At 44.5% G+C, this 144179-nt stretch overlaps 1 protein-coding gene across 1 annotated transcript; it reads left to right on the top strand.

The window, feature by feature from the left end:
* Positions 1–76506: 76506 nt before the first annotated feature.
* MXD4 (MAX dimerization protein 4) lies at positions 76507–130819 on the top strand. Its single transcript, XM_044295499.1, has 6 exons — positions 76507–76768; positions 78916–79015; positions 116401–116430; positions 124045–124159; positions 125804–125963; positions 129259–130819. Exons 1-6 carry the CDS (start codon positions 76705–76707, stop codon positions 129405–129407), a joined length of 618 nt encoding a protein of 205 aa, XP_044151434.1. The 5' UTR covers positions 76507–76704; the 3' UTR covers positions 129408–130819.
* The last annotated feature ends 13360 nt before the right edge of the window (positions 130820–144179 follow it).

Below are 144179 nucleotides of genomic sequence, written 5' to 3'. Positions count from 1 at the left end.
AAACAGATGCAAAATGGCTGTTAAAAATGGATAGACGGCCAGAAAATGGATGCACACACGGATTTAAAATGGCCATGAAAAAATGACAGTGTGTCTGTTTTACAACAGTTTTCATTTTTTTCTCACTGTTGTGTGAATGTAGCCTTACAGTCAAGAGCCATCAATAGAAATTTGTTGTTTTTTGGGACATTAAAAAGCGTATACACTGTCAGTTTTTCATGGCCATTTTGCATTAGTGTGTACATCAATTTTCTGTTCTTCTATCCATTTTGCATCAATTTTTAATGGCTGTTAAAAACTAATGGCCAATAAAAATTGATGAATTTCATTGGATTTTTTTTAAACCCCAACACCTCCAGTGCTCTCAAATATTTTATGCCCCCCCCATAGTACCCCCAGTATTATAAATGGCCCACAGTGCCCCTAGTATTATAAATGGCCTATCAATAGTGCTCCCAATTTTATAAATGCCACCCAATAGTGCCTCCAGTATTTTAAATGACCTGTAACATTACCCTCCATATTATAAATGGCCTCCCATAGTGCTCCGAGTAGCATTTATGTCCCCATAGTGCCCCAGAATATAAATGCCCTTGCGGTTCGCCCGGTGGTCGTTTCGCGGCGAACTTTGCTCGTTCGTGATTCGCCGAACATGTGAACATATGGCGATGTTCGCATGCGCCATATTCTTTTGCATTGCTCCAAACTTTGACCAATGACACATCCATCAGGTGGGACAGGACAGCCAATTGAGATGTTTCAGCAAATGGACACACCCCCACCTTATAACAGAACCCGATCTGGCAGCCATTTTACATTCTGTGTAGGGAGATGTTGCTTTGTGAAGCAGGGACAGACTGTTAGGAACACCAAACACTAGCTAATAGGGCCACAAAAGTCCTTTTAAGGACTGGTATAGGTGTGCTATAGATAGGTGTGATATAGTGAGGGGTGTGATATACTTATAATATACTTTCTAACATAGAAAGTATATTATAGTGCATTTGTATTGTGCAGTAGTTGTGTGCGGTTCTCCTGCGATACCGCAGCTATATAGAGGGACAAACGCTATTGGAACTGCAACTGGTGTGATATACCTGTTGCCCCAAAAAAAACTGATTGAGGGGTGTGATATACCTATAGTATACGTTCTAACATAGAAAGTATATTATAGTGCATTTGTATTGTGCAGCAGTTGTGTGAGGTTCTGCTGCGATACCGCAGGTATATAGAGGGACAAGCGTTATTGGAAAAATTATTTGCAATAGGTGTGATATACCTGTTGCCCCCAAAAAACCTTATTGAGGGGTGCTATATACCTGCTTCCACAAAATACTGATTAAGGGGTTTGATATACCTGCTTCCACCAAATATTGATTCAGGTGTTCTATATACCTGTTTCCACAAAATACTGATTGAGGGGTGGGATATACCTGCTTGTACAAAATACTGATTAAGGGGTTCTATATACCTGCTTCCACAAAATATTTATTGAGGCCTGCGATATACCTGCTTCCACAAATACTGCTCTTCTCTGAAGACTTTGGCACAGGGTCATTTTGAAAATGACAGGCAGAGGAATAGGCAGGTCGATCCGCAGGGGTGGTAGGGGGTGGGCAGGTGCACCAGGTTGGAGCCTAAGTGGGAAGATGGAGAAGGTGCATGCGATTACGTCAAAGGACACACCAGAGTTGGTTGAGTGGCTCACTCAGCCTTCTGCTTCTGCACCCTCCTCATCCTCTGTATCTGCACCCTCCTCACTCTCTGCTGTGTGCACCCCCAAAGACACCACCACCACCACCATAGCCCCTCCACTCGAGTCAGAGGAATTATTTTCCCATCCATTCCCAGACCTTACCGATGGGCAGCCATTCTTGGCATCGGATGAGGAAGAGGAGGTAGCAACAGCCGCCACCCACCGGTCTGACGACAGTACCCAGATCAGCCCAAAGAGGTTGGTCCCTGCTTTTGCTGCCTACTCCGAGATCTCTAATGTCAGTGGTGGTGAAGGTGATGATGATGACGTGTCGATGGACGTCACGTGGGTGCCCAAAAGAGAGGAAGAGGAGGGGAGTTCAGAGGGAGAGACGGAGCAGCAGATAGCGAGGAGAAGGAAGAGAAGCAGGCAGAACTCGCAGTGCACAGGAGGCAAAAAGCAGACTGCAAATGTATCTGGAGCGAGCCATCCACCATGCATGGTCACATCTTGCTCTCCCAGGACGCCCTCACATGGCTGCGCGGTGTATGCTTTTTTAATGTGTCAGCTGCTGAGAATAGCGTTGCCATCTGCATTCTGTGCTGTCAACGCATAAGTCGCAGTAAGCCCAACACTCACCTAAGGATGACCGCCTTAAGAAGGCACCTGGCCTCCCATCACCGAGCCCAGTGGGAGCAACGCCATCAGAACCCACAAAGCCACACTCCTGGTGCTCCACATCCTGCCTCTTCTTCTTCTCCTCTCACCTCCCATTTGTCCTCCACCTTCCACCGTGCCGTTGTCGCGCTCATCTGGCAGAAGGCTGGCTTCCGTGGCCCAAATGTTCGCGCATAAACCCTCTTGCCCAACGGCTGACCACTGGCTTGTCGGAATTGCTAGCCCCCGGTATAAACACAAAATGGCAGACATGTTACCAGCATCACAGAGGGCTGTCAGAATGCAGCATTTCCAGACCTTGCTGCGAGCGATGCTGCGTTCTGCTGTTGCGGGCCCTGGCAGAGGAATTTACACACACAGCGAAACAGGTGCGGGTACCAATCCTACTGCGCCTGCAACAATAGGGGCGGTTTGAACATGTGTTGGTCACTTCGGAAATGAGATAATTCTTGCAGCCAACACATCAAGAGCCGCCCTCCGGATCCAGCCTCAGGGAACGCCTAGACCGACAGGTGTCCGACTACATCGCGTTAACGACCGATGTGGACGCTCTGAGAAGCGAGGAACCCCTGGACTACTTGGTGTGCAGGCTTGACCTGTGGCCAGAGCTAGCGCAGTTTTCCATGGAACTCTTGGCTGGCCCCTCGTCGAGTGTCCTGTCCGAAAGGACAGGGGGGGATTGTGACCGTTAAGCGCACTTGCCTAGCTCACGACTTTACATTTTTAAAAACTTACATTTCTAAAGACTTACATTTCTAAAAACTAATGAGGCATGGATCTCAGAGGAATTCAACACCTGTGACGACCATGTGTAATTGAATTTCCTCATGCCAGCCCACACATATCCAACACCACTCAGAACAAAGATTGGTCCTCGTCTTATGTATATATAGCGGCATAAAAGGCCTTTTCTGTATGGTGAATGCATAATTTTTGGGGCCTCTACTCCAGTGGCCTACAGTAAAAATTTTAGACAGGGACCGCCTATTGTATCTCCAGCCACATCATCACAAGTTATTTTCTGTCAGGTGAATGCCTATGTATTGGGGCCTGTACTGGCCTACAGTAAAATTGTTATCCACTGACCGTCTAATATACCTCTAGCCATATGATCACTTGTTCTTTTCTATCCGGTGAATGCCTAATGTTTGGTTCCTGCACTCCACTGGCCTGCAGTAAAATTGTTATCCACTGACCGCCTAATATAGGTTTAGGTATAGGTGAAAGAGTTTCACTTTAAGACGCATAAAAATGGCCCCTGATTAAAATACATATTTTTGGTGGGAATTTTTGCCATTGATCCCCCTCTGGTATGTCACTGTCCATGTTGTGGGACTATTTGTGCACTTCTAGTAAGTATTTGGTGGCTGAAAATATGACCTGAAGGTTTTTCAGGTTCACTTGCCATTAAAGTGAATGGTGCCCGCCGCGAACGCGCAGTTTGCGAACATTTGACTAAACGTCCCAGCCGATGTTCATCCATCACTACCCCAGAAGCATATATGCCCTTAGTGTTCTCAGTATATATATGCCCCATAATGACTTCTAGCCCCAGTAGTGCCAGCATTTAAAAAAAATACTCACTTCAACCACTTGCACGTGCAGGGACACTTGGTCTTCACTGGAAGCAGCAGGACCTGACGCTCCCAGCGTGATCATGTGACATAATCATGCTGTTAGTGCAGGTCCTGCTGCATCTAGTGAGGATAAAGAGTCCGTGCAAGTGGTTAAGGTTTGATTGCCATTAAAAACAATCTTATTGATTTCAATGGAGTCTATCTGGCCGTGAAAACGGTCAATAATAGGACATGTTCTATTTTTTGACCGACGCTATTCACTGGTCTTTAAAAAAAAAGTCAATGTGAATAGGCCCATGGACTGCAATGGTTCTGAAAACGGCTGTGTGACAGCTGTTAAAAAATTGTCCGTCTCACGGCTGTTTTTCACTATTGTGTGAATTATGAGGCCTTAAAGGTTGGTTCTTAGCAAAGTTGCTGTTCTGACAGTTTTAGATCACACAGGGATAGTGTCTACCTGAATCCACTCACAGGCTTTTCTTCTGGCCTCCTTGTCAGTAGCACACTAAAGCTAAGATCCGCCAGTTAACTGTTTCCTACCCATACATAGCCTTTTTGTATCACATAGTGCATAGATCATAGTTAGCATCCCAGTAAACTTTCGTAACAACTTTAGTAATGAACCATAACCTTAATCTTTAGCAGTAAACCAATGGGTCACTGCACATGTATGTTGTACATTTTAGTACGTCCCATGATATTACTTTCATTCTGAGTGGATATTTAGCTGTGAGATGTAGCACTGAAGAACCATGATGCTTTTTTTGTGGTTAGTGGTCATGTTACACAGTACATCTGGCTTTTTTTTTTTTAAAACACATAAAAACCTAATGCCGCTTAATTACATGTGACAGCAGTTCCATAGAAGTCTGCAGAGATGCTTTCAAGGGTTTCGATGGTCAAGGTAGAGACAAAATGAGCTCCCTTCACTTCTAGCTATATCAGTGGTCAGTGTATACCTAGATGAGAATGGGTCCCAAACCAAAAATTGATCCCAGATTACTTGGCAGGGTCTTTCCACCCAGGACAGAAGGGTCTGGTATTAGTTTCCTGTGTAGGTCCAATTCCTCTCCCTCTCGCTTGCTCATAATGCAGTTCCATTGGAGAAGTGACTGGGCCCCCTTGCTCCAAGGGCCCTTAACAATCACATTTCGCAATTTCACTCCAGTCAAGTGGTAGTGTAAAAAATACAGTAACATCTCTAGACAAAAGTGTTGCGCCAAATTTATCAAAAATATGAGATGTTTGATAAATTTGCAACAAATTACAGCAAAAGTGCAAAAATTCCCATTAGGATAAATCCCCCTATTGTCTACAATTGTATCCACTCCTCGGCGGAAAGCAGGACTAGAGATGGCCAGGTTTACTAGACGGAAACATGAATGATCCATTCACTAGTGCAAGCAGAGATCTTAACGATTATGAGGAACTGAAACAAAGTATATTGGAAAGTTGCAGAAATTGCATAAAACTGGAAAATCTCTTTAAGTCTTGTGATTCTGTGAGTTTTTTTTCTTTTTAGTGTTGTTTACAACATTAAAAAGTCTGCAAATATATTTCCAGAAAAGATTTAGCCTGGCTGAGAAGATCACATCTTACATAGACCTCTGCTCTGTTAGTGAAAGGGTCAAATTTCATGGCTGCAGTTGCAGAGTCGACGTGAAATATGACAGATATTAGAACCATGTGCCCAAATAAAGTAAAATGACACCTGGTTACGCCAAGTAGATATCTGACAGCTCATTTCCAAGTGAAGTGGAAAAATGAAACACCCTGGAGGCAGAACCGGGCTAGAGTGCTACTTGACACAGCATTAATCCCAGATGGAGCAAGGCCTATGGAGAAATCCTGAGAGCAGAGACATCTGTCTACAAAACATACTGGGTACACACTAAACCTGGCACACCCTAGGCCTTGGTGACTTATTATGGGTTTATGTCTGTGCACCTAGCCAGAAATCTACAACAGCTCAGAGCAGCCGTAGATTTGTCCCTGCGGCAGGACGCGCCTCCTTTGACACCCTTGCCATTTAGAAAAGTAGGATAGCAAAAAAGGGGAGCTACAACAATAAATAAAAAAAGTTGCTACTTTTTAATGCCACTTTTCAGGCGTAAAAAGAATGATAACTCTATGAGCACCCTCGGGGGACAATTTTTTAAGTGAATGCATTTTACTCAATTTTGTAGCTAAAAATATATATTTTTTAATTGGTCTTTATTGAAAATTTTCAGCAGCTTTTTGTTCTACAGCAGGCATGCTCAACCTGCGGCCCTCCAGCTGTTGCAAAAGTTGTGGTTTTGCAACAGGATTAAGTTTCAGCCTATGTGCAAGGTATCTTGCTTTCAGTTTCACTCTAAACTGTCAGGTTGCTGCACTGATGGCTCGATGTATAGCCCATTATCTCTGAACATTCGACAGCTCATAAACCCAGTTAAGCCGTATTCTTATCAGTTTGATGAGAATTTAGCTATAATGAATGTGTATGAGCTGTCAGGAGTTCAGAAATAAGGGCTACACATCGAGCCATCAGAGCAGCAACCTGACCGTTCAGTGTAAATATGTAAAAAAGAAATCCTGCACAGAGGCTGAAACTAAAAGGAAATGTGTCACCAAAAATGTATCTGCTAGTTAAAACCAGATAAAAACACATATCCTATTTTGTAGTCAGTTTTTTTTTCTGATTGCAGATTTTTTTAATTCTATTTCCTTAACATGATTAAGGGGGTGGCCATTTTGCTTAAGCTATTCTTAACAACATATAGAAAGCATTAAAAAAATTGCTTTATGGCAGCCACACGGCCCATAGACACAATGGACTGAAGGGGACTTCTATGGGATAGTTTCTTGGCATGCTCTTTGACCTGTGCAGAGGTCATTGTGCAAGGAAAGAATAGGCAAGCTTTGTCAATCACCTTCTGGTAAATGGTGGATCCTGTCTTATCTATACATGGAGGTGATATCATTACAGGCAGGATTAGAATGACAGAAAAGCAGGTTACTGCAGTAAAGTCATCTGTACAGACCAAGAAGTGGGGCCTATTATTAGGCTTAGTGGCCAGTGCGAAAACTGCAGGATTTTATGTTTTTTGTTTAAATTTAGATAGTGATATAGAAATTTAAAAATAGCATAATCAAACATTCTTTAAAACTATGTTAAACTTAAAAATTATGAATTTAAACAGAAACTTTACTGATGACACATTCCCTTTAACCCTGTAGAACAAAAACTGCTGAAAAGGTTTAATAAAGACTAATTGGCCCAAAATGAGTAAAATGCAATCATAAAAATACATTGTGCCCAAAGGTGTTCATAACCTTTAAGTTAGAGCAGTGATGGCTAACCTCTGGCATTCCAGATGTGGTGAAACGATGACTCCCAGCATGCTCCATTCATTTCCTTGGAGTTCTGAGAACAGCAAAGCAATAATGTTGAGTGTACTTGCGATTTGCAAGTTTGGCGTTCGGGTTTTCTAAGAATTCCGTAATGGATTCCGTTACCACGAACCATAACGGAATTCTATGACGGAATGCACCTCGGAAGCCTATAAGAGGCATTCCGTATTCCATTCCATTATAATAGAAGTCTATGGCCAGAATAGACTTCTATTATAACAGAATGCAATACGCAAAGACTTCCGTGGTGCATGCCGTCATAGAATTCCATTATGGTCCGTGGTAACGGAATCGATTACGGAATTCTTCGAAAACCCAAACGCCGAACCCAACACTACCAAGCAAGTGTGCATCTTGAGAGTTGTAGTTTGACCACAGCTGGAGTGCCGGAGGTTAGGCATCATAGTGTTAGAGTATGTTCTGAAGGCTTTTTTTTTCAACATGGATTTTGTTGATTGATTTCTACGGGAATCCGCATTGCTGGTCATTTGGCATCTTAACATGACACATCTTGATGCAGATTTTGTGCTGAAACTGCGGCTGGTTATCACACATGGTTTCGCCAGTTTATTGGTGCTAATAAACATGTGAACCTGTGATAGTTCAAACTGAAAATCGGCAGCAGAAATTGAAGGGTCAGCCGCGGATCTCTGCCGTGGATTCCACATCAGATTTTTCCACACTACAATATTGTTCTGACTCAATACCTAGGCAGCAAGTGATCAGCTTCAGGAAACAACATGGCTGTGCTGGACAGTGCTACTCACTCCTGAAATCTTGTCCGACAGGTCAACTAAACTGATCAGCCATGTATGAAGAATGCAATTATGCACAAAACGAAAAGAAAAGGATTTTTTTGCCAGGGTTCAAGAGAGTAGAGACCATATGGACTGTACAAAGCAGACATAAAACGGAGGCTGACTATTTCAGAGCCTGCCTACAGGGAGACTGCAGGGACAAACTTAAACAGCAAACACAATGCAATAAGATATGATACATATGAACCATGAAAACATGGGACATGACAAATATCGTGGTATAAACAGGGAATCTGTCACCAGTTCCAAGCCAACATACTGTAATGCTCTTTATCCCATCCTTATCCGTGAGAAATAATGCTTTTCATTTAATTCTAATTAGCCCCTGGGTGCAACTAGGGCAGAGCTGTGGCACACAAGGTTACGCTCACTTGTCTTGATGTCCGTGCCCCCACACCACATAAAACTGACAGGGCCAGGTAGTGAAGATATACTCACGCCTGGCCCTGAAGTCTTGCAGCAGCGCGTTCGGTGAATGCTCTGTACATGGCTTGGGTGCCCTGAGGGAAGAAAAGGGTGTGTCCTCTATTCCCTGCACAGCCCCAGGGAGCGCCAGATTGAGGACAGCTATCGTGAACCACTATAACTCCTATCAGTGGCATCCTTGCCTCTTCTCGCCCGGGCTTGCTGCACTATGAAGATACTTAAAAGTAGTGGGGCACCTGCACATTACCCCTACAGGAGCTTTTATGGCATCCCATTGTACATCCATAGATATTAATATGTAGCTGTTCCCCCCTTTGCAGCTAAAACTGTTTCCACTCTTCTGGGAGGGCTTTCTACGAGATTTTGGAGCGTCTGTGGGAATTTATACCCATCGATCCAGAAATGCATTTGTGAGGTCAGACACTGATGTTGGATGAGAGGACCTGGCTCACAATCTCCATTCTAGTTCACCCCAATGGTGTTGGATGGGATTCACTGGAACTAAGTGGCCTAGACCAACCTCTGAAAAACACCCTCCATAGCATTATACCTCCTCCACCAAACTCCATCCAACACTTGGCATTGTGCTTGGTGATGTCAGGCTTGCATGCAGCTGCTCGACCATGGAAACCCATGCCATGAAGCTCCTAGTGCAGTTTTTGTGCTGAATATGCAACACGCCAGACCTGCAGGGTATAGCGAAGTGAGGTCACGGTTATGGGCAATCGAGGGTTACTCACTGTATTGGAGAACCCTGGGCAGGCATGTGGCAGTGAAGGAGAGGTAGACACGGTTCCTCTGGGGCACACTCTGTATGTAGGGACCAGGCCTGATGGTGGATGAGGTGCCCTGGATGTTACGGGTATTTTGAGTGCCTGGGGCAAGGTCCCTTTAAGGTTCGTGACGCCAGTGCCTTTGACGGTGGCACACCGGTTGATAGTTGGAATAATTGAGGTACACAGGTAGTATAGTGAACCAAACGTTACTTTACTGAACAGTCCAACTTTGTACAAGCAGGTGGTAACACAGTCCTTCAAATCACAGTTTCACAAGTAGGCTTTCTCCACAAAATGGCAGGTATTAATTATGCAAGATACGCAGAGGGTAAATTCACAATGCACTCAGAAGCAGGTTGTACCTTTCCTCAGAAATAGTGTACACTGTTCTTTCTAGAACTCCTGTTCTGGCTTTCTATCCCAAGGCCCGGATGCCTAAATGGTGGCTTAAATCCTTGGTAAAATATATCTTCCTCAGGTATTAGATTCTTGCTTTATTTTCTAATGCATCTGCCCATCAGGGTTACTTATCTTTCCCTGGGATGTCCTTACTTGTTAGGTGGATGACTGTGGGTTTCTCCCAGGAGGTTCTGTCCTGCAACTGGGGTGTCTCTACTGAGCTAATCCTAGCCTCAGGAGCTTCAGGTGGACGAAGTGACTCCTCTAGTCCCCTGGAATGAACTAACTCTCTCCTGTCTGGGCCTTCCTATATGTATCTAGGGCTCTCTAGCTCCCTCTAACATCTGGGAGGCTAAATTACACCCTGACAGGCCTGACACCCAGATAACACAGGGGAAAACATGCACATGACATTCAATGCAATGAAACACATTAACCTGTGCAGTGCCCACCTTTACCTAGTGGGACACTACATACCCCCACGCTATAACGTTGCCCGTCCTCAGCGCAACATGGAGGATCCGCCCATCTGGAAGCGGCAACCTGAAAGACAGATGAGAACATGCACATACAGTATTCACCACATTAACAATATAACAGTGGGCAAACAGGATCACTGAAAGGAGTGGTGACAAGGGGCGTCGTTCTCTTCTCTCAGGATAATATAAGGGAACAGGGGCACTGACCTGGCACAGCGTGTCAATAAACCAGGATAGTCCGTATAAAAGGTAAATAAACATAAGTCCTTGGAGGCTCAAAGAAGAACATGAGTCCGTACCCAGGCTTGCAAAGGTTAAACAGGGGTTTCCCGTGAGGGGCTACCTGGGCCCATAATGTAGTCCCCAAACCTCACAGGTGGGTGCCCCCTGGTAGAACAGGTGGACCTTCTTACTGGCAGGGATTCTTCCTGCCTGGATTCAGGAAGGTCAGAGGAGCCCCCCGCCTCTGGAGCTTCTTCAGGATCTCTCTGGGGTAAGGCGTCCTGAGGCTGAGGGCTAACCGGAACAGGAGCAGGAACCAATAAATTCAACCAAGGCGTGAGGGCCCAGTGGAGCGGCTCTTTATCATGGATCAAGTTCTCCACAGCTTGCATAGGGTCCATAGGTGGAGCCGGCAACTCTTTCTCGGTAGGCTCAGGCTCCATCTCCTCTGCCGCTGGTTCTCCTTCTATACAGGGCTTGAGGCGGTTCCTGTGAACAACTTGGGGACCTTTTCCTTCCCTGGAGACCTGGTTAATGTGGGCCGCAGCATTGGGTATGGCAGTAATAAGGTAGGGAATCCTTTCCCATTTGCTGTCCAACTTGCTGGTCCGGTGGTTGTTTTTCAACCATACCTTGTCTCCCAGAGCCAGGGGTCCCGCATGGGCAGTCTGGTCATAGTCCTTCTGCTGCCTTTCTCGAACAATCTCCATCCGTTCCTGGACAATCTCCTTAGCATTAAGAAGACGCCTTTGGTGCTCCACTACCCAATCAGTCTTGGTCAGTGGGTTGATCTTATCCGGCACTTGTACCCCTAGGGAGTGGTCCGCAGGCAATCTCCCTTGTCGGCCGAACATCAAATAGAACGGGGTGTAACCGGTGGAACAATGGATGGTGTTGTTGTAAGTGTACATAAGCTGCGGCAACAGAGTAGGCCAATCTCCCCTTGTCTCAGGGGGTACTGCTCTCAGCATTTCAATGAGAGTCTTATTCATTTTCTCACAGAGTCCGTTACCTTGCGGATGATAAGCGGTGGTCCGGACCTTCTGGCAGTTGTGTAGCAGGCACATCTCATGAAACAGCTGTGACTCAAACGCAGACCCTTGATCGGTGAGGATCCTTTCTGGGCAGCCGTAGGGCAGCAGGAAATGCTTCCAGAACGCCTCCGCTGTGGTCTTGGCTGTCAGGTCTTTCACAGGCACTGCTATGACAAACTTGGTGAAGTGGTCAATTATAGTCATGGCATATGTATACCCTGAGCGACTCGGCTCTAACTTTACATGATCAATGGCAACAAGTTCTAAAGGAGTCTTACTTACAATAGGATGGAGAGGCGCCCTCTGGTCATGGCGTTCAGTCCGCCCCACAGCACAGGCAGTGCATTCTCTGCACCATTTCTCAATATCTTCTCTCATCCCGATCCAATAGAATCTTCTGCGGATGGTGGCCTCAGTCTTTTGCACACCGAAGTGTCCGGACTGGTTGTGGTACATATCCAGCACCAGGCTGGCATCCCGACGTGGCAGGAGAATTTGATACACTCTATCATAGGACACTGGATCCAAACTCCTTCTGAGCAACAGGCCCTTTTGAAGGAATAGTTGATGGCGATGTCTCCACAGTCTCACTAGCTCTGGGTCTGCACTCTTCCTGCGGATCCTCTCAGGGATTTTTCCACTGGTAAGGAAGTCAAGCAGTTCACCGAGGACTCTACTTTCGGACTGGAGCTTAATCCATCTTTCTTGATCGCCTCTGGACTCAGGACCATCTGATGAGGAAGGATCAGCAGCAGGGGAATCTTCAGTACGTATATTATCCTGCTGGGTAAATTTATTATAGATAGAACGCTGGAATCTCCACCTCTTCCCAGGCATCTTTCGGTTCATCTGGGGCTTCTGTAGTGGGGAGTCGTGACAGAGCATCAGCGTTATCATTGGAGCGGCCTGCCCGGTACTTCACAGTAAAATCATAGTTGGCCAGGCGGGAGGCCCATCTTTGCTCCAGTGCCCCTAATTTGGCTGTATTCAGATGCGCCAGGGGGTTATTATCCGTGAAGGCAACAAACGGTGTGGCAGCGAGATAGTCCTTGAACTTTTCGGTCACAGCCCACACTAAGGCAAGAAACTCCAGCTTGAAAGAACTGTAATTCTGGTCGTTCTTCTCAGCTCCCTTCAGGGATCTGCTGGCGTAGGCAATTGCCCTTTCTTTGTTATCTTGCACTTGAGCCAACACGGCCCCCAGGCCTCTTTTACTGGCATCGGTGTAGAGGTGGAATGGCGTCAGATAATCTGGGTAACCCAGAACAGGGGGTTCAGTCAACTTCTTCTTTAGGAGTTGGAAGGCAATTTCCCGCTCTTCATTCCACTCAACAGGAATAGGAGTCTTTGGGCTCTTTTTTGGATGCCCCCTCAAGAGTTCCTGGATGGGATCCGCAATTTGTGCGAAATGCGGGATGAATCGCCTATAGTACCCTGCAAAACTGAGAAAGCTTCTCACCTCTTTCACGGTCGTAGGAGTAGGCCAGTTACGGACAGCAGCAAGTTTATCAGGATCAGGCTGTACTCCTTCGGCACTGACAACGTGCCCGAGATATTTGACGGCTGGTTTCAGCAGGTGGCACTTGGATGGCTTGATTTTGAGGCCATATTTAGTAAGAACTTGAAACACCTCACCCAGGTGCTTTAGATGGTCCTCATACGTCTTGGAGTATATAATGACGTCATCCAAGTATAATAGTACCGTCTCAAAATTCCTAAACAACGTTCCATCAGCCTCTGGAACGTTCCTGGAGCATTACACAGTCCAAATGGCATATAATTGAATTCAAACAGGCCCATAGGTGTAGTGAAAGAAGTCTTTTCTCGATCTTCTGGGGCCATGGGTACCTGCCAGTACCCACTGGTTAAGTCCAAGGTGGAGAAATAGGCTGTTGACCCCAGGGCAGTCAAGGACTCCTCAATGCGTGGCAATGGATATGCATCTTTGTGGGTGATTTGATTAATTTTCCTGTAATCCACGCAGAACCTTATGCTGCCATCTTTTTTTCGAACAAGTACTAGGGGCGCAGCCCAGGGACTATGACTGTCCCGGATTATATTAGAGTCTTTCATCTCTTGTATCATCTCTTTCACAGACTGATAGGTAGTAGGTGGTATGGGTCTGTGCCTCTCCTTAATAGGAGGGTGAGAGCCAGTGGGTATCGTGTGTTTGATCACACTGACCTCTCCATAGTCTGTGGAGTGTTTGATGAAAGCCTGGTGGTGCTCCTTCACCAGCTTCAGGACTCCCTCTAGTTGCTCCTTTGGGGTGGATTCGTCCCCCACATGTAGTTCTTCCCACCAGGATGCCGTTGGGGTGCTGCTGTTTTGCGCGGTCTGGAACGCCTCCGAGGCAGGCAGACGGATCACATCCTGGAAAGACACCTGGAAAAGCTGAGCAACGGGGCAGTGTTTAAAGAGAGTAACGGGATGATCACCAAAGTTGATTAGACGAACAGGCACTTTACCTTGAGACACGGTCACCAGGCTCTTGGCTGTCCGTACAAAGGGATGATCCTTAATAGGAATAGGTTCCACTAGGGCTTGATAGTCATGGCCCTGGATCCCTAATACAGCACGGCACCACAGGATGATCTGGGAATTCGGAGGCAAAATTACCAGCCGGTTATCCCGGATCCGGACAGTACAAATTTCTCCTTTCTTGTTGGCGAACCTTTGTTGAGCACACAGCACACTAATAGTCTTTTGAATAACTCTTCTGGAAGCAGGAGAGGCTGATGATATGGTTTGATTCAATGCTTCAAGCACTTCGGAGTAACAATTTTTAAGAACATTAGTCCCTAAGATCACAGGGTGTCCTCCTTTATCTCCGGCTTGTACCACAATCACGCCTTGCTGTGGCAGGGTGGCTTCTCCCACCTGAAGGGTAGGTTCCCAATACCCATGCACTTTCACTGGCTTACCGTTGCTAGCGATGATATCTAGCCAGGACTCTGGTGGCTGGGTGAGGAGACTTGGATCCCAGAACTTGTCAAAGGCAGGCCGTTGAATGGTGGTGACCTGTGACCCAGTGTCCAACAGGGCTTCAAAGGGTATCCCGTTGATACATATATTAATTTTCGGACGGGATCCTACATACTTAGGCATCCAGCTTGGATCCTTTGGACGTACGGTTCTACCTCCCGAGGGGCGGTCCTCTGCCTCAGGGGTTACCCGTTTAACTGCCAGCACATTGATTCGGTATGTCCATATTTCTTGCAGTGATGGCAGACAGGCTGTTTTCTACTTCTGGGCCGGTACTTCGGTCGCCCATCAGGCTCTTTTGGATATACATCTCCATATGCAGGTGGGAGCCTTGGAGGAAAAGGACCTTCATCTTCTAGTAACAATGGTCTCTCCCACTCCTCTATCTTCTTGCACACCTTCTCTAGACTTAGAGTAAGATAGTTCACTTGCTCCATTAGTGCTGCCACTACATCCGTGACTGGAGCTTGGGTGGCTTGACTGACTCCTGCAGACCCCACATTAACAGTCTTTGGCTGGGAAGCCTGGGGTTCAGGGAAGGCTGCTGGCCCTGGAGCAGGGTTCTGGCCTAGTATACTAATGGCCAATTCCTTAAAATCCAAGAATGTACAGTGAGGGTGTTGAGCTGACAACATGCGTAGCTGGCCCTTTAAATGTTCAGTACCGATGCCCGCAATGAATTGCTCTCTGAGAGTCCGGTCCTGGTCCTCAGCTTCTTTAGGATCCACTTGGACTACAGCTCTCAGCGTCTCTTGTAAGGACAGGGCAAAATCGCGGAGCGACTCTCCAGGCTGCTGCTTTCTGCTGAAAAAACGCATTTTAACTTCTGACACCGTTCTGGCTTCAAATGTGGTGCCCAAGCGTTCAAAGATCTGTTCCAGGCTACTCTTCTCAGAACGGGGCCATGACATTACTTCCCTGCGGGCAGCCCCTTCTAACTGAGCTAAGAGGATCTCCATTTGCTGCTCAGCAGTTAAGGGATAAAGCCGGAACAAGGCCAGTATCTGCTCCCTGAAGTCTTTTAACTTGTGGGCTTCCCCTGAATAACGTGGGAACCAGGGGGCCCCGAAATAGTACGGCATGGTTAGCGGCATCAGGCTTGGCGGTGCCGCGGCGGCAGGGGCTCTAGAGTCGGCTGCAGGTACTTCGGCAGGCACGACTGGGGCGGCCTGTCCGATTTTCTCAGCTGCGGACATGGCGTTGCTAGGTGGGTATGGCCCTTTAAATGCAGCGGAGTGGACCGGAGCGGTATAGCAGTAACTTTAACTTTTTTTTTTTTCAGACAAGTCTTTCACTACTAGCGGGGGTCCCTCCGGTGCCTTGGCAGGGGTCGGGAAGCTTCCGGTCAGGTAAGCGGAGAAGCCGGCAAAAGTTTTTAAAGTCGGTACTCACTCCGGTGGTGCTCACTCCAGGTCTCGCGAGATGCGCAGCTACGGGTGTTGGACGTCCTGCGTACCGCGTTAGCAGGTGGGCGCGGCCTCTCGTAGCTCCGGGACTCAGGTAGGCGGCGTTCTTCTTCCTTGTTAGCTAGGCGATGGCTCCGCCTGCTTCTTTTCGCGCCAAAGTCCTCTTTTTCACGCCAAACAGCTCCACGAGGCGCACTTGTAATCCGATCAGGTTAAGTGGGAAATATGGCTGTCTATTCACTGACAGCAAGCGGTGACTTAAATCGGCAGAAAATAGTCCATACAATGCAATCTTCACACCGCAATTATCACAGTTCACTTTGGCCCAGCAATTTGCAATGAAACAATTAGGGCTTGTCACTTTAAGGCAATTTACAGCACACAGTTTTTGTATCCGCAATTGCGCAGGAATGTTCGTATCCTGTTCGTGACGCCAATTTATGCAACACGCCAGACCTGCAGGGTATAGCGAAGTTAGGTCACGGTTATGGGCAATCGAGGGTTACTCACTGTATTGGAGAACCCTGGGCAGGCATGTGGCAGTGAAGGAGAGGTAGACACGGTTCCTCTGGGGCACACTCTGGATGTAGGGACCAGGCCTGATGGTGGATGAGGTGCCCTGGATGTTACGGGTATTTTGAGTGCCTGGGGCAAGGTCCCCGTTGGATTCGTGACACCAGTGCCTTTGACGGTGGCACACCGGTTGATAGTTGGAATAATTGAGGTACACAGGTAGTATAGTGAACCAAACGTTACTTTACTGAACAGTCCAACTTTGTACAAGCAGGTGGTAACACAGTCCTTCAAATCACAGTTTCACAAGTAGGCTTTCTCCACAAAATGGCAGGTATTAATTATGCAAGATACTCAGAGGGTAAATCCACAATGCACTCAGAAGCAGGTTGTACCTTTCCTCAGAAATAGTGTACACTGTTCTTTCTAGAACTCCTGCTCTGGCTTTCTATCCCAAGGCCCGGATGCCTAAATGGTGGCTTAAATCCTTGGTAAAATATATCTTCCTCAGGTATTAGATTCTTGCTTTATTTTCTAATGCATCTGCCCATCAGGGTTACTTATCTTTCCCTGGGATGTCCTTACTTGTTAGGTGGATGACTGTGGGTTTCTCCCAGGAGGTTCTGTCCTGCAACTGGGGTGTCTCTACTGAGCTAATCCTAGCCTCAGGAGCTTCAGGTGGACGAAGTGACTCCTCTAGTCCCCTGGAATGAACTAACTCTCTCCTGTCTGGGCCTTCCTATATGTAACTAGGGCTCTCTAGCTCCCTCTAACGTCCGGGAGGCTAAACTACACCCTGACAGGCCTGACACCCAGATAACACAGGGGAAAACATGCACATGACATTCAATGCAATGAAACACATTAACCTGTGCAGTGCCCACCTTTACCTAGTGGGACACTACAAATACCAGAGTAGGTTTTTGGAATATCTAGGAGGGAAGAAATTTCATGAACTGGCTTATGGCAGTGGTGGCATCCTATTACAGGAGCACTCTGAAATTCAGTGAGCTCTTTACAACGAACCATTCTTCACAAAAGTATGTAAAGGCAGACTACATGGTTGGAGGTTGGATTTTATGCACCTGTGGTAATGGCAGACTGCATGGCTAGTGCTGGATTTTATACACCTGTGGCAATAGGACTGAATGAAGCACCGGATTTCAATGATTAAGACGTGTGTCCCATTACTTTATATAATGTATTTGGCAGGCATTTTCAGACGTGACGTTCAGGCTTACATATACTTTTGGCATGATCTTGTAATATTACCAGTAACTCAGATGTTGTAATAGTCTTGAGATTAGCACAGCTGAGCAGTAATATAGCACAGCGCAGAAGCCTTTAGTTTCTGGAAGCTTTATCATATTACATAAGCCGTCAGGTGAACTTTTCCTGTGCAAAGGGCATGTGATTTACTGTTAAGGAAAAAGTGAAAGCATTACATGGCTGATGGGTAACCATTAACTTTACAGTCTGCTTTTATTCAGTTGTTTTTTTTTTAACCTACTGCTGTAATATTACTCAAAATTTTCCAACAACTTCAGCCTTCACCTATTGAGTTCACCTGTGGACAGTAGAGATAACTTCATATAATTGGAATACCCCTTTAAAACTACACTAAGGGTGGGTTTCCACACTTAGGTGGGAATTTATTATCCTCCCACATAAGTTTTCTGGCGTAAATTTTTTTATTAAAAAAATCGCAAACCTTATGTTTATGATTTTTTAAAGGCCGTCGCGCCATTGTCCACCACCTTTGGTCACTTTCCTGAGAAGGGGCGTGATGAGGGCAGGGCTAATGGGCCTGGCAGATTTATCTTCTTTTACGCCAGTTTTCTGGCGTAAAAGAAGACTGAAATCTACGCCAGCTCTGAGCTGGTTTTACCACAGGCGCACGGGCTAATTTATGATGAGGCATGCACCCCTTCATAATTTCGGTGCATCCTCTGGCAATGCAGGGGATATCACAGGCCGCCTGGTCTATGATAAATATCCCCCTTAGTTTTTTAGTGCCATATTTCTGCACTATGTTTTGGGACAAATTTTTTGCTGAAAAACATCCCCACCAGCTCCAGATGTTAGCTGAAAGTCTATGGGAAATATGAAATGTAGCACATGCATTTTTTACTGCTGTCAGGTTTTTTTTCAACTCTGTGGCGGGTTTGTTATGTCTGGCAATTTCTAAATGCAGCAATCGTATTTTTTCAGACATTTTGTCATTCAAATACGCGTTAAGACAACAAAGCCATACAAATTGCTTACTGTATGAAAAAAAAAACAAAGGAAGCTTAAGGGTACCTTCACATGGGTGCAGGTTTTAAAACAGAAATTCAGATTTTTGTGCCGATTTCTGTACACATCTGCAGCAAATGTGTGCCAATATCTCCATGTGTTACTTGCCCTGCAAAGGGTGAAATCTGCACCCAAAAAAAAATCACACAAACCGACATGCTGCAGATTTCTAAATCCGCAAGGTAGGTCAATTTCTGCACGGAAAAAGTATGCAATACTGACAGGTGAGACCAACTGGCCCTGTTATAGGCTTCATTTTCTGTAGGCCCTATATAGTCTGCCGTATATTGCACTGTTGTATTTCTAGGACTCCAACTGCTACTCAGCAAATTCCCAGTTGTACACATTGCACTTTCCTCTTCTCTTCTCAGGTTAAGCCAAACCACCTGAGATATGTTCCAGCAACGTTCTAAATCAAGTCCCCATGGAATAGACTCAGACGTCACCTAGGCTCCTTGAGACCTGTTTGTCTGGAATGTTGGAGAAAATGTAGCCATTGCATTGGACTCTGACTGACCTGAGCGGCAATGTGACCTGCATAGGGAGGGGAGGGAGCCAGCTGAAATCTTTGTCTTTGTGCCGTACTACCACAGATAGATCCAAGCACCAAAGCGAGGGTGGCTTGCCTTTCAATAGGGAGGTGTGCCAGTGGAAAGAGGTATCTGCAATTGTTTGGTAATGTACTGTACTGTAATTTAAAGTGACAGTATGCTTAATCCTGCGACAAGCATGGCCACAGTTAACAATCCTGGCCCAGCCCTCTCTGAAGTTGACGGTGTGGGCTAGCTTCCCTTATTTTCAGAAGATTCTAGTTATGCTAGGAGTAGGAGTTAGGATAGGCCTGGAGGAGGCAGGGTCCAGACAGTATGTGCTCCTCTTCTAAGGCATTCGGCTTCAATGCTTCCAGAGACACACAGATCTCCATGTGTCCTCCACTACCATCAGCGAGAGAGAAGCATTGGAGAATTTTTATGGCTACAGAGAGAGAGAGAGAGAGAGACAGCCAGCAAGGTAACCAGTGTAAAGCATTACAGACTTTGCTGCTGCAAAGTTGCAAACAAATTAAGAAACCCAATGCACCCCAGATTAGTGGACACATAGGTTATGATTTAGTCAGCAAGGTGATCATTATACAGCATGTCAGACCCTGCTGCAGTGTAGGGATAATGAGTTCAGACACCCTGCACACTTTAGGTATGATTGTGGTCAGTTGTATTATTATTGAACAGAACACCATTTTCGCTAATTGTGGACATTGTGACAGATTACATTTGATAGCCAGAGATCCCAGTACTAGAGACTGTAGCAAGAAAAAGAGTAATCTTAGGGCCATTGTTCCTAACTACTTGCTTAGCTCACGCTTGGACATCTGGAGAGAATTTGCACTGTTTACAGATACTTGCTGGATGTACTACAACTCCAATTTTGTGCACAGTAAACTGAGACTTTTATTAAATTGAATGTGGCCTAGTTACTGATTCTCTAACATCACATGCTGGCTACTGCATCATTTCTAGCCCTAGCGTTGCAATCGCAGAGCACAGACGTCGATATACATTCAATTCCAGGCAACAATACAGGGAAATACAAATATACAAAGTGTAATAGTATAGTGCATGTACATACATAATATGCACTAGTGCACTCATATTATTCTATTCTACTGTGCATGCGCACCAACAAGATAACATGCAAATAAACATTTATGCAAACATGTTCAAACTCGCTGCTACAAATAAAAGTTATACTGTAATTGCTGTCAGTAAAGAGTATATGGGTGATTTATCAAACTGGTGTAAAGTAGAACTGGCTTAGTTGCCCATAGCAACCAATCAGATTCCTCCTTTCCTTTTTCAAAGAAGCTGTACAAAATAAAAGGTGGAATCTAAGTGGCTGCTATGGGCAACTAAGCCAGTTCTACTTTACACCAGTTTGATAAATGACCCCCTATGTATTTATGCAAGTACATATTAAAAGCATTATTCACCAAAATGTTTAGTAATTATATGTGATGTCAAGGTACCCTTGCTGGTTGCATACATTAAAGTGCCTGGGGCAATTTAAAGGGTTGTCCGCTTTTTACAATTGATTAGGATATCCTCAGGATAGGTCATCAGTATCAGATTGGCGGGTGTTCCGACACTCCAGCTGATCATCTGTTTGAAGAGAAGGCAACGCTCATATGAGCACTGCCTTCTCTGCTCTGTTTATCTGCTTGCTGCAGCAATTACAGTGCTGAGCAGGTCTAATGGCGTCCCCTTTCACTTCTATGGGATGGCTCTGTAGTATTCACTTGAACAGATGGCTCCGTCCCATAGAAGAGAATGGGGATGCCATCATTGTAATTACACCTGCTCAACACTGCAATTGCTGCAGCAAGCAGGTCAACAGAGCAGAGAAGGCAGCGCTCGTATGAGCACTGCCTTCTCTTCAAACAGCTGATCGGAGTCGGACGCCGACGATCTGATATTGATCACCTATCCTGCATTTTCCTTGCATCCTACTATCTGGCAATATACCCTTGGACATGCAATAGCATTAATATAATAGTAATAACAAAAAGAAAGAAAATTATAATAACAAAAGTACCTACAGTGAAACATGGCTGAAGAGAGGCCTTCTGTAGTACCATTATAATGACCAGGGAAGAGGATACAGAATGTCCAACCTATGGGGTCAATGACCATTGGCTCAAGATGATCAACAAATCCATGTCGACTTGTCGACTAATAAATTCATATACTGATATGTGTAGGACAGAAAACTGGTAGCTAGATACATGTGACTTGCTTGAGGCTGGTGTCCCACCCATATTATTTGGGACATTGTACTCATTGAGGACACAAATGTGAGAGAGCTGGTACTTGAACAACAACAACATGGTGTAAGTGCAAACGTGTGAAAACTAAAAGCTAAAACAAGTGTTAATAATGTACTGTACAATTAATTGAGAAAACGGGGATGAAGAAAAGAAAAAAGTGAAACAAGTGAAAAGAAAATGGAACATGAAAAAGGAGTGAAAAGAAAAAGAAAAGTAAAGAAGAAAAAGTAAAGAATAAAGAATAAGATCATGTCCAAATTATAGGTGAAACGGTGTTGCTTTAGCCTGCAGCAACATTTGATTGGAGTCATGATGTTGAATATTAATACATATCTTTTGAAGACCAAAATGCCATGGATTACCCTGATTGTAAGTTAGAAAATGTGTGGCCACTAAAGTAAGTTTCTTTCCTTTTCTTTAGAGTCGTGCAGCCTGAGAGATTGTGGATGTGTTTTGTAGACATTTCCTTAATTCTTGTGATGTTTGACCAACATAAATCTTTGGCAAGTACAGACCAGGGCATAAATCACATTCCATATTTTGCAGTCAATTGCGTAAATTTGGGGCCTTCCTAGCTGTCATCAGTTGAGTATTTGGTATAATGGAGGCAATTTTGGGATCAGTAATTAATATATCGAATCTATTTTGAAGGATTCTCCGAACCTGTGTCCATTGATTGTTAAAGGTAGTGATGAATCTCATAAGGGCACTCCAAACTACCATCAGGCAGGAGTGCCCCAAGGGAATATAGGGTGCTCCTCCTTCACTGCACCGACCCCAAGAAGCGATGGCCATAGGGAGTACAACATGACTCATCACTCCCATCCTCTGCATCAGCTCCTCCAGGGCTTGCTGCACAAGATCAACAGAAAGAGGAGACCTTAAACTCTGCATGGCCAAGAATAGGAGTCAGCAAGGTAACCTGCTTCTTTAGCTATTCAGACTTTGCTGCAGTGAGGCACACTGTTAAGACACCCTTCATATTTGCGCCTATAAGAGATACCTGAAGGACACTGTATCCATAAATATACAAGATATTGAAAAATATTATCTTTATTAGAATTTTAAATTTACATAATAAAACACATATAAATTGGCACTGACAAGCACACACCACAGGAGTGTGACACAATTATATTCCCCATGAGGAAGCTGATGCGAAACACGTGTCGGGATGCTTTTGAGGTGCCATTTTGGGTCTGTATCTTACATGTTCTGAATTGCTTAATACTTTTCGTAACTTAGGAGGGCTGTGCCATATGGCAAATGGATTCTTATGTTGCAGCCGTTCCTCCAACAAACTGTATTTCTCGTTTATTTATTCACATCTGACCCCATTGTGTTACACTCCTGTGGTGTGTGCTTGTCAGTGCCAATTTAAATATGTGTTTTATTATGTCAATTTTAAATTCTAATAAAGATTATATTTTTAAATATCTTGTATATTTATGGATACAGTGTGCTTCAGGTATCTCTCATAGGTGTTAATATCTTTCCAGCACCTGAAGTTTAATTTCTTAGTGTAAAATTCAGCCCACATTTTGATAGGTGTACCCTTCATATTTGGACACGTTCTGGCCAGATGGGCATTCAAAACCCTAAAGTAGTCTGATGGAGAGACTCAGAGTCAGCCATCTTGCTGGCAGTTATCCCATGTTCAGATGTTCAGACTTGGACCTATTCTGTAACTTCTCTTGAGAGTGTGAACTGAATGCTATCAGTGTAAAGAAAAGAACACTGGATTTGTTACTAAACCACCATTGCTCCTCCGCCATTATCTGGCCCTGCACTTGCCCTCCTGCCTTGCACCCTGCCAACCATTAACCACAACTAGGTGGGTCGCTGTAAAAAGTTTATTCAGGAATTTGGAAGGCGCTGCCAGGACTTGGATTGGTAAAATATCAGGAGTGATGTTTATAATAGAGAATAATCTTTTATTAGCAATTCTAGTTGCTAATAAAAGTCTAAGCGGTTTGAGGGCTGGATTGCAATTCAGCCCTCGAAACGCGTGGACTAAACTGCTAATAAAAGATTATTCTTTATTATCGACATCACTTCTGATGTTTTACTTATCCAAGTGCTGGCAGCCCCTTCCAAGATCCTGAACCAATTTTTTACAGCTACCCACTTAACCTGGTCGATCGCTCCAAGCATCACAGAGGACCACAGCCGCAGTCTAGGACAACCGCCCACTGGTCGGGATTTTAAATAACCAGCAGTGCAATCTACAGTTGTTGTGACCCCTCACAACCTTATTTGGTAAGCAAACTCTCGCCTTCTAACCTACATTTACATGTGGCGCCCTACTCTTCCCACTTTTATCTTCACATTCACCACAACTACCACCAGCCAGCAATCTCCAAAAAGCCCAGGGTGTGTGCCAAGGGAAGAAAGGGTAAACCCGCTATCCACTGCACGGCTGAAGGGAGTGTTGGAATAAGGACAGCTACTGTGAAGCTTTGCAACTACTATCTATGCCACCACTACCATTCCCATCCTCCTCCCATTACTCCCCCTGCGAGGTCGCTGCACGTGAACTATGGTTTCTCAAAGCATTACTTGTCAACTTTTATAAAGGGGCCTCTGGTAGACCCAAGAGCGTGGTGCTGCACACGCAGCGTGTCGGCAAATTAGTTTTTCCAGATATTGGCGCACCCATTTTCATAGACTATGGGCCTTCTTTTTTTTTTTTGACAAGGTGCTCGCCTCAATGTGTGTTTGGACCATGGGGCTGAGTCTGATGGCACAGTATCCCGGTGGCATGCACAGTTAAACTTTATCCAGGCATCTTTCAGGGAATCCAGGTTGTCTCCCCTTTTTCTGGAATTGTTGGCAAGTATGCTGGAAGCACCTTCACCATGGTAAGGACCACCAGAATGATCTGAGTGTTTGAAGACAACCCTATACCATCTTGTAAGGATTGGGAATATTTGTTCCTAATATTTATGTTAACTCTGTTTTTTTTAAGTATTTATGAAATATAACATTTAAGAGCCATCAAATAGTTGAACAAGCAGTCCATGAGGTTACGCAGGACCCATATACATATGGCATCAGATAATGATGTAAATCAGGACTGCGCGTTCTGCACACCAGCATGCACCAATGTATAATTATGGTACATATTGAGTCCAAGTCATTTTGTAAATAATAAACAGTACTAACTGCAATAAAATCTAAAACTGCAATAAAATCTTTTACTTTCCCGCTATTGCGGGACGTTGATGTGTCTTGTATATAAACCATAAAATTAAAGAGAAAAAAGAAATAAGAAATAGGGAAGTCATGTGAGGAGAAGAGTCTTGATCACCCGCCTAGCCTGTACATGTTAAAAAAAAGGTTCACAGCAGTGGCGGATTGGCCATAAACGTTACAGAGAAATTTCCCGTTGGGCTAATGGGGATGTATTTTGTGCTGCTGGCAGTATTTTGTGATGGACTATGGTATTTGGCTCTGTTGGGGCGGTGTAATGTGCCGCAATATGGTATTGTTGGCCCTGCCTTCCATCAATTTGGACCCAACTACAAAACTGGGCCACATGTAGTATTTTTTTCCAGGGACACTTCAAGTTCCCAGTCCGTCCCTGGTTCACAGCATGTTCCGACACTCAAGAGAATCAAGAAAAGTGAGTAGGGGGTAGCATAAAAATCTCTGACCTCTCCTGTTGATCCTCTATCAGTTTTTCCGTAGGTAAGATATACCGAAGTTCCTTAGCCTACTCACAGAGGGTGGGTGGAAGTCTGGTCTCCCAATGTCTGGGAATTACCATTCTCGCTGCAGTCAGAAAATGCCTTAGAACCCCCTTCTTATTTTCCTAATATTTATACTACACTATATACTTTACACTATTGGTAGGATATGAAACGACAGTAACCATTTAAAGGGAACCTGTCACCTCCAAAAGTGATATAAAACTGCCAACATTACCTTATAGCAGCTCTCAGTCTGTTATTGACCATGTGTGAGACAGAAATGTGATAATCCATACTTGAGAAAAACTGTTTGTTTTTTTTCATCACCATGAGCGCTCTGTTTCCTGTGATCTTGAAGTCAAGGGTGCAGTGGCCTCCTTGCTTCAAATCAAGCAAAGCCCGCCTCTTAACCGTCCCCTCTTGACTGTGATTTACATATTTTCTATTTCTTAGGATTGCGCAAGTCTGGTGCCTGCGCGGTGCGGTGCGCCCCTTGTGACTGCACGATCCCGTCTCTGGCTCTCGCAGTCAGCCGGGCATAATTTTCTCACTGCGCATGCACCGTCTCCGCGTGCCGAATCTAGCCAGCGCAGTGAGAAAATTATGCCCGGCGGGAGCCCGAGACGGGATCGTGCAGTCACAAGGGGCGCACCACGCAGGCACCAGACTTGCGCGATCCCAAGAAATAGAAAATATGTAAATCACAGTCAAGAGGGGACGGGTAAGAGGCGGGCTTTGCTTGATTTGAAGCAAGGAGGCCGCTGCACCCTTGACTTCAAGCTTACAGGAAACAGAGCGCTTATGGAGATTAAAAAAACGTTTTTCTCAAGTATGGATTATCGAATTTCTGGCTCACACATGATCAATAACAGACTGGGGGCTGCTATAAGGTAATGCTGGCAGTTTTATATATCTTTTGGAGGTGAGAGGTTCCCTATAAGATGGGAATACTCTCTAAGTGGAGAAAATTACCTTCAATATTATTTCATATCATGGAATAGCTACAGTATATACCACATTATATGACATCTTACTTTTAAGAGTGTAAAAGACACTTGCATGTCATGGTAAGTCTCCTCTGTTTGCCTGAAGCTAGCAGATAATAATAGGGTTTCTAAATAGTGTGTGCCTTTTAGGCAACAGATTCGTCAGCAATTATCTGCTATTAGGTGCATATTTTTGCCTCTCGTAATATACTTGTGTCAAGGCAGGAAATGTATAAACATAGTATTTACCATCCAAAAATGTTAGACGCATAGGTGATTTAACTCCATAAATAGTGCACAAATGGTAGCCAAGGGTTTCCCTGAGGGGTAGAGTGCAGATGTTATGGCGGTGGGTGTGGAACCATTGTGTTAACCAACAGAGTTGACTTTGGACAAATCCTATGGTTGTTATTCTGTCAGTCCCCTGGTATTCAATCTTTAACCCCTGTACAAGGATCTGGACTTCGCTGCAGGGGAACCACCAGGCCTATACCTACTGGAGTAGTCTCTGTGTGGTTAACAGATGACTCACGGGGGTCAGAGACACCAGTGCAGGGCACCGAGTGGACTGGCAAAATTATAGTCAGGGACAGATTTGAGGTCAGGGCAGGCAAAGTACATGCTTATCAGTAAAAAGTCTGAGGTTCAAGGCAAGAAAGGATGAGGTCAGGGTCAGGTCAAGCAGCAGAGGGTCAGAATCCAGTAAATGGGCAGACAAATGGATGCAGCACATGTTTGCAGGAACTAGCAAGCTAATGAACCTATTGCTCAGGCACCCTCCCATTGGGGAAGGTGCATTAAGTATCCACAGGTAACCAGACATTGGCTAGTGTGAAACTATGGCTTGAGAAGATGAGGCTGAGCAGCAAGCATGCCGCAGTCTGCATAGTGGTATGGAGCTACTCCAGCAGCAGACCCGCTGAGAAGAGGAGGAGAGAGGGAGGCAAGTCCACTCCACCAGAAGAGAGAAGACTGGGATAGGTGAGTAGAGCAAATAGATGGCTGGCCTTCAGTAAAGTTCCTGCATTCAGCTTGATTGATATTGTAGGTACAAAATATACATATTATCAGTATAATTAGAGATCAATACAGGAAAAAGAACAATACATACAGTTGCAAGAAAAAGTATGTTAACCCTTTGGAATTATATGGATTTCTGCACAAATTGGTCATAAAATGTGATCTGATCTTCATCTAAGTCACAACAATAGACAATCACAGTCTGCTTAAACTAATAACACACAAAGAATTAAATGTTACCATGTTTTTATTGAACACACCATGTAAACATTCACAGTGCAGGTGGAAAAAGTATGTGAACCCCTAGACTAATGACATCTCCAAGAGCTAATTGGAGTGAGGTGTCAGCCAACTGGAGTCCAATCAATGAGATGAGATTTGAGGTGTTGGTTACAGCTGCCCTGCCCTATAAAACACACACCAGTTCTGGGTTTGCTTTTCACAAGAATCATTGCCTGATGTGAATGATGCCTCGCACAAAAGAGCTCTCAGAAGACCTACGATTAAGAATTGTTGACTTGCATAAAGCTGGAAAGGGTTATAAAAGTATCTCCAAAAGCCTTGCTGTTCATCGGTCCACGGTAAGACAAATTGTCTATAAATGGAGAAAGTTCAGCCGTGCTTCTACTCTCCCTAGGAGTGGCCGTCCTGTAAAGATGACTGCAAGAGCACAGCGCAGACTGCTCAATGAGGTGAAGAAAAATACTAGAGTGACAGCTAAAGACTTAAAAAAGTCTCTGGCATATGCTAACATCCCTGTTAGCGAATCTACGATACGTAAAACACTAAACAAGAATGGATTTCATGGGAGGATACCACAGAGGAAGCCACTGCTGTCCAAACAAAACATTGCTGCACGTTTACAGTTTGCACAAGAGCACCTGGATGTTCCACAGCAGTACTGGCAAAATATTCTGAGGACAGATGAAACCAAAGTTGAGTTGTTTGGAAGATACACATAACATTATGTGTGGAGAAAAATAGGCACAGCACACCAACATAAAAACCTCATCCCAACTGTGAAGTATGGTGGTGGGGGCATCATGGTTTGGGGCTGCTTTGCTGCGTCAGGGCCTGGACGGATTGCTATCATCAAAGGAAAAATGAATTCCCAAGTTTATCAAGACATTTTGCAGGAGAACTTAAGGCCATCTGTCCACCAGCTGAAGGTCAAGAGAAGATGGATGTTGCAACAGGACAACGACCCAAAGCATAGAAGTAAATCAACAACAGAATGGCTTAAACAGAAGAAAATACGCCTTCTGGAGTGGCCCAGTCAGAGTCCAGACCTCAACCCGATTGAGATGCTGTGGCATGACCTCAAGAAAGCGATTCACACCAGACATCCCAAGAATATTGCTGAACTGAAACAGTTCTGTAAAGAGGAATGGTCAAGAGTTACTCCTGACCGTTGTGCGCGTCTGATCTGCAACTACAGGAAACGTTTGGTTGAAGTTATTGCTGCCAAAGGAGGTTCAACCAGTTATTAAATCCAAGGGTTCACATACTTTTTCCACCTGCACTGTGAATGTTTACATGGTGTGTTCAATAAAAACATGGTAACATTTAATTCTTTGTGTGTTATTAGTTTAAGCAGACTGTGATTGTCTATTGTTGGGACTTAGATGAAGATCAGATCACATTTTATGACCAATTTGTGCAGAAATCCATATCATTCCAAAGGGTTCACATACTTTTTCTTGCAACTGTATAAATACTGTTCTAGCATTATATATAAAAAGGTATTAAAAGGGTGGCATAGTAAAAAAAAACATGGTTGCTGTCCTCTAAAAACAGCACCACAGGTGGTATCTGGCATTGCAGGTATACTCTATTGATGTGAATAGGGCTAGGTTGCTATACCATATGCAACCTCTGGTAAGACATTTTTATGGAAGAAAGCACAGCTTTTTTACCCTTTCTCTTCCAAGAACGTAGCTCATACATTCTGTCAGTGTATGAAAGCCATACCCTGCTGCCTCTTCAAGGCTTTAGAAGACCTCAGGAAGTAGAATAGGATGGCATCAATCCAAGAGCAAATTTTCCCGAGCCACTTTTATTTTAAAAATGGATTATCTTTACAGGACAACCTATTTAAGGATGTTCTCCACTTTGGACAATCCCTACTTGTTAGAAGGGTCCCTTGACAATAAATTATCAGAAAGTGTCCCTCTACTTGTGTAGTGTCCCACTAGGTAAAGGTGGGCACTGCACAAAAAGGGGTTAATGTGTTCTATTGCATTTGTGTATTTTCCCTGTGTTAACTGGGTGTCAGGCCTGTCAGGGTGCAGTTTAGCCTCCCAGATGTTAGAGGGAGCTAGAGAGCCCTATATATATATATATATATATATATATATATATAGGAAGGCCCAGACAGGGGAGTGGTAGTGTATTCCAGGGGACTAGAGGAGTTACCTCGTCAGCCTGAAGCTCCTGATGCTAAGGATAGCTCAGTTGAGATACCCCAGTAGTAGGACAGCACCTCCTGGGAGCAACCTGCAGTCACCTGTCACCTGAAGCAGAGAGACAGCTAGGAAACCAAGGTATTGTAACCTTAAGCAAGTGCCAATACTGGAGGAAGGAAATCATACCAAGGATTTAAGCCAGTGAATAGGCATCCGGGCCTTGGGATCCAGCCAGCTAGAATAGCTGTGGGGATAGAGCAGCATTGCACTGCAAAGCATTGACTATATATACCCTCCAAATATCTTGCAAGATTGAAACCTGCTGTTATATAAACCTGCTGTGCATTTGGAACTGTGAAGGACTGTATTACCATCTTCTGTAACTGCATGTACAAAGTTGGACTGTTTTCACCAAGTAAAGCAACGTTTGGTTCAACAACTGCGTGCTCACTTATTGCTACTGAAAACCGGTGTGCCACCGTTACAGGCACTGGCGTGACCTTTCCTCAGGCACTCTAAACACCTGCAACAACCAGGGCACCTCACCCAACATCAGGCCTGGTCCCTACACCCAGAGGAACTAGTGTCTGCCTCTCATTCACTGCTGCATGCCTGCCCAGGGTCCTCCAAAAAGTGAGTAACCCTCGATTGCCCATACCGTGACCTCACTGTCGCTATACCCTGCAGGTCTGGCGTGCTGCACTTGGTAACCAGTGATCAACTTTAATCTAAGGGGAAACCTGGCCGTTTCATTTCCCTTCAGCACCACCACAGGGGGAATTCAGTATTACACAATGTCGATTTAAATGAATGAATAGTCAAGTAATGTAGAATATGACAGAGTGAGGGATGCTCTTTGTTACCACTTTTCACTCAGTTCAAGTGGAGGCTGATGAATATATACCCATTCTATTACCAATAATTCTCTAATAAGATATATGAAAATTATTTTTTGAAATTAGACAGCCCATTTAAAGACAGATAAAGAGATATTCATACAACTTCATATAGAGATTTCTCATGTATCCTTAGATTTTACAGTTTTGATTGACATCAATAGGGAAAACTGGCATTCATATGTCATCCATAGGAGCAAAGGACAATTTTTGAGCATGTGGACATAGACAAAAGTTTATGCAAACATACTGAAACCTCTACAGTTACATACATAGTTACTTACTTGGTGACATGTTGATCCAAAGGAAGGCAAATGCCAATTGCCCCAGTAGGAGAGAAAAAATAGCAATCAGAATAAATCCATGGATTAATGTGCCATCTCCAAAAATGTCATTCACAAAACTTACACACAACCTTTCTTGAACTTGTTCAATGAATGGGCCATCACAACCTCCTCTGGTAGAGACAGCTATAGTCTTTCTGCTCTTACACGGTATAGAATCCCCATCCATGCTCAGAGTGAAACCTTTCATCTAGGTGTAGAAGATGCCCCCTCGCCATGGTTATAGTCCTAGATACAGATCAGCAGCAAGATCTCTGAACTGTCCATTCAAGCATTTGTACATCTCTCTACACTTCTTTATTCCAGACTAAACAAACCCCAAGTTCAATGACCTGCCCTTGGACTGCTGTCCCTCAATTACCTTGATAGCCCTCCTTTGCAACTGCTCCAGTTCAACTATGTCCCTATATACAGATACCCAAATTATACACATTATTCCACGTGTGGTCTAGTGATTTGTGGTTTGTAAAGAGGCAACATTATTTTCTTGTCATGAGCATCTATGCCGCTTTTGATGCATCCCATGATTTTATCTGCCTTGGCAGTAGCTGCCTGGCATTGTTCACTAAATCTACTTTTACTGTTCAAAGTATTTTTCAGCTGCAGTTTTTTCAATGTCCAAGTGCATTGCATTTATCCACATTGGATTTAATTTGGCATTTCTCCGCCCAAGCCTCCAATTTGCCCCAAATCTCAAAATATATTATCATCTGTGTTCATTACTTTGAAGGGCTTAGTGTCACCTGCAAATATTGAACTTTTACTCTGATAGCCAAAAGTGTCCAATGCTTACTCCTGTGCACCCCACTGGTGAATATCACCCTCCTTCCAATACTGACCCCTATTTTACCCCACTGGTGACTGACCCAATCTGACGCGGTACCATTAATAACTACCTTCTGTTTCCTATCACTGAGCCATGTACTCAGACCTGAGGTTATCTGCAAATGCTTGTAATGTGTTGTAATGTTATGTATTTTTTTTTTATTGTAGTAGCCACGTGTTCCAACAGGGGATGTCATGGTTAGCAGTAGTTGGCAGGAACAGAGTTAACCACCATGTTTGTCCCCTATTGGTGAAGTGGGCTGGTCCTACTTGCTGCCCGGGAATTCCATTCTAGCTAGAAGAGAGAGAGTTCCTGTTCTGACAGTGAGGGAGTGAGGAAGCACATGCAGAGCTCCTACTCCCAGGAACTGTATCTAATTCCCCTGTGAGACCAACAATCCAGAGGGATACTCAGAAACTAGATCTTATTCTTCTGTGAGTCCAACACTCCAGAGAGATCAGCAAAATTTAAGAGCAGAGCTTCAAGAAAACATCACTGCAACAAGACAGCAGAGTGGTCAGCTAAATACAGCTTTATCGACACTGCTGCAAGGTGAGGGATAACAGCTCAGACACCACCACCTATCTAAACCGTTGATAGCCAGACTAACATTAAGTCTGTACGACAGTGGAAGCAATCTGCCAATCCGGGAAGACCCAGGACTGTTGTGCAGTTAGAATCCTACATCAGACAAGAATGGGACAACATTCCTCTCCCAAAACTCCAGAAATGGATCTCCTCACTTCCCAGATGTTTACAGACTGTTGTTAAAAGAAGAGGGGATGCTACATAATGGTAGACAAGGCCCTGTTCCAACTTTGTGAGATGCATTGCTGCCATCAAGATTTAAATTAGTAAATTTTACATGAAATGGTAAAATGTCTCACTTTCAACGTCTGATATGTGTTGTATGATCTATTGTGAATAAAAAAAAATGGGTCTATGACATTTGCAAATCATTGCATTCTGTTTTTATTTAGAATAATTTACATTTTACACAGTGATCTAGAGATGAGCAAATTAGTTTGTAATGAACTGGGTTAGTCACAATCTTCCCAAAAAAGACGAATCCAGTAAAACAGCGAGCAGCACCATTTTACTGCACATCTTAGTGGGAAAGGCACAAGGAAGGTAAAAGGATACTTACATGACCCTCAGAGGAAGTAGGGGAGGGCTTGCCCTGATTAGCTCATGCAGTAAGGCTGTGAGCCAATCAGTGGGACAGCAGGCAGAGGGGTGCCCTAGCAGAATGAGCAGAACTTCATTATATGTTCAGCTGCTGTTGAGAGTGGATGTTTGTCTCTGGCAGACAACCATCTTAGGGACAGTGTACAGCATGGGTGTCAAACATGCGGCCCGCGGGCCGCATGCGGCCCGCAATGAATATTTTTGCGGCCCGGCAAGTATTTCTGAACATGAGCGCGCTGCTATCGGCGCGCTCATGTTCTCTCAGCAGCACGGGGAGAAGGAAGCTGTCCTCCCTCCCCCTGTGCTGCTGCCGCTGCCACCAATGAGAAGAGAGGGGGGGGGGAGGAGGGGCGGGCGCACTGCGCCACCAATGAGAATAGAGGGGTGGAGGAGGGGCGGGCGCACTGCGCCACCAATGAGAACAGGGGGGGGGGAGGAGGGGGGGGAGCGCACTGCGCCACCAATGATTGGACTATTTCCATACAGAGCGGCGCCCAGCACTCACCATTAGTCCTGGGTGCCGCTCCGTTCGCCCGCAGTGCCCCATTACTGTCTCCTCTCCTGCTCCACATGCTGCTTACTATCGGAGCGATGGGAGGAGACATCAGCTTCACTAGTGGGCGTTCCTTCTCCCTGCGCTGCGATTGGACAGCGCTACAGCCAGGAAGAAGGAACGCCCACTAGTGAAGCTGATGTCTCCTCCCATCGCTCCGATAGTAATCAGCAGCATGTGGAGCAGGAGAGGAGACAGTAATGGAGCACTGCAGGCGAACGGAGCGGCGCCCAGGAATAATGGTGAGTGCTGAGACATCGCTGGGCGTCGCTCTGTATGGCCTGATAGTGAAAGTAGTTTAACACAATACAGGAGGCGGGTGCCGGCAGCAGAATCGCATTGCCGGCACCCTGCCCCTGACAGGGAGCTGCGATCAGAGGCAGTTAACCCCTTAGGTGCCGCACCTGAGGGGTTAACTGCTGATCTGCCAGTACCCGCCTCCTGTATAAAGGGGTAATTTATCATTGGTGGTGCAGTGTGCCCCCCCCCCTCAACCCCCCCATCCCATTAAAATCATTGGTGGCACAGTGCGCCAGCCCCTCTCAACCCCCCCAGTATTGAAATCATTGGTGGCAGTGGCCACAGGGACCTCTCCCCTCCCCCTCATTGGTGGTGCAGTGGCAGCTTCTGATCGGAGCCCCAGCTGTGTAAGCCTGGGCCTCCGATCAGTTACCATGGCAGCCAGGACGCTACAGAAGCCCTGGTTGCCATGGTAACATCCCTGATGCTGTGTGCACAAGGCACAGAGCAGTAGGGACAGTGTGAAGTCCTATTCACCCTGACAGAGCTGAATAGGACAAGGGATGAAAGATCCCAGGTTCTCGCCCCTAAGGCTACTTTCACACTTGCGTTCAGAGCGGATCCGTCTGAGACGGATCCGCTCATATAATGCAGACGGTGGATCCGTTCAGAACGGATCCGTCTGCATTATATTGTAAAATAAATTCTAACTGTGAAAGTAGCCTGAACGGATCCGTCCAGACTTTTACATTGAAAGTCAATGGGGGACGGATCCGTTTGAAGATTGAGCCATATTGTATCATCTTCAAACGGATCCGTCCCCATTGACTTCCATTGTAAGTCTGGACGGATCCGCACGCCTCCGCACGGCCAGGCGTTTTTTTTTTATGCGGCCCACATAAACTTAAATTATTTTTTTTTGGCCCATGTTAGCCTTTGAGTTTGACATGCTTGGTGTACAGTAACAATCAGGCTTCTATTCTAGTGTCAGGGACAGTAAAGGGAAAGACTTGAAAGAATTATAATTGTGTAGAATAGGGAAGGACAGGGAAACTTTCAGCCTAGCTGCAGTTAACACCTTATAATACGGCTGCAGCTGCTGCAGAACATCAGAAGCAGACACCTTCATGAATATTTCATTTTTCTACTTATATGAATAGAAAGACATTTGTTTTTATTAAACCTGATGTTTCTCTTATTGTCAGCTTATTCCCAATACAATTAGCATTATGCTGCAGTGCTTACTGCTGATCAATTAGTGTACTTTTTTAAGTGCATTATATCTGTCCATGCTAAATGTGTTGCATTATAACCGAAGCACTGTACAGCAATAAAGGCATCTACTGCTGCTATTTCTTTTAGTGCATCACATCCGTATTGTTTTTAAAAGTGTTGCATTGTAGCAGCAACAATAATGCTATTTTTCTCTTAGTGAAATTGAAACCACCTTCACTGCACAGTTCAAGTATTGATGTGTGGAGGATTAACTGCAATACAAAGGTACAATGTGCTTGACAACCCAGAGAGTACCTTTTTTTTCAGGTGAAAACACTTCAAATAGACCTAAATATGGCACAGGGCACTTCCAGACAGTTCAAGTGTTGGTTTGGGCTGCAAAAATAGCGATAAAGTGTACACCGCATGTTTTACAGTCCAGAGGGTACTATTTTAAATCTGTGAAAACACCTGAAAGAGTAGGTCGAAATCTTGTACAGGGCATCTCCAAAGAGTTCAAGTGTTGATATGGGATGCAAAAACAGCAATACAAGTGTACAACACGTGTTTTATAACCTAGAGGGTACTGTTTAAAATGTCTGAGTGAAGCCACCAGAAATATTAAGTCAAAATCTTTTACAGATCATAAGTGTGAGGGGGAATAATCTTAATACAAAGTGTACAATGCATGTTTTACAATCCAGTGCCATTTTATATCTCTGAGTGAAAACACCTGAAATAGTAGTACAAAATCTTTTACAGGGCATCTCCAGACCGTTTTTTTACTCAGCATATTTTAACGCACATAAGACATTAGCTTCTGATGTGTTAGTGGCGCCGATGCTGCATTATTCCTAAAATAATTTGTCAATAGCAGTGTCTTCAGTGTGTTTGTAGAAAGGGAAGGACATTTATTGTGTCTCACTGTCTTTAAGTTTCAGTAAACATACTTGCAAACCATTCCATATTTTCTATGACTGTGTACAATAGTCCAAATGTCTGGAATACAGAAGGGTTCAAAACGAAAGACCCAGGGCCAGGCCTTGTCCTCCCAGAAACAGAATGTAAGTAGTAGCAGCAGCTATCTGGCCAGACGTAAGCTGCAGTTCTCCCTGGCTTTGGAAAGGTGCAACATTATTATTGAGGAGAAAGAGGAGGAGTTTGTGGATTGGATCCACAGGCAGTAAGGTACCTTCACATTGTCATCACTTTCTGCTTCTCCCGCTCAGACTACTCCTCCTCTGCTCCATCGTCAGCCATCGATAACGGAATAAATGTCCAGGAAACAATTTTATACGCCCACGAATCCGCTAATGCACAAGCTTAATTCCCACCTGGCTAAGTTGATGGCGGTGCAGTCGCTGCCATACCATTTAGTAGAGTCTTTTGCCTTTAAGGAGGTGATGGCGTGTGCTCAACCTCTCTAGAAAATGCATTATTTCCCCCAAAAAGCCATCCCTGCCTTCTACTCTCACGTGGTAGAGAACATAGGCAGCTCCTTGTGATTGTCGCTATGTGACAATTTGAACGCCAGGAAAGACACCTGGAGCAGCTCTTACGGGCAGGGGCTGTACATTTCTTTCACTGCCCACTGGGTCAATTTTTTGTGCGGCAGCGGCAAGACAGCACCCCAGCAACAAGGCCACTTCAGAATATCATGCACTTATCCACCTCCTCCAGCTCCTCCTCCGTGGACACGTCCCCAACAGCAGCAGGGCACAGTGTTGTTTCCACTCCCTCTCCTTTTTATCACATGTGTCAAGTCAGGCATTGCCAAGCGGTGTTGGAGCTGATTGGCCTGGGCAAGAGTAGTCACACAGGTGAGCAAACATCCTGCTGACTGTCACGCTGCCAACTCCAACTGGGAAAGGCGGTCTGCGACAATGGGCGTAATATAGTGGCCGTGCTGAACCTAGGGGAAATAATACATGTACCCTGCATGGTGCACATGATTAACCTAGTCATTAAAAAAGTACACTGGCTTTTGCAAGGTTCTGGCAATGTCCAAGAGACTGTCCTCGCATTTTTCAAACATTCTTACGTGGCGAGGAACGCTCTCCTGGACTTGCAGCTTTAGAATGGTCTGCTGTTACACCAACTTTGTTCCACAATGATCCAACTCACTAGAATTCAACATTGCACATGCTAGAGCATATGAACGAGCAACAGAAAGACGTGAATGATTTTGTCATGCACCAGACTGCCTCAGCAGGGAGCATGTGTTGTTTCGAGGTCAGGCAGTGGCAGCTCATCCAAGACTTCTGTCAGGTGCTGAAGCCCTTCAAAGAGGCCACAAAGTTTGTCAGCAGGGACAACTGTGGCATAAATGATTTCATCCCCCTCATATTTATCTTCAAACAAATGCTGACACTAATGCAGCAAGGGATGACAGAGGAAGAACAGCTATTGCATCTTGCTATCTACACCGTAGCTGTTTGGGACCCACAAGGAGAAACTCACATAGTGGAGGAGAATGAGGAGCTGCCATTGGAGGAGGAGTCGGAGGTGGATGATAATGATGATGATGGTGAGACAGGCTATAACACCCCATCATCTCGGTGGGGAGAGGGGGAGCTGGGCACACTGGCCAGCTAAATGCTTGCTTGCTTATGCACTGCCAGGCATATCATTCACATCAAGCAGTCTTATAATTACTGGATAGGCATGCTTTTAGACCCTCTTTATCAAGGTATATTGGGGAATGGTTTTCTCCCTTCGAAAGGGAGGCCAAATTATGTTATTACAAGGAAACATTATGTATGCAGCTTTAGGCACCCAAACTCCTCTCCACCCCGCACAGAGTGACCCACCACCTGCTGCCATAAGCCACAGCTGACACATATCCTGTTCCCTGACTCCATGGACTTCTGGCAAGGCCACATGGGACTGATCTGGCCTTGCTGATGGTGCCTTATCTTGCCGCTGTTTCTGTCTGCCTGCCTACCATAATGTTCTGTATGGCTGCTGCTGTTAATATGCCACTGCTGCTGTCTGCAACATGTACCATATGGCTTCTACTGCTGCCACCACTGTGGCAGCTGCTACTCCTTGCTGCTAATTCTCTACTGCCACCACTATTAATGCTATGCATCCGCTGCTAATACTACTACCACTACTACCCATAGACAGCTGATCTATTCCCTTGTATGTTCTATTCTATGCTGCTTCTACTGCCACTACTGTTGTGACCATGTGGCTCTGTTACCCTTTCCTTTCCACATCAACACTGCGCTGTGGCTGCTCACAATTAAAAGGGGAAAAAAATTCTGGGCTTGTTCACAATGAGTACAAACTAAAAAGACAGGGTGGCATTAGCAGGAGGTGCTCAAACCCACATGCAGTCGTGCATATATACAGGGGAGCAAATCCTGCACTTGTGGCCCGTTGCTAATGGCGATCCCCAGCAAAATGCATACGGTGGAGGATGCCCGCGGCGAACCACAAGTACCACAATAGACATCTCACACAAGGTAACAAGTGCGTATGTCAGAATCAATATAACAATATAACAAAACAATAACAAATACAGGTGCACTCTGCAGTCTCACTAAACCCTCAAACTGATTTTAAAATTGAGAGATTAGTCAACATGTCCTACGGTGTAGAACATGTCTAAGCCCGGGCACCACGTCAAGGTTTCTCAAGTAGGTCTCGGGCTACTTGAGAAACCTTGACGTGGTGCCCGGGCTTAGACATGTTCTACACCGTAGGACATGTTGACTAATCTCTCAATTTTAAAATCAGTTTGAGGGTTTAGTGAGACTGCAGAGTGCACCTGTACTTGTTCACAATGAGCCACTTTTTCTTCTGACAATAAATATTCCTGCTTGCAGTCTGCCCCTGTTTAAGCATAATTTATGGAGGCATTTTTTTAAAAAGTAATTTTCTTTTCTTTTTTTTTTTTACAAAATACAGTTGAAAAAATAGAAGTTAAATCAGGGTTAATACATCGACAACAGCCAGACTGTACATTAATATATATACTACAAGCAGTCAAATCCAAAACATTATTGTCATCGATATATAGCCACACCTTCATTAAAACCCCACCCGCATTCCCCTATTGTCTCGGAAGCCAAGGAACGGTTATATATTTCCCTAAAAAGGGCTTTCGGTAGCGCATTTAAATCGAACAGTCGTCCCCAGTATTCAATGATAGACAAAACAACAAAGAAAGTAGTCAACTAAGTCCAGTATGCCCAGGTTTTTTCCCATTTTATTTTCTGATGATTTCCCTGAATAGTAAATCTCTCATAATTCTTGATCGTTCTTTTTAGATGCTTCCACTCCTCAATATCAGGTTGTTTATTAGAGCCCCAATATCTGGCTAATAGCAGTGTTTTCAGCCAGAAAGTATCTTCTCTCCCTCGAGTGTGAAGAAGGGAATGGCAGGTACCTAGTATAGCTGAAGCAATACCAATTATAGGTTTTGAAGGGGTCCTTCTATCTAGTTCATCAAAGACCTTACCCCAGAAAGACTGGATAGTAGGACAGGACCAAATCATATGCAAAAAATCTGCTTGATCGCTTTTACACTTCGGGCACCTGTGAACTGATTTTTTATATATCTTAGAAAGCATAACCGGAGTATAGTATAAACTATGTAGAATGGTAAACTGAATTAACCTATGGTTGTTGGATAAAGAAGCTTTTTTAATGTTCTTGTATATAATCTCCCAATTAAGTGTATTGTTAGTGCCATTCTCTTGTCTCCATTTAAATTCATTTTTAAACTTTATTACCATACCTAAATCTTTCTTAATTTTCCTATAGATTTGTGCTATTGAGACTTTATTAGACGCACCGGCACATAAGACTAGGTTTTTGAGGAGGAAAATAATAAGAAAAAAAATTTGAACCAAAAGGTGTGTTTTTGGTGTGTTTTGAACTAATGGTGATCTGTGAAAGACACTATTATGGGGGATCTGTGGATGACACTGTTATGGAGGGGATCTGTGGATGACACTGTTATGGGGGATCTGTGGATGACACTGTTATGGGGGCATCTGTGGATGAAACTGTTATGGGGGATCTGTGGATGACACTGTTATGGGGGCATCTGTGGATACGCACTGTTATGGGGGATCTGCAGATGACACTGTTATGGGGATCTGTGGATGGCACTGTTATGGGGGGATCTGTGGATGACACTGTTATGGGGTGATCTGTGGATGAAACTGCTATGGGGGATCTGTGGATGACACATATAAACTCACCTAAAGAATTATTAGGAACACCTGTTCTAGTTCTCATTAATGCGATTATCTAGTCAACCAATCACATGGCAGTTGCTTCAATGCATGTAGGGTTGTGGTCCTGGTCAAGACAATCTCCTGAACTCCAAACTGAATGTCAGAATGGGAAAGAAAGGTGGGCTACAACAGCAGAAGACCCCACCGGGTACCACTCATCTCCACTACAAATAAGAAAAAGAGGCTACAATTTGCACGAGCTCACCAAAATTGGACTGTTGAAGACTGGAAAAATGTTGCCTGGTCTGATGAGTCTCGATTTCTGTTGAGACATTCAAATGGTAGAGTTGAATTTGGCGTAAACAGAATGAGAACATGTATCCATCATGCCTTGTTACCACTGTGCAGGCTGGTGGTGGTGGTGTAATGGTGTGGGGGATGTTTTCTGGGCACACTTTAGGCCCCTTAGTGCCAATTGGGCATTGTTTAAATGCCACGGGCTACCTGAGCATTGTTTCTGACCATGTCCATCCCTTCATGACCACCATGTACCCATCCTCTGATGGCTACTTCCAGCAGGATAATGCACCATGTCACAAAGCTCGAATCATTTCAAATTGGTTTCTTGAACATGACAATGAGTTCACTGTACTAAAATGGCCCCACAGTCACCAGATCTCAACCCAATAGAGCATCTTTGGGATGTGGTGGAACGGGAGCTTCGTGCCCTGGATGTGCATCCCTCAAATCTCCATCAACTGCAAGATGCTATCCTATTAATATGGGCCAACATTTCTAAAGAATGCTATCAGCACCTTGTTGTATCAATGCCACGTAGAATTAAGGCAGTTCTGAAGGCAAAAGGGGGTCCAACACCGTATTAGTATGGTGTTCCTAATAATTCTTTAGGTGAGTGTATAGCATCTTATGCTATATATGTGTCATCCACAGATCCCCCCTATAACAGTGTCCCTGTGTAAATAGTGAATGACCCCAAATACAGGGGGCGGCAACTGACAATGGAATGGCAGCGGGGCCCAGTGATGTCACTGTATTCTATTACACCGGGCCCCGCTCACTGTAGCATTTATATGTAACCTGTAGGCATGGGAGCTTTGTTAAACTATAGAAATCCTCTGAAGCAGTATCGCAATCCACGTAGTAGTCACTCGAAATTCCAGTAGCAGGCAGGCTGGGCGGGAGCGTAACATCACTCACTACGTCACGCGCCTGCTCTGCCTGCTTCATTCATAAAGTGGGAGGAGCAGGCGCGTGACGTTACGCTGCCACCCCGGCCTGCCTGCTACTGGAGTTTCGAGTGAGTACTACATGGTTTGCGATACTGCTTCAGAGGATTTCTATAGTTTAACAAAGCTCCCATGATTACAGGTTACATATGAATACTACAGTGAGCGGGCCCAGTGCAATAGAATATAGTGACTGCAGCGGGCCCCGCTGCCATTCCAATATCAGTTGCCGGCCCCCAGCCCCTCTTCCCTCCCCGCTGATACATCCCTGGCCGCACTGTGCAGCATCGCGGCCGGTGATATATCAGTGTCAAATGGCAGCATTTGCCCCATAAGACGCACTGCCATTTCCCCCCCACTTTTGGGGGGAAAGTGCGTCTTATAGGGCGAAAAATACGGATTTGTGGAATTACAACAAAAATCTGTAAAATTGTGCAAATTAACAATAAAATAATTTTTGTTCTTTTTGCATGAAAAGGCATGTTTTAGTTGAGCGTTTTGAAAATTCAATAGTGAACCAACTACTTTTTCCCCACATAATTCCTCCACCTTTTTTATGGTCCCAAAGGAAACTATATGTGAAACCCGAGTGATACCCTGCTTTTCCCAAAACCTGTGTGTTATCCCTAATATTAGTTTGACTTTCGTCCAAACCATATGGATTGCTCTGCTGAAAAGGCAGTGTTTTCCTCGGATTCCCATATATCCTGTTTCTAAGATACTAAAAATATCTCGTTGAGGGCCTGAAAATTCCCTGGTGAGATTGTAAAAAATACCATCCGCACCACCCATATACCACTGGATCTGTGCCGCCAGATAGTAACCTTGAAAAATGGCCCCATCCTCCTCTGAAAGCCACAGATATTTTTATTTGGTCCGGACTCTTTTCCTGCCCAAATTAAACCATTAAGAAGGCTTTCCAATAGTTTAAAAAAAAAAAAAAGAGTCAAAAAAAGCTGTAATTTTGTATAATATTTGCGGGAGTAGAACCATTTTGGTCAAAGCAATTCGGTCTGATTGGCTGAGAACAAGCTTTTACCAGACTCAGATTTTATCTTTAATTTGATCAATTAGTGGTAAAATGTTAAATTTATGATAATCCTGAATGGTTGGCCTAAATCCTGATACCCAGGTCGTCCAATGAGTCTGTTGGGGTAAGAGTCCTGACCTCAGCTACATTAAAGTGGGGAGATCTAATTAGAGGGAGCAGTACGGATTTCGACCAATTAACCTCATATCCTGAGACGGAACCATTAATTTATTACTTTCAGATTCATTTATTACTTTCATCATATAAGATGAAGCTAAATAGCCATCTTTTAGGAAAATGAGGATGTCGTCGGCGTACAGACTTATTTTATCGTGTACATCCCCTCCCCCGAATCCCCGCACGTTCCCGTCCGATCTTATCCTACATGCCAAAGGTTTGAAGAAAATGGCAATCAAAAGGGGAGATAAGGGGCAACCCTGTCTGGTACCCCGATATAGTACAAAAGGCTCCGAGCATATTACATCAATATTTATTCTGGCCGTAGGCTGATTGTATAGAAGCTTGACCCATCTAATGAAGTTACTACCCATGTTCATTTCCTCCATTGTCCGCCATAGGAAGTTCCGCTCCACCCTGTTGAACGCCTTAGCGGCATGAAGTGCCAATTTTTGGAGGCTTGATGCCAACAAGCCACTCTTTCTTTCGACAAGTAGCATTTTGTATGGGCAGGCATTCTGACCCCATCAAGGCATACTTTTTGGATGCTTGGTTCTCCGGCAATTCGCAGTGTTTTTTTATGTTTAAACACCATCTGCTTCCTATAAGGGACAATTTTTGGAAGCTTTGGAATATGAAAAAGCATAACACATGTGCCGGCGCGGTGTGTTTTTAAACACGCTGTTCATTATTGCCGTCAAACATGTGTTTACCCATAGCTATGGATGTCAGTGTCACTCAGACATCATTTACTATTGCTGTCATTACATTCAAGAGCAAAAGTTTATAAAGAAAAAAGTTCACAAAAAGAAACATATTTTGCTAAACAAAGTACTAGGAGACTAGAGGGTGTTATATACCAATTTCAAGGGCAACTGGAGCCACTTTGATTTGGGAAGAATCAATTTGGGTCCGAACCAAATAAATTTGGTGAACTTGAACCGAACTAAATCTCGAATGGTTCGCTCATCTCTACAGCATCTTAACTTTTTTTTGAAATTGGGTTTATACAGCCTCATGACAAAGAACTGGTATTGGATCCCTAACATGGCCATGGCCCTGGGAATAAGGCCAAATTATGAATTATAGATTGGATATTGAGTGTCTTTAGTTTATTGAGTGTTTTATTGAAGTGGATTAAGCGCCATTTGCAGAAGTTACTTGTATTCACCCACCAGTCACCGTAATGAAGCTTCAGTCCATAAATGGAGCTCTTTAAAGTTGGCTTTTATGTGTATTTGGATACAAGTAAAAGTACGTGGATTTTCGGGGATTTTCACAGGCTCAGCTGGTAGATATCTTGGCAGGTACTTGCAAATTTAATTGCATGGGGGAACTGTTGTAGAGAGAAGCATATGAAAGATCTATGTGGTTGTAAAAAGGCACCGAGAAAATGAAGTAGGTTCAAGTAGCAAGTTCATAGGTCTGGAGAATAGCTGGAAGGTGATAGGACAAAGGAGAGCAGGGGTTTTGTTAGGCTGTAAGTGAAGGCTGACAGGCTTGTAGAGTAACCTGATACACGTCCCTGGAGAGCCGTGCGCCTCGCTTCAACTCTCTACTCCACGAGTAACACGAGTTTGAACGTCCCTGCAGACTTTCTTACATTGTTTTGGTTGAAAACTAACATAGTTTGCACAAAAACTCACTAACTAGGATAATAGTGATACATTTATATTTTGCATTTGAGACTGCACAAGTGCCGGAAATTCTATACTAATAGACAGTTGTCTTGGGGTACTTTAACATTTAGCCTTTATTTTACAAAAGAGGTTTTCAGTCTATCATTGCACAAAAGAGAATTTTATAATAAACAGTATTCCATATATTTTGAAATATGTGTTTGCTGTCAGTGAATGAGATCACACTTGTTTACCTGCAGAGGCCATATTCCGGTACATAGCTAGCAGCTATATCCAGTCTAGACAGAGGGGAAGATTTTCTAATACCGCCTAGATTTTGGGTGCTTTCACACATAGGATTTCCTGGCATTTTGTGCACTTTTGCAGTTGTAGTGACGTTTTTTTGAACCTTAGCTTAGCTTAAAGGGGTTGTCTCTCTTCAGCAAATGGCATTTATCATGTAGGGAAGGTTAATACAAGTGTAGTGTCCCACTAGGTAGGGGTGGGCACTACACAAGGGTCAATTGGGTCACGCGTTACTCCTACTCCTAAGGGACAGTGGCATTATGTTTATCCATGCATTTTAATGTGTTTTCTATGTGCTTTTACATGTGTTGTTTTCCCCTGTGATATGCATAGCAGGCCTATTGGGTGTAGTTAGGCATCCTAGACACTAGAGGGAGATAGAGAGTCCCTAGTATAAATGTCCAGGCCCAGACAGGGAGGGGTTACGTCATAGTGATGGGAAGTTCGGATCTTTGAGCTGAATCGGTTCATTTGAATCAGCTCATTCAAATGAACCGATTCATGAATCGGATCTTCGGTTCACTTCATGAGCCGGCAGAAGCAAGTGAACTGAAGATCAATGCGCATGCTCAGCTCATCGAATCTTCGGTTCACTTGCTGAGTCGGCTCTCAAGTGAACCGAAGGTCTGGAAGGACTGGCTCCTGGCAAACACAGCTCTGCTGCAGTGAATGCAGTGGAGCAGACTGTGATAATTGTCTGAGAGTGTTAAAAGAATCGTGTCACCGAGTCCCTACCAGACTTCCTGCTCTGCTACATGCTAGATTAATGCCCCCCCTTCCCCCTGGACGGACGGACTTACAGGGAGCCGCAGAGCAGGGAGCCTGGCAGGGACTCGGTGACAGTCTCTGACTCATTCGATTCTTTTAACTAATAGACTCAGCTGATTCTCTGAGTCACTGCGACTCCCCCTGTGCTGGGAGTCAGTGCTGGCTGCCTCTGATTGGTTGGAGGGCGGGGAGGGGCGGGGCTAGCGTCCACTGGAGGCTCCTATTACACTGCCTGCTGCTGATCTGACTGAGCCGTTTCATCCGGATCAGCTCAGTCAGAGGAACCGACTCTTCCGGATCAGTGAACTGAATCGGTTCAAAAGAACGATTCGTTCATGATTCGGACATCACTATTACGTCATAGTCAGGAGTCTGTGGAGACAGAAGTGAGAAGGCACCAGCCCGAGATATGCTGAGGGCCTCCTCCTGACATGCAGCTAGATAGTCCAGGCTTCTAGTTGCCACCAGGAGGCTAGTGGAGAAGTACAGCCTGCCTGGAGACCCTGAATCCAGTTAGCACAGAAGAAGTAACCCCAGTAGTAGGGATGGTCCTCCTGGGAGAAACCTGCAGCCACCTTCGAGCCAAGCAGTGCCAGGACAACCAGCTCAGATAAGTAAGCTGACGGGCAGAGGTACTATAAAGTGAGAGCAAGGGTCAATACGGGAGGAAGATTTATTACCAAGGATTAAAGCCAGGATTTAGGCATCCGGGCTTTGGGATACAGCCAGCTAGAATAGCTGTGGGGATAGTGCAGCCTGGTCTGTGAAGCATCTATTGTTTACCCTCCAAGTATCTTGCAAGATTATACCTGCCATATTAAGAGATAAGCCTGCTTGTGGAACATTGTTATCAGTGACTGCATCACCAACTGTATGTACAAAGTTTGGACTGTTTCAAGTAAAGCAAAGTTTGGTTCACCGCAACTTGTGTTCCTCACTTATTACTGCTAGAAATCGGTGTGCCACCGTCACAGGCACTGGCGTCATGATCCTTAAAGGGACCTTGCCCAAGGCACTCTAAATACCTGCAACATCCAGGGCACCTCATCCACCACCAGGCCTGGTCCCTACATACAGAGTGTGCCCCAGAGGAACTGGTGTCTACCTCTCCTTCACTGCCGCATGCCTGCCCAGGGTTCTCCTTTAAACAGTGAGTAACCCTCGATTGCCCATAACCGTGACCTCACAATCGCAATACCCTGCAGGTCTGGTGTGCTGCACAAGGCCTTTACTAATAGATTGTGATTGTCCATATTACCTCCTTTGCTGGCTGGATTCATATTCATATCTCCATCGCATTATACACTGCTCGTTTCCATGGCTTACTGCCACCGCTGCAGCGCAGATAAGAGGTGACTGGGATGGTATCTGCTGCGCATGTGTGCCTTTGTGCCCTCCCATGATCCCGGCCACCAGAGAGGCTGGCATCTTTTCCTATAGTGCGCAACCACAACCACCACTGCTGGATTGCAGGATGGTCATGCCTCTGGACACAAGCAGTGTATAATGTGATGGAAAAACGAATCAAGCCAGCAGAGGAGGCAATATGGGCAATCACAATACATTAGTAAGTGCCTTGTATTAACTTTTTCTACATGATAAATGCCATTTGCTGAAGTGAGACAACCCCTTTAAGGCCTAATGGAAATCTGAAGTCAATGACACACAAGTTTTTTTGGTCTTTCTAGTTTCTTCTCAAAAATGCAGCATGCCCGACCTCTTGGTGTTTTTGGGCATTTTCAGATCACATTCTTTACAGGGGAAAAATTACTATGAGGCCTCATGCACACGACCGTTGTGTGCATCCACGGCCGTTGTTCCGTTTTCCGTTTTTTTCCGCTGACCCATTGACTTTCAATTGGTCCGTGGAAAAATCTGAAAATGCTCCGTTTGGCATCCGCGTCCATGATCCGTGTTTCCAGTCCGTGAAAAAAATATGACCTGTCCTATTTTTTTCACGGACAACGGTTCACGGACCCATTCAAGTCAATGGGTCCGTGAAAAATCAAGGCTGCACACAACATTGTCATCCGCGTCCGTGATCCGTGTCCGTGATCAGTGATCCGTGTCCGTTTTTACCTATCATTTCAAAGGCAAACTTGACTAAGATTTTTTTTTCATTTTTCAATTCCGTGGATCCTCCAAAAATCAAGGAAGACCCACGGAATAAAAAACGGACACGGATCACGGAACAACGGAAACCGTTTTTGCGGACCGCTAAAAAAAGTCAGTGTGCATGAGGCCTGAAGAAAATGCTTGTGGTAGTGATTTATGTGTGCTATCCCAATCTTGATATCTACTGCACTGCTGGAATTGGCGCCTAATTTATAATGTACGGTAACTCGGAGATGCCGTAGATTTCTGTCTTCATTTATACTATATGTATATATATATATATATATATATATATATATATATATATAGATATAGTGGCATGGCAAAAGTTTGGGCACCCCTGGTTATTCCCTTTATAGTAAATCATTTTTTTTATTTTCATCTTTTACATTCTTCCCATTACAAAAAAGGAAAAGGGTCCCAAGAAAAAGTTTGGGCACTCTACATGGTTAGTACCTAGCAGTATCACAGATTGTAAGCATTTTTTGTAGCCAGCAAAGAATCTTGTTTGAGGGATTTTCATCCATTCTTCCTTGCAAAAGTCTTCCAGTTCTATGAGATTCCTGGGCCGTTTTGCATTCACTGTTCTTTTGAGGTTTATCCACAGATTTTCAATGATGTTCAGATCAGGGAACTGTGAGGGCCATGATATAACCTTCAGCTGTCTCCTTTTGAGGTTTGAGAATTTGTTGGAATTTCATTGAATCCATTCTTCCCTCTACCCATGAAATTTGACTGTGCCATTGGCTTCAACACAACCCCAAAGCATGATTCGTCCACCCCATGCTTAATAGTTGGAGAGATGTTCTTTGCAAACATACCTTTGCTCATGGTGGCCAAAGAGTTCTATTTTAACCTCATCGGTCCACAGGACTTGTTTCCAAAATGCATCAGGCTTGTTTAGATGTTCTTTTGCAAACTTCTGATGCTAAATTTTGTGGTAAGGATGCAGGAGAGGTTTTTCTGATTACTTTTCCATGACAACCGTAGAATAATATACCACAACTCCAGATTCTGATAAATCTTCCTGAAGGTCTTTTGCAGTTAAGGGTACTTTCACACTTGTGTTGTGATGATCCGGCAGGCAGTTCTGGAAACGGAAATTCGTATGCAAACGGATATCATTTATAGACGGATCCGTATGCGGATCCATCTGACAAATGCATTGAAATTCCAGATCCGTCTCTCTGGTGTCATCCGGAAAAACGGATCCAGTATTTTTTTTCCCCGCATTTTTAAAAGGTCTGCGCATGCGTAGACCAGGAAACCGGATCAGTTTTGCCAGAACACTAGGAACCGGATCCCGCATTAATACATTTTAATGAAAATCCGGCGTTCCGGAAAGTGTTCCGGAATTTTGGCCGGAGGAAATACCGTAGCATGCTGCAGTATTTTCTCCGGCCAAACGCCATAAGAGGGACTGAACTGAAGGCCTCCTGAAGACATCCTGATGCATACTGAACGGAATGCTTTCCATTCAGAATGCATTAGGATAAAACTGAGCTTTTTTTTCCGGTATTGAGCCCCTAGGACGGAACTCAATACCGGAAAATAACGCTAGTGTGAAAGTACCATAAGAGGGGTTTCTGATTTGCCTTTATAGCAATGCCACGAGCAGCTGTTTCTGACATTTTAAATTTTTTCTTCGAGACTTCCTCTTGACCTTCAAAGTTCTTGTTAACTGCAATTTCTCAATTATATTTCAAAGTGAGGAAATGGCAACCTGAAGTTACCTCAAAAGGTGCAAGCTGAAGGTTTTACCATGGCTCTCACCACAGTCCTCTGATCTGTACTGTGGATAAACCTCAAGAGAGCAGGGCACGCAAGACGGCCCAGGAATCTCACAGAACTGGAAGACTTTTGGAAGGAAAAATGGATGAAAATCCAAGATTTGAAAGACTCTTGGCTGGCTACAAAAAGCGTTTACAAGCTGTGATACTTGCCAAAAGGGTTGCTACTAGGTACTAACCATGCAGGGTGGACAAACTTTTGCTCTGGGCCCTTTTTTCCTTTTTGTTATTTTGAAAATGTAAAAGATTAAAAAAAATTATAAATGTTTTTGCTTAAAATACAAAGGGAATGTGTTAACTTTATGCCTTTTGGAGATCATTTCATCTTCAACTTGCTTAACTGTTCACAGTAACAGCCATTTGGATCAGGGGTTCCCAAAGCTTTGTATGTCACTGTTTATATACTGTATGTGTGTATTTAGATGGGTTGTATTTAGATGGCCCCCTCACCTGCTCTTGCCAGGTCCCCTTGTGGCAAGGGCAGGGTAGAAACACCACTTGCAACAACATTTTTCAAAAGTTGCAAACACAGGGTTCGTGAATTTTTTTAACACCAGAAAACAGGCGTAGCGGGAATGATAAATTCCCCAAACTGTGTGCAAAAAATGCTGCAAAAAAAATTCAAAAAATGCAGGTGACAAAAAGTCCCATATGCAGTTATTCTGCTGCAGGTGACAAAAAACCCAGAGCCAAATTCATGTGTGGTGATATCACATTAGATCTCTTTTTGAAAATGATAAAAAAATAAAAATAATAATGCTGTGGCCAGATGTGACAGCAGGGAATTACGGTATAAAAGGCAGTTTCCTAGCATTTTATGCCCCCTTGGCTTTTTTTCAAACATTTTTCTATAGATGTCTCTATAGGGGGGGGGGGGGGGGGGGGGGAAAGCTAGCCCAAAAAATGCTTGTAAAAAAATGTCATGGCGAATAAAAAGACTAAGGGGGAATGTACCCCGCTGACCTGCAATGCATCACAGTTATTAAGAAGTGACAATTCTGGTGTATCTTCAGAAATTCCATATGCCAAACAATGAAATATATACCAGCAAGGAGATTGTAACGTGTGCCAGTTTTCTGGTGCACATATTGCGATTGGTAAATGTGTTGTGCCGCTGGTCACCCGCCCACAGGGGGGAATGTATTACTTGCCCACTTTTTGTAAATGTGGTAAGGGTGGTGAACAAGTGAAAAAAAAAGTTTTGCTGTAAAACAGCACTTGAAACAGCACAAGTTATTTTTTTTTTTTAACTTTTGTACAACATAAAACTAGCATTCAAAAATGATGACACTTTCCCCTGTAGTGTGGCAGCAGTCTTAAGCCTCATTCACACTTCAGTGTTTCATGGACGTGTGCTGTACGCAGGGGAGCACCCAGGAATTTAGTCTGAAATGGGGGAAGTCTGAAAGGCAAAAAATTTGGCACGCGTAGCGTGTTGCGGTGATTCTTTTGCCTGGGCATTTCTAGAAGCTCTGTAGGAGTGTAAAAATGTGGGGCGCCTATTAATAAAAACCCCTCCTACATATAACAGGCCACTCCCAGCAAACACTGTACGGCTGAAATTCTATAGTTGAGGCCTGTCTCTACACATCATATGGAGAGGGGAGGCCTGTCCTGGCTGCACTGCCTGCTTCACATTATACAATAAACAGCCAGCTACAGCCAGGAAGCTCCTCCGCTCTCCTCCCTCCCCAGATCCTGCTCAAGGCCTGTGGTTCCCCCCACTATCTGCCACCTGCCCGTGGCCTGCTTCCCCCTTTCACCGTCCTCACCCAGCTCTGAATCCTCCTTCTGTAAATGGCAGGGGGGGAGCCGGAGCATCTCCTCTCCTACATAGCGCCTCATACCTCTTACATCCAGTGATGTCACCTTTGTTGTAGACGTTCTCTTTCCTCATCTTCTCCATTCAGACCAGACCGCCATGATGATTTTTTAGCCATCTCCCGTCTCTGCAGAGATTGGCAAACAGACATTAGTTTCCCACATTTCCATCATCTTCACATCTTCTGAACAGCCTTTCCTGCCACCCCCAATACTAGACTGCAGAAACAGTCCCCCTGGAAATACTACTACCACACAGATAGTGCCCCCAATACTGTGCCCGCTGTGCCCCCAATACTATACTGCAGAAACAGTCCCCCTGGAAATACTACTACCACACAGATAGTGCCCCCAATACTGTGCCCGCTGTGCCCCCAATACTATACTGCAGAAACAGTCCCCCTGGAAATACTACTACCACACAGATAGTGCCCCCTTCAACAATTATTGGCACACAGTGCTCTAAAAAATAACTGTGCCCAGACACTAATAGTACAAAGATAATGTCCCCCAAAAATAATTGTGCTAAGCTGATACTGTGGCAGGGTGCCCCCCAAAGTAACAGGGCTCCCTAAAATCCCACCAATAGAAATAATTCTCTGTCAGAGCACACTTAGTAGTAATAGTGCCCCTATAGTGCCCATACTAGTGATCGTGTTCCTTATAGGCCCCCAGTAGTAGTAAAGCTCCCCATAATACCCCCTAGTAGTAATAATTCTCCTTAGTGCCCGCAGTTGAGCTAATGTCCCCATAATGTATGCCAGTATAAAATGCCCCTATATAGTGCCCCAGTAAATGTCCTCATAGTGCTCCTCTCCCCCTTCCCCATAGTGTCTTCCATAATATGCCAATAAAAAAATGCCCCTTCTTAGTGCCCTCAGCAGATGCCCCTAAAGTGCTCCTCTCCCCCATAATGTGCCAGTAAAAAATGCCCCTTCTTAGTGCCACCAGATGCCCCAATAGTGCTCCACTCCCCCATAGTGCCCCCAAATAATGCCCCATAGTGCCGCTCTCCCCTATAGTGCCTCCCATAATGTGCCAGTATAAAATGCCCCCTTAGTGCCACCAGATGCCATAATGCCCCCCATAATGTGCCAATAAGAAAAAAGGCCCTTTTAGAGCCCCCACTTCCCCATAGTGCCCCCAAATAATGCCCCTATAGTGCCACCAGATGCACCATAGTGCCGCTCTCACCTATAGTGGCCCCCATAATGTGTCAACAACAAAAAACCTTTAGAGCCCCCAGATGCCCCCCCATAATGTGCCAGTAAGAAATGCCCCCATAGTGCAACCTCCCTCCCCCAAAATGGGCAAGAAATAATTGCCCCCAGAGTGCCACCCCAAAAAAATGGGCTGTAAGAAATGCCAGATGCCCCCATAGTGCCAGCTCCCCCCCCCCCCCCCAAAAAAAAAACAACAACAAAAACCAAATACTTACCTTAATCAGCAGCGATGCAATGCAGGCCTCTTCCAGCCTGTGTCCCTGCTGTGTGCTGCCCAGCTCAGGCGGTGCGATGATAATGATGTCATTGCGCCGCTCGAGCCGGCCTCTGATAGGCTGCAGGCATTAGTGCCTGCGGCCTATCAGAAGAACAGGAAAGGGAGACGCCTCTCTATCTTTTTTCAGCTGTTCAGTGTCTGTAAAACACAGATGCAACACGGACAGCAAGAAACTAATGCAGTGTCCCACTAGTTTATGTGGGAACTGCAAAAGCTTTTTGTTGTCATCTGTATAACATGCTGTATTGCATCATCCTGTGGGATTCCTATTTACCAGGCTGTGAGGTGCACTACATACATCCACCACTAGATGGGGGTAGCACCACCGTATAAATAGTGTAGTTCAGGCCTAGTTAGGTTGTTGGTTGTGTGGGAGCTCTCAAGAGGAGATCGAGTGAGGAGCTACAGGGGGAAGGATAGGTTCCCTCTCCTCCCAGCTCTCTGGAGCTTCACGGCCCAGAGAAGCCATCATAGACCTTAGGATTCAAGCCAGGAAGACAGGTGGAGTGAAGTCTACCTTTATTCTTCAGGAGCAACAAATGGATTTCTGATATTTAGTGGATCAAGACAAAGGAAGAACAAAGCCATTGTTGTAGGCTCTAGGCACCTTTGTAATTTGGTGAAGGACTTAATAGCTTCAGGCATCCTCACCGTTATTCTGAAGGCAGATAAAGATTCTGTCATATCACTTGTGTAGAAGCTCAGGATCGGGACTACCTCAACTAAGACTGGAGCAAGGTCAAGAGCTGTTTTCTCAGTGAGTACATAACTTACCACCCTAGCCTGACACAGTATTAACCATTCACCATCGAGGGCACCTCAATCACCACCTGGCCGGTGTCCCCTGCAACCGAGTGTGCCCCGGAGAATCCAGTGCTGTTCTCCCCTTCACTGCACTGCTGGCCCAGGGAGGCGACTGCTAAACCGTGAGTAACCCATGAACTGTATATACATTCCGGCCCACCGTGCACCCTTACGTGTTCTACCCCTGCGGACTGGCATGTTGTATAAAAATTGGCGTCACAAACAGGATCAATATCCTCTGTGCCTTATGTGAATAAGCCCCAATTGTTTGGCTGTTTTTATTGGGCTAAAGAACTGCTTAAATTGCTTAAAAACTCCAAGGATATACTGTGCAAATAGGCTGCTTTAAAATCGCACTGTTGAAATTGAGAAAATCGCTACTTTTTGTGTCACTAGAACTGCTTGCTGCAATTGAATTGACTTTGACTTTGAACCTAATATGGCCGCCGGAGGCCTTCTTGTCTGATCTTTGGGGCCTTTATTTTGCAAAATACACTGTACGGCGGGAAATTAGAGTGTCGCCCATAGCAAAAGTGCGGGAAAGCAATTTTTTCTGCGCCACTACTGCCTCATTACCATGGATTATAAAATGAGCACCGCCTCCCATATGCTGCAGAACCTCGGGGGCGTGCCAAAAGAGAGGTGGAGTTTATGCACTCAGTGGACGACTCTGTTGGAAGAGTACTTGCATGCAGACGCACAAAGACGCAGGACTCGCAGGCATGGCAGCAAATGTGCCCGCTGGGTCTGACAAAAAGCTAGAATCACCCCCCACCACGAAATAAGGTGAAGCCGAGATCATCTAAATCTGCCCCAAAAGCGGAGGAGGCTCTGTTGGCTCGTCGGGAGGTCTTTACTCTTAATGCTACCGAAGGAGGAGACCGGACGTCAGCGATATCCGCGGGGAGTAGGCTGCGGCCTAACCGGAGACAGAGGAAGACCAAAGTGAGATGCCCTAATCCTGAGTGGCCGAGTCTTCCGCAAACGCCATCAGCCGTTTGAGCGCAGTGCCTGTACCCGATGGGAACAGCTAGCGCTAATGTCGTGTGGCAGCTTACCATCGCGTCTGCTCCGCAAGGTCCTCAACCCGAATCTAGGAGAAGACGCATGAAAAGGAGGACCGCCGCTATCTGGAAGACGGATGACGAAGAGGAGTGTGTCCGGGGGACTGCAAGTCTTGTCTCTTCAACAAGTGTCATCTGAGAGGAGGGAGTTGGTACCCAGAGACAAAGCTAATATCTTTGACAAGATTTGACCCTGATGGTTCCTCTCCGGATGAGTGGGATTCCGGGAGTCCACTATCCACAGATGTTCCCGCCTCACCTGACCCATACTCGTAAGTAGGCCTGTAGGCCATTCTAAAAATTAATAAAAACTGTCACCTGGAGCAAATGTTTATTTTGTCCCAGTATGGACTGATGCCAGTTCACCATGGCAAGTGGCAGTTCACTAAACCACTTTACAGCCTGCTGGCCCTTTAACATTCAGGACTCCCTCCCTTATAACCACTGTTTACGCCCAAGTTGCGCCTGGTTTGCGCACAGTTTTTCCTTTTCCCATTCTCACTTCAGGTTGATGAGGGTTATGCAACAGGACTATCATTTTCTTTAAAGCCATTTTACCCAGAAAGACATTTTTCTGTGACTTGTTTATGTGCAATTCCGATATTTGAAATTTCAACAGACTTTTGCATTTATCTTATTATGCTGCACTTAAAAGTTTTATATTCTAAGGACTTATTTACCTGGACTTTGCTGGACTTTATATTATATTTGTCAGATCAACGCCCATTTGTGTCACCGGCAAGATCAGAAGATAAACGCTGACCCATATCCCATTCTGCGTTGTAATCACTTAAGTTATTGTGTCTTCTTATAAAGTGTATTTTCATAATGTGCATTTTCATGCTACTTGTTATTCATACCTGTTTGCTTGTTTGTATGCTTGCCTCTTTTGTGTCTTTCAGGAGACTTCGTCCAGAATGTGTTGAGGTCGACACATATTAAACAAAGGGGGTATGCAGCGTCCCACTGGCTTATGTGGGAACTGCAAAAGCTTTTTGTTGTACTAGGATTTATCACATCCTACTCGCATGTGTATCAGAGACAGTTTTATTGCTGGATGTAAACTGTTATCAAGAACCTGGTTAAAGTAAAGTTTATCGTTTATCGGATTTAAACCTGCGTCATTCTTCAAACTCCACACAACTATTACCCTCAACCTCTTGCACCATAAAGGTGCTGGCGTCACAACATTATTCAAACCAGGGGTCCAGTCACCCAGGCACTCAACAACCATCCACCATCAAGGGCACCTCAATCACCACCTGGCCGGTGTCCCCTGCAACCTAGTGTGCCCCGGAGAATCCAGTGCTGTTCTCCCCTTCACTGCACTGCTGGCCCAGGGAGGCGAGGCGACTGCTAAACCGTGAGTAACCCATGAACTGTATATACATTCCGGCCCACCGTGCACCTCACGTGTACTACCCCTGCGGACTGGCACGTTGCACGGACACACGGACCCAACACGGATCCTTCACGGACAGCTTCACAGATGCAACACTGACCACCTGCTTACGGATTTGAGCACGGACATAGGCTTCTCACAGTGGCTTATGCTTAATGATAAATCTGGCACACATGTAGGTTCTGAGGGTATGTTCACACAGATGATTTTTGGCACAGATTTTGGTGGGGATTTCGCATCAAAAACAAATGCAGAACTTCCACATTGATTTCAATGGGGAAGACGCATCTTAAACCATACAGTGCTTTTTTTCGCTTGTGGTTTTAACAACTGCACTGTGGAAAAAATAATTGTCTTGTTCATTCTTGAGCCCAGAAAACTTGAGTAGGGGGGAAATTAAATACCCTCCATAGTGTTCTCTGTTGAAGCACAAAAATATATCTGTTGTATAAAATTTAATTTTAACTTTAGATTACTTTTTATAAATTTTTTTTAGAAGCTATGAAATAATAAGGAAAACACCAAAAAGCAAAGGCATCAGCAAAACTTTCTGTAATTCCAATTAATAGAGTCTACAGCTCTTATGCGGACCTCCGTGTCTCCATAGTTACAGATAGGGATGAGCTAATTGACTTCGGATGAAACATAATACTTTGTTCGAATACTGTACAGAGCGAGTGCTCCGTACAGTATTAGAATGTATTGGATGCCATGAGCCGAAGTTATTACTTCGCAAAGTCTCGCGAGACTTTGCATAATAACTTCATAAATCAATTTCAACTGTAAAAAAAACATTTCCCGAACTCGGGTTCGGTTCACTGACAAATGTAAAGTTATGCACATGGGAAGGAATAATGCAAGTCACCCGTACATACTAAATGGTAAAACACTTGGTAACACTGACATGGAAAAGGATCTAGGAATTTTAATAAAATGCAAACTAAGCTGCAAAAACCAGTGTCAGGCAGCTGCTGCCGAGGCAAATAAGATAATGGGTTGCATCAAAAGGGGCATAGCTACCCGTGATAAGAACATAGTCCTACCACTTTACAAATCACTAGTCAGACCACACATGGAGTACTGTGTACAGTTCTGGGCTCCTGTAAACAAGGCAGACATAGCAGAGCTGGAGAGGGTCCAGAGGAGGGCAACTAAAGTAATAACTGGAATGGGGCAACTAAAGTACCCTGAAAGATTATCAAAATTAGGGTTATTCACTTTAGAAAAAAGACGACTGAGGAGAGATCTAATTAATATGCATAAATACATCAGGGGTCAGTACAGAGATCTATCCCAGCATCTATTTATCCCCAGGACTGTGACTGTGACGAGGGGACATCCTCTGCATCTGGAGGAAAGAAGGTTTGTACACAAACATAGAAGAGGATTCTTTACGGTAAGAGCAGTGAGACTATGGAACTCTCTGCCTGAGGAGGTGGTGATGGTGAGTACAGTCGTGGCCAAAAGTTTTGAGAATTACATAAATATTGGAAATTGGAAAAGTTGCTGCTTAAGTTTTTATAATAGCAATTTGCATATACTCCAGAATGTTATGAAGAGTGATCGGATGAATTGCATAGTCCTTCTTTGCCATGAAAATGAACTTAATCCCAAAAAAACCTTTCCACTGCATTTTATTGCTGTCATTAAAGGACCTGCTGAGATAATTTCAGTAATCGTCTTGTTAACTCAGGTGAGAATGTTGACGAGCACAAGGCTGGAGATCATTATGTCAGGCTGATTGGGTTAAAATGGCAGACTTGACCTGTTAAAAGGAGGGTGATGCTTGAAATCATTGTTCTTCCATTGTTAACCATGGTGACCTGCAAAGAAACGCATGCAGCCATCATTGCGTTGCATAAAAATGGCTTCACAGGCAAGGATATTGTGGCTACTAAGATTGCACCTCAATCAACAATTTATAGGATCATCAAGAACTTCAAGGAAAGAGGTTCAATTCTTGTTAAGAAGGCTTCAGGGCGTCCAAGAAAGTCCAGCAAGCGCCAGGATCGTCTCCTAAAGAGGAATCAGCTCCAGGATCGGAGTGCCACCAGTGCAGAGCTTGCTCAGGAATGGCAGCAGGCAGGTGTGAGCGCATCTGCACGTGCAGTGAGGCGAAGATTTTTGGAAGATGGCCTGGTGTCAAGAAGGGCAGCAAAGAAGCCACTTCTCTCCAAAAAAAACACCAGGGACAGATTGATCTTCTGCAGAAAATATGGTGAATGGACTGCTGAGGACTGGGGTAAAGTCATATTCTCTGATGAAGCCTCTTTCCGATTGTTTGGGGCATCAGGAAAAAGGCTTGTCAGGAGAAGAAAAGGTGAGCGCTACCATCAGTCCTGTGTCATGCCAACAGTAAAGCATCCTGAGACCATTCATGTGTGGGGTTGCTTCTCATCCAAGAGAGTAGGCTCACTCACAATTTTGCCCAGAAACACAGCCATGAATAAAGAATGGTACCAAAACACCCTCCAACAGCAACTTCTTCCAACAATCCAACAACAGTTTGGTGAAGAACAATGCATTTTCCAGCACGATGGAGCACCGTGCCATAAGGCAAAAGTGATAACTAAGTGGCTCGGGGACCAAAACGTTGACATTTTGGGTCCATGGCCTGGAAACTCCCCAGATCTTAATCCCATTGAGAACTTGTGGTCAATCCTCAAGAGGCGGGTGGACAAACAAAAACCCACTAATTCTAACAAACTCCAAGAAGTGATTATGAAAGAATGGGTTGCTATCAGTCAGGAATTGGCCCAGAAGTTGATTGAGAGCATGCCCAGTCGAATTGCAGAGGTCCTGAAAAAGAAGGGCCAACACTGCAAATACTGACTCTTTGCATAAATGTCATGTAATTGTCGATAAAAGCCTTTGAAACGTATGAAGTGCGTGTAATTATATTTCACTACATCACAGAAACAACTGAAACAAAGATCTAAAAGCAGTTTAGCAGCAAACTTTGTGAAAACGAATATTTATGTCATTCTCAAAACTTTTGGCCACAACTGTACAATAAAGGAATTCAAGAGGGTCCTGGATGTATTTCTGGAGCGTAATATTACAAGCTATAGCTACTAGAGAGGGGTCGTTGATCCAGGGAGTTATTCTGATTGCCTGATTGGAGTCGGGAAGGAATTTTTTATTCCCCTAAAGTAGGGAAAATTGACTTCTACCTCACAGTTTTTTTTTTTCCTCTTGACTAATCTTGCAGAATGACAGGCCGAACTGGATGGACAAATGTATTTTTTCGGCCTTATGTACTATGTTAATCATGGAAATGGTTAATGCACAGCTAGCTAATACTGAGAGACTTTGGAAAGGAAAAATCCAGACATGATCCTTTGACCATCTGGTTTAGCTTTGTTAGACAGTTGTTTACGTCTAGAAACTGTTAGTCATTCCCATTGACTTGTATTGATGTCTAATACAAGTCTATGGAAGCCTTGAACCGCAATATTGTTTCTGTTAGGCCGTACTTTTCCAGATTCACCCCTCTCACTAGAAAGTTCTGGATTTGTTAGATATTTTATAAAAGTAGAGCAGTCAGAGCCCCTAGGGGTCTGCAGATAGGGGCCAGTGTTTAATAGGAGAGACTCTGTCACACTGCATGAGTAAATAGAAGATGCTGAGACTGGGATACTCTACCATAGACCCTGGGTCACCAGGTGTCACGGACGTTCCCGCGACAGGTGGCAGGAAATCGGTGAGACTGGCAACATGTGGTTTGATCTGACAGGTTTTCCTCGTGGATCAATAGGAGTTGTTTCTAGTAATGGCCACACCCCTTACCTCAGGTGTTGCTAATGTGGTCATTTTACCTTCCTTATTTATTGTTGCTTCTCCCACAATGCAGTGCGGTTTATAGCTTCAGTTTCAGTTCTGGATTACTGGTTTGTGGATCTCGGCGGAGTTCCTGGTGCTTCCATAGCTCCTTTGAAGTTAAGTCTTTCCTTTCCCTTTTTGTATTTTGTATAGGTTCTGTGTGTTGCATTTCCCTATTGTTTGTATTAGGCCTGAAGGAGACTCTTATTCATACTTCCTTTTGGAGGAACAGGTAGTCTTGTCCCTGCAATTAGTACCATGTCCTAGAAGGCTAGAAATGAACACACCTACCTCTGGGGTCTGTTCATACTGGTAGTCAGGATTTTGATTAGTGTTTTCACTAGGAGGTGTCCATCTTCCTTCTCTAGTTCTAATCAGTTCAGGCCTGATTCCCTGTTACCCCCTTCCCTCTTATGCTGGGTGTGGTGTTTCCCTCCCACATCGAAGCGTGACATTATAAACAGCCAAAACCGCCATTTTTTGTTTGTGTGCAGCCATGGATCCCAGATGAACTTATTAGCGAAAGGTTTATCTTTCAGTCCAACTGGGAACCTGGACACATTTACTTTAGACATGGACCTGCAACGTTTTTTTCCGCAATATGCATCTTAAAGGGCTTCTGTCACCCCACAAATTTTTTTATTTTTTTGGGGTACTTATAATCCCTATACTGCGATATATCTATACATTATGTTATTAATCATTTTCGTTCTGTAGATAAGGCAAAAAACGTACTTTTATAATATGCTACTTACCTGTCTACCTTATTTACAGAACGAAAAAGATTAATAACATAATGTATAGATATATCGCAGTAAAGGGATTATAAGTACCCCCAAAAAATATATAAGCGTTTAGTAGGGAGACAGAAGCCCTTTAAGGCGCATTTTCATCAAGAAAAACAGGTTCCACAGTCAAATGTTCCCACATCGAACGTTCTTACATTGATCGATTCTGGTCACGATATACTAACCTTGGGACAGTTTGGTTTGAGAATGAAAAGCGGTTTTATGCCGCCTAAATCTCACCATCCAGTTGAGACTTTTATCAATTTGGTTCAACGTGATGTAGATACCTTGTTACAACAATGTAAGCAAGGAAAAAGCACATCAGACTTAAGCACAGAGGAAAAACACGCCCTTAATCACATGTTGGATGATAAATCCTTGATATTTAAACCAGCCGATAAGGGGGGGTGCCCTGGTGGTCCTAGATAAAGAATATTATGTAACTGAGGTTTTGAGTCAATTAAATGACACCCATACATATCAGATATTACAAATCGATACAGTCTTTCAAATTAAGGCAGCAATTTAGGGGGTGGTCGTGTGGGCGAGAGATAAGGGAGTCATTGATGCGAAATTAGGTGATTTTCTGATTAACCAACATCCGATTACTCCGGTATTCTACATTTTACCAAAGGTTCATAAATCCCTGACAAAGCCTCCGGGCCGTCCTATTGTAGCAGCCACTGACTCCATCCTCTCTCCCCCTGCGATTTTTCTTGAGAAGGTATTAACGCCCCTCACTCAGAAATCTCTTTCCTACCTACGTGACACAGGACATTTTCTGTCAGAGATCGGCACATTAGTGACTGACAAGGACTGCATACTCGTTAACTTCGATGTATGCAGTTTGTATACCTCAATTACACATGAGAAGGGCCTGGAAGCAGTTAGAGAACTACTTAAAGAGGACCTTTCACTAGAATAAAACTTCTAAACTAACTATACAGACATGTAGAGCGGCGCCCAGGGACCCCCCCTGCACTTACTGTTATCCCTGGGCGCCGCTCCGTTCTCCCGGTATAGCCTCCGGTATCTTCATAGTAAGGCTCCACCCAGTGGAACCTGCCGGCGTCTCATTCTCCCATGCTGTAGCGCTGGCCAATCGCAGCGCTTAGCTCATAGCCTGAGAGAGAAAAAAGCCTCTCAGGCTATGAGTTGAGCGCTGTGATTGGCCAGCGCTGCAGCATGGGAGAAGGAGACGCCGGCAGGTTCCACTGGGTGGAGCCTAACTATGAAGATACCGGGAGGCTATACCGGGAGAACGGAGCGGTGCCCAGGTATAGCAGTAAGTGCAGGGAGATCCCTGGGCGCCGCTCTCCATGTCTGTATAGTTAGTTTAGAAGTTTTATTCTAGTGAAAGGTCCTCTTTAACACCAGCACTTATCAAACATCTGAAAAATTATTTTTCTTATCACTTCTTAAAATTGTGCTTGAGCAAAATTACTTTTTATTCCAGGATTCCTTCTACCAGCAGCGCTGTGCGACCGCGATGGGATCGAACGTCGTACCGCCATACGCAAATTGCTATATGTCTTATTTTGAGAGTAATTTTATTTACTGCAATGATTTATATCTGCAATATTGTGTCTTTTGGCGTTGATTTATCGTACCGACGTTCGATTTTACCACATATCTTAATTCCATTCGGGAGGAATTACAATTCACCATGCATTTCGATAACAATAAGATTTCTTTTTTAGACACCTGGGTCTTACTAGGGGATGATGGGCATATTCATACTGACCTTTTTATTAAAAGCACTGATCGGAATAGTCTACTTACTTTTGCTAGTAGCCATCCGGTGTCTACAAAAAAATCTATCCCCTTTTCACAATATCAGCGGGTTAAGCGGATTGCTAGTAATCCAGATACCCTTACAATAAGGCTAGAGGAAATGACTAATACAGTTCTAGTGAGGGGTTACCCTAGACAACTACTAGATGAACAGAGGAATAGACTTGAAGGTCCACAGGAGGCAAAATCGATAAAATTACCACGGGTCCCATTGGTGGTTAAATATCACCCTTGGATCCAAAGGGTTAAAAGCATTGTTAATAAACATTGGCAGATAGTTTCCAGATCATATCCTCAAATTGACGAATTCTAGAGACCCCCGATTATGTTCTTCAAAAGAGCAGATAATCTGCGTGATAAGATAATTAGAGCAGATATAGGCAGTAATAAAATCAGCCCTAGACAAACTACATTATCCCCCCTGAGACAAGGCACATTCCCATGCTTAAATTGTGTGAATTGTTCGAGTGTCATTAAGGGTAGCCATTTCTCACATCCGCATTCTGGTGAACAAATCCCAATCAGGGGAGTCTTCACCTGTGATAGTCGATTCGTTGTTTACATTCTCAAAAGCCCCTGCGGTTTATTGTATGTGGGGGAAACTTCCATGAGAATCAAAGATCGATGGAGCAAGCATAAATCGACAATTAGAAAAGAGAATCTGTTACTCCCACTACCGTGCCATTTCCACCAAAAGGGGCATACCATATCACAACTACGCTATCAGGTCATAGAAAGTGTCTCATTACCTCGACGCGGTGGTGACAGAAATAAATTGCTTTTAAAAAGAGAGGCATACTGGATCCATCGATTACAAACCATGGATCCGAAAGGCCTAAATCGAGATTACAATGTTAGTGGTTTCATATGATGCAATTATCTGTAACCATGTTTCCTTCTTTGTTAGTTTTTTTCTATAGCGAAACTAGATGTTTCGGAAAATACACTTCACCTGAAGGATTGTGTTGATTTACTTATACTCCGTAGAAATTCAGCTGTGGGAGGAGTCTAACAAAATAATGTGATGTCATTTCCTTTATACTTATTTGTATATATATCAGAGCTAGTGGTAAGATGTATACACACAGTCTGATGAAAGCACTGAGTTGCTGAAACGCGTCACTATGATGTAATATGTGACCGAATAAATCCGCAAGATTATTCATCAAAAGCGAGTGCCGGTCTTGTTCTTCACAAATTATCTACTGGGATTCCTGCCCGCAGACACGTGCACTGCCAAATTATTCGAGCAGTGCCGACCTTCTTTAGACATACGCTAGAATTTCATTCTACAGTCAGGTCCATAAATATTGGGACATCGACACAATTCTAACATTTTTGGCTTTATACACCACACAATGGATTTGAAATGAAACTAACAAGATGTGCTGTAACTGCAGACTGTCAGCTTTAATTTAAGAGTATTTTCATCCAAATCAGGTGAACGGTGCAGGAATTATAACAGTTTGCATATGTGCCTCCCACTTGTTAAGGGACCAAAAGTAATGGGACAGAATAATAATCATAAATCAAACTTTCACTTTTTAATACTTGGTTGCAAATCCTTTGCAGTCAATTACAGCCTGAAGTCTGGAACGCATAGACATCACCAGACGCTGGGTTTCATCCCTGGTGATGCTCTGCCAGGCCTCTACTGCAACTGTCTTCAGTTCCTGCTTGTTCTTGGGGCATTTTCCCTTCAGTTTTGTCTTCAGCAAGTGAAATGCATGCTCAATCAGATTCAGCTCAGGTGATTGACTTGCATAACATTCCACTTCTTTCCCTTAAAAAACTCTTTGGTTGCTTTTGCAGTATGCTTTGGGTCATTGTCCATCTGCACTGTGAAGCGCCGTCCAATAAGTTCTGAAGCATTTGGCTGAATATGAGCAGATAATATTGTCCGAAACACTTCAGAATTCATCCTGCTGCTTTTGTCAGCAGTCACATCATCAATAAATACAAGAGATCCAGTTCAATTGGCAGCCTTACATGTCCACGCCATGACACTACCACCACCATGCTTCACTGATGAGGTGGTATGCTTAGGATCATGAGCAGTTCCTTTCCTTCTCCATACTCTTCTCTTCCCATCACTCTGGTACAAGTTGATCTTGGTCTCATCTGTCCATAGGATGTTGTTCCAGAACCGTGAAGGCTTTTTTAGATGTCGTTTTGCAAACTCTAATCTGGCCTTCCTGTTTTTGAGGCTCACCAATGGTTTACATCTTGTGGTGAACCCTCTGTATTCACTCTGGTGAAGTCTTCTCTTGATTGTTGACTTTGACACACATACACCTACCTCCTGAAGAGTGTTCTTGATCTGGCCAACTGTTGTGCAGGGTGTTTTCTTCACCAGGGAAAGAATTCACCACAGTTGTTTTCCATGGTCTTCCGGGTCTTTGGTGTTGCTGAGCTCACCGGTGCATTCCTTCTTTTTAAGAATGTTCCAAACAGTTGTTTTGGCCACGCCTAATGTTTTTGCTATCTCTCTAATGGGGTTGTTGTGTTTTTTCAGCCTAAGGATGGCTTGCTTCACTGATAGTGACAGCTCTTTGGATCTCATCTTGAGAGTTGACAGCAACAGATTCCAAATGCAAATAGCACACTTGAAATTAACTCTAGACCTTTTATCTGCTCTTGAAGAAGCCGAGTGAAACGCGCGTCGGGGTGCGCTCGCCAGAGGTCCAAGGCTTTGTCCCCACCATTTTTTTATCAGGTATTGATAAAATTGCCTGCAATTGTTTACCTATATTATCGTAACACACTTTCCCCCTTTGGCTTGCTGAGGAGGTTTTTGTATCTCCTCATGAATGTTGCTGCTAAGCCATAAGGAGCGGTGTCTGTGGGGGCACAGTCATCTTGTGTAACTTTGGTGAGCTGCTGATTCGCAGCGTTACTGCTATTTATTATCCATACTAATTATTAATTATGTACGGTATATGTTGTCTTTTATGATGTCATTGAAAAAATGTTATTACTATCATATACTGTATGTGTGTTTTTTGGTGATATTGAGTATATTCTCACACATAGCCTTTCATCTTTTTGATGATAGTTTCGGTTATAATATTTTGAGGAAAGGCGTCATTGCTTGAAAGGGGCGATTCATCCGATTACAGTGTTCGCAGATCACAAAAACCTGGCTTACCTGGAGTCGGCTAAAGGACTGAACCCGAGACAAGCCAGATGGTCTTTGTTTTTCACCAGATTCAATTTCACTGTCACCTATCGTCCCTGGGTTAAGAACGTCAAGGCAGATGCCTTGTCACGTCGTTTTCCTGGAGGTGTCCTATAATGTCGGAAGGGGTGGTCCTTACCCTGACCTATAGGTGATGGTGTTAGAGGCCCAGGGAGATGCACTGGATTCTAGTCCCTCTGGGAAACTGTTTGTGCCATCGGTATTGCGTCACAAGGTGTTTGAGGAACATCACTGTACGGTTCTTACGTGACACCCTGGGAGTAGATTTACTGCCAACCTCACCTCTCGTAGATTCTGGTGGCCGGGGTTGCGTAAGTGTGTTGAGGACTATGTGTCAGCCTGTAGTACCTGTGCACGTGCTAAGGTGACACCTACTCGGCCTTCCGGATCTCTACTTCTGTTGCCCATCCCGTCCAGACCATGGACTCACTTATCCATGGATTTTATCACTGATCTACCTAATTCTTCAGGAAAGACAGTTATTCTGTCGATAGTTGATCGCTTTAGTAAATTGGTGCACTTTATAGCGTTGCCGGGCCTACCTAATGCTAAAACACTTGCACAAGTGTTTGTTGACAATATTGTGAAACTCCATGGCATTCTCTCTGACGTGGTCTCGGATCATGGGACTCAGTTTGTTTCCAGATTCTGGAAGGCGTTCTGTACTCGACTAGGGGTATAACTGTCCTTTTCTTCGGTTTTTCATCCTCAGTTGAACGGACACACGGAACACACTAATCAAAGTCTGGAGACTTACTTGAGATGTTTTGTCTCTGAGAACCAGGAGGAGTGGTCTTCATTTTTGTCTTTGGCAGAGTTTGCCATAAACAATCGTAGACAGGAGTCCACTGGTAAGTCGCTTGTTTTTTTCACTCGCAGTTTGGCACATTTTCTGGTTCTGATACTTCTGGTATCCATGAGGAGGAAAGTTTTTTGTCATCATTGTCATCTATATGGCGGAAAATTCTAAATAACTTGATGAATATGGGCAACAAGTATAAATGTGTGGCTAACAGGAAACGTATAAATGGTCCGGACATAAGAGTGGGTGATTCTGTGTGGCTGTCCACAAGAAACATTAAGTTGAAGGTACCTTCTTGGAAGTTGGGTCCAAGATTTATTAGTCCATATAAAATCACTGCCATTATTAATCCTGTAGATTTTCGTCTTGAACTTCCTCAGGCCCTGAAAATTCATAATGTGCTTCACAAATTTTTGTTGAAGAGATATGTTGAACCTTTGGAGCTGTCTTCCTTGCCACCCGCTCCTGTCATGGTGAACAGTAGTTTGGAATTTCAGATCGCCTCATGGTGAACAGTAGTTTGGAATTTCAGATCGCCAAGATAATTGACTCTTGAGTTCTCCGTAGATCTCTTCAGTATCTTGTTCACTGGAAGGGTTATGGACCAGAGGAGAGGATGTGGGTACCGGCATCTGACGTGAATGCTAGTCATTTAGTGAAAGCCTTTCACAGGTCTCACCCGGATAAGGTCGGTTCTGGGTGCTCAGAGGTCATCTGTAGAAGGGGGGTACTGTCACGGACGTTCCCGCGACAGGTGACAGGAGATCGTTGAGACTGGCAACACGTGGTTTGATCTGACAGGTTTTCCTTGTGGAGCAATAGACATCTGTGTTGTTTCTGGTAATGGCCACACCCCTTGCCTCAGGTGTTGCTAATGTGGTCATTTTACCTTCCTCATTTATTGTTGCTTCTTCCACAATGCTGTGTGGTTTATAACTTCATTTTCAGTTGTGGATTGCTGGTTTGTGGATCTCGGCGGAGTTCCTGGTGCTTCGTTTGTGGATCTCGGCGGAGTTCCTGGTGCTTCCATAGCTCCTTTGAAGTTAAGCCTTTCCTTTCCCTTTTTGTATTTTGTTTGGGTTCTGTTTGTTGCATTTACCTATTGTTTGTATTAGGCCTGAAGGAGACTCCTGTTCGTCCTTACTTTTGGAGGAACAGGTAGTCTTGTCCCTGCCATTAGTACCAGGGTCCTATAGGGCTAGATAGGACCCTAGGTATTCCTGCCTATGAACACACCTACCTCTGGGGTCTGTTCATACTGGTAGTCAGTCAGGATTTTGATTAGGGTTTTACTAGGAGGTGTCCATCTTCCTTCCCTAGTTTTTAGGCCTGATTTCCTGTTCCCCCCTTCCCTCTTATACTCGGTGTGGTGTTTCCCTCCCACACCTAAGCGTGGCACCAGGCCTTTGAGTAGGGATCCAGTAGGATTATTGAACCACAGATCCTGGGCCTCCAGCCCTCTGGTCAGGGTACCAGCCTTCTAAATCGGAGAGGGACAGCAGGTCAGGACTTTCCTCAGCACAGAACCTTCTTCTGCCAGATTGGAGACTGGAGAATCCAGCTCAGTGCATTGTCTGTATTGTTTTGCACTTGAGTTCCTCTAGTAAAGAAGCACACTGGTTTGCTGCAGACCCTAGCTCTCTGAACTTATTTGCCATTGGTGTGCAGCAAGCCTTACCATCCCATCTAAAAAGCCGTATCACATGGTGACACCTCAACAGTGTCCAGAGGACCTAGAGTAGCATTGGAGGCCACTGTACCTCCATATACACCTCTTTATGCTGCCATATGGAACCTCCATATGGCATCATATTCTTCTATAGTACATGTTTCATCGAATGGTGTTATTCTCTCCAGTAAGCACTGATTTTAGGCGAAGATACAGTGCCATATGATGGCTTATGAAACCGCAGGGACTCTGTGTAAACACGTCAAGCATTAAAATCTCGTAATAATGGCTCCTCATAACCAATGTTGTTTAACCAAAAAATAAGTGCAGCATAGAGGATAATGTGCAATGAATCTGATGATGTCATCGTGCTCTGGGCTTTTGATATGATTCCTCCTATTTTGAGAGGAAATGAGACAACGTGTTCATTAATGAGCTAGCATCAGCTTGTAATTCCTAAGTAAATGAAAAAGTACAATCCCCGTTGACTTCAGGTGCCAGAGCAATCATCCAGTTGTGGTAGTCAGTCTGCGAGGAGACTATCACACTGGGAAGAGTATATAATCTTTGTTGCACTACTGATTTCTCCATAGTAACGCTCCCAGACAGTCTCTTTTCATCTAGAAAAAGAAATATTTGTCATCCCGTAGGGTCAGCAAGTGATAATACATTGCTTTAATTTTCTGCAGGAATTATTACATCCTATGAGCAGAGGTCAAGACAGTGCTGCTTCTTAAAGGAGCTCCAAACCTTAAAAGGGGTATTGCGGATTTAGCTTATCCTTTGTAACAAAGTAATATACTTGCCAATGCCAACTTTCTATATTAATTCCTAAAAGGGGTTGTCTCACCTCAGACAATGGTGGCATATTACCACCACTGGGACCCGCACCTATATCAGTAATAGAGCCCCAAAAGTGGTGGAGGGCGCACTGTATATAATTACTAGTACGGGCACTATGCTAACATTATTACTATTGGGGGCACTATTAACACTAAGTGCACTCTAGCAGATAATTATTACTAGTAGGAATTTTGGGAGCATTATTATTGTGGTGGGCATCCTGGCACAGTATCAGCTTAGCACAATCATTTTTGGGGGACATTATGTTTATGGGACTACAGGGAGTGCAGAATTATTAGGCAAGTTGTATTTTTGAGGATTAATTTTATTATTGAACAACAACCATGTTCTCAATGAACCCAAAAAACTCATTAATATCAAAGCTGAATATTTTTGGAAGTAGTTTTTAGTTTGTTTTTAGTTTTAGCTATTTTAGGGGTATATCTGTGTGTGCAGGTGACTATTACTGTACATAATTATTAGGCTACTTAACAAAAAACAAATATATACCCATTTCAATTATTTATTTTTACCAGTGAAACCAATATAACATCTCAACATTCACAAATATACATTTCTGACATTCAAAAACAAAACAAAAACAAATCAGTGACCAATATAGCCACCTTTCTTTGCAAGGACACTCAAAAGCCTGCCATCCATGGATTCTGTCAGTGTTTTGATCTGTTCACCATCAACATTGCGTGCAGCAGCAACCACAGCCTCCCAGACACTGTTCAGAGAGGTGTACTGTTTTCCCTCCTTGTAAATCTCACATTTGATGATGGACCACAGGTTCTCAATGGGGTTCAGATCAGGTGAACAAGGAGGCCATGTCATTAGATTTTCTTCTTTTATACCCTTTCTTGCCAGCCACGTTGTGGAGTACTTGGACGCGTGTGATGGAGCATTGTCCTGCATGAAAATCATGTTTTTCTTACCTTGCAGACTTCTTCCTGTACCACTGCTTGAAGAAGGTGTCTTCCAGAAACTGGCAGTAGGACTGGGAGTTGAGCTTGACTCCATCCTCAACCCAAAAAGGCCCCACAAGCTCATCTTTGATGATACCAGCCCAAACCAGTACTCCACCTCCACCTTGCTGGCGTCTGAGTCGGACTGGAGCTCTCTGCCCTTTACCAATCCAGCCATCTGGCCCATCAAGACTCACTCTCATTTCATCAGTCCATAAAACCTTAGAAAAATCAGTCTTGAGATATTTCTTGGCCCAGTCTTGACGTTCAGCTTGTGTGTCTTGTTCAGTGGTGGTCGTCTTTCAGCCTTTCTTACCTTGGCCATGTCTCTGAGTATTGCACACCTTGTGCTTTTGGGCACTCCAGTGATGTTGCAGCTCTGAAATATGGCCAAACTGGTGGCAAGTGGCATCTTGGCAGCTGCACGTTTGACTTTTCTCAGTTCATGGGCAGTTATTTTGCGCCTTGGTTTTTCCACACGCTTCTTGCGACCCTGTTTACTATTTTGAATGAAACGCTTGATTGTTCGATGATCACGCTTCAGAAGCTTTGCAATTTTAAGAGTGCTGCATCCCTCTGCAAGATATCTCACTATTTTTGACTTTTCTGAGCCTGTCAAGTCCTTCTTTTGACCCATTTTGCCAAAGGAAAGGAAGTTGCCTAATAATTATGCACACCTGATATAGGGTGTTGATGTCATTAGACCACACCCCTTCTCATTACAGAGATGCACATCACCTAATATGCTTAATTGGTAGTAGGCTTTCGAGCCTATACAGCTTGGAGTAAGACAACATGCATAAAGAGGATGATGTGGTCAAAATACTCATTTGCCTAATAATTCTGCACGTAGTGTATTAGTATCAGTGACACTATTTGCTGGGCGCAGTCATTTTAGGGCACTGTGTGCCAAAAGTGGCATTATCTTTGTGGTATTAGTATTTTCAGGGGGACTTTTTCTGCAGTATAGTTTTTTGGGGAACAACGGGCACAGTATTGAGGGTGGCAGGATGGGGTATTCAGAATATGGGAGGATGATGAAAAGGTAGGAAACCAAGATGGCTGAAAGAAATAATCATGGTGGTCTGGTCTGAAAGGAGAAGATGAGAAAAGAGAACTTATACATCAGATGAGAGGTCACTGGGTGTAAGAGGTATGAGGCGCTGTATTCTCCTGTATGTTTTGTAGCGCTGTATGTAATGTTTTCCAAGTATGCTTTTAACCCCTTCTACCCAGTTTTAACCCTCCTGCCCAGGCCATTTTTTGCAAATCTGACATGTTTCACTCTTTGTGGTAATAACTTTCAAACACTTTTATTTGTCCAAGCCATTCTGAGATAGTTTTCTCGTGACACATTTTACTTCATGACAGTCATAAATCTGAGTCAATATATTTCCCCTTTATTTATGAAAAAATCCCAAATTTACCCAAAATTTGAAAAATTATTAATTTTTAAAATTTCAATTTCTCGGCTTTTAAAACAGAAAGTGATACCTCATAAAATATTTATTACTTAACATTCCTTATATGTCTGCTTTATGTTGGCTTAATTTTGTAAATGTCATTTTATTTTTTAGGATGTTAGAAGGCTTAGAATTTTAGAAGCAATTCTTAAATTTTTTTTATAAAATTTTAAAAACACACTTTTTAAGAACCAGTTCAGGTCTGAAGTCACTTTGTGGGGCTTACATAGTAGAAACCCCCCATACATGACCCCATTGCAGAAACTACACCCCTAAAGTTACTCAAAACTGATTTTACAAGCTTTTTTAACCCTTTAGGTGTTCCACAAGAATTCAATGAAAATGGAGATGAAATTTCTAAATTTCACTTTTTTGGCAAATTTTCGATTTTAATCCATTTTTTTCTTTAACACATCAAGGGTTAACAGCCAAACAAAACTCAATATTTATTACCCTGATTCTGCGGTTTATGTGATTGTAAACTGATGTTGTCATGGAATAGTCTGTCATGTTCCTGCTATTCTTACTAGGAGATCAGTAAAAATCACTATACACTGCAATACATAAGTATTGCAGAGTATAGAGAAGACTAGAAAAAAAAATCAGATCAATAAAATGTTTGGAAATATTCCCCCCCCCCCCCCACCCCCACCCCCCAAATATAGTAAATATTCAAATCACCCCCTTTTCCCATATATCATGTTAAAAACAATTGGCATTGGCCGCACCAATGTTTCCGCAAGTCCATCCACTCCTGACAACCCCTATAAAAATGAATAAAAAGTCATGTGCATCTGAAATAGAACCAATAAAAATTACGGCTCATCCCGCAAAGAAAAAATCCCTCATACAGCTCTGTAAATGGAAATATAAAAAAGTTATGTATTTCCAAATATGGCAAAATAACAAGTTTTTTGAGTAGTAAATCTATGAAAATTTGGTATCATCGTAATCGTACTGACCAGAAGAATAAGGCCCGTTTCACACTGGTGTAACTACCATGGACAGCTGAGTGCTGCCTGAAGTCTGCCCAGGCCCATTCACAATAATGGGGACCTGCGAAGATCCGGCCGAAGCACAGCAAATATGCCGGGAGGCGGCCGGACAAAAAGAGCTGTGTGCATACAGGAGAATACCGCACTACATACCTCTTTATCCAGTAATATCTCCTCTAATGTACATGTTCTCTTTCCTTATTTTCTCCATTCGGACCGCCATGATAACTTCTATTATAGCCATGTCTCATCTGTGCAGAGTTTGCCACAAAGCAATTTAGATTCCTCGCTTTTCTATCATCGTCCCCACCTTCTTAACACAAACTCCCGTCCCCATCATGGTTCCCCAACAGTGTCATTCTGCTGCCACCCCAACACAGTGCTGGCTGTGCTCCCCAACGCCCCCCAATTACTATACTGCAAAAATATATTGCCGTCAGTAGTAATAATGCTCCCTATCATGTCATCACTAATAATAATGTCCCCAATAATGCCTCAATTATTAATAATGTCTCTATAGCACCTCCAGCAGTAATAATGGCCTCCATAGTGCCCACAGTAATAACAATGCCCCATAGTGCTCCCCTATAGTGCCTCCACCAATAATAATGCCCCTATTGTTACACCATTTTAATAATGCCCTCAGGATTAGACATATCCCATAGTGACCCAAGTAATACTCTATTGTGTTCCCAGTAATTCCCCCAATAATGGACTGTTATAATGTGAATTCAATGATTTGAGAATAAATAGGCTTAACAGGCTAAGTGATAAAAATATTTACTAAGTCTGATTAAATATAAGGTAAAACAGACAAATCACATACAGAATAAATAACAATCAATCACATGGCCTGCACAATATAATATGGGGGGGGGGGACTTCTGCCGCTATGTCGTAGCACATGACCGACACCCCATGGTGATACAAGACAGAGATAGACCTTACAACATCCTACCCGGATGATGTTCTCAGTGAAGTTCCAATTAACTGTCTGTGTGCAGAAAAATGTATATCTTTCAGACCCTCCTCCTGAGGATGTCCAGTGTGTAGCACGCATGTCTCTAAAACAATAGGGGGTTTGTATATGTTATCTAACTAACCATAAGGCTACTTTCACACTAGCGTTTTTCTTTTCCAGCGCTGAGGTCCGTCCTAGGGGCTCAAATCCGGAAAAGAACTGATCAGTTTTATCCTAATGCATGCACTGAATGGAGAGTCCGTCCCTCAGGATGCATCAGGATGTCTTCTGTTCAGTCTTTTTGACTGATCAGGCTTTTCAGAAAAACGTAGCATGCAGTATGTTTACCTCCGGCCAGAAATCCTGAACACTTTGACTGAACGCCAGATCAGGCTTTTTTCCCATTGACTTGCATTAACGCCGGATCCGGCGCCGTGTGTTCAGTCAAAACGGATCCGGATTTTGCATGTTAAACCCGAAAAAAAGGGAAAAAAAAGTTAGTCCATAAATGGCGGATCCGTTTTTTCCAATGCATTTTTCCATTGTGATCGAAAGCTTGATCAGGATTCAAATGTAATCAGTTTTCACACGTTTTTCCGGATCCGGCAGGGAGTTTCAGTGTCGGAATTGAACGCCGGATTCAAACAACGCTAGTGTGAAAGTAGCCTAACTCACTACATTACAGCGAATATCATTACAAAAAATATAGAAGGTGATATGATAATTAAAGGGGACAGAACCAATCACTGCTTAATTATGTATGTAAAATACACTTCATTTACAACACATGTACATATCCTCATAATGCCACTAGTAATGCCCCCAGTATTGGATATTCCCCACAGTGCTCCTAGTAATGCCCTATAGGTCCTTAAAGGACCTTAACATGTATAGCTTGGAAGAAAGAGGAGACAGAGGGGATATGATAGAAACTTTTAAAGGGAACCTGTCACCAGGATTTTGGGTATAGAGCTGAGGACATGGGTTGCTAGATGGCCGCTAGCACATCCGCAATATCCAGTCCCTATAGCTCTGTGTGCTTTCATTGTGTATAAAAACCGATTTGATACATATGCAAATAAACCTGAGATGAGTCAGAGCTTGAAAAATATGACTCTTCTCTGGTCACACAAGTAAGATATGACTCTTATGTTAATTTGCATATGTATCAAGTCATTTTTTTTACACAATAAAAGCACTCAGAGCTATGGGGACTGGGTATTGCGGATGTGCTAGCAGCCATCTAGCAACCCATGTCCTCAGCTCTATACCCCAAATTCTGGTGACAGGTTCCCTTTAAATACATAAAGGGAATCAACAAGGTAAAAGAGGAGAGAATATTTAAAAGAAGAAAAACTGCTACAAGAGGACATAGTTTTAAATTAGAGGGGCAAAGGTTTAAAAGTAATACTTTACTGAGAGAGTAGTGGATGCATGGAATAGCCTTCCTGCAGAAGTGGTAGCTGAAAATACAGTGGAGGAGTTTAAGCATGCATGGGATAGGCATAAGGCCATCCTTCATATAAGATAGGGCCAGGGGCTATCCATAGTATTCAGTATATTGGGCAGACTAGATGGGCCAAATGGTTCTTATCTGCCGACTGCACACGGACAGCGGCCGTGTGCATTCCGCATCACTGACCTATTCACTTGAGTGGGTCAGCAATCACGGAGATGCGGAACGGAGGCACAGATCGGAACCCCGCGAAAGCACTACAGAGTGCTTCCGTGGTGTTTCTGGCCGTGCCTCTGCACCGCAAAAAAGTAGCGCATGCACTACTTTTTTGCGGTGTGGACTGTCGGATGCGGATCGCGGACCCCATGCGGCGGCCCCACGGCCTGCGGCTGCCCCACGGTCTGTGCCCATGCATTGCAGACCACAATTTGCGGTCCGCAGCAAGGGCACGGAGCCCTAACGTTCGTGTGCATGTAACCTAAAGAACATGCTGCGATTTTCACACAACGCACAAGTGATGCGTGAAAAACAACGCTCATGTACACAGACCCATTGAAATAAATGGGTTTGGTTTCAGTGCGGGCGCAATGTGTTCGCATCACGCATTGCACCCGTGCGGAATACTCGCTCGTCTGTAAGGGGCCATAGTGTCCCCAGTAATGGGCGTGTCCCCATGGTGCCCTCTATGGTGCCAAAGTGGGCAGGTAAAAAAATCTAATACTCCCCTAGGTCCCATTCCCCAATGCCGTCAGCAGAGCAGGCCTCTTTCAGCCTGAGGCTTATAAAGGTGAACAGCGGGGCAAGAAGCCATTGGCTCCAGTGGTCCACCACAGTATTTAATGCGGTGCTGAAGACAGTGATACAGCTGAATCCAGGTGGGTACCTGTGGCTACCAGCCGGGTACATAAGTACCTGACGCTCCAAAAGTTCATTTTGAGAAGACTTTTATGCCATAGAGACCTATCAAAGGTTTTGACTGGTGGCAGTCTGAGTGCTGAGGGAAATACCCTTTAATTAATGGCCCATGAGAGGAGCTCAGATTGGGGGGGGGGGGGATTATTTAAGGGTGTGGCTGCACAAAAAATAAAGGGGGGGGGGGGGGGGGTTGACAGCGCGCTTCCCGCTTTCTACTTTGTATAAGATTTCCTGCCAGTGGTTTTCATTAGGAAACTATAGGCGGAGATTTATCAAAACTGGTGTAAAGTAGAACTGGCTTAGTTGCCCCTAGCAACCAATCAGAGTCCACCTTTCATTTTCTAAAGGAGCTCTGCAAAATGAAAGGAGGACTCTGATTGGTTGCTAAGTGCAACTAAGACAGTTTTCGTTCACACCAGTCTTGATAAATCCCCCCATACCCTTAAAATCTTTCAATATGAGTTTACAACCCAAGTTATAGTCATTGTGTAATATTATAATGACAGCAGATATATTACTCTGCACACTGTCCTTTATAACCTACACATTATAATTGTCTTATGGACCTGCAAAATTCAAAACAGAAAGTTATCCAATATCAATCATGGCGGTCTGCCTATATGAGCAGCTCTACGTTTTTATTTCGGCCTTTGTCTTTGACTACATTCCCTAAACCGGCCATGTCCCTTGTGTTTTTTTTTTTTTTTACTCCCTCTCCTTTCAACTTTTCTCTTCCTCACAGCAACGTCAAGTTCAACGTCGCCTATTGGCCAGCACCTCGCCGAGCATCCCCGCTGTCACAAGCACTTTACATGACCAATCAACGCCGAGTGCCTACTTAACATGCACGAAAGCGTCCAATCCCTCGTCGGGTGGGCGTGGCCGCACGCGTTGTTGCTAAGCTTCGGCATCTCAATCGTTACCATCCCTTTCAGTAAGTTGATTGGGATCTGTCAACATTCTCAAGCGACTCTCCTCCCTTCGCCCTTGCCCCGCCCTCTCTACGCCCTCCCGTTACAAAAAGCTTTCCTATTGGCTGAGACGAAAGCGAAAACCTCGCCTTCCTGCCTGGACCGCTCTCCTATTGGACGCTTCGCTTGTCAATCAGCGTATGTCAAACGAGAGCCGTGCTCCCATTTATATGGACTAAGAAGTCCCCCGAAGCGACTGAACTCCTTGTAGTTCGTCCCACTTCGTCTTGTTTTGATTTTTTTCCCCTCTTCGGTCCGGGACGAAGTGGAGAGATTTAGTTATATTTTTCTAGTTTTGCACATAGAGTATAGAGAGAAGTATATCACCCAGCCAAGTATGGAGCTGAACTCTCTGCTAATCCTCCTGGAGGCAGCTGAATATTTGGAGAGAAGAGACCGAGGTATTTGTCACTGACCCTGGAGGGAGGGAGCTGCTGATCCATGGGGGGCACTGCTCTGTCATCCGCTTCTGTCACCTTCTACTGTGTATAATATACTATATATATATATATATATACTGTGTATAATATGCATAATATACTATATATATACTGTGTATAATGTACTATATAGATATATATACTGTGTATAATGTACTTTATATATATATACTGTGTATAATGCACTATATAGATATATATATACTGTGTATAATGTACTATATATATACTGTGTATAATATACTATATATATACTGCACGTTATACTGTGTATAATATACTATATACATATACTGTGTATAATGTGCTATATATAAATATATATATATATATATATATATACTGTGTATAATGTGCTATATATATATACTGTGTATCTGTCTATGTGCATAATATACACACTATACTATATATATACTGCACGTTATACTGTGTATAATATACTATATACATATATATATATATATATATATATATACTGTGTATAATGTGCTATATATATAAATATATATATATATACTGTGTATAATGTGCATAATATACTATATATATACTGTGTATAATGTGCTATATATATACTGTGTATCTGTCTATGTGCATAATATACACACTATACTATATATACTGCACCTTCTACTGTGTATAATGTGCATAATATACTATATATATACTGCATGTTATACTGCATATCTGTAGTATAATGTGCATAGTATATGATTTATATATATATATAGTGCACATTATAATTTATATGTATTATAAATATACATATACAATGCACATTACAGTATAACATGCAGAATGCATATACTATAATGTACATAGTATAGCAGTATATATATATACACATTATAATGTGCACTATGTATGATATGTATATATATAAACTGATATAGCCTGCAATGTGTGTATATATATATATATATATATTTATTTATTTTGCGCACTTATATATATTGCACTGTCTATGTCAATAATTATTTTAGATATATATATATACACCCACACACACACTTTGCACTTCTATATCAATCATTATTTTGTATATATATACACCCCCCGCACCATTTCTGCACACACTTTGCACTTGTATGCATGTAAACACAGTATATATACTTTGCATGCTGTTATATATATTTATATATAAAATACAGAATGGCAGGGCCCCTCGCAGGATCTGGCGCCTGCAGTGGATAGTCGCCATGTCACACGCCAGCCAACCTTCTGCAAATGTATTTATGTATTATTTAGAATGATATGATGAGATATGGCGGTGTTTCTCTGATGAGTTGTGCCCTGCGGTGTGCAGCCCGCACCCGGTTTCTGTGCACAGTGCCCCATCGTGTCCTGGGCTCTTGCGTGTTGTATGTGACACGGGTCTGGGGACATGCCTGTCATGTGTAGGTCCTCTGCTGGTACATGTGCATGTACGGGCTGTAACGCTGGGGACCATATCTGTAATGAGATCACCCCGCCTGTCCGATCAGCTGCAGCTTGACACATAAGGGGGGGGGGGGGGGGATTGGGGGGGGTTGTTATACAGTGTAGCAGAGCTGAATTTGTTTGCTTTGGGACTCCAGTGTTCACTCTTATCTGCAGTTCCTATGGCCTACCTGACCCAAGTACACTGCCTTGACACACTCTGCCCTGCTACAGCCACATTCTCAGCTCTGCTAGATGCACAAACTCAGCTCTGCACAAACTCATCTGTGCACATGTTAGTCTCGGAGACCTGACAGGCTCTGCTGCATTCAGAAACTCGCCTCTTACAGCGCCGGTTCTAAAACGGCACATATCCAGGGCTACTGTATCCAAAGACATAACTCCACATTCGCAAACACATCACTGCTGCAGCCACATACTCAGCTCTGCTATGTGCACAGACAACCTGTTGTGAAGTCACATACTCAGCTCTGCTATGTGCACAGACAACCTGTTGTGAAGTCACATACTCGGCTCTGCTACATGCACAAACAAGGTCTTGTAAAGCCACATACTCAGCACCTACACAGCTCTGCTTGGTATGTGAAACTCATCTCTGCTCCATCTGTATTGCAGCACAGAGTTCTGCTATTAACCCCCTCCTCCCCTTGCCTCTCTCGTTGCAGAAGCAGAACATGGCTATGCATCAGTTTTACCCTTCGACAGTGATTACTCCTTGAAGAAAACCAAAGCAGCCTCACTATCTAGAAAATCACAGAATAACAGGTAACCAGAGAAGGGCCCGAACTCCAATCCCAAGGAGGACGGGAGGGGGAGGTGCCGGGGGCCGTCGCCATCTTTCCTGCCTGGGCTTGGCTCTGTTTTGATTTCATATAAACACTGCCACGCGTACACCATGCCTGCGAGTCCAGCTCTGCACTTCCTCCTGCTCTCTCGCACCCACACAGTGTCACTACACCATGCCTGCGAGTCCAGCTCTGCACTTCCTCCTGCTCTCTCGCACACACACAGTGTCACTACACCATGCCTGCGAGTCCAGCTCTGCACTTCCTCCTGGTCTCTTGCACACACACAGTGTCACTACACCATGCCTGCGAGTCCAACTCTGCACTTTCCCCTGGTCTCTTGCACACACACAGTGTCACTACACCATGCCTGCGAGTCCAGCTCTGCACTTCCTCCTGGTCTCTCAAACGCACACAGTGTCGCTACACCATGCCTGCGAGTCCAGCTCTGCACTTTCCCCTGGTCTCTTGCACACACACAGTGTCACTACACCATGCCTGCGAGTCCTGCTCTGCACTTTCCCCTGGTCTCTTGCACACACACAGTGTCACTACACCATGCCTGCGAGTCCAGCTCTGCACTTTCCCCTGGTCTCTTGCACACACACAGTGTCGCTACACCATGCCTGCGAGTCCTGCTCTGCACTTCCTCCTGGTCTCTCGCACACACACAGTGTCACTACACCATGCCTGCGAGTCCAGCTCTGCACTTTCCCCTGGTCTCTTGCACACACACAGTGTCACTACACCATGCCTGCGAGTCCAGCTCTGCACTTCCTCCTGGTCTCTCTCGCGCACACACACAGTGTCACTACACCATGCCTGCGAGTCCAGCTCTGCACTTCCTCCTAGTCTCTCGCACACACACAGTGTCACTACACCATGCCTGCGAGTCCAGCTCTGCACTTCCTCCTGGTCTCTTGCACACACACAGTGTCACTACACCATGCCTGCGAGTCCAGCTGTGCACTTCCTCCTGGTCTCTCGCACACACACAGTGTCACTACACCATGCCTGCGAGTCCAGCTCTGCACTTCCTCCTGGTCTCTCGCACACACACAGTGTCACTACACCATGCCTGCGAGTCCAGCTCTGCACTTCCTCCTGGTCTCTTGCACACACACAGTGTCACTACACCATGCCTGGGAGTCCAGCTCTGCACTTCCTCCTGGTCTCTCGCACACACACAGTGTCACTACACCATGCCTGCGAGTCCAGCTCTGCACTTCCTCCTGGTCTCTCGCACACACACAGTGTCACTACACCATGCCTGCGAGTCCAGCTCTGCACTTCCTCCTGGTCTCTTGCACACACACAGTGTCACTACACCATGCCTGCGAGTCCAGCTCTGCACTTCCTCCTGGTCTCTTGCACACACACAGTGTCACTACACCATGCCTGCGAGTCCAGCTCTGCACTTCCTCCTGGTCTCTCGCACACACACAGTGTCACTACACCATGCCTGCGAGTCCAGCTCTGCACTTCCTCCTGGTCTCTCGCACACACACAGTGTCACTCTCATCGTCCCCTTTCCTTGCACACACGGACACTTAGGGGATCATTTGTTAAGACCGGTGTTTTAGACGCTGTCGGTGGATCTGCTGAAGTTATGTAGAGGCGCTGGCCTACATGTAATTTCGAGGGGAATCCACCGCCGGTCTAAATCAACGCTAGCTCCCTTGCGTCGAAAATGATAAATGAGACAGGCGTGGTGGCCTGCCCCCTTCCCCGCCCACACGACGCCCCCTTTTTTAGACGTGGCTTGAGCGGGTAAAAGTCACCTTTGCGACTCAATCTGCGTCAGATATTTCCGTATATCTGGTAGTAAATGACCCCCTTAGTTCCACCCCTGTACTGTACTCACTGACCACAAGTCTACGCTGTGCGGCACGCGCGCCTTTAGGCTAGGTCTACACAACGACTTTTGTCACGCGACAGATAGGGCACAACTACACTGCACCAATGTCGCGCAACAAATGTCGTCGTGTAGACCTAGCCTTTAGGAGACCTTCCTAAATTACGATGCTACCCGTGGAGATTGCTGATGTCTTCTGTTAACCCCTTACACCTTGAAAGTGCAAAAAGTCTAGTTTTGGTTGCTCCTCTTTCCGTTACTTTACAGGTGACAACCCCTTTCCGCCCTTGTGGCGTGCAAGATTACAGTTGTCAGATTTACACTGAATTTGGCTGCTTTAGTAGCGGGACATTGCAGGGCTCTGGTGAATGAGTTGGCAGCTGATTTTCGTCTTAGGCCTCAATCACAAATCCGTGGTATATCCGTGATGACAAGGTCTGTGTTTCATCCGTGACACTGCCCGTTATCCATGCGTGGTTCTGTGATTTTTAGCCCACGTGTCATCCGTGTATCATGGACACTGCCAGGCTGAGAATTCCTTTACAGAGTGTCTTCCAGCAGCGATCCGTGAAAACTACAGACCAAATACATCCGTGGCATCCATGCTGTGTCTGTGGTTTTTACGGACACATAGACTATAATGTATGTGAGATAAGGAGCATGGGGTCACCATGGATCCACGGTCCGTGGAAAACCACTGAGGTGTGAACACAGCCTTAGGGCTCATGCACACAACCGTTGTTGTTTTGCAGTCCATTTTTCACGGATCCGTTGTTCCGTATCTGAATTTTTTTTCTTCTCTGATTTAAGTCTTCTTCCGTTCCGTTATTCCACAAAACATATCCGTATGGTTTCCGTATGCGATCTGTTTTTTGCTGATCGGAAACAGTAACTTATTAATCACCAAACACATGAGCAATATGGGCTGGGCATAGCGTTTCTTTCTACAGTATGGATCCGCAAATGTGTTCCGTATTTTTTGCGGACCCGTTGACTTGAATGGGGCCTCGGACCGTGATTTGCGGACAATAATAGGACATGCACTACTTTTTTGCGGAACAGAAATATGGAAACAGAATGCACACTTTCCATTGTTTTTGCAGACCCTCTAAAGTGAATGGTTCCGCATACGGTCCGCAAAAAAACCGGAACGGAAGTAGAAAGAAAACACGTTCGTGTGCATGAGCCCTTATACTGTATATTGTATTGATCTTTGAGGGGTCATGGCTTTTAGGACATTTAGGACATTAAAAGTCCTAGAGTCCTGATGGGATCTGAGTTCAGTTGAACCTCAGAGGGTCCAGGTCTTGCGGCCATAATTTGGACATTTAAATGCGCCACCCCAGTAAGCGCTCACCTGTGAAGAAATCTAAACTTACCTGCTCCCCACCGCTCTGGTCCGGAACCTGAGCTCTCTTACTGGACTCCCTGTCGGTCCATGGATGCGGTCACATGCGCTGCTGCAGCCAATGACTGGCCTCAGTGGTGACGTGTCCCCAAGAGCCAGCAGTAATGTGTTTGAGGACACATCACTGCTGAGGCCAGCCATTGACTGCAGCAGCGCAACTGACCACATCCGTGGAGAAGCTGACAGATGGGACTGGAAGTGCAGTGGAGAGAGCCAAGGAGCAACAGAAAACAGGTAAGTATAGTTTTCTTCACAGGTAGAGCTTGGGGGGAATGAAACAGAAATTCTGGGCACCCCCTTTAAGTTTTGAGCCCACTGCTCATAACTATGGTGCGGTACAGGGTGAGCGGCTAATATCAGTCACACATGTGAATATTATATTTCTGGATCACTAGCTAGCCAGGGAACGATAGACTGCATGCAAGTGGCTAGCAAATGTACCCAAGATAGACTTCATGGCTTGTGCCCCTTTAAATGACTTAGGAAGTAGATATAAAGTTGGGTGACAATCTCTATAGACATTACCACCAGTAGTTGTCACCCAACTTTCCACAAACCCTGACTGGCATACAAATGCTTATTGCTATGCAGAGTTGTATTCCCGGTGTGATTTTTTTTGGAACAGTCAAAACGCACCAAAAATTGCCCATAAATGAATGTTCATGAACCTGGCAGCTCAGGATGAACACCGCTGTAGTCCCAGTCCAGATTGGGGATTTGATTCAGTGCATTGGTTTATGGAAGAACAGCTCTGCTGACCTTTCTCGTGTGGTCCTGGCTCCATAAAATATGGCAGACTTCAGGGGCCACATGGACAAAAATGAAAAATCCAGCACGGATCATGGGAAGCGTATTCTGCTTTTCTTAGGTCTAGCTTCCTTAATTGCACGGGTATATTCACACAGGACAGGTTATACACAGAACGTTCTGCAGCTGTCCAATTCCTTGACTGGTTTTGCAGGAATCCATGCACTTACTACCAGAAGAACCCCATTCCTGTGAAAATACCGATTTTCACTCTCGGGAATTTCTGCAACAAATGTTTAAAACCCCCTTAATTGGCACAATGAAAGGCTTTCTTGCAGTAAATGATTAATTATTACTGATGATTTATTCATTGCGGTCTGTGGTTCTGACCAAGTGCCATGGTTGTGTTGTCTGAAGAGCATATGCCCTCCGTAAAAAAGCAGTTGCATATAGAATTAATCTACATACACATTTACACAGCAGCGCTCACTACGCCGTACTGCTCCTGAGTTACATCCTGTATTACACTCCAGAGCTGCACTCACTATTCTGCTGGTGCAGTCACTGTGTACATACATTACATTACTGATCCTGAGTTACATCCTGTATTATACTCCAGAGCAGCACTCACTATTCTGCTGGTGCAGTCACTGTGTACATACATTACATTACTGATCCTGAGTTACATCCTGTATTACACTCCAGAGCTGCACTCACTATTCTGCTGGTGCAGTCACTGTGTACATACATTACATTACTGATCCTGAGTTACATCCTGTATTATACTCCAGAGCTGCACTCACTATTCTGCTGGTGCAGTCACTGTGTACATACATTACATTACTGATCCTGAGTTACATACTGTATTATACTCCAGAGCTGCACTCACTATTCTGCTGGTGGAGTCACTGTGTACATACTGTGGGGTTTCGCTCTAGTAGATAGGGTAAGCGGGCACAGTACAGAGGCAAAAGACAACTTCTTAACGCAAAATTTCAGTGTATATTCACACTGCAAATGCACAAAACAATGCGTTGCTTTGCAGTCTTGGTGTTTACTTCACACAAATTGGAAAGTTCATATAAGACAAGTCACCTTGATGTCAGTTCTGCCTCCAGCAGTCCACGGCAGGCTTCAGGGGGCCCGTTTCCTCGGCCCATGGGTCTCAGCCCTCCAACCTGACCCCTAGCCTCAGATCCCAACACAGAGATCCTGCTGCTGAGCCCAGCTGCCTATTTAAGGACAGCCAGGTGCTGCCAAACACCTGGACAGGCAATTAAAATCCAGTCCGGTATTTGACCCCATCTGGCTGCAAATCGGCCCAGCAGCACATGCTAGGAGGAAAATACCAGTTTTCCCAGACCATTCCTCTCACTGTGTACATACATTACATTACTTATCCTGTACTGATCCTGAGTTACATCCTGTATTATACTCCAGAGCTGTACTCGCTATTCTGCTGGTGGAGTCACTGTGTATATACATTACTTATCCTGTACTGATCCTGAATTATATCCTGTATTATACTCCAGAGCTGCACTCGCTATTCTGCTGGTGGAGTCATTGTGTACATACATTACATTACTTATCCTGTACTGATCCTGACTTTCATCCTGTATTATACTCCAGAGCTGCACTCACTATTCTGCTGGTGGACTCACTGTGTACAAACATTACATTACTTATCCTGTACTGATCCTGAGTTACATCCTGTATTATACTCCAGAGCTGCACTCGCTATTCTGCTGGTGCAGTCACTGTGTACATACATTACATTACTTATCCTGTACTGATCCTGAGTTACATCCTGTATTATACTCCAGAGCTGCACTCACTATTCTGCTGGTGCAGTCACTGTGTACATACATTACATTACTTATCCTGTACAGATCCTGAGTTACATCCTGTATTACACTCCAGAGCTGCAGTCACTATTCTGCTGGTGCAGTCGCTGTGTACATACATTACATTACTTATCCTGTACAGATCCTGAGTTACATCCTGTATTATACTCCAGAGCTGCACTCACTGTTCTGCTGGTGCAGTCACTGTGTACATACATTACATTACTTATCCTGTACTGATCCTGAGTTACATCCTGTATTATACTCCAGAGCTGCACTCACTGTTCTGCTGGTGCAGTCACTGTGTACATACTGTACATTACATTACTCATCTTGTACTTCTGTCCATGTAATAAATACATGGGCCGGGTCTGCCATGTCTGATCATGCTACAAAAAATTGCTACAAAAAATTCACTTCCCTTTAAAATATCTGCTGACAACCCATAGAGCCGCCATTACATTTTTCACGGGGCTTATCTTTGGGACAAGTTGACTAAAGGGGAAGCTCATGTGATTTATCGTAATTTTAGGAGGAATTTATTTTACTTGACCTAAATCTTAATTGCGCCTCATCCATCTTATGAGCCGTCATTGGCAGGGGCAGATAATGGCTGCCTAATGCGCAGTGTGTTGACTTTACTCCACCCCCATGGAGACTGTGTGTACGGCTGATAGGAATATCTGATGTCCCCCACAAGGCTGGATGTACGGTATTAATATGTCTGTCACTGACACCTCACCCCACCGATAGCTATTTGATCACTTGTTTCTTTCCTATTGCCAGAACCACATTACTTAAAGGGGTTGTCTGGGACCAGCAAAGTTCTGCTAAAGGCCCAGAGTGCGCTGAAAAAAACAAAAAAATTAACACCTTTAGGGGCGTTGTTTTATTATTGCATTGTACTCATTTTGAGCTAAAATAATTTTTTCAATTGGTCTTTATTAACCATGTTGAGCCCCTTTCTCTGTACAGTCTTGAGATTCTCTAGTAGCAGGCTCTGTATTTTTACTGTATTCGGTCAGGCAGCTCAGCTGACGGCTCTTTATCTCTGCTCTCTGATAAGAATGTGCCTTACTTAAGTGTTAATGACCTTTTAGTAATTTATAGATAAGGTTTAGGCACAAAGTGAAAGTATTATTCTTTGAAGGGGTTTTCCAGCTTTTGTTTGCATCTCAGCCAATGGTACCTGTGAAAAAATCCATACTCACCTGCTCCATTCTGACTTCCAGTCCCCATCTGTCAACTTCCTCATGGATGGGGTCGCCTTCGCCGCTGCAGCCGATGAGTGTCGTATTGCTAAGCAGCACTCCGGTTCAATTGCCCCTTTGGTAAATTTCCCTGCTGGGGTGAGTCAGTGCCATGTGCCTCCATATTGCCAGTTTTCAGCTGGCTCTCCGTCACAGTTAGGGCTCATTCAGACGGCCGTATGCTTTGTTTCTCACCCGTTCCGCATTTTTGCGGACAGTCTGAATGAGCCCTTACTGTGAGTCTCACAATGCCAGTCCGGACAGTGAGTGTCAGCATGCCACCATATTGCAGGTTTGCATTCGACAAGCACTTTCCCTGCTGACAGCTCTCTCCAGTCTCCACTGCTCCAACGCAGAGCCGACCTGCAGAAAAAAACCAGGCATCTGGGAGTCCGCCCTGCGATCCGTGCGACGGTCTCGATCATCAGAGGTGAGCTGATCCCTTGAGCTGAGGTGACCTGACCTGACACCTGAGTCACTCACTGATCAGTCTGGATTGGAGCTGCGCGGTGCTGTCCTTCTGCGGTGTCTGCATACAACACAAGTCACACAGACACGTAAAGCGGTTATCCCATGATTGATGTAAAAAATGAGTACATGACAGTCTCCTTCTAACAAATCTAGAACCAGCCCTGCACCTCACATGGATCCAGAGATCTCCACATGTAACAGGTCAACCAGTTTCAAAGGTACAAATCTGCTGACAGATGCCCTTATGGGCTCGTTCACACAAACGTTTTTTGCGTTCCGTATACAGTCTGTATATGGAACCGTTCATTTCAATGGTTCTGCAAAAAAAACTGAATGTATTCCGTATGCATTCCGTTTGCGTATTTCCGTTTTTCCATTCCGTTCAAAGATAGAACATGTCCTATTATTGCCCGCAAATCACGTTCCGTAGCTCCATTCAAGTCAATGGGTCTGCAAAAAAAAACAGAACACATACGGAATGTACTCCGTATGTCTTCTGTATCCATTCCGTTTTTGCAGAACCATCTATTGAAAATGTTATGCCCAGCCCAATTTTTTCTATGTAATTACTGTATACTGTACATGGCATACAGAAAAACGGAACAGAACTGGAAACACTACTGAAACAAAAAACTGAAAAACTGATCTGTTAAAAAAGGCCCGCAAAACACTGAAAAAGCCATATGGTCGTGTGAATGAGCCCTAACACTGAGCGCGTTCGACCAGCTCAGTGAGGTGGACAAGAAATAAGGAAAAAGACAAACAGCAGGTGGTGCTATACAGATACATTTTATTGCATAGCTCACTGGCTATAGTAAATTTTTAATTACATGCAATTACAGAAGTATTCAGATCCAGGGGCTGGTTTGAAAAATGAAGATTTTTTTTTTGTGGCACAGCCCCTTGCAGACCAGTATTGGTGCAAGGCTTTCCCCAAATTCCCTTCCCTTTGACTGGTCCAGACTCCTGGTTCCCAGTGGCCACAACAGAGGACAATAGCAGGACTCACGGGTGACAAACTGGAAAAAGAAGATGATTTGATTCGGCCATGGCGCCAACAGCATAAGCCTGCCGCCCAGCGTGCTGGGAGTGACCTGGCTGATTCCTCCTGAGTAAGGGAGGATTCAGCCAATGACAGCGCCTCTTGTGGTTTCCCTGACCCATCCTCGGCATCCTGCCTCTGGTCTGGACCCCGCCTCTTTGCAGTCTTAAAGGATTTGTCCACTTTTAAGACTCCTCTGCAGGGAAACCCAGGTGTTCTGTTTCTCTCCAGCGCCACCACAGGCAGACCGAAACATTACATGGTATTCGTTGAAAACAACTGGCCGTCTGTGTAATCTACGGAGATGCTTTCCGTAGATGCTGTAATTGTTGGAGATCCCAAGAATAGGCATTTTTACTATTGGGTGGCACGTGCGGCACAGGAAAGGGCAGGACACATCTGTGTTTTGCGGATCTGCGGTTTCTGGACTCCAAAACAGATACGGTTGTGTGAATGAGGCCTAAAGCGATTTTTCCAGGCTGAAGACAGGTCATCAATATAAAGAGCATGGAAAGCCCCTTTAAAGTGGCTATTTAAGATCTATAATGTCCCCCCCCCCCCCCCCCCCCCGCCTATATACAGTATGTGCCCGGGCCCCTCACAAAGGTTATACTTACCTCGCTCCCTGGCACCCGCGTCGCTTCTGATGTCGTCAAGCCCACCACTGTATCTCCCCGTCGCGTGGTTGAAAACATCCGGCGCCGGGGGGAAAGGGCAGCCAATAGCAGGCAGTGATGGGGATGAGCCTCCCTAACGTCACCCGCGATGCTCGGGAGGTTCGCGGCCTACTATAGGCTACCCTCCCACTTGACGCTGGATGTTTTTATCTGTGCAGCGGCGGCCGCGTCGGCATCAGAAGCGACGCAGGTGCCAGGGAGCGAGGGACCTAGGCATATGGGGCGACGTTATAGATCTCGGATAACCCCTTTAAGGATTTCAGCTCTGGATGGCCAAATTCTGCTAAATTATTAGGTGTTGTACAAGATTTGCAATAATCAGCTAAATCCTTTGTCTGCTATTTGTCCCTTTAAGCGAAAAAAAGTTTTTCCTAGTATAACAAGTGCGTTGTGTGACTGCAGACCCCGTCCTCCGAAGCCCCCACTAATCCCCAGGATGGTCGCCAGCTCCTTCTCAATAGGGTTCTCAATTGTTTTCTTCCCTCTCCCTGCTGCATGCAGTATTTCTATTCTTAACTTTTAATTAAACTTTAGCCCATGTTTTGTATTCTGGCGACATTCAGCGTTTTATTTCCTCTTTTGCTGCGTTTTCTCAGTTATTGGGCTTGTAGCGTGCTCCCGTCTCTTCATCTCTCCTGACATATTTGTTTTATTATGCGTCTCCGCACTCTCTGCCATTGTCAGTGCTGATTGGACAGTGTCCGATTGTGCAGGGACACACCCAGCTCATTCGGGGAGTGGTAACGCCCAGTTATCAATGTATAGTTTTGAATGATAGACCTGCCTATGATTTTTAGTTTTTGTATTTACTGTGTTTTTATGTAGCTCACAATTTCTTTCGGATCGACTGTGATTTTAAATGCTTGTAAAGTAAAATGCTGTGAGCTTTAGGAGGCATTCACACCGCTATATCCTTTTTGTGGTCCACTAATTGTGGATGTGCAAAATACGGATGTGGTCCGGGTGCATCCTGCACTTTTTGCGCTCCCCATTGAAAAAATGCCTATTTTTGTCGGCAAAACGGAGAAGGATAGGACATGTTCTATAATTTGTGGCTCGGTCACACGGATGCAGACAGCACACAGGTGACACCCGTGTGCTAGCCACATTTTTTCCGCCCCATAGAAATGTATGGGTTCGCGTGTGATCATGTGGATTGGGTGCGAACCGAAAATATGGTTGTGTACATGCATCCTAGAGGGAATCTGTCACCAATCCCTCCTTCACTGCTTTGGCAGTGCCGGGCCCTGTCAATCAGCAGCCAGGGAGGGGCTGGCCACAGAACAGAGCAGAGTTTGGGTGCAACAAGAGCAATGGTGACGCCCTCTTTGCACCAAAGGCCTAATTTGCATATTAAGGCAACATGTTCCATTTTTTTGCGTTGACAGGCCCGGACAGAAACACTACGGAGTGCTTCCGTGGGGTTCCGTGCCTCCATTCAAGTGAATAGGTCCGCATCCGTAATGCAGGGAGCACATGGCCGTTGCCCGCATACTGAGGACCCGCTGTGTGCATGAGGCCTAAAGCAAATCAGTTCAGTTACACAGTGGACCCACATTTACTTCATAGCAGTATATATACGTCTAGTCCCCATAAAATAACAATTCTGGAGATTCTGAGATTTCTGCACCTCTGTTATTCTTACTAGAAAATAATGAATAAATAGACAACTGGTCGTTACCAGCTTGGGGGGGGGGGGTTCCAAAGGGTTTCTGAGCTTAAAAAACAAAAACCCACAGGTAAAAACACCATTGGAAGCTCCATGCTGAATGCTGTGTGTGAATGCAGCCTTATGTAGTCAGTTTGTAGCAGATTGGTAGAGGGACTGTTGACGGCACACAGAGCGGCGGCGAGGGGCCCACACAGTCCAGCCAGTACGAGGAGGTTACTTCTGGGCTCTCGCACTTCACATGTTTGCTGGGCAGCGTTACAGGTCATTCAGCGTGACATGAACAGGGACATTCTGTTCTGCTTCTTTGTTGTGGTAACATTTATTCCGAGCCCTCCGTCCAAATGTTTCCTGAAACAGCAGGTGTCCTGCGAACGCTTGTATCGGCTGCAGGTGGACGCGAGACGCTTTTTATTTACCCCCTGGTTGAAAATGCAGAATGTGGACGTGAAAAGATGGATCCTTGTCTCTGTATTTATCAGCATTGTGTCTGTGGAAGTCAGGGGGTTTTCAGGGACCCAGCACGTCCGGCCAACCCACATTAACTACGCACAACTCGCCTGTAGAAAAAAAGTTTGGAATATACTTACCACTCTGAAGTTGCGTGGATCGGCCACTCAGGAACCCGGTCATGTCACGCCCCTGCTTCTGCCAACCTCAGGTCCTTTACCAGGTTTACAGCCTAGGCTATGGCTGGGATGTTACTTCCGCTGTAGACAGGGCCAGAATTATTCCTCTCTCTGGCGCTTGCGCAGATGAGGTGGATTCAGTTGTCTGCGCATGACCCAGACGAGGAATAGTTCTGACCCCGTCCACAGCAGAAGTGAGGTCCTGTCCATAGCCCAGGCCTAAAACCTGGTAAAGGACGTGACGTCAGAGGAAGCAGGATTTTCAGGAGAGAACCGCCAGACCTGAGCAACTTCAGGATGGTAAGTATAATATAAGTAGTTCACTGATTGACTCTACATGGGTAGGTTTGCTTAAAGGGGTTGTCTCATTTTAGACAATGGGGGCATATCGCTAGAATATACTACCCCGGTTGTCGGATAGGTGCGAGCCCCACCGCTGGGACCTGCACCTATATCGAGAACGGAGCGGACAAAGTGGTGGCTGGAGGACTCCGGCCACTATCATGCGCTCTCCCCATAGAAGTGAATGGGAGCGCACCGCGGATGACTGGCAACTCCTCCCATTCATTTCTATGGGCTCGACCGAAAAAGCCGAGCCAGCGCTCCGCTATTTTCAGCAGCCCCATAGAAATGAATGGAGGGCGGCTGTGCATGTGCAGTGCGCCCTCCACCACTTTCAGGGCTCTGTTTAAGAGATAGGTGAGGGTCCCAGCAGCGGAACCCGCACCTATCAGACAATGGGGGCATATCCTAGCAATGTGCCCCCGTTGTCTGAGATGAGACAACCCCTTTAACCCTAGAAAACTAGGTAGATTCACTGCTCAATAGAGGTAAGATCATAGAATTGAAATGATAGGGTAAAAACCCTCAATTTTAATGGTATAAGTTTAAAGTGGGTGTGGGTGCAATACACTAAATAAACCTAATAAAGCCAATAAAAACTATACACTGTTGATTATTAAAGGGGGTGTCTGCTTTTGTTATAGTGATGATGACCTATCCTCAGATCGGCAGGGTGCCAGTGTTTGGGGGCTAGCAATGCTCCATACTTTGGGTATATATATATATATATATATATATATATATGGTGTAATAGTCAAACCCAACACTCAAGACTGGAGACCCCTATCATAGGGACCTATGATGGGAAGCACGAGGAAGTGTGGAAAATACCGATAACGTATTGGGGTATCCTGAAGGCAGATAAGGACATCGGGGACTATGTTATGGATAATCCCTCAGTCACATTTAGGAGGGGAGAGAACCTAAGAGACCATCTCAGACATGGTTATCTGGTCCCAACTTCAAAAGAGAAGACCTGGTTGAGTTATAAAGGCCTCACGCACACGACCGTATTTTTGGTCTGAGACCAATCAGATGTAGCCCCATTTATTTGTATGGGGTTGCAAAAATGTGGACAGCATATGGATGTCATCTGTGTTGTCGGGATCCGTGCGGCCATTCTGCACATTGTACAACATGTCCTATTCTCTGTTTTTTGGACGAGAATAGACTTTTCTATAATAGGGACTGAGGAAAGTGTGACCGCAAAATACATACGGTCGTGTGCATCAGGCCTAACCAAGAGGAACCTTCAGATGTGGTGTCATTTGATTGGGTCAGGATACATCAGACATATATGCGAGCATAGGGACAGCGCTGGTGCTGCGAGGTAGTAGTTTATGTAGCGCTATTGCTGCTCCATGATGATAATACCTTGAAAATGCTGGACTATAGGAAACATTGGTAAATGGTCCAGGATCTCAGGTTCAAAGCCTGGAGCGCAACAATTCTAAGGGGCCATTCACACATCGCTTTTTTACAGCAGAATTTTGGCGCGGGCACTGCACTGAAATTAGGCCAGCGGCCACATTGTTTCTGCCTACCATTCTTTTCAATGAGAGGCAGCGTTGAAGTTCGTGGAGTGGCGGTTTAAAGCCAGAACCGTGCCAAGAATGTCCACCACGCCTGAATGGGAGTTCAGTTGCCGACCGAATTTTGCCACGATGTCCAGCCCACTGTTAAAACACAGGAGAAAATTTGAGAGCTTTTAAAAAACTTAGTTTTTACTCAATTCTATAAACGTACCTCCTTTATTGAGCAGCGAATCTATTATATATATTATAATATAGCCGTCCCCTAATAGACCAGTCCTATCCTTGTCCGTAATGCGGACAATAATAGGGCATGTTCTATTTTTTTGTGGAACGGAAATACGGACGTATGGAAGCGGAATGCACACGGAGTAACTTCAGTTTTTTTTTTTTTTGGAGACCCATTGAAATGAATGGTTCCGTATACGGTCCGCAAAAGAAACAAAAACTGAGCGGACACGGAAAGAAAATACGTTTGTGTGCACAAGGCCTAATACAGCTATACATATAATCATGCTTGGGCATCCTTCAAAACAGATAGGAACAAAACATTAATAAAAAAAAGACAATGCCATACCAAAGGAGGAACAATGTCAGTGGTCCGACCCCCGTACCTCGACGCGCGTTTCGCGTGTTACCGCTTCGTCAGGAGGAAGGGGCTATACTACATTTTTAATTACACACAATTACAAAAGTCAGATCCAGGTGCTGGTTTGAAAAATGGAGACTGTGTTTCGTGGCACAACCTTTTTAAGAGAAAACAAACTCAATCTCAAGCCCAATTTTTTTATAAAAAGTGATCAAAAAGTTATACCCACTCCAAATAAAACCTACAGCTCACACTGCGAAAAATGAGCTCCCTAGACTCCCTAAATATACAAACGTTATGAGGGTCAGAATATGGCAATGGAAAATTTTTATTTTTATTTTTTCCAATTATTTTTTTTTTACGTATCAAAACAAAATAAAAACTATATAAATGTGATAATCTCTGTAATCGTACTGACAATAGTATTACTGTGCCAGTCTGTGGTCCGCTGTTTCCCGGCTGGCTGCTGGTAGTAATGGCGAGATGAGACATCCCCTTTAACATGATTGGTATTGCGTAAAAAGTTATGGGTGTCCGAATATGGCGATGCCAAGAAAATGTCGATTTCTTTTTCAAAGCTTTTTATTGAATTTTTTTAAAGTGCGACATAAAAAATATACAAATAATTTCCGTACTTGTACTGACCCACAGAATAAGGTTGTCGTGTAATTTGTAGCGCTCTGTGAACAAAACCCAAAGAACTATGGTGGAATTACGTGTTTGTTTGTTTGTTTTTTTCACACAACAAAGAATTTTTTTCCCCAGTTTTTCAATGCTGTTAAATTAATTGGTGCTTTTAAACTACAACTTGTCTCCGCAAAAAAACAAGCCCTCAATAAGCAGAAAAGTAAAAACGTTACGGCTCTTGGAAGGCAGGGAGGAAACATGAAAAGGGTATAAGGCCCCTTTTACACGGGTGAGTTTTCCGCGCGGGTGCAATGCGTGAGGTGAATCCGGACCCATTCACTTCAATGGGGCTGTGCACATGAGCGGTGATTTTCACGCATCACTTGTGCATTGTGTGAAAATCGCAGCATGTTCTATATTGTGCGTTTCTCACACAACGCAGGTCCCATAGAAATTAATGGGTCTGTGTGAAAATCGCAAGCATCCGCAAGCAAGTGCAGATGCGGTGCGATTTTCACGCATGGTTGCTAGGAGATGATAGGGATGAAAGCAACCCCGGACCCCATTAAAGTTTATTCACTGTATTATTTTCCCTTATAACATGGTTATAAGGGAAAATAAAAGCATTCTTAATACAGAATGCAAAGTAAAATGTAGATTGAGGGGTTAAAAAAATAAATAAATTAACTCCCCTCAACCAATCGATCGCGCAGCCGGCATCGTCTTCTTGCTTCTTCTTTCAGGACCTGCAAAAGGACCTTTGACGTAATCGCGCTCATCACATGGTGACGTCAGAGCAGATCCTGCTGAATGAAGATAGAAATTCTATCTTCATTCAGCAGGACCTGCGCTGACGTCACCACGTGGTGAGCGCGATTACGTCATCAAAGGTCCTTTTGCAGGTCCTGAAAGAAGAAGCAAGAAGACGATGCCACCTGCGCGAACAACAGGATGAGGTGAGTTAATTCTTCAGTGAAGAAGTCCAGGTTCTGGTTTGGGTACCACATTCATTTTTTTCTCATGCGCGTGCAAAATGCATTGCACTCGCTCGGAAAAAACTGTACATCGGAACGCAATCGCAGACAAAACTGACTGCAATTGTGTGCCTACTCGCGCGGGTTTCCCGCAATGCACCCTGAACGCATCCAGCCCTCACCCGCGACGCCCGTGTAAAAGAGGCCTAAGGGCTCATGCACACAAGCGTATTTTTTTTCTGCGTCTGTTCCGTTTTATTTGCGGCCCGTAAATGGAACCATTAACTTCAATGGGGTGGCAAAAAAAAACGAAATGACTCCGGCATGCATTCCGTGTCTGCATGGCTGTTCTCCAAAAAAATGTAACGTCTTATTATCGTGTGCATTACGGACAAGGGTAGGACGGTTCTGTTAAGGGCCGACTGTTCCGCAAAATGTGGAATGCACACAGGCAGTATCCGTGTTTTGCGGACTGAAAAACATCCTGCGGTTGTGTGCATGAGCCCTAGAAGGCAGAAATCAAATATGAAAATAATTTAGAAAATTAAAGCTTTATTAAATAAACATCATCAAGCAGCAAGTAACCTACCGGTAGGTATGTATCTTCATAGTGACCCATACAGTATGTAGAGAAGTCGGTCAATGGCAACCCCCAAAAATATCAGAATACAATGGCTGCTGCGGCATCGAATATGAGAAAACCTCAAAGGAAATTATCTGCATCGTCTTATCGGAAACGCAGATATTCAGTGAACCAGAAACTCCCCTAAATCTTTGTAACGAGCAACCCGTGGTCCGGGCCTTTCCGCCTCCTTTTAGCATAGCTGTATCTTTTCAGAAATTCCCCAGTATTCCCATTGTCTTAGGAAGTGAGCTCACTGGTACTAACCACTCCCTTGGACTTACGATGATGGCTTTCAGTAATACGGCAGTATTATTTGGCATGATATGGCAGTATTATTTGGCATTATATAGCAGTGTTGTGTGGTGTTTTTTGCATTGTATAGCAGTGTTATTTGGTATTATATGGCAGTATTATTTTGCATTATAGAGCAGTATTATTTGGCAGAATATGGAAGTATTGTTTGGCAGTGTTATGGGGGTATTGTTTGGTGTTGTTTGACATTGTATAGCAGTGTTATTTGATATTGTATGACTGTATTGTTTGATGTTATTTTGCATTGTATAGCAGTGTTATTTGGTATCATATGGCAGTATTATTGTGCATTATATAACAGTATTATTTGGCATAATATGGAAGTATTATTTGGCAGTGTTATGGTGGTATTGTTTGGTATTATTTGACATTATATGGCAGTATCATTTGGCATTGTATAGCAGTGTTATTTGTTCTCGTATGGCAGTATTACTTTGCATGATAGAGCAGTATTATTTGGCATAATATGGCGGTATGATTTGGCATGATATGGAAATATTATTTGGCATTGTATGATGGTATTGTTTGGTGTTATTTGGCATTGTATAGCAGTATTATTTGGTTTTGTATGGCAGTATTATTTGGCATTAGGAAGTAGTAGTATTTGGCATGATATGAATCAAATCAAACATCTCTGGATAGACCTGAAAATTGCTGTCGACTGGCAGTCCCCATCCAACCTGACAGAGCTTGAGAGGACCTGCAGAGAAGAACAGGAGAAAGTCCGCAAATCCAGGTGTGCGGACGTTGTGACATCATCCCCAAGAAGACTGGAGGCGGTGATCACTGCCAAAGGGGCTTCAACTAAGGTCTCTTTCACACGACCGTATGGCTTTTTCAGTGTTTTGCGGTCCGTTTTTCACGGATCCATTGTTCCGTTTTTGTTTCCGTTTCTGTTCCGTTTCTCCATTCCGTTTTTCCGTATGGCATATACAGTATACAGTAATTACATGGAAAAAATTGGGCTGGGCATAACATTTTCAATATATGGTTCCGCAAAAATGGAACTGATACGGAAGACATACGGATGCATTTCCGTATGTGTTCCGTTTTTTTGGCGGACCCATTGACTTGAATGGAGCCACGGAACATAATTTGCGGGCAATAATAGGACAAGTTCTATCTTTCAATGGAACAGAAAAATGGAAATACGGAAACGGAATGCATATGGAGTACATTTCGTTTATTTTTTGTGGAACCATTGAAATGAATGGTTCCGTATACGGACCGCAAAAAACGGGGGGGGGGGGGGAAACGGTTGTGTGAAAGAGGCCTAAGTCCTGAGTAAAGGGTGTGAATACTTATGTCTATGCAGGATTTTAGATTTTCTTTTTCAATAAATTAGCAAAGATCTCTAACATTCTGTTCTCACTTTTTCTTTATGGGGGACTGAGTGCAGAACGAGGGGGGGAATTTTTTTTTTTTTTTTTTAGCACAAGGCTGAAAAAAGTTAAAAAGACTTTTGGAATGCATTGTATATGGCAGTATTTAGGTACAAACACGTTGCTCAAGGCTTTAATTTTTGGGGGGGATTTGCCATGTCACCTCTAAATGGGGAGATATCATATGTGGTGTCCAAATCCAGAAGAAGTCGTCTAATGTCTGTGGGCACCCTAGGCCCTCACACAGCTCTGTAGATGTAACTATACAAAAAGTTCTAGGGCTCAAAATATGACGATGGAAAAAAAAAATGTTTTATTTTGTAAAGTTTTGATTTATTAAAACCTATTGTAAATGTGATAAAAAGAATATTTCTAATATAACGTACTTTAATTTTTTATTTTTTTAAATTTTTCTAGTGAAATAAGCACCGGAAGTTCAAGTTCAACCGTTGGTGTACGGATAGCCCTGCTGCTGCGCTGAGCGCTGTACAGCCGCCTGCACCAGCGCTGCTCTGTGCTGTGAGCTCCTGCCCTGCGCCGCACTGCGTATAGCCTGCACTGGCGTGGTATGCAGGCTACTAGCGGAGCTCCATAACACATCTCCTGCCTGTACCCGCTCTGTCAGCGAGGCTCCGGCCTGTACAGCACCCACCCACGGTCCCAGGGGAATCCGTACAGCAGTGTAAAGCACAAGTAGGGACCTGAACTAGGAAAAGTAGATTAGAAATGTTCTTTTTATAACATTTCCAGCAGGTTTTAATAAAGCGTAGGAGAAGGTTTAGAGATTCAGGTCCTCCTGGCATTCTGCTGGGAAAGCTCTATATATAGGATCCCGCAGTCCTGGTATGCTATCCCCCTGGACTGAAATACATTTTACATTCATCGGTGGTAGAAGTATGGTGAGCGGGATTATTTTCTGCCTTCAGATGCTTCTATATATAAATTGTGGCCACGTAATCCGTGTGTTCGAGGAAGGAGGGGACTGTATGTGCTGATAAATGAGGAGCATTGAAGGGGTTGCATAGTAATGAGTGGGCTGATCACGGACACGCATGGACGATAATGGCATCCATGTGTAAGGCCTAGTGCACTGGTGCGCCGGCCGCTTGCGTGGGCAGGTTCATTTATATACCGATGGGTACCCTGTTTGCTGCCATATTGCGCTTCTGTATTCGTGTATGTTCAGCCTGGAGTATTCTGAGACTGGTTGCTGGGGACTCGCTCGCCGTCTGACCAAAAATTGTGTATCCGCAGCCACTCAGCTCCGTCGTTCAGCCGGATTGGCTCTGTGCAGCGTGGCAGCATACCCCATCTAGTAATCAGATTTTACTCATACATGTAGCCTTTTTCTGGATTTCCGTAGAGCGAAATCATATTCTCTGAATTATCAGTGCTAGGATTTACAGGCTCCTCTACTCCTAATGAGACTGTGAATGTAAGGCCCCCCTCTCACACGACTGTATTTTCGGACCCATTTATTTTAATTGGGCCGTAAAAAATGCGGACAGCACACAGTATGTCCATTCTGCAGACCCTCAAAAAAGATAGAACATGTCCTATTCTTGTCCGTTTTGCGGACAAGTATAGGCATTATTACAAAGGGTCCTGAAAAAAAAAATGGATGCAACATAGAGGTCATCTGTATTTTTTATGGATCTGCTTTTTGAGGACCGTCATGTGAATGTGCCCTAAGTCACCAGTTTACACTTCTCCACACAATACTGCAAGGATGAGGATGTTTGGATTCATACAAAAACCGTATTAGGCCTCTTGCACACGAACGTTGTGTGCCCGTGGCCGTATTGCGGCCCGCATACGGCGGGTCCGCAATAGACGGGCACCGGCCCGTGTGCACTCCGCATCACAGGTGCGGACCAATTCACTTGAATGGGTCCAAAATCACGGAGATGCAGAATGGAAGCACTGACCGGAAGCCCACAGAAACAGAAGCACTACGGAGTGCTTCCGTGGTGTTTCTGTCCGAGCCAACGGATCACGGACCCATTCAAGTTGAATGGGTCTCAATCCGTCCCGGCCGCCGCACAGACGTTGCCCGTGCATTGCACGGAACGGATGCACAACGTTTGTGTGCAAGAGGCCTTAGGCCCCTTTCACACTGTGAGAATTCTGCGTTGGGTGCAATGCGTGAGGTGAAAGCATTGTAACCCGCACTGAATCCGGACCCATTCACTTCTATGGGGCTGTGCATATGAGCAGTGATTTTCACGCATCACTTGTGCGTTGCGTGAAAATCGCAGCATGCTCTATAATGTGCGTTTTTAACGCAACGCAGGCCCCATAGAAGTGAAGTGCGGATGCGGTGCGATTTTCACACACGGTTGCTAGGAGACAATCGGGATGGGGACCCCATCTTTATTATTTTCCCTTATAACATGGTTATAAGGGAAAATAATAGCATTCTTAATACAGAATGCTAAGTAAAAGGTCCATTGAGGGGTTAAAAATAAACAAATTTAACTCACCCCATCCACTTGGTCGCGTAGTGAATCTCCTCTTCTTTCTTCAGGACCTGGGTAAAGGACCTTTGATGACGTCACTGCGCTCATCACATGGTCCATCACATGATCCATCACCATGGTGATGGACCATGTGGTGAGCGCAGTGACATCATCAAAGGTCCTTTTCCTAGGTCCTGAAGAAAGGAGAGGAGATTCGCTATGCGACCAGGTGGATGGGGTGAGTTAAATTTGTTTATTATCTTTAACCCCTCAATGGACCTTTTACTTAGCATTCTGTATTAAGAATGCAATTATTTTCCCTTATAACCATATAATAATAAAATTTACAGAACACCGACCCGAACCAGACCCAGACCCCGGGTTGGGGTCTGGGTACCAAACATGCCGATTTTTCTCACGCGCGCGCAAAACGCATTAAAACGTTTTGCACTCGCGCTGAAAAATCTTGCATTTTCCCGCAATGCCCCCCGCATCGGGCGACGCCCGTGTGAAAGAGGCCTCAGCCTTCTAACGTCCCCAAAAAATAAAATGGCATTTACAAAATGATCTAAACATGAAGTTAGACATATGTGGAATGTAAAGTAATAACTATTATGTAAGGTATCACTATCTGTTTTAAAAGCAGAGAAATAGAAATTTGGAAAGGTGATAAAGTTTCAAAATTTTTTGTGAATTTGGTATTTTTTTTTATAAATAAAAATGAAATATTTTGATTCAATTTTACCACTGTCATGAAATACAATATGTGACGAGAAAACAATCTCAGAATGGCCTGTATAAGTAAAAGCGTTTTAAAGTTATCACCACATAAAGTGACACTGGTCAGATTTGCAAAAATCAGTCTGGTCCTTAAGGTGAAAAATGGCCCGTTCCTTAAGGGGTTAAAAGTAGTGAAATATATAAGTAAATTTATTGATGTAATGGTGATAATCAGGAAAATGTATGTCCTTCTTTTAGCAAATTAAGTAAATGCAAAGAATAGAAAACTTGCAAAGAATAAGGGCTTATGCACACGACCGCTGTTGTTTTGCGGTCTGTTTTTCACGGATCCGTTGTTGCGTATCGGAGGTTTTTTTTCCCCTCTGACTTAAGTCCTCTTCCGTTCTGTTATTGCACAAAACATATCCGTATGGTTTCCGTATTTGATCCGTTTTATGAGCAATATGGGCAGGGCATAGCATTTCTATAGTATAGATCCACAAATACGGATGACATACGGATGTGTTCCGTGTGCGTTCCGTATTTTGTGCGGACCCCACACGGAAAAAACTGATCAGTTCTTTTCCGGCATTGAGCCCTTTTGACGGAACTCAGTGCCGGAAAAGAAAAAAACGCTAGTGTGAAAGTACCCTTAGGCCTCATGCACACAATCGTTGCGTGTTTTGCATTCCGCAAAACACGGATGGTGTCAGTGTGCATTCCGCAATTTGTGGAACGGCACGGACAGCCTTTAATATAACTGCCTATTCTTGTTCGCAAAGCGCGGACAAGAATAGGACAGGTTATATTTTTTTAGCGGGGCCACGGAATGGAGCAACGGATGCGGACAGCACACAGAGTGCTGTCCGCATCTTTTGCAGCCCCATTGAAGTGAATGGGTCCGCATCTGAGCCGCCAAAACTGCGGCTCGGATGCGGACCAAAACAACAGCCGTGTGCAAGAGGCTTTATGGAGTGAAAAATACGGTACTTCTTAAGTATTAAAACACAGGAAAAACTATTGCTGTAATCGTACTGACCTAGAAAATGAAGAACAGATCAGTTTTACCATTTTTTTTTCCCAATTCCACCCTATTTAGATTTTTTTTTTGCCATCTTCCCACTACGTCGTATCCAATATTAAGTGGGCCTGCGTAAAGCAAGCCCTCATATGGCTATGTAAACGTAAAAAAAGAAAAGTTATTGCTTCGAAGTAAAACAGGAAAATGCAAAAATAAAAATTGGCCCAGTCAGGAAGGGGATCTTCACTGTAAAGAAGACTTCTACTTTCGAAAGCGTTCCTAATATGCAGCATTTTATCCACACCTGTCTAAAACTTTTGCACAGGACTGTGTGCCTAATGGTCGTTTTCTCCAGACGTCTTGGGAATTCGTACAGGTAAGAGGATAGCCGATTTGCAGTCCCTGTGGTGAAATGGCTGTGACTGCTTGCAAGTTTTGTCCTTGCTAAAAGAAAAAAATAATAATCAGGGGCCTCCGTGCCGCCTCGGAGGCAGAATGTCCTTGTTGCCCCTGCCAACCGAGCATTTCATCATGCCAGCCTGCCAGGACTGAATAACCCCCACTCCCTGCCAAGGAAAAAAAAAGTACGAAAAAATAATAAATGCCATGAAGGAAAAGACACAAAATATATAAAAGCCTACAAAGGTAATAATCATGGTGATAATGAAGTATTTTTGTGATCAGTGATACATGCAGGGTATAGCGGGGGCTTTCCTTTCCCTGGATTGTATTGATTTTGTAGTCCCCCCCCGTCATTCCACAGTCAATGGCCGGCTATCTATAATGAAAGAGGCGCACACAATGGCAGCGAGCGATGTGTGAATGCCGTGTCGTTACCATTCAGAGTCGGGGCTTTATGTGGAAGCGATTAGACCCCCAGCCCAAACACAAACAAGGCGGCTGAATAGGGGCACGACAGCCTCGTAAACACCGTCGGAATGAGTACAGTAGCCCCCCGACTTACACATTCCCGTGCCGCTGCTTTCAGGTTTAGATGGAATTTCCCTTTAAATTTGCATTGATCAGCAGCACACCCCAGGATGGCGTTTCCGTCTTTTACTCCGGCACATTTCAGGCCAAGGGTACATGCATGTTTATGGTTTGGCTGCGTTTCCTTCCCAAATCCTCTCCGAAATTCATGTGTTACATGTGGATTTTGTCATGGATTTTTTTTCCTCACATCTCTCCCATCGCATTGCAAAGGGTGAAATCCGCACCTGGGACGGATACGATGCAGATTTACTGAAGGATGAGATTATAGCAAAAAAATAAATAAAAATAAAATGTATGTCATAAATTGACCCTAATATTTCAAACCTATTGATGTTCAGCCCCAGATTATAGGGGCAGTTGCTTAGGGGCCTCCACCACCAGTTCCCTCAAGTCCCTCCGAGGCACCTCAAGCATAGTTCATATAGGACCCAGGTTCTCCTTCCGTCTGTCTGTACTGAGGTGGATCTGCTAGCTTCCTGTCCAGAGGAGCAAGTCTCTAGTGTCATAGGAAGGTGGCAGGATGGGAGACGGATGTAGCAGAGCCGGAGAACCGGAGCAGCAGGAATGTAGACCTGATGCAGCAGAGTTGAATAACAGTAGTAGGAGCCAGGATGATACAGCAGAGCCAACGTGGCAGAATCAAAATGATGTAGTAGAGCAACGTGGTATAGCAGGGTTGATGTAGTGGGGCAACTTGGTATAGGAGTGTTGCTGTAGTAAAGCAGCTTGGTATAGCAGAGTTGCTGTAGTGAAGCAACTTGGTATTTAAGAGTTGTGCTGTAGTAGAGCAACGTGGAAAAGCAGGGTTGATATTGTGGAGTAACGTGGTATAGCAGGGTTGATGTAGTGGTACAACTTGGCATGGTCGTGCTTGGAATAGCAGGGTTGATGTAGTGGTGCAACTTGGCATGGTCGTGCTTGGAATAGCAGGGTTGAACAGTGCAGCAGAAAATAAGCATGCAGGGCATTGGCAACACGTGATGAATAATCAGGCGGCATCCTGCTGCCAAGGGCCAGGTATAAAGAACCCATCGTGTGATGTCATTAGGGGCGCACCAGGTTGCGATAGCAACTCAACGTGCCAGGGGAGAGAGCGGGCCACTCACACACTGCTGAATAGAAGGGCACAAGGAAAGGCATACAGAGAGGCTCCAGATAGCATCTACATGAGGTAACAACGGGGACAGTGACGGCACACAATCTCCTGCCCACCTATAGCCAGATCCGTCAGCAATTATCTAATGTGCGTGCCCGGAAATTGTTAGTCCTGTCCTCGGTGGATGAAGTCCTCTATGACCTGTAGTCACCTAGAATGGGATAAAAAACTGGAAATAATTTTTTTTAATAAAAAATACTACAAAAGTGATAAGCCAAATGAATGAAATAAGTGCCCCCAGCCGTATGCAAATGTTCCCGCACGACCCAGGATTGTTTACTAAAAAGTTGCGTAAAATGGTTAAATTTCACAATATTTCACTGCCAATGTTTTCCGGGGCGGGGGGGTTAGGTGTTACCATGGTAACATGAATGCTTCATCGGCATGAAGATGACATAAACACCATTGAGATAATTATACGTGGCTGGCTGTGTCATTTGCTATTCCAGTGTCCAGGCCACCTTACGTGACGGGGATTTTTCCTCTGCGTCTCCCATCCGGTCTATAATTAGGTCTATAATTGGGACCTTTTTTTGGTACTACCAGAGGTGTTCCTTAAAAAAAATAGGTGTTTCCATTTAATTTGGTTGAATCTCAGACCAATAATTGTGAAGGTTACTGCAGCACTGTCATTTGGCCAAGAGAGGTTGGGAGTTGTAGTCTGAGGAGCCACAGGTGGCAGTATGACCTATGTTAATGTGTGTGCAGTCAATACATATGGAAGGTTAAACAGAGCATGGAGTCAAGACGTGATGAGTAGTATACTACCTAAGGGCTCGTTCACACGAATGTGTGCTGCACGTTGCCGTATTGCGGACCGCATTTGCGGATCCACAATACACGGGCACCATTCCGTGTGTATGCACCATTCCGTGTGTATTCCATTCACTTCAGGTGGTCCGCAAATCTGGAGATGCGGAACGGAAGCACGGAACAGAACACTACAGAAGCACTACGGAGTTCTTTTCTGGGGTACCGTGCCTCCACACCACAAAAAAGATAGAACATGCTCTATATTTTTGCGGAACGAAGGCATCGCGGACCCATTCAAGTGAATGGGTCCACAATCCCCATGCAGCCGGGCCACGGTCGGTGCCTGTGCATTGCGGACCGCAACTTGCGGTCCACAGCACGGGCTTCACACGGTTGTGTGAACTAGCCCCTAAGAAGGAGTAGTAGTATCTAAACCTACAGAGAGTGGGGGAGTTGTCCATCAGCCGGGTTGGCGATGTAACATGATAGAGCCCAGCAGGAATAGCTGAGGCATCCAGGTTACAGTTACCCACGGTAGATAATTCTGGTACACGGTGTAAAATAATCTAATGTATATGCAAAGTAAAGATTTAGAAATCTCATTTTCAATTGTCCCGTCAGGACAATGTGATGTCCCAGAGCAGAAGAGCTTCTCTCCCTCTGGAGGACCCGGGCAGTTCATTGATTTAATTAAAAAGTGTGTAATCCCTCATTGATCCTGCGGGGGAGCTGCAGGGAAATCACACACTGCCAGGTTCTTCCAGAGATTAGCTGGTGGTAGCAGCAGGAAACTGTGATCAGTTTATCATTGCGGGGCCCTTCCGACAACAACGGGGTCGAAGCTGGATGAAAATGTTGGGACTTCTACCTATCTTGCATAGTTTTTGCTTGTTTTTTCTTAAAGAGGTATTTCCATCCGCTTGGATATGCCATCACTATAGGATCGTGGAGGTTCGACGCCCGCTGTTCCTGAGAATGAAGGGGCCACATCGCTGATATAGCCCCTGGCTGAGGCGCCTCTGTGCAAGGTGAAACAGTGAAGGGGATGCAGAGCTGAATCCGCACTGTGACCCCCCCCCCCCTTCATTATCAGGATCGATGGGGATCCCAGATGTCACAGATTGGTTGGGGTACAACCACAGCCACCCCCTACCGATTTCATATCTATCTCATGTCCATGACTTTAAAACACCTTTAAGGCAGATCCGCAAAACACGGATGGCGTCCAAACGGCACAGAAAGCCATTAATATAACTGCCTATTCTTGTCCGCAAAACGCAGACAAGAATAGGACAGGTTATATTTTTTTTTTTTTTGCGGACCACGGAACGGAGCAACGGCTGCGGACAGCACACGGAGTGCTGTCCGCATCTTTGAAGTGAATGGGTCCGCATCCGAGCCGCCAAAACTGCGGCTCAGATGCGGACCAAAACAACGGCCGTGTGCATGAGGCCTAAGTATCATGGATTCTGCAAGGATACACCAGGCCCACCAGAGCAAGAGATTGCTTTTTTAAGAAACAACCCCCCCCCCCCCCCTCTCTCTTTGGCTAGACAACCCCTTTAAGTAGGACTTAAAGAGAAAATCCAGTGACAATGACCTTCTGTCATGTCATGAATACAAGTGGCAATCCGTGGTCTGAGACCACCACTGATTCCAGGATGAAAGAGGGCAACAGCCCTCCAGTTTTTGGTCAGCTGTTACCCCCTGTATGTTGCCTGGGTGGGTCTGGGCCACATGAAAGAGCGCCCTAGCGGTTGTGTGCACCCATCAGTACCAGTCGCTTTCATCTGGCAGCCAGAATATGGTGGTTGATGATTTAAGAGGGGGTTTCTCTCACTTCCATCCAGTGAAGGTCAGCGCTCACATCACCACTGGGAAAGTCATCTGTTTCTAGGATTTCTGTACTTCTCCAAAAAGACACACTAACAGCAGGTTTAGTGCAAAAATCCCAGACTGTATCTTGCACAGCAGAGGAGCTGTCTCAGTGTGCAAGTGTGGACCCCAAGACGTCCCATACTGTCTATATAGGGTGCTGGAGAGGGCAGCTATAGGGAATGTGATGTCCCTGCAGCTGCTGTCCAGGATAAGAAAAACATGGCTGCTTTCTTCCAAATACAGCACCACCCCTTACCACAGGCTGTGTCTGGTATTGCAGCTGGTAATTGAAGTGAATAGGGCTGAGTTGCAATACCACACACAACCTGTGGACAGGGGTGGTGCTGTTTTTGTTAGAAAGCAGCCATATTTTTCTCACCCTGGACAACCCCTTTAATCATCCCCATCTGAGTTTAAAGGGGTTGTCTCCTAAAGAGAACCCCTTTGCATATGTTCTATAGGGACATACACACGTCACAAGGAGGGGGATGTCTTTGCCTGGGAATACATGAGCTAGAACGGCCGGCGTGTAATGCTGCATGGGACGTCTGGCCAAGTCGGTCTTTCTCCAGATTTTCCAAGATCAGGATATTGATGACCTATCCAATGGATCCAATGGATAGGTCATCAGTATCAGGCTTCTCGCACACGCCCGTATGTCTTTTTCTGTATTTGGCTGTCCGTTTTTCACAGACCCGTTGTTCAGTTTTTTTGTTTCCGTTGTGTTTCCGTTCTGTAGTTCCGCAAAAAAATCCCCGTATGGTTTCCGTATGCGATCCATTTTTGGGCGGATCACAAACGGAAACTTAAAATTTGTAATCATTACTGTAATGTAAACAGTAGACACGTGCAAAGTGGGCATGGATCCGCAAAAAACAGATGACATACGGAGGTGTTCCGTGTGCATTCCGTATTTTTTGCGGACCCATTGACTTGAATAGAGCCACGGATCGTTATTTGCGGGCAGTAATAGGACAAGTTCTATCTTTTAGCAGAATGGATATACGGAAACGGAATGCATATGGAGTACTTTTTTGTTTTTTGCGTAACAATTGAAATGAATGGTTCCGCATACGGACCGCAAACGGAACCCGCAAAAACTAAACAGAAACTGAAAAAAAAGAGGCCTTCAGATTGGTGAGGGGTCCTACCGGGGCCCGCACTGCGTTGGTGCAGGATATTGCAGCTTCCTCCTGTTGTCCTGAACCGCCGCTACTAAGGAGGCGGACTGATGTAAGCAATAAAGAGGCGTCAAACAAGCTGTATGGCCCCTTTAAACAGCTGATGATCATCCACTGGCAGCAAGCAGAGATCTTGATAAGGCCTCATGCGCACAACCGTATGTATTTTCGGACCGCAAAACGGGGATCCCTGAAATACAGATAGAACATGTACTATAAATGCGGACCATGGACCCATTGAAGTCAATGGGTCTGTAAAAAAATAAATAAAAAAAGGACATCACCCACATTTTGCGGATCCACGTTTTGCAGGCTGCAAAATACATATGGTTGTGTGCAGGAGGCCCGTTTACATTCCGTTTTTTGCATTCTGTATACGGTCCGTATACGGAACTATTCATTTCAATAGGTCTGCAAAAAAAAAAACGGAATGTACTCCGTATGCCTTCTGTTTCCGTATTTCCGTTTTTCCGTTCAATGATAGAACTTGTCCTATTATTGTCCGCATAACGGACAAGGATAGGACTGTTCTATTAGGGGCCAGCTGTTCCGTTCCGCAAAAAACGGAATGCACATGGACGTCATCCGTATTTTTTGCGGACTGCAAAATACTGAAAAAGCCATAGGCTACATGCACACGACTGTATGTGTTTTGCGGTCGGCAAATTGCGGATCCGCCCCCCCCCCCCCCAAAAAAAAAACGGATTACATCCATATGCCATCCGTTTTTTTTTGTTGCAGATCCATTGTAACAATGCCTAAAACGGACAAGAAAAGGACATGTTCTATTTTTTTGACGGGGCTACGGAACGGACATACTGATGGGTCCACATCCTATCCGCAAAAAAAAACGGAACAGACACGGAAAAAAGCATTCGTGTGCATGTAGCCATACGGTCGTGTGCAATAGGCCTAAGGGCTCGTTCACACGACCATGCCGGTTTTTTGCAGTCTGCAAATTGCGGATCCGCAAAACACGGGTGGAGTGCTGTCCGCGCATCTTTTGCGGACCCATTGAAATGAATGGTTCCGTATGTGGAACGCAGAAAACGGCCCGTATACGGAACGCAAAATACGTTCGTGTGAACGAGCCCTAAGAGAAAGCATAAAACTGAAACTGCTTCCCATTGGGGACTGGTACAATGTGGCGGAGTGCGCTGAGCATGAGCGATACCGCAGCCCGGCCGGGTGCTGTGCCCTGCTAGGCTTTATATGGAGGCAGTGACGTTATACCAGGTGTCTGAAGATGGCAGTGGCCACTTTCACATCAGCAATCCGTATATGCCCTGTATTTTATGTACCGGAGTCCGCTGCGGGCGTATAATCTCCGTCAGTATTTGAAATCCGCCGCACGTCCTAGTTTTATGCGTATTTGCTTCGATATGTGCCCATTATAGTCTATGGGAGGGAATCAAAAAGGCAGGAAGGAGAGAATACTGTAAATCCGGGTGAAATACGGAAACGATACTGACAACAATACAGATGTTATATCTTCCGGAATCCGTGTATATTGCATAGCCGGATTATCTGATAACAGTTCTGAAACATCTCTTCTTATGACTCCGTGTTGTGCCCTCTATTATTCCTTCCAGAACTTTATGAATTGCCAGTGCCTGTAAGGGCTCATGCACACCAACGTATTTTCTTTCCGTGTCCGTTCCGTTTTTCTTTTGTGGACCGTATGCGGAACCGTTCAATTTAATGGGTCCGCAAAAAAAAACTGGAAGTTTCTATATGTCCGTATTTCCGTTCCGCAAAAAAATAGAACGTGTCCTATTATCGTCCGCATTACGGACTAGGATAGGACTGTCCTATTAGGGGCCAGCTGTTCCATTGCGTCATCCGTATTTTTTGCGTGTGTTTTTTTTTCTGGACCGCAAAATACATACTGTTGTGTGCATGAGGCCTAAGGGCGAGTTCACCGCTTTTTCCCATCAGAAGAACAGAAAAATAAAGATAAAAAACGAATCCTGTATTTTAAGCGTTCGTTATGCCCGGCGCATGCAGGACTTTTGTTTTCTGTCTAGAATAGCAGATCTCAGACGGAATCGGCTAAAACGGGTGCAAATACAGGATCCGTTTTTTTTTCTCTTCTTCTGATGGATCAGAAGAACGGGAAGAAAAACGGTGACCATCTGTGAACATCTGGGTGCTACCAGTTTAGGGGGGTGTCCCTGCACAGCCTAACACTGGCAGCACTGATTAAATAGGGTCAGACTGTGCAGGGACCCCCCCCCCCCCCAACTGGTAACACCCACCTTGACCTTTATTGCAGACTGCTAGCCGTTCATAAACTTCTAGCAGGAATAACAAAGGAACACAACATAGGGTCATAGGAACTGATGCTCCAGACTTGGGAAATACAAGGAGAAGAGGGGCATGTCCTCTTTAACACACCCTCACCAAACAGATATTGAGGACTAATCTTGAATCAATATTTATTTCACTTTAAGACTTCGTTCGCATTTCTTTTTTTCACGGACTTGAGCTATCTGCATTTTCCACATACCCATTGATTTTAATGGGCCCGTTCACACATCAGTGATTTTCCACCAATATAATCATGGAGACGTGCACTGCTTTGGTCTGTGATGCGGACCAGACATGCCCATCGAAGTCTATGGGTCAATAAAAAACCACTGACCCCACACGGAATCCGTGTTTGGTCGCCTACCACTGACCATTGGTAGGCGATACTTAGAAAATAAATTTTCAGCTGAGCAGCGTCCATGGAATATGGATGACACACGGAGAGCAAAAAAAACGGACACAAGGATCCTTCACGGATGAAACAGGGACGGATTTTTCCACGGACGTAAATGTAACCGAGGTAGAAAATACACCCGTAGAAAAGACTTTAAAAAGCCCCCACTCCCTGGGAATGTGCTGTGGTGGGGGATGGGAATCCAAAGCTTTTCTTGCAGGACTCAGGAGACATCCAGTAGAATAAGGGCTCATGCACACGGCCGTTCCGTGCATTGGGGGTCGCAATTTGTGGTCCCCAATGCACAGGCAACATCTGTGCGGCGGCCGGGACAGATCGAGACCTATTCAACTTGAATGGGTCCGTGATCCGTCCTCACCGTAAAAAAATAGAACAAGTGAATGGGTCCGCATCCGTGATGCGGGGTACACGCGGCCGGTACCCGCTGTATGCGAGCCGTAATACGGCCACGGCCAAGCAACGGCCGTGTGCAGGAGCCCCTTTTGCAGGCATTTAGGATGTTTTTGAGCGTTTCGGCTGTCACTTCCCCTTTAAGAGTCTGTCTGTTTACACGTGGTAGTCATTTGTGTAATTCGTCTTCCCTCCCGATCAGTCAGAATGTGCAGCGTAAGCAGAAAAAGTTCCTGAAAAGTAAAGTAAATATCCTGAGCCTGGTGATTTATGTCCCTGGAGGTTACAGTGGGAGAGCATCAGCAGGGAGACACCCCCCTCCAACAGTCCTCCCAGCGCCGGCCTATTGTCTTCTATTTTTCAGGGTTTTCTAACCCGTCCTATATGTAACGTGTAAACCTGCGTGTGACGTGTGCAGCGGGCTGTTTGCTTTGCTGGAGTATTTACATGTAAAAACACATTTCCTGCAGCGCAGCGCCGCCTTCTCTGATTTCTTTATTTTAGAGCTCGTTCACACGACCGTGCCATGTTTTGCGGTCCGCAAATTGCAGATCCGCAAAACACGGAAGCCGCCCGTGTGCCTTCCGCAATTTGCAAAACGGAACAGACGGCCCATTAAGAAATGCCTATTCTTCTCCGCAAAACTGACAAGAATAGGACAGGACTCATAATTTTTGCGGGGCCACAGAACGGAGCAACGGATGCGGACAGCACACAGAGTGCGGCTCCATTGAAGTGAATGGGTCCTCACCCGAGCCGCAAAAACTGCGGATGCAGAACCAAACCACGGTCATGTGAATGAGCCCTTACCCAGGAATTCAGACAGCGCTGAAGGTGTATATGTGAGCGCGTGTCACCGCTATACCATTGCACATCTTCCGATATGGATGGATTTGTTTGAAACCACTGCTAATTTTTGGGCCATAGCAAATCAGTGCGATCAGGTGGAGGGGACGGCAGTCATGCAGTGTCAGGTTTGTCCACTCCTTAGGGTAGGCCATCGCTATCTGATCGGCAGGGGTCCTACACCCCACACCCCCACTAGCTCCGGCACAGGAACTGCACAGCTCCTTCTGTTCGCAGTGGATGAAGCTGGTTCAGCTCTGCAGTAACGAACTCATCCGCTGCGCAACAGAATGAGCTGTGCACTTCCAGCACTGATGTCCGACACTGCATAACAGCTAATCAGTGGGGGGCGCAGGGTGCTGAACCCCTTCCGATCAGATAGCGATGGCGTACCCTGAGGATAGGACATCCCTTGTAAAGGAGTGGACGACCCCTTTAAGGGCTCGAGTGCACAGAGACGCATGGACCCTGTATGTCTGAATACAGGGTGTATACTATGGACCACTGGGGGTCATTTATTAAGGAACTTCCGATTATTTTAGTCCCTTTTCTAACTGGCTGTGCTACAATATTTAGGACAACGGCCAGTTTTACGCCGCGTTCAACGGTTGGAAGGGGCGGCACGGCAAATTTACTAACATTTCCAGGCGTAAATATTATAAAACAACTACTCCAGCAAGGGGCTGTAGTGGGTTTTTTCTCCAGCTTTCCTTAGAATTGCGTAATTTTATGACCAGACGCACTCCTCAGCTGAATCTTAGGGCAGCACAAGGGGCAAACTAAGACCGGCGTAAAAAGCCCCACTATGGTGTCTCCTCTATAGCCAGTACTTCTGGAGAGTGCCACGACTATGGTCTCATAGAGACCCACAAAACATGGGGGGTCATTTACTAAGACCGGCTTTTTACACCGGTCTTAGGCCTAGTTCACACGAACGTTTTTTTTGCGAGTGTACGGGACGTTTTTTTGTGTTCCGTATATGGTCCGTATACGGAACCATGCATTTCAATGGTTCCGCAAAAAAAACGGAATGTGTTCCGTATGCATTCCGTTTTTCCGTTCCGTTGAAAGATAGAGCTTGTCCTATATTTGGCCGTAAATCACAGGTCGTGGCTCTATTCAAGTCAATGGGTCCGCAAAAAAAAACGGAACACATACGGAAATGCATCCGTATGTCTTCCGTATCCGTTCCGTTTTTTCTGAACCATCTATTGAAAATGTTACGGCCAGCCCAATTTTTTCTATGTAATTACTGTATACTGTATATGGCATACGTAAAAACGGAAAGGAAACGGAAACACAACGGAACTCAAAAACAGAACAACGGATCTGTGAAAAATGGACCGCAAAAAACAATAAAAGCCATATGGTTGTGTGAACTAGGTCTTAGGCTAGGTCTACACGATGACAATAAGTTGCGCGACAGAGCACAACTACACTGCAACATTTGTCGCGCAACAATTTTTAGAATGGTAGTCTATGGTGTAGCACTGCGACATGCTGCGAAGCGACAGTCGCAGAAATATCCACCTCAAATGGATTTTTTGCGACTGTCGCGTCGCAGCATGTTGCAGTGCGACACCATTAACTATCATTATAAAAATTGGTGCGACAAAATGTCGTCGTGTAGACCTAGCCTTAGATCCCCCCTGCGACGCGGTAAGATTCGGCTAATTTATGGCCTATAAATTAGTTGCATCTATGGCAGTCCTTGCGCCTGGGAAAAAAAAAAAAACTATGGCAGCCCCAGGCTGGAGTTGTTTTTTTTATAACATTTATGTCTGTTTCCAGGGGAGTAACGTGCTGGGGCCAGGACTCCGTCTCCGGTAAATTTACTTACAGGCGTAAATGTTTGGAGAAAAACTATGCCAGCCAGGGGTTGGAGTAGTTTTTCCGCCAGGCGCAAGGACTGCCGTAGATGCACTAAATCATAGGGCAGCACAAGGGTATAAAAAGCCGTCTTAGTAAATATGCCCCTCTGTTTCACATATACACCGCGCACAGGTCCCGACTTGTGTCGCAGGTATCCATAGGGTACATGTTGGTATGCTATAGGAAAGCACAAAAAACGTGGCTTTCCTATGCAGAGTATCGCAACAAAAAACATACATCACGGGGCTAATAAAGCAACAGCCAACACAGTTTTGCTACTGAATTGGTGTCGTTGTAGTCAGTACTGGTCTGGCACTGCTATGCCGAGGTGCGGCTGGGGCAGCTGCTTTTCCTGCTTAGTCTATGGCTGGTGTTTGAGGCGCGAGATCAGAAGACGTCTGTTGCGCAGCGTACCTTTCCCTTCCTATGCACTTGTGTTTTCAGTGTAAATATCCAGTAATTGGAGACGCCCGCCTCGGACTGAACATGTGTTTTATAGGTTGTACAGAATCTGGACGGTGCCAGGCGGAGGAATCGGATGAAAAGCAAAATTAGAGCATGTTTTACTCACCCACAATTCCTTGCAGAACGCTCCACTTGTTTCATCCAGAGTCTCCTGGTTCCTGGAAGGATTACAGTAAGGGCTCATGCACACAAACGTATTTTCTTTCCGTGTCCGTTCAGTTTTTTTGTGGACCGTATACGGAACCATTTATTTCAATGGGTCTGCAAAAAAAACAGAAGGTACTCCGTGTGCATTCCGTTTCCATATTTCCGTTCCGCAAAAAAATGGAACAACATGTCCTATTATTGTCCGCATTACGGACAAGGACAGGACTGTTCTATTAGGGGCCCGCTGTTCCGTTCCACAAAATACGGAATGCACACATTTTTTGCGGATTCGTTTTTTGCGGACCGCAAAATACATACGGTTGTGTGCATGAGCTGTAGTATAAAGAGGAACTATGTAAGAACAGCTTCACATGACCGTCATACTGCATCTTAGGAGAAGTATTAGGCACTTGGAGTTTTCATCCCCTGGATGGGATCAGAAGTGTACGCACTTATTGACAGCAATCAAAGATCTTGAAATTGGTTAAGATTTGAAACACTTCGGGGCACATTTTTTTTCAATCTCTCCTGTTTTTAGGGGTACAATTAGAAAGGCGTATTTGATTCGGCTGTCTTTCTTTTGCCGAGTATTTATTAAAAGTCGCACAGCACTCCATGAATTGGTATTGGTATTAGTCTGACCTCTGGTGGTTGTTTTTAAGTATGACAGGTTCATATTCACTTTGACTGGTCTCATTTATTTGCACATGAAGAAAGTCACATCTTCACGGAGAAAAGTCACGTCTCTAGAAAAGTGCGACTTTTAATGCAAAAAAAAAAAGAAGTCAAAACAGACTCTGAGGTGGAGAAGAAATTAGACTGTTTTTGCAACAAATTCAGGTGCCAAAAAAGGTGCACCTACATACTGTAAATAAGTTAAAAAAAAGTCACAAAAGTTAGGAAACTTCTGAATTTGTCTAATAAATCAAAATAGGAGAACGAGGCGCAAAAGCCTCCAAAACAGGCGCAATTTCAGTAGTAAATGTGACAAAAAAATATAAAATAGGACAGCATTTCTTAACACATGTGCAAACACTTTAGTAAATGTGTCCCTGTATGTTAGGAATGTGCTGCTCTCCATACAGTGATTGAGCTGTAGTCACATAAAACCCAAATATTAAAGTGACAGAACCAGCATCTGTGAAGGAAGCCGTTACTTGTCTGCAGAGCTTACGCTTAGATGTAAAGCATTATCATCTGTACACACTATTTGCCTGTATGAGGTGTGACCATTGTGGCCCAGGGGTCCTCAGCTGGTAAAGGAACACTAAACATAAAAAACTGCACTCAAAAATTAAAAACATCCTTGAATTCCCCCCCTCCCCCCCCCCCGCTTTACTTGTGATGTCACGTTCATTGGTCACATGACCTAGGTGCAGCTTAGTCGCCGCATTCAAGTGAATTGGACTGAGCTGCTATTCGGGGCACAGCCACTATCCAGTGGATGGCGCTGTACTTGGCAAGTTTCGGACAGAATTCCCTGGCCTGCTCAAACTGTAGATCCGCCGAGGTGCTGGGTGTTGGACTCCACCGATCTGATGGCCTATCTTGAGGATAGCTCTTCACCTTCAAGCTGTGGTCATACGGACGTAATACCTGAAGATTAGATTGTTTGTATCGTGCCTGCAACACCCGGACCGCCGGCGATTCTGCTGAGCCGGATCACCACGATATGGCCTTAATGTCTGCCTCGTGTCATTCCTATAAGTTATTGATAGCATGTTTTTTGGGTACGGGCAGCTTTAAGACAGATATTCTTGGCATTGGGCTTCCTGCCAGGTACAGTGCCACCCTCATCCATGAGCTTTGTCTGACATTGCAGTGTTCACTTGAACGAGCTGCAATATCAGACACGGCCTGTGGATAACAGTGGCGCTGTTTCTGGAATTAGCCATGATTTTCCAATCCCGTGCTATATGGGGATGCTGGGTGACAAACGCTGACCAAGTATAAGAACTTATAACCTATCTACAGGTGGTAAGTATATGATTGCTGGGAATGGGATCACTACATGCCCGCTGCCGCTATACCTCTTAGGGCTCACGTGTGCCGCCCTCGCCTTGCATTGGGGACCGCAAATTGCACGTGTGGCCGGTGCTGACAGATGCAGACCCATTCAAGTGAATGGGTCCACATCTGTGAAACGGTGAGCACAAGGCCGGTGCCCGTATATATTGCGGGCCGCAATGCAGGCACAAGTCCTTAGTGGGATCGTCAGAGATAACCGTACTCTACTTCTCTTCATCAGGCCTCTTACACACGACCGTAGTTTGGTTCCGCATCTGAGCCGCATTTTTTGCGGCTCGGGTGCAGACCCATTTCCTTCAGTAGGGCCGCAAAAGATGCAACAGCACTCCGTGTGCTGTCCGTATCCGTTGCTCCGTTCCGTGGTCCACAAAAATGATAGATCACGTCCCATTCTTGACCATTTTGCGGACAAGAATAGGCATTTCTATAATGGGCCGTCTGTTCCGTTCCGCAACTTCCGTTATACCAAATGTGCCGCATTCCAACATGCTGAGACTTTCTGGGCCGCCAGCCACACGCGTTCAGTCCATGAAATCCACCATAGTATACAGGACTCTACATAGACGCCGTTCACTTGAATGGCCAGTAACAGAACCCGAGTAATCCGAGCCGTGTCCTGCGGGCCGGATCTCTCTATAGAGCGCTGCGATCCTTCTTTCATGCACCTCATGTAATAGGAGCATCTCTTATGTGATGTACACGATGAGGAATTGCTTCCTATATTCGTACTTCTAATGAAAATTTCTTATTTTACAGGTCATCGCACAACGAGCTAGAAAAGCATAGGTAAGATGGACATCTCTGTCACCTGGCCAAGACTTCCATGTTATATGTCATGATGTAATGTGTCTTTATTAGACATCCTCCCATTAATAATTACCCTTGTTTTCACTGGACATTGTGGACAGGTAGGCATCAGTGGTCACAGGAGTGTTACCTGTAGAGACTGCCAGCAGGATCAACACTATTAAACCAGGCAAACCTTTTGCTTGGGTTGATCCTCCTGATTAAATTGATACCTGTCTTGTGAAAGTACCGTAGGTTGTAGACTTCCTAGGAAAAAGGAAATCAAGGCTTCTTTGCACTGAGGGGGCGAGGCCTACCCTCTCGGTGCACCTTGGCTTTCCAATGCACTGAAGCCCTCATTTGCATATAGAAAATTCTTTTTTCACAATCTTTTTTTTTACAAGACAGGTATCATTTTAATCAGCTGGATCATCCTTATTTGACAGTATGTCTTGGTTTAATAGGGTTGATCTTGTGGACAGGTGCTCTTTTATATTAAAGGGGTTCTCCAGTTTCAAAATGACATTTTATTATCTGCTCAGAGTACCCCAAACACTGCATATTTTTGCCCCATATATCTGTTTTTTATGTCAGCACTTTCCTTCTCCTATTCTCGGCATCACTGTATCCTTGCAGGATGTTTACATGCAGGACTTCCTGTTTTCAGTAGCTCTCTGCTGGTTTTGATAATCTGTAATGTTTCACAGGGCTTGCTCTGCCTGCCACTCTGTTCCCTCTGCATTAGTCAGGCTCCCCAAACCTCCTTTTTCCATGTTATCTAGCGGAGTAAGCCCTGGAAAACATTACAGAGCAAAGTGTGCTGGAATTAAGTAGAAACCCAGCAGGAAGTTGATGAACACAGGAAGTTCTGGATGTAAACATCCTGCCAGAATGCAGTGATGCCAAGAACATGGGAAGGAAAGTGCTGACATGAAAACAGTTTATGGGGCAAAAATATGTAGCGTTTAGGGTACTATGGCAGATAAAAAAATAATAATATGTAAACTGAAAAAACACCTTCAACCCTTTATTGCATAATGCCGTATAAAGAAAGTGTCCTGCATTACACGTACAACCCATTGATGTGAATGGACATTGTGTAATGCTTTATTTCCCCAGTAGAGGCGCTGCAGGGCAACTGAACACTTAGGCCAGGCACACAAGTTTGCTGAATGCGAGGAAGTCGCAGCATGTGTCAGTGTGAGGTCCTGTTCTGACTATTGCTCCTCTGATAGGAACCCACAGCATTATGTCAGTGTAAGGCCTCTTGCACAGTAACGTTTTTTTTTTTCCGTGTCCGTTCCGTTTTTTTTGCGGACCGTATACAGAACCATTAATTTTATTGGGTACGCAAAAAAACAGAAGTTACACCGTGTGCATTCGGTTTCCTTATGTCCAAATTTCCGTTCCGCAAAAAAATAGAACATGTCCGATTATTGTCTGCATACCGACAAGGATAGGACTGTTCTATTAGGGGCCAGCTGTTCCGTTCCGCAAAATACGTAAAGCACACGGACGTCATCTGTATTTTTTGCGGACCACAAAATACATACGGTCGTGTGCATGAGCCCTAATTCAGCAGATTCCAGGACTCTCAGGGTCACACAGCATTATAAATCACTGTAGCGCTGTGCGATGCTGCATCCTGTCAGAGGAGCGGAGGTCCGAACGGGACCACACACTGACACATGCTGCGAGTGTGTGTCTGGTCTTAAGTTTAAGCTAGGGCTACACGACAACAAGTGTCGCGCGACACATAGGGCACAACTACACTGCAAAATGTGTCGTGCGACATTGATGTCGCACCAAAGTCGCACGGCAATTTTTAGAATGATAGTCTATGGTGTTGCACTGCGACACGACAGTTGGAGAGATTTTTTGCTACTGTCGTGTCGCACTGTGACACCATAGACTATCATTATAAAAATCGTCACGCGACATTGGTGTGACAAAATGTCGCGCTACAAATGTCGTCGTGTAGCCCTAGCCTTACTGCCAGGTTTCCCCACACATTACAGATCTTTGCGGGGGTTCCAGCTGGTAGGGATTGTTTTCTGCTGGTAATCCAGAGAGGCGGCAGTTTGGGAGACTACTATATCAGATGACCCATGGCCACCACACGATCAGGCTTTGAGACCTAGTTTGGATAAATAAGGCCTGAAGTCGGGGGCTTTCAGAAACAAATTAAAATCTGTAATAAAAAAAGAATGTAACATGTTTCTTCATATGAAGCACATGAAAGATGTAATAAATCAGGCCGTGTCTTCAGTAATGAGCTGCGGGGATGTTTCTCTGCCTATAGAAGGTATAGAGGTGGGTATAGTGTGTGGCGGCAGTATCTGGCAGCGTTATATGTTGTCACCAGGACCCCGCGGTGCTCCCTCCCAGCCTTTCCTGCTTTTGATCTATTTTAAGTGCTCCCTGCCGTGCTGCGTGTGACTCATCTGCCCTTTATGGGACACGCTGGAGTTTGTGGTTGGCGTGTTTTAAGGAGAGAAAGAGGCTCATTGAACGGGCTCAGCCTGTGCCACAAAATGCGTGACGCTCTCCCAGTAAATGTCAGCGGCAGCAGGTTCACCCTCAGCACGCATGACAATAAACACTAAGTTTACTAAAAGCAAGCAGAGATCTTAAAATTGGTGAGCCTTTTTTTTATTTACTTTTAAAGTGGAATTAAAGTTTTTTTTAACTTTTGATGACTTTTACTCAGGATAGGTGATCAATATCAGATCGGTGGGGTCTGACTCTCGGCACCCCCCGAATCAGCTGAAGAGAAGGCCGCTCTTGTACGAGCGATGCCGTCTCTGCTCTGTTTCCATGCTCGCCGCAGCAATTGCAGTGGTGACCAGGTAGTAACAACTATGGCGTCCCCATTCACATGTATTCACTTGAACAGACAGAGCCGCCCCATGAAGTGAATGGGGACGCCATACTTGTAATTACACCTGCTCACCACTGCAATTGCTGTGGCAAGCATGTAAACGAGCAGAGAAGGCCGCGCTCTTATGAGCTCTGCGTTCTCTTCAAACAGCTGATCGCCGGGGATGCCGGGAGTCAGACCTATTCTGAGGATAGGTCATCAATAGTATAAAGCCGACAACCCTTTTAACCCATTCTTGACGCTGGCAGGCATCCTCCGAGATCCAGTGCCATATGATTATGTAGCACTAAATGCGTGGGCACTGTGACCATGTGATCAGAGCTGCATTACACATTGAGATCCTGCTGCAACAGCTGGGATCAGAGATAATTCCTATCCTGGCTTTTTGACCACTTAGATGCCATAGTCAATAAGGGACCGCAGCATCTAAGTGGTTAGACATAGGGAGGGGGTTAAGTTTGTTGCACCATTACCCCCAACCATGTGATGTGATCACAGAAAGCCAGTGGGTACTGTGGCATCCAGGGGCCTAACAGTAGCCCCCAGGTCTTTCAAGTATACAAACCTATTAGACCCTGCCAGAGGCAGGATGCTTTCAAATGGGCAGCCTTTCCACCCAGATGCTGTCCAAGTTTAGAACGGGCAGCACCCGGGCTGAATACTGATTCATCTGATTGGGTATGCTTACACGGGTGACCCAGACTATAGGTCCATGCTGAGGAATCCGCATTTTGTTCATTATTTGTCCATTTTCCCTGTAAGACTCATCCATACAAATGAATAGGTCTGCGTGAAAAAACGGACTGCATCCATGTAAGGTCTATTTATTAAAGGGGTTCTTTGGGAATTAAGAAAATGAAAATACTTATATATTACTTTATTATAAATATATTCCCAAATACCTTTCATTAGTTATAATGGTTGTTTTGTCTGGGAAGCAATCATCAGGGGAAATAAAATGGCCGGTGTTCTACTAGTACACACAGAACCTGTCCTAATCACACAGCAGGACAAGTTACTTCACAACACTGAGGTAAAGAGCTGCCTCATCCTCCTCTCTGCTTGTCAGGGATTATGATCCTAAATGCAGTTCAGATCTTCAGCTGAGTCTCTGTAGGAATGGAGCTCATGAGGAGACATGAAATACAGAGAGGAGGTGCAGGTGAGGAAAATGAGCAGCAGCTCTTGTATGCAGTCTCCTTTACCACAGTCCGTCCTCTCTGTACTTCATGTCTCCTCATGAACTCCATTCCTACAGAGATTTAGCTGAAGATCTTATCTGTATTCAGGATCATAATCCCTGACAAGCAGAGAGGAGGATGAGGCAGCTCTTTACCTCAGTGTTGTGAAGTACCTTGTCCTGCTGTGATTAGGACAGGTTCTGTGTGTACTAATTGGACGGCGGCCATTTTATTTCCCCTGATGATTGCTTCCCAGACAAAATGAGCCATTATTACTAATGAAAGGTATTTAGGAATATATTTATAATAAAGTAATATTTAAGTACTTTCATTTTCTTAATTCCTGGAGAACCCCTTTAAGGGCTCATGCACACGACAGTATTTTGCATTCAGTATACTGACCGTTTTTTTAGTTCAGTTTGCGGTACATATACTTAACCATTCATTTCAATGGTTCAGCAAAAAATACTGAAGTGTCCCCGTGTGCATTCCGTTTCAGTATTTCCGTACCGTGAAAAGATAGAACATGTCCTTTTCTTGTCCGCAAATCACGTTCCGTGGCTCCATTCAAGTCAATGGGTCCGCAAAAAAACCAGAACACATACGGAAATGCATCCGTATGTCTTCCGTATATGTTCCGTTTTTGCTGAACCATCTATCGAAATTGTTATGCCCAGCCCAATTTTTTGTAATGTAATTACTGTATACGCCATACGGAAAAACGGAAAGGAAACGGAAACACAACGGAAACAAAAAACTGAACAACGGATCCGTAAAAAACAGACCGCAAAACATTGAAAAAGCCATACTGTCGTGTGCATGAGCCCATTCACTATCTGAATGAGTTTCCTATTATCTGTCTGAAATGGCCCTAATAGGAATAATACAGGAGTATCTAAAGTAAAAAATAAATAAATTAGATTTAGGCCTCCTGCACACGAACGTGTGCGCCCTGTGGCCGTGCTGCAGCCTGCAAAATGCGGGCCGCAATGCACGAACATCGTCCATGGGGCAGCCGCAGCGGATCGCGGACCCATTCACTTTAATGGGTCCGCGATCCGGCTGTTCCGCAAAAAAATAGGACATGTTCTATCTTTTTGCGGAACGGAAGTACGGGACGAAACCCCACGGAAACACTCCGTAGTGCTTCCGTAGGGTTCCGTTCCGTGCTTTCGTTCCGGATTTGCGGAACTATTGAAGTGAATGGGTCCTCATCCGTGATGCAGAATGCACACGGAACGGTGCCCGCGTATTGCGAAACCACAAATGGGGTCCGCAATACGGCAACGGGACACCTACAGTCATGTGCAGGAGGCCTTATAAAATGATCTGCAGTTAAAAAAAAAACATGGCAAAATTTCCCTTTTTTGCTCATGCCACCTTCTAAAAACAGATTAAAAAGAGATTATATATGGGCCCCAAAATAGTACCAATGACATCAGCTCATCCTGCAAAAAAAAAGTCCTCACACAGCTCTGTCAATGGAAATATAAAACGTAACAGATCTTAGAATATGACGACCTGAAACCAATTTTTTTAATATATAAAGCTTCTACATATTTGGTATCGCCATAATCGTAATGACCACAGAATAAGGGTCCATTCACACATCCGTAGTGTATTGCGGATCCGCAATACACCCGGCCGGCACCCCCCGTAGAACTGATTGCGGACAAGAATAGGACATGTTCTATTTTTTGTGGAGCCGAAGCCCGGAAGCTCGGGGCAGCGGCACGAAAATGCTGTCCACATCTTTTCTGTCCCCATAGAGAATGAATGGGTCCGCACCCGTTCAGCAAAATTGCGGAACGGATGCGGACCCATTTGCGGACGTGTGAATGGACCCTTAAGGGAACATGTTATGTATATTGCACAGTGAGCGGCATAACATTTAACATACAAAAAAAGAAAGCCAGAATTGCTATTTTTTCCATTTAACCCGCCCTCCACAATGAGTATGTTTTATGTACCCCAAAATAGCATCATTAAAAAGTACAACTCATACTGCAGAAAATAACCCCTCATCTGGCTGCATTGATGGAAAAATAAACTGTTCTGTCTCTTGGAAATCAGCGATGCAAAAAAAATATAAATAAAAAAAAGATAGGTCATCAGTATCCGATCAGGGGGTAGCTGTTTTAAACAGCAGGCACCCGGGTCTAATGTATACGATAGCAGACATTTAACTCCTCAGATGCCGTGGTCAAATGTGACCACGACATCTGGGAACTCAAAAACTTGGGAGCGTGCGCTCCCGGGGGTGCAACAGCTCCCCTTAGCAAGGATCGGGGGGGAGCCAAATGGTGTGTGTGGCAGCCTTGGTCCCCCTGAATGATGCCGCAGATAGGTTTCTATGGAGATTATAGGAACACAGTGAAATCTGTAGACTTCAACGCTAATGCATTGAAGTCTGTAAGAGGAGCAGTCTGATTACTGCTTGTTCAAGTTCCCTAGGGGCACAATTAAAAAGTGTAAAAATAATAATAATAAAATGTTTTTAAAAGTATAAAAATTCAAATCACCCGCCTTTATCTACAATTAAAATAAACAAAAAAAATAAAAATATATCATAGGCATTGCCGCGTGTGAAAATGCCCGTTCTAATAAAATATTAAAATATTTATTTTATACAGTGAATGACGTAATGGAAAATAATATCAAAATCACAGATTCACCATTTTTGTTTGTCACCAACACTCCAAAATCGTAACAATAAAAACTACAGATCACCCTGCAATAAATGAGCCCTGTACCCATAAAAATAAGTTTTATGATAAGTTTTATGATATAAATGTGGTATCGTTGTAATGGTACTGACCCGGAGAATGAAGGGCATGGGTTTGTTTTACCGCATAGAAAACGCAGTAAAAACAAAACCTATAAAACAGGTGGAATTATTTGTTTTGATGTAGTATTTTTTATTTATTTTTTGCATTAAATTTTTTTTTTTTTACAGCTTTCCACTACATTGTATGTAACAGTAAATGGTGCCATTAGAAAGAACAACTTGTCCTGCTAAAAACAAGCCCTCATAAGGCTCATATGTGAATGGAAAAGTAAGACAGTTATAGCTCTGAGAAGGCAGGGAGTAAAAAATGAAAACAAAAATAAAATCGGAAAATGCCCCTGCAGCCGGCCCCCTGAAATTGAAGATTCATACTTTCCTGTTCCCCGCCACTCTGGTGGTCCTCACCACTTCCGTTGTCGCCATCTGAAACACTTACCTGAATGTAATGCAAGTCCTAACTATGTTCTAGAGGAGCCTGGGGGGAAGGTGGTAAAGGGAGGCCCCCGTTTTCTAGTTGTATTCAGACTACTTCGGAGAATCGCTTAAGAAGCACTCCCATAATGCAGGCAGCTGGGATCTGATTAGCAGCCGTTCTAATAGGCAATTGCTGTAAATGCAGTTCATGGGTCTCCAGTGGAAGATTTACACTTTAACCTGTTTGTCCATAGTCATGATCATTGGCAGCATTACGGGGTGTCAGACTGAGCGGCAGTGCAGTTATGTTCCCATTACATCATTTTTATATATATATTTTTTTTTTTTAGGCGAGCAAAACTTAGGCTATATTTGGAGCAGCTGAAGCAGCTTGTGCCGCTGGGACCCGACAGCAACAGACATACCACTCTAAGCCTCCTAAAAAGAGCAAAAATGCACATTAAGGTAGGAGTCATGGAGCTTCCTGACACCACTGCTGAAGACATAGTATGCATCGCTATCTATCTAATATCTATCTATCCCATAACTATCTATCTATCCCATATCTATCAAGAAAAAATCTGTCAGCAGTATAAATAAGAAAAAGAAAAGCGGGTGCAAGCCCAAAGGGACGAGACTATTGCCCAATGTACATAAACAGCAAACAGGCAGGCGATGTTTCGGCTCAACCCTAGAGCCCTTCTAAAGCAAGCCTGCTCCAAATCTGCTTGAGAAAGGCTCTAGGGTTGAGCCGAAACATCGCGTATCCACATGGGTGAATAAAGACCTTTATTTTTATTTTTGGAGTGCTGCCTGTTTGCTGTTTCTCTATCTAGGAAGAAAGAAAATAGCAGCACTCCTCAGGTTAGCCAGGTGCAAAAGTCCTTGAAAGGATTCTGGGTGGAAATCCACTGAATGTAGAGAAGTATAAACAAGGCAGCGCTCCGGTCTTGGTGAAAAATATGTAGATCCTTTAAAGGATAACTGTCATATTTTCATCAAAAAATCAATTTTAGCATATGTTACTGCTGCAGCAGCAGCATTATGCATAAAGCAATCTTTAGTTTCTTTGCCTACCACTGTTTTCCTTGAGTTTTTCCCTTAGTTATGGCTGTTTAAACATTTACAATATGAGGACCGTCTCAATATGGCTCCTCTGCCAGTTCTCTGAGGCCAAATCTGCTTTCCCTCACTTCCCATACACACTTGCTGTAGCCAGCAGCTTCCTAACATCCAATCAGATTGGATTACTGAGAGACACGCCTCCTCACTCTGAAGCCCAATGCAGGCATGCAGTGTGAAGGACCGCCCCTCCGTCTTCTATTTATACTAAAAGCCATAGCAACTGTCTTTTAAGGGAGCAGTGGAAAGGGACAGAGGACATTAATGAAAGCTGTTATTATAAGGTAATTACAGATCTTTTGACAATCATTGACAGACTAACTCAGGTATACATGCCTAGCTCTAATAAACTAGCAAATAATATGACAGTTACCATTTAATACACCCAATGCAACTTTGACAAAGGCTCTGTTGAGATGAGCTGAAATGTTGCATTGGGTGTATTATAGGATCCACGTATTTTTCACCAAGACCGGAGTGCTGCCTTGTTTATACTTGTGTCTATCTATCTCCTATCTATCTATCTATCTATCTATCTATCTATCTAATATCTATATCTATCTATCTATCTATCTATCTATCTATCTATCTATCTATCGTCTATCTATCCATCTATCTCATATCTATGTATCTATCTATCTCTATCTCTATCTATCTATCTATCTATCTATCTATCTATCTATCCATCTATCTCATATCTATGTATCTATCTATCTCTATCTCTCTATTGTCTATCTATCCATCTATCTCATATCTATGTATCTATCTCTATCTATCTGATTTTCAGGGTTATGCATATTGATATTTTCTGGTGACTTCTCTCTGCGTGTCTCTTTGGCGTACTCTGTACATTTTCTTTATGTACCCCTCTGTGCATGGTTCTCTGTATCTGCTCGGACATGTCTTTGGTGGTAATGTCAGTGGATATGGCTTCATCAGGTGCACAATGAACCTACAGATCCAGTCTTTTTCTTCTTCTCATGTCAGAAATTAGAAGAACAGGACCGAAAAGCACTGAACGTTAAAGAGCAGCTTCAGAGAGAACATCGCTACCTCAAGCGCCGTCTAGAGCAGCTCTCCGTACACGGGATGGAGCGCATGCGCACTGACAGTATGGGCTCCGTCCTATCCACTGACTCTGAGCAAGGTGAGGGCGGCTTACAGAGTGTGTGCGCTTTGCTTTTTCCGGGGGCTGCAGAATCAGCCTTGGTCTGTAATGGACGGGCCAGCCATGGAGGAGCTGAAAGGACACAATGCATGTGCCGCCAGTGGTGGTTATACGGATCAGACATGTTTGGCATACTATCAACTTATGTAGTGCTGGAGTGGGGTGTACATCGTTTACAAGTGCCGGACTCTTAATTAATCAGGCCCTTCTCTCGCCCTCTGTGCACCAGACATCAAATCTGTGGCAGCCATAGATTTAAACCCTAATGTAAGTTTTGTAAATGTGGCAAGTGTAGTGTAAACACCCAAAAAGTCAGCATTTTTTGTGCATATGGTACTTACACATAAGTTTGCACCTATCGTGGGCGGTGTGCTTTTTTCTTTGTTTGCATATTTTTTTATTTATTTGGGTCTATACATATTTTTTAAGGAAAAGTGGGTGACTTGAATTTTTATCAGTTTTTTTTTTTTTATATTTTTTCTAAACCTTTTTTTTTCCCTTTCATTTTTAGTACCCCCCCCCCCTAGATTATAAACCATAGACTGAAATAGTTTAGTAGTGCAGTCTATAGGGATGTTGACGTCTTCCTGTTAAGCCCTGCTACAGGCTTGGGAGTCTTCTTATGACAGCGATTGGCACCTTGCAATTCCACCATGGGGTGGGGGCAAGATCAGGAGTCAAAAGGGGAGTCCCTGACCAAGTGTTCAGTTGCCGCGGCCCATCTCCTGAGCCCACTTCATATACCCCCTACATCAGGCATCTCAAACTGCGGCCCTCCAGCTGTTGTAAAACTACAACTCCCACAATGCCCTGCTATAGGCTGATACCTGTAGGCTGTCCGGGCATGCTGGGAGTTGTAGTTTTGCAACAGCTGGAGGGCCGCAGTTTGAGATGCCTGCCCTATATCATTATGCCGTAAATGTACAGCAGATGTTGCCAAGGTGTTAAAACCGCGCCATGCATTTACAATGGTGCAGGCTTAAAGCCCTGGACACGTACGGTGCATAGTCTTAAAAAGGCTATAAAAACAGATTAGACACGCTATTAAATAGGCCGCTATAATGGCAGCCATACTGGTTATGACTCATCTTATCCAGAACCAGTTTGGGCAATAACCGTGCCTATAAGGGGGCATTCACGTGACCGTATCCGTTTTGCAAAAACATTGATATCGGAGGTGTGCTTTCCGTATTTTGCGGATCAGCATGTTCTGCCGTTTCTTAGAAATGCCTGTTCTTGTCCGCAAAACGGACAAGAATAAGACATGTTCTGTTTTTTGGGGTTTTTTTGCGGGGCTGCGGAACGGATAAACGGATGCGGATATCACCCGATGTGGTGTCTGCATGTTTTGTGGCCCCATTGAAATGAATGAGTCGGCAACCAATCCACAAGAAATCTGGATTGGATGCGGAGCCTACAGCACAGGCTGCAGTCCACTTGCCTGTAATGTGTGAGGAGACATTGGGATTGTACTCGGCTTTTCTTTCTACTTGAATTGGTAGTTATGCCGCATAACGCTCATTTCTCCGCGATTAGGTCCAGATAGATTAAGATTAGTGAGCTTGAAATTTATGGGAAAGAAGACTACTGGGTAATAGTGGTAAACCAATTATATTATTATCTCTAATTCCTGAGACTCAGGAGGGTCAGTCAGTTACAGTGGAGACTGTCAGCAGGCTGGACGGTGACCTGTAAGTGGTTAAATGGCAGCGCAGCCCTGCAGCCGGGTGGACCCCCATTCTCATGGCTATGGTTGCTAATAATTCTTATAATCACAAGGGCCCGAAGCCAGACTGTACATTGCAGTTTTGGGTGGTTAGGACGTAGCGTGTAATCATGGAGCCGTTATCACCGCACACTGGGAAATTGTAGACGATGACAGGCTGATATCTCACGTGATGTCACTCATGGCAAGGGGTTTGCAGTGACATTTCTTGTGGTTGCTGTTGTATAAGAATTAAAGGGGTTGTCCAGGATTAGAAAACATGTCTGTTCAACTATCAGAAAGGAGGAGGGTCTTCAGGGAAAGGGATGTGGTCTAAGATGCGCCATTTTGCTGTATCTCAAAGTAAGCCAACCATAGGATTAGACAGTAGTATCTTCCAGCCTGAGCCCCTGTGATAGATCCGCTGGTCTAAGCTACCACCATCTATAAGATTAGGAAATTTGGGCCTCTGTATGTTAGTTCATGCATTTTTGTATGTGTGCGGGGGTTCTTTGCAAGTGGTATATTTTTAAACAGGAAAGCCATTGTTAAAAAAAGGCATAGAAAAGCGTGGCCAAAAATCAATAGATGTCTATGGCAAAAAAAACACCAGAAAATGATCCAAAAAACAACAACCCTGTAACTACTCTAGTCAAGAAAAAGGTGACTACTAAAAAAATGCATGTTTGTACTGTGTTTTATAATTCCCATAGACTTCAGCTAAGATCTGGTGTCGTTATCTAAGGCCTCATGCACACAACCTTTTTTCGGGTCCGCATCCGAGCCGCAGTTTTTGCAACTCGGGTGCGGACCCATTCACTCTCTGTGCAGTCCGCATCCGTTGCTCCGTTCCGAGGCCCCGTCCCAAAAAATATAGCATGTCCTATTCTTGTCCGTTTTGCGGACAAGAATAGGCATGTCTACAATGGCCCGCCCGTTCTGTTCCGCAAATTGCGGAAGGCACGCGGGCGGCTTCAGTTTTTTGCGGATCCGTGGTTTGTGGACCACAAAAAAAACGGAATGGTCGTGTGCATGAGGCCTAAAACATGGACATATCCTGTGCCTGGTGGAAGGTGCTTTCATTTCTGGGTCCTGCACCTATACAGAATGGGGGTCCCCGGCCCACCTGGTATAGTGCTGCATCCGACAGACAATAAATGGAAGGGTTTGTGCAGTATTCACTTCTATGAGAGTGTAGAGCACATGCACACGACTGTTGTGGCCGGGGCCAATACTGCGGCCCGCAATATACAGGTATCGGCCGTTTGTGCACCGCATCACAGATGCGGATCCATTCACGTGTTTTATTTATTTTTGGGGGTGCGGATGGATCACCACATTCAAGTTCAACGGGTCTGCATCCATCTGCGCCAGCCGTACAGAAGGTGCACTTTGCGGTCCTCAGTGCACAAAACGGGCGGCACACATTCGTCTGCATGAGCCCTTACAGAACGGCCGATCAGCCATGTCCACCAGGCGTGGCAGGGGGCCACGTCCCCTTTAAGGGGATGATTTTATTTGTAAGTGCGCAGCTTATTCATCCATTTTCCCTTTTCTCTGTCTCTTCAGAAGTGGACATTGAAGGCATGGAGTTTGCACCGGGAGAAATGGACAGTATCGGAAGTGCCAGCGATGTGGATGACCACTACAGTTTGCAGAGCAGCTCAAGCGACAGCGGCTACACACATTCCCTGAGACTTAGTTCCAGCCTCTTATAGTGGCCAAATTACTGGACCAACTCAGGACCATCCAACTGAGGGCACTTATGGAAAAAAACAAAACAAAAAAAACTTTATAAAAAAACAAAACATAAAAGAAAACAAACAGAAAAAAAAAAAAAAAAAGAATTGTTACCTGCCGCTCATCCAGGACTCAATCCAGCGCTACGTCCTGAAAAAGAGCATTCTTACTGATGGGCTCCCTTCATTGCAACCACAGCACTAGAGACCCCCCAACTAGCTTCTGGTGGAATCCTGTGTTGTCACCTGGCGGGGAGGATGTTATGGTAGTAGCATACAAAAAAAATTATAGTTAAGCCCAATTTTGCAGTCCTATCATTCCATTCCTAAGTATTACATGAATATACAGGAGAAAAACAAAAGCAGGTCAGATATTTTTGATTACCAGAGATCATATAGTTTTTCAGAATGAAGTAGTATTTGTACATGCTGGTGACTCTTCATAGGTAGACATCCGTAGAGGATCAGGTAGTAAGACTTATCAGAACGCAGTATTTCAAGCACTTGGTTTGGGAGAGCAGGAGGAGGAGAGGCGATTACTATGTACAGGTTGTACTGTATACAAGGAAAGGCCGTATACGTACATTGCATTCTGTCCCTTCACTGCTGACCCGTCAGCTATATGGATTAGCCTAAGGCAGACCGAATGATATCTCATGTTCAGGGGAATTACTGCATTCGGATAATGCGGAACTGACTATATGTATCCAGAACTGAACCCCGTGTAGGGGGGTCCATACAGAGGGGGCCCCATGGCAAGGATCAAACTGCTGAGCCCCCATTAGGGCGTGAGGTTTTGTCATCGAAGACAATTGTCCACCCTCTTGTCTCTCTGCATAGTCCTCACTAGGTGGGACCAGCCAAGGCTGTCCCCTCTTTAGAAGGGCCCCGCAGCAGCCGCATGGTCGGTGTTATGTTTGCCCTTGATTGGTTTTGAGTAGCTACCGTATATCAATCATGATAATAAAGCGGTAAACTCTAGCCCCCCGTCTTCCCCTGCACTGTCCACCTAAAGGGAACCTGTCAGCAGGTTTGAGGCCAGTAAACCACCAGCACACCCTTATGCAGCTGGGGTTTAGAGTTGAAAACCTGCCTATAAAAAAATATGGGCACTGTTAAGATAAAGAACATTTAAATTACTGGAGATGAATCCGGGACTCTTCTCCATGGACGCATGCACACTGTGCTGATAAAGCAGGTGAATGTACACCTCGCTTCACTGCGCATGTGCCCTGGAGTCCTGGACTTATCTCCCCAGCTCTGGGCGCATGCACATTGTGCTGATTAAACCAATGATAATACACCTTGCTTTACTGCGCATGTGCCCTGGAGTCCTTGACATATCTGTCCGGCTATGGGCACATGCACATTGTGCTGATTAAACCATGCATTCCACCCAGAGCAATTGTAGTACTGGACTCTCCTCCAAGGCTACGGGCGTATACACATAACGCCAATAAAGCCGATGATGGTACAGCTTGCTTCACTGCGTATGCGCCCTCCGTTAATTGTTTTGTTCTAGGCTGATATGGAATAGTAAACCTCAGCTGTATAAGGACATGCTGGGGGCTTAGGGCCCCCAAAACCTGCTGGCAGGTTCCCTTTAAAACATTGTCTTAGTTGGTAGAAATGCCTGTGGAGACCCTCTAAGAAAGTGGAACTTGTGCAGCCCCTAATTCTGTGCCTGTGACCCGATGACACAATATAGTTTTCAGCATTATCTAATGCAGTATACAGGATTGGGACCATCTATCTCAGTCTTCTCTAATATGCACTCAGATCTCGCTCGTCATCCTCCAGAGACCCCCCTCTAAACATGGTACTCGGTTTGCAAACACAAAAGCTCTTAGAATTTACAGACTACGGAGAGAACTGCTTGTTTTATGTGTAACCTTTCTGCTACCGATGCATTTTTTTTTACCGAAGGCATGGCTTACGGCTGCTGTGTATTACGTCGTGTGTTTCCTCCGCACACTAGGAACTATGTCTTGACGTCTAGAATGAAAAAAAGTATAAAAAAAAACTAAAACAAAACAATAATGTAGGGAAAAAAAATCATGCTGTGAAACGGCACTGTTTATTTTGTATACTTTACATATGTATCTATGAGAATTGTAGCAATACTATGAAGTTGTAGTCTAGTTTTATTTGTGTACCACGGCCTCATTTTCTGTTGTGGGCAGAGGGTAGCAGGAGCGGCCAAGCTAGGAAGGGGGGCTACGTAACGACTTCCCAGTGGCAGATCCATCTGTTGTCCCAATGCCACCGCTGTTAGGGAAGTCCGTCATGTAGCCCTAGTCCTAGCGTATCGTCACTGCGGTGAGGTGGCTATTTTGTGGGTTCAACCGGTGCAACTGGCGACTTTGCTAAGTCCTAGAGTGCTTATGGTATCACTAGCTGATAACCTTCCCTGGGACTAGACTATAGCCGCTATTAAAGGGGTTTTCCAGATTACTTTAAAAAAGGGCTTCATAACTCTAGAATGGAACGTTCTGCAACTTTCTGATATATTTTGTGTTTCAGTTTCTCATCCCTTTCAGGATCTCTGGTTACAGTCAGCGAATGGGAACATTCATGTTCACGTGCTGGAAGCCTGTTAAGCCCGGAATACTTCTTACAGCTGAGAATTTGCTACAATGATATCCAGCCTAGGAGTCCAGACTGATACATTTCACCTACCATGGATACATTGTAGCAAACCCTCAGAGCTTTTCTGCCTGGTGTATGATGCATTTACACAGCATTTTGCCCTGTCCATTGGGATACTTTCCTTATAGTGAATAGGGGCCCTATGAATACCGGTAGTTTAATAGTATACATTGTAAGCTCTCCCAGATATATGCGGCAAACAGACTGCAAATGTAAATGTAAAACCAGCCTTAGGCGCCATGCACAGGGCCGTATGTGTTTTGCGGTCCGCAAAAAACTGATCCTGCAAAAAAAATACAGATGACATCCGGTTGCATTCTGTATTTTGCAGAACAGAACAGCTGGCCCTTAATAGAACAGTCCTATCCTTGTCGGACAATAATAGGACATGTTAGATTTTTTGGGCGGAACGGACATACAGAAACGCAATGCACACGGAGTAACTTCAGTTTTTTTTGTGGACCCATTGAAATGGTTTCATATACAGTCTGCAAAAAAAAAAAAAAAAACTAACGGAAATACGTTCGTGTGCATGAGGCCCTTACAGGGGATTACCAAAACTGGATAAAATGTATAAAAGCAGGTATTGGGTTTGTACAGGTTTTCCTTTTGGGGATGTAAACAAGAATGTGACAATTCACTGACAGCAAGCAGAGCTAGCGAGGAACTGAAACACAAAGGAAAATGAGAAACTTGTAGAACCTTCCAGTATACAATGACCAAGCTTTATCGACAACGTCAGCTCTCTAATGATCTCATGCTGCAGCAATCTGGTCTTTTAGTTTTAGGAGGTCACTCGATATAGAGGTGTGAATATTTCCACACAGAGATGCCTGTGCACCCCAAATGCGAAATTGGCTCATTCTGTACTGATAAAAAGAGCTGCAATTCGGAAGTCCTGGAACACCCCTTTAAATATTGGTCGAAATGGCCACCTCCGTCACCGTGACGGCTCGAGCTTGTCAGAATGGCTGTGTTCTGGATACACAGAATACCTGGGAGGCTGTAAGAAAAGAAGAAAAAGCTATTGACACTTTTCTGATTTTAGTAAGTGTAGTCTATATTTCCTGTAAAAGATTTTGTATTATATTTTCCTAAATGTTCTCATTATATTGGGGAGGGGGGGGGGGGGGACGGATCCAGACTAGAGTCTCAGGGACTCTTTTATTTTTTTCATATTGTGCCTTGTTAATCAATTATATTTTATTTTGCCTATTTTTGAGATGATTTTTTTTGTTACGAGACTTTATTTTAATACATATATTGTGTTACGTCTAGTACTGGTGAATTTACAACGGAGATCGAATATACATAAGAGCCCCCATATAAAGCAAACAATATGGTCTCCTAAGGCTGTAAACACTAATTACTTATTAATTGGTAGTATTGTGCTCATTTCCATGCCAAAAAGTGCTGTGCGGGAGGAACAAGCGTATGGCTGAAATCTTTTGAGCATAAACACGCCCACCTTTTCCCACAGACCCTTGGCATTGCCACCTAAGGCTCTATTTACATGTCAGTGATTTCCATCATGTATGGACAGAAAAGACCGGCACTCACTTTATCTTCTGCTGATTAAATCTCTTTATTCGTCACATATGAGATATTCTGTGGTGCCCCATGTTGGGCGCCACAGAATATCTCATATGTGACGAATAAAGAGATTTAATCAGCAGAAGATAAAGTGAGTGCCGGTCTTTTCTGTCTATACAAGTGGGATCGTTGTCTCGGACTCGTGCACCACGCCTCTTGAACAGAGTGCCGGCTGACCACCACCTGAGTGATTTCCATCAGTGATTGTGAGGCAAAACCAGGTGCGGAGTCAGAAACAGGACAAATGCAGATCTTTCTCTTATACTATATCTCTGTGTCATATCCGCTCCTTGTTTTGGATAACAATCACTGATGGAAACCCACTGACCATGTGAATTAGGGCTCATTCACATGACCATATGGCCATGGTGCCCATATTGTGGACCGCAGTCTGCAATACATGAGCACTGGCCATGTGAACTCCGTGCTACGGATGTGGACCCATTGACTTGAATTGGTCCACGATCCACAAGAAACAGATAGGACATGTCTACGGGAAAGTTCGGAAGCACTTCTGTGGGCTTTCAGGTCCGTGCTTCTCCACTGCAAAAGATAGGACATGCCCTATCTTTTGCCGTATTTTGCGGATCGCAGACTTATTCAAGTCAATGGGCCTGCACCGCAATACGGGATTCACATGGCCGGTGCCTGTGCACAAAAGGGGCACGGCGACCATACGTTTGTATGAATGAGCCCTACATTGCCCAATGTTCATAGGAACACTTGTTAGCGATGATCTGCTGGTGTAAAGGTGCCACCGATTACCTGATGAATGAGCGAAACGCTCGTTCATCGGGTAATAGGATCGTTCATGCGGTCACCTAAATCATTGTTTGCCGGCAGAAGATCGTTCTGTCTAAGCACTCTGCTGCCTGCAAACAATGATCCTGTATGGAGACGAGCGATGGCATTAGTGATCACTCCTCCCCATACTGTGAAGGAGATCACTTGGCTAAGCAGGCGATTACCGGGAAGGAACGCTTCCTTCCTTACCATCATCTGCTCCATCTAGCAGTGGAAAGGGGCTTTGAAGGGCATCTGTCAGCAGTTTTGTACCTATGACACTGGCTGAACTGTTACATGTGCACTTGGCAGCTGAAGACATCTGTGTTGGTCCCATCGTTCATATGTGCTCGCATTGCTGAAAAAAAAGATGTTTTATTGTATGCAAATGAGCCTCTAGGAGCAACAGGGGCGTTACCATTACACCTAGAGGCTCTACTCTCTCTGCAACTGCACTTTGACAGGACCAGGCGACAAAAACGTGATCACACCTGGCCCTGTAACAGTGCAGAGGGCACAACAGTTGCAGAGAGAGCAGAGTCTCTCGGTGTAATGGCAACGCCCCTGTTGCTCCTAGAGGCTCATTTGCATATATAAAACATCATTTTTCTCAGCAATGCTTTCACATAGGAACATGGGACCAACACAGATGTCTTCAGCTGCCAAGTGAACATGTAACAGGTCAGCCAGGGTCATAGGTACAAAACTGCTGACAGATGTCCTTTAAGGCCTAAATGTCTGTTTGGACACACATCGAGGCTTCTATGGTGCCTGGAAGATTTGCTGTCTCTTCTGGGAGTCCAGGAGGTCTCTTCTTTTTCCAGGAGCCTCCCAGACATTCGAAGAGAGTTGCAAGTATCACTAACTCCACTTCGTATTGCAGCTTGAGTTTATTTTGCCTAGCAACCACTTGACTTCCTGTGCGGGTGACCACCATTTGCACACATGTAGATACAATTGTCACAGGGAGGTTAATCTGCTATACAATGCACTGCCTCACTGTACTACACAGACTTGTGTTAAGGTGCTTCTTGTAGGAAAGGGTAAGCATGAAAATACAAAGATTTGGGGGAGGGAAGGGCAGGAACAAGAAGTTGCGTAAGTTTTGTTTTGTCGTATATCTTCTGACAAGCAAATTCAGTTGGGCTTTCTCGCAAGGAGAACCACTAGCCCCCAATATCTTTTGATATGTCAGGAGAAGGCATCAGCTTGAGCCTCATCCGATCACAAGATTGACGCTCAACCATTGATACTGTATTAGAAATCAATTGGTGCTTAGTGGAATGCCACCTATTTCTCCCTGGGGGTCCCAGCTCCCAGACCACCGTTGATTCTTTAGTCCCATAGTTAAGAGGTGCACATATCTTTTTAAGAACCTTCTACGACTTTTACGTTTGATTTGCTTATATCTAGCCATAAGCCTCTTCTGAGGTCAGTACTTTTGGAGATGACATTTTAGGAGTAAGCAAGATAGACACAGGTGGCATTAAAGGAGTTGTCCAGGAGCAGATAAAACAAATATAAAAGTGCCTGCTTTCTTCCAAAAACAGCGCCCCATCTGTTCGTAAGGTGACGTCTGGTATTGCAACTCAGCTCCATTACACGACCTGTGGACAGAGGTGGCGCTGAAAGTGGCCATGTCCTTCTGATCCTGGACAGTTACCTCTTCAGGTAGTCAGATGCTAGATCCTGAGCGTTCATCATTGTCAGGTTTTTAGGTTGGTTAAGAAAATAAAACGATGGCGGAAAGATATAAAGATCCCTGACTAGTGTTGAGCGAACTTCTGTTTTAAGTTCGGCGTCTAAAGTTCGGCTTCCGGTTAGCGGAGAATCCCGATATGGATTCCGAATACCGTTGTGGTCCGTGGTAGCGGAATCAATAATGGCCGATTATTGATTCCGCTACCACGGACCACAACGGAATTCGGAATCCATATCGGGATTCTCCGCTAACCGGAAGCCGAACTTTAGACGCCGAACTTAAAACAGAAGTTCGCTCAACACTATCCCTGACGTCTAGTCGCTCTCTCACCAGTAACACCAAGTTACTTTGCAAATCTGAATAGAATTTGTGGCAGCTGAAGGGCATACACTGCACGAAAAAGGTGGAACTGACCAGTCAGCATCCTGACTTCTGATTAGTCGGGATGGAGCCTTTTCCCGTATATTATTCGTGCATGAATGTGCCCTATTGTTTGCACTTACTTGGCTCGTGTCTTGCCAACCACGACATATATGTGTATGTTTTATTTTCCTTACGACCATGCTGGGGGTTGCAGTCACGACATGGCAGCTGACTATTCTCCCTGTGACTGCCCTGAAGATGAGGGTAACCTCCTTTTGTTATACTTTGCTCATTACTATCTCCTGATTGGGGAGTTTAGCAATATTTGCTTCTATCTGACAGCGGGAATCTATACTTCCCTTGTTACTTTGTATACCTGCCAAATCATGCGGGCAGCCATGTTGTGGGCTGAAAGTAAATGCATCCAAAGCATAAAGAGGTGCGGCCTATTTAAAGGAACGCTGCAGGCAAAATAAAAAACCTGTTATATGGCTAAAATATAGGGTCTGATGGAGTGGGGCATGACACGGGGATTAAAAAAAACACCAAAGAGGGAATCCCTCTGTCTTGACCTTGGCTTAAAGGGGTATTCCAGGATTTTAAAGGGCATCTGTCAGCAGATTTGTACCTATGACACTGGCTGACCTGTTATATGTGCACTTGGCAGCTGACGGTATCTGTCTTGGTCCCATGTTCACATGTGCCCGCATTGCTGAGAATTTTTTTTAGGGTACTTTCACACTTGTGTTAAAATTTTCCGGTATTGAGTTCCATATTAGGGGCTCAATACCAGAAAAAAACTGATCAGTTTTATCCTACTTCATTCTGAATGGAGAGCAATCCGTTCAGTATGCATTAGGATGTCTTCAGTTCAGTCACTGCAGTATTTTCTCCGTCCAGAATTCCGGAACACTTGCTGGAATGCCGGATCCGGCATTATTTTACATTGAAATGTATTATTGCCAGATCCGGCCCCAAGTGTTCCAGGAAAAACTGATCTGGTATTACAGTCTGTGCTAGTGCAGAACTTAAAAATGTGAACAAGATAAATACTGGATCCGTTTTTCCAGATGACAACCGGAGAGACGGATCTGGTATTGCAATGCATTTGTGAGACGGATCCGCATCCGGATCAGTCTACAAATGGTATCCGTTTGCATACAGATTGCCGGATCCGGAAGGCAGTTCCAGCGACGGAACTGCCTGCTGGAATACAGCAACGCAAGTGTGAAAGTACCCTAATATATGCAAGTGAGCCTCTAGGAGCAATGGGGGCGTTGCCGTTACACCTAGAGGCTCTGCTCTCTCTAGAACTGCCGCACCCTCTCCACTTTGATTGACAGGGCCAGGCAGACGTGATGACATTTACACTGTCTGGTCCTGTCAAAGTGGAGAGGGCATGGCAGCTGTAAAAAGAGCAGAGCCTCTATGTGTAACGGCATTGCTCCTAGAGGCTCATTTGAAAATATTAAAACTTTGTTTTTCTCATAAGTAAAAATCTGCTGATAGATGCCCTTTAAGAATAATGGTCTATCCTCGGGATAGGTCATCAGTATCTGATCTGTGTGGTCCGACTCCCCGCCGATCAGCTGTTTCAGAGTAGCTCCTGCGATTATTACTGGAATTATTGGGCTAGTGCTCTTTCACCTATTAAGGCCTCTTGCACACGAAAGGTTTTTTTTCCCTTCCGTTTTTGCGGATTCCGTATGCAATTTCAATGGTTCCGCCAAAAAAAAAAAAATGTACTCCGTATGCATTCTGTTTCCGTACTTCCGTTCCGCTGACAGATAGAAATTGTCCTATTATTGCCTGCAAATAACGATCCGTGGTTCCATACAAGTCAATGGTTCCGCAAAAAAAATTAATGCATACTGAATGCATCCGTATGTCTTCCGTATCCGTTCCGTTTTTGCGGAACCATCTGTTGAAAATTTTATGTCCAGCCCAATTTTTTTTATGTACTTACTGTTTAAACATTTTTGTATGCTTCCGTTTCCGTTTGCGATCCGCAAAAAACGGATCACAAGCGGAAACGAAACGAAAGAACGGAAACACTACTGAAAGAGAAAATTTGGAAAAACAGATCCATTTAAAACAGACCGCAAAACCATACGGTCTTGTGCAAGAGGCCTAACTCAGCAGCGCCAGGGCACGCCCTAATTTAAAAGAGAACTCCCCTTGCCAATAAAATTTCATAGTCAAAAGCTATATAAAAAAAATTACAGATAATTTCCATTACTTATCTTTGAGCTTTCTGAGGTTTTCTTCTCTATTCACACCCCAAAGTGAAAGTAAAACTACTTTCCTTTCCTTTTTTGGGGCTCTATAGTCACTACTCAGTCATGTGACCAAACGTCTGAGCTCCCACAATGCACTGCTCTCTGGTATCAGGAATCCACCTGAAGCTTTCTGCCTGAATTTAGAATAAAAAAAAAAAACAGCACAAAGTATTTAGAAAGATACTCAGCATTTTGTGGAGAGTCGTGGTGGGATGATGTCAGTATGTTATGACAAAGTGGAGTTTTCCTTTCCCTGGGTTCACACCTGAGCGCTTTACAGCGCGTTCCTACGCGCTGTAAAACGCTCAACAAGGAGAAACCAATGCTTCCCTATGGGAATGTCACCTGGGCGTTTTACAGGCGTGTACGATCGCGCTGTAAAACGCCCGACGCTCAAAAAAGTTCTTGAGCTTCTTTGGGGCGTTTTGTCGCGCGTTCCCGTACATAGACTTTTGGGAACGCGCGACAATGGGCGTTCGCTTGTCTCTCTGTATGCGCGATTGTAAACGCCGGTACAATCGCGCATACAGAGCGCTCCATCGCGAACGCTCATGTGTGAACCCAGCGTTAAGGAAACCTACGAAAAAGCACAAAAAGCCCCCCACGTCTTCATTTAACAATCGACTGGCATTAGTTAATTATAATAATTACTGGTTAATAAGAAATAGCAAAATGGACAGAACCCAAATCATGGAGAAGTAGATTTTGTTTCATCAAGCGATCAAATACGGTAAAATATTGCACTATATGGCAAAGGAGTAGAAAGGAACATTTTTGAGAATGGTGGAGTCAACCCGTCAGAGTCTTCTCTGTTGGAGGTCAAGACTGGTGGTCTGCCATCTGTATCTTGCAAGAGGTGGTGATACTACAACTCCCAGGATGCTGGGAGTTGTAGTTTCATTGTTGCTGGCGAGCCACAGCCTGCACAGCATCGGACTGGCTGCTTATGGCCACCATCACAGATTTGATGATAAATAGTATTCAATGCTCATGGGGTAGATTGATCAAAACTGGTGTAAAGTAGAACTGGCTTAGTTGCCCATAGCAACCAGTCAGATTCCACCTTTCATTTTTGAGAGCTCCTTTGCAAAATGAAAGGTGGAATCTGATTGGTTGCTATGGGCAACTAAAACCAGTTTTCCTTTATACCAGTTTTGATCAATCTAATCCTATGTTTTTATATAAAGGTTTGTAGCTAGCTCTTGAGTTTTTCCATATTGTCCAATGTCCATCTTGGAATGGCCTCAGTGTCCCAGAGAAGATTTACTCTTGGCAACCAATCAGGTTACCGCTTACATTTTTCCAGTTCAAGTTACGAAATGAAAGCTGAACTCTGATTGGTTGCCGTGCTCAACTGAGGAGATAGCCAATGGGCTGCTTGTTTAAGCGCGGACAGTGAAGCTGTTGCCTGTAGCAACCAGTCACATTACAGGCCTCCTCCACACATCATTTTTTTTCCTGTATTTTTTTGTGTGATGTTTTATACATTATTTTTTTTATCTGTATATTTAGAACAGGGAAAAACATGCCTGAAAAAGGTCATGCCTAAGAGCATGCTGTGTTTTCACAAAAAAAGCTAAAAATACACAAACACAACACAAAAAAATGCTTTATCTGTAGTGAATTTTTTATAATTTACTATAGACTTTTAAGTAACGTTTGGCTGCATACAAAAAATGTGAAAAAGAAACTGCAGAGGGGATTTATAAAATTGTCTAAAAGAGAGACTGTCTTTGCTGTCCATAGCAACCAATCAGAGCACAGCTTTCATTTCTTATAGTGGTCTTGAAAAATGAAAGCTGAGCTGTGATTGGTTGCTATAGGGCAACAAAGACAGCTTTGCTTTTAGCCATTTTTTTTTATTCCCTCTGTAGTTTTTTTTTACGCTTTTTTTCTATAATGCCACTATGTGCGAAAGCAGCCTTAAGGCTCATACACAGAAACGTGTGCCCATATTGCGGCCCGCAAACAGCAGGTCAGCAATTTACGGGCACCGGCCATGTGTACTCCGGCAATCTTGAAGATACGGAGCGGAGGCACGGAGCAGAAGCCCATGGAAGCACTACGGAGCGTGCCTCCGCAGTGCAAATTGAACATGTTCTATTTTATTGCGGCGCAGACTGAATCTTGCAGATTGGGGACCCCATTCAAGTCAGTGCCCGTGCATTGCGGAGCGCTATTTGCGGTTCGCGGCACAGGACGCACACGTTTGTGTGCATGAGCCTATAGAAAGCGTGAAAGCTGAGCTTTGATTGGTTGATGTTGGCAATGAGGTCACTGAGGCAATGGCCAATGGGCCTCTAAGTACACAGAATAAAGCAGTTACTCATAGCAACCAATCGGGTTATAGTTTTCATTTCTCCAGTGTTGGTTAGGAAATGAAGGCTGAGCTCTGATTGGTTAGGCCATTGAGGATGATGTAGTGCCCATAGCAACCAATCAAATTCCAGCTTATGTTTACTAACCTGCACTGAAGGACAGAAATCTGGAATATGATAGGTTGCTACGGGCAACCCCTCCACAAGTTGAAGCCCCAGTGTAAGCAGCCATTTTGTGAGGTGAAATAATAATTCACATCCACACTACAAAATGGCAGCCTCATGCCCTGGGCAAGGCAGACTAATGATCCCGTCTCCTGCATTACCATAGCCTTAGCAATCCTTAAAAACACATTCCAATTAGATAGTATTACATGTAGATAATATTTTATCATTAATAAATTAATTATCATTGCTATGCAAGTTCTTTCAGTCCTTTTATGTTATTTAAGAATTCCCATGTCGATAAAATGGGAATGTGTTGCTTCAGCTAGTTCTGAGGAGATTCTAACACAATTCGTGTCTCAGCTCTTTTCCATATGTAAGATCCCTGTTTGCTGTCAGTGAACGGGAACATTCCGGTTTATACCCACAGATAATTGTACAGCGCTGTGGGATGTGTGAACCCGGCCTGGCGTAATACTGTAAAATCTGACACTGTTTACGTCCAGCACTGTCCAACCATGTCCTGGAGCCTCGTTACTTGTTCCGCGGGACTTTGTGCTTTCGATTTGAGAATATCTTGTATGTGTGATTAACACCATGCTGCAATACACGTGATGTAAAAAAATAAATGGTCTATAAAGAGAAATGAACGACTTGTTGCAGGTTTCATGGTTGTGGGGGGACAATATGGCATCCACTTGTATATTTGTACTCGGTCTAAGGCCTCTTGCACTCGAATGTATTTTCTTTCCGTGTCCGTTCAGATTTTTATTTTTTTGCGGACCGTATACAAAACCATTCATTTCAATGGGTCCACAAAAAAAAAGGAAGGGACTCCGTGTGCATTCCGTTTCCGTATTTCCGTTCCGCTAAAAAGTAGAACATGTCCTTATTCTTAGGGACAAGGATAGTACTGTTCTATTAGGGGCCAGCTGTTCCATTCCGCAAAATAAGGAATGCACACGGATGTCATCCGTATTTTTTGCGGACCGCAAAATACATACGGTCGTGTGCAAGAGGCCTAAGGCTATCTGGTGGATACGCTGCAGATTTCCTGGCACAGAAACTCATTCACACGCTGCTGAAAAAAAATCTGCATTGAAATTGATCTGCAGCCTGTCGATTTATGTCACAGAATTTGCAGCAGATTCATCACGGAAATGTTGCCGCAGAAAATCTGCCTCCTTTGAAAGGACTTTTAGGGTGCATGTACTTGGCAGATGCATCTTTTATGCAGATTTTGCACCAAATTGGCCCCAAAATCTGCATGTTTTAATTGGAGATTTTATCACAGATATACCCCAGATCTCAAACTTTGCATTGAAAATCTGTACAAACGATTGACATGTTGCAGACTTCAAAATTCTCAGGTCAATTTCTGCGTGGAAAATTTCCACGCACACAACCGTATTTTGCATCCATGTCCAATCTTCATTTTATGGGTCAGCAAAAAAAAAATAATGGACCCCACACGGATGTCATCCATGTTTGTCCATTCCACAAAAAGGTAGAACATGTCCTATTATTGGCCGCAAAATGCAGACCACGGACCCATTGAAATCAATGGGTCCGCAAGAAAAAGCACACAATACGGATGTCAGACGGGCGTCATCCTTGTGTTGCGGACCACAAAACGGATACAATGGTGTGGATGAGGCCTAACACTGTGGATTTTCCTTGTGTAATACACACCACACCATGTGTGCAGTATAGTTTATGTGGATTTTCCGTGTGGATTTTTATGTGGTTTTTACTACCTATTCTTCACAAAAACCCGTACTTGTTACTTGCAGATTTTGGTCACAAATTTTGATGCAGATTTGCCCCAGATCTTACCCTTTACATTCTAAAGCTCCATTCACACATCCGCAATTTCGTTCCGCATTTTGCGGCCCGGATCCAGAATTGCGGACCCGCACTTTCGGGTCCGCAATTCTGATCCCGAAAAAAATAGAACATGTCCTATTCTCGTCCGCAATAGCGGACAAGAATAGGCATATTCTATTAGTGTCGGCGATGTGCGGTCCGCAAAATGCGGAATGCACATTGCCGGTTTCTGTTTTTTTGCGGATCCACGGATCCGTAAAACACACACAGACGTGTGAATGGACCCTAAATGGGGAAATCGGCACACAGATTTCAAAATTCTCACCAAAGGTCAATTTCCGCGGTGTATGTGAGATTTTTAAAAATCTCATCTACTTAACTGGTGCTGTATTATGCTGCGTATTTTCCACACGTAATATGTACTATGTGCCTATACCGTTAGGGTTTCTGCATCTGGACAACCTCCTGTCAAGGGGTCCGGAGCAGGGGACCCTCCTTAATAACATCAGTATACCCTAAGGCCCCTTGCAGACCAGCGTGAGCGGAATAGGTCCAGGGTGCGTTGCGGATGCGTTCAGTGAAAAATGCGTGATTTCGCAAGCAAGTTCAGTCATTTTTATCTGCAATCGTGTTCAGTTGTTCCGTTTTTTTTCGCCAGGTGCAATGAGATTTTATGCGTTTTGCATGCGCGTGATAATAGAACAATATAGAACACGCTGCGATTTTCATGCAACGCACAAGTGATGCGTGAAAAACAACGCTCATGTACACAGACACATTGAAATGAATGGGTCTGGATTCAGTGCAGGCACAATGCGTTCGCATCACACATTGCACCCGCGCGGAATACTCGCTCGTCTGCAAGGGGCCTAATAGAGCATACGGATAGAGTTTGCCCCAGTGGAAAAAAGTATTTAAAGGGGTATTCCAGCTTCATGAAAGTGCTGAACCCAAATTAAAAATCTTTATTTTATGTTGGAGGATTTTGCATTATTTTACAAATAGTCCCTCAAACCAGATAAGGGAACTCTCAGCAGTCGCCATCTTTGTGGTTAAGAAAGTTCAACTGCAT

Source organism: Bufo gargarizans, chromosome 1, assembly GCF_014858855.1.
Source record: "Bufo gargarizans isolate SCDJY-AF-19 chromosome 1, ASM1485885v1, whole genome shotgun sequence".
NCBI lineage: Eukaryota > Metazoa > Chordata > Amphibia > Anura > Bufonidae > Bufo > Bufo gargarizans.
This window is presented reverse-complemented; position numbering and strand designations above follow the sequence as displayed.

What these genes read in the sequence shown, in the direction of transcription:
- MXD4 (XM_044295499.1), top strand. Translation starts at nt 76,705, where the DNA reads ATGGAGCTGAACTCTCTGCTAATCCTCCTGGAGGCAGCTGAATATTTG. An exon ending in AGAAAATCACAGAATAACAG is followed by an intron (nt 79,016 to 116,400) that starts GTAACCAGAGAA and finishes CTTATTTTACAG; the next exon opens with GTCATCGCACAACGAGCTAG. An exon ending in AACGAGCTAGAAAAGCATAG is followed by an intron (nt 116,431 to 124,044) that starts GTAAGATGGACA and finishes TTTTTTTTTTAG; the next exon opens with GCGAGCAAAACTTAGGCTAT.